The 142084-nt window shown below is 36.3% G+C and overlaps 15 protein-coding genes across 19 annotated transcripts; 5 read left to right on the top strand and 10 right to left on the bottom strand.

Annotated features, from left to right (window-relative positions):
• Positions 1–20934: 20934 nt before the first annotated feature.
• On the top strand, positions 20935–27935 carry LOC130724379 (disease resistance protein RML1A-like). Of its 2 annotated transcripts, none has more exons than XM_057575589.1 (5): positions 20935–21522; positions 23588–24677; positions 24777–25076; positions 25383–26835; positions 26933–27935. In XM_057575589.1, exons 1-5 carry the CDS (start codon positions 21017–21019, stop codon positions 27685–27687), a joined length of 4104 nt encoding a protein of 1367 aa, XP_057431572.1. In that variant the 5' UTR covers positions 20935–21016; the 3' UTR covers positions 27688–27935. The 2 variants fall into 2 exon arrangements, with proteins under 2 accessions (XP_057431572.1, XP_057431571.1); XM_057575588.1 differs by having other exon boundaries at positions 20937–21522; positions 26930–27935.
• A 1453-nt stretch (positions 27936–29388) lies between these two features.
• Positions 29389–38452, top strand: LOC130723126 (uncharacterized). Of its 2 annotated transcripts, none has more exons than XM_057574082.1 (7): positions 29389–29557; positions 31039–34168; positions 34370–34856; positions 35171–35775; positions 36020–36761; positions 37150–37452; positions 37700–38452. In XM_057574082.1, the coding sequence occupies exons 2-7, from the start codon at positions 31076–31078 to the stop codon at positions 38383–38385; spliced, it is 5916 nt and encodes a 1971-aa protein (XP_057430065.1). In that variant the 5' UTR covers positions 29389–29557; positions 31039–31075; the 3' UTR covers positions 38386–38452. The 2 variants fall into 2 exon arrangements, with proteins under 2 accessions (XP_057430065.1, XP_057430066.1); XM_057574083.1 differs by lacking the exon at positions 29389–29557 and adding an exon at positions 29736–30142.
• A 559-nt stretch (positions 38453–39011) lies between these two features.
• On the bottom strand, positions 39012–47337 carry LOC130723127 (probable apyrase 6). Its single transcript, XM_057574084.1, has 8 exons — positions 46588–47337; positions 46262–46374; positions 45286–45393; positions 44053–44107; positions 41791–41955; positions 40982–41076; positions 40214–40410; positions 39012–39719 (listed from the first exon to the last, which is right to left on the bottom strand). Exons 1-8 carry the CDS (start codon positions 47219–47221, stop codon positions 39434–39436), a joined length of 1653 nt encoding a protein of 550 aa, XP_057430067.1. The 5' UTR covers positions 47222–47337; the 3' UTR covers positions 39012–39433.
• Positions 47338–55321: 7984 nt separating this feature from the next.
• On the bottom strand, positions 55322–57726 carry LOC130724048 (uncharacterized). Of its 2 annotated transcripts, XM_057575209.1 has the most exons (4): positions 57046–57726; positions 56395–56975; positions 55959–56247; positions 55322–55818 (listed from the first exon to the last, which is right to left on the bottom strand). In XM_057575209.1, exons 1-2 carry the CDS (start codon positions 57724–57726, stop codon positions 56778–56780), a joined length of 879 nt encoding a protein of 292 aa, XP_057431192.1. In that variant the 3' UTR covers positions 55322–55818; positions 55959–56247; positions 56395–56777. The 2 variants fall into 2 exon arrangements, with proteins under 2 accessions (XP_057431192.1, XP_057431191.1); XM_057575208.1 differs by having other exon boundaries at positions 55959–56975.
• A 6665-nt stretch (positions 57727–64391) lies between these two features.
• On the bottom strand, positions 64392–65141 carry LOC130725477 (E3 ubiquitin-protein ligase RSL1-like). Its single transcript, XM_057576701.1, has one exon. It carries the CDS (start codon positions 65139–65141, stop codon positions 64392–64394), a length of 750 nt encoding a protein of 249 aa, XP_057432684.1.
• A 20282-nt stretch (positions 65142–85423) lies between these two features.
• On the bottom strand, positions 85424–88284 carry LOC130725476 (protein FAR1-RELATED SEQUENCE 5-like). Its single transcript, XM_057576700.1, has 4 exons — positions 86035–88284; positions 85878–85946; positions 85596–85793; positions 85424–85504 (listed from the first exon to the last, which is right to left on the bottom strand). The coding sequence occupies exons 1-4, from the start codon at positions 88282–88284 to the stop codon at positions 85424–85426; spliced, it is 2598 nt and encodes an 865-aa protein (XP_057432683.1).
• Positions 88285–91176: 2892 nt separating this feature from the next.
• On the bottom strand, positions 91177–92629 carry LOC130725475 (thaumatin-like protein 1b). Its single transcript, XM_057576699.1, has 2 exons — positions 92542–92629; positions 91177–91894 (listed from the first exon to the last, which is right to left on the bottom strand). Exons 1-2 carry the CDS (start codon positions 92627–92629, stop codon positions 91200–91202), a joined length of 783 nt encoding a protein of 260 aa, XP_057432682.1. The 3' UTR covers positions 91177–91199.
• A 5122-nt stretch (positions 92630–97751) lies between these two features.
• On the bottom strand, positions 97752–98759 carry LOC130726868 (thaumatin-like protein 1b). The gene has a single exon (XM_057578187.1). The coding sequence runs from the start codon at positions 98690–98692 to the stop codon at positions 97943–97945; it is 750 nt and encodes a 249-aa protein (XP_057434170.1). The 5' UTR covers positions 98693–98759; the 3' UTR covers positions 97752–97942.
• An 840-nt stretch (positions 98760–99599) lies between these two features.
• LOC130726127 (thaumatin-like protein 1b) lies at positions 99600–100967 on the bottom strand. The gene has a single exon (XM_057577356.1). The coding sequence runs from the start codon at positions 100631–100633 to the stop codon at positions 99857–99859; it is 777 nt and encodes a 258-aa protein (XP_057433339.1). The 5' UTR covers positions 100634–100967; the 3' UTR covers positions 99600–99856.
• A 139-nt stretch (positions 100968–101106) lies between these two features.
• LOC130726128 (uncharacterized) lies at positions 101107–103710 on the bottom strand. The gene is made up of 5 exons (XM_057577357.1): positions 103291–103710; positions 102517–102581; positions 102381–102441; positions 101710–101856; positions 101107–101369 (listed from the first exon to the last, which is right to left on the bottom strand). The coding sequence occupies exons 1-5, from the start codon at positions 103562–103564 to the stop codon at positions 101236–101238; spliced, it is 681 nt and encodes a 226-aa protein (XP_057433340.1). The 5' UTR covers positions 103565–103710; the 3' UTR covers positions 101107–101235.
• Positions 103711–104568: 858 nt separating this feature from the next.
• Positions 104569–109197, bottom strand: LOC130724438 (phosphatidylglycerophosphate phosphatase 1, chloroplastic/mitochondrial). 2 transcript variants are annotated; one of them, XM_057575663.1, is made up of 8 exons: positions 109061–109188; positions 108827–108966; positions 107908–107937; positions 106646–107405; positions 106458–106535; positions 106216–106289; positions 106015–106122; positions 104569–104927 (listed from the first exon to the last, which is right to left on the bottom strand). In XM_057575663.1, the coding sequence occupies exons 4-8, from the start codon at positions 107337–107339 to the stop codon at positions 104814–104816; spliced, it is 1068 nt and encodes a 355-aa protein (XP_057431646.1). In that variant the 5' UTR covers positions 107340–107405; positions 107908–107937; positions 108827–108966; positions 109061–109188; the 3' UTR covers positions 104569–104813. The 2 variants fall into 2 exon arrangements, with proteins under 2 accessions (XP_057431646.1, XP_057431645.1); XM_057575662.1 differs by lacking the exon at positions 108827–108966 and having other exon boundaries at positions 109061–109197.
• Positions 109198–119326: 10129 nt separating this feature from the next.
• LOC130723580 (serine carboxypeptidase 1-like) lies at positions 119327–123420 on the bottom strand. Its single transcript, XM_057574687.1, has 8 exons — positions 123028–123420; positions 122221–122328; positions 121722–121996; positions 121375–121629; positions 121126–121232; positions 120933–121019; positions 119939–120044; positions 119327–119609 (listed from the first exon to the last, which is right to left on the bottom strand). The coding sequence occupies exons 1-8, from the start codon at positions 123407–123409 to the stop codon at positions 119463–119465; spliced, it is 1467 nt and encodes a 488-aa protein (XP_057430670.1). The 5' UTR covers positions 123410–123420; the 3' UTR covers positions 119327–119462.
• A 2495-nt stretch (positions 123421–125915) lies between these two features.
• On the top strand, positions 125916–126906 carry LOC130726575 (uncharacterized). The gene is made up of 2 exons (XM_057577872.1): positions 125916–126101; positions 126196–126906. The coding sequence occupies exon 2, from the start codon at positions 126252–126254 to the stop codon at positions 126900–126902; it is 651 nt and encodes a 216-aa protein (XP_057433855.1). The 5' UTR covers positions 125916–126101; positions 126196–126251; the 3' UTR covers positions 126903–126906.
• A 2650-nt stretch (positions 126907–129556) lies between these two features.
• LOC130723002 (5-methyltetrahydropteroyltriglutamate--homocysteine methyltransferase 1-like) lies at positions 129557–134417 on the top strand. Its single transcript, XM_057573910.1, has 12 exons — positions 129557–129734; positions 130517–130870; positions 131148–131235; positions 131447–131574; positions 131652–132043; positions 132121–132284; positions 132355–132435; positions 132527–132693; positions 132780–132885; positions 133008–133258; positions 133349–133550; positions 133759–134417. Exons 1-12 carry the CDS (start codon positions 129616–129618, stop codon positions 134125–134127), a joined length of 2421 nt encoding a protein of 806 aa, XP_057429893.1. The 5' UTR covers positions 129557–129615; the 3' UTR covers positions 134128–134417.
• A 1575-nt stretch (positions 134418–135992) lies between these two features.
• On the top strand, positions 135993–139108 carry LOC130725474 (double-stranded RNA-binding protein 1-like). The gene is made up of 6 exons (XM_057576698.1): positions 135993–136335; positions 136912–137025; positions 137182–137417; positions 137543–137762; positions 138627–138722; positions 138821–139108. Exons 1-6 carry the CDS (start codon positions 136068–136070, stop codon positions 139078–139080), a joined length of 1194 nt encoding a protein of 397 aa, XP_057432681.1. The 5' UTR covers positions 135993–136067; the 3' UTR covers positions 139081–139108.
• Positions 139109–142084: the final 2976 nt, after the last annotated feature.

The raw sequence follows: 142084 nt of genomic DNA, 5'->3' as shown, positions 1-142084 counted from the left end.
TTCTATCATATATTTCAACTATGACATCTTTCGCTTCCCTTCTTTCGCAACTGTGACATTAAAATAGTGTTGAATGTGAATTGAATGATACAATCTTCTTGTATGTCAATTTAGCAGACCAATGCCTTAAGTCACTCAGCCATACCTCCAAGTTGTTGATCAGAATTTGATGTGCGGGATCCCAATTCCAATAGGATCCCCATGCCTCGTTGTAATTATATAATTAAATTCCAATAGGATCCTCATGCCTCGTTGTAATTATATAATTATCTCAAATATATTCACTTTTTTTTTCTTTTCCAATCGCTTGGAAAGAACAAAAGAAGCATCTTGTTCTTTCTTCAACAATTTCTTATCTCTAGTCGATTCTAGTATTATACAAATATCTACAAATTATTTTCCATTTAAAAATAAATTATGCAATCACATAGGCTTACTAATTATATCTAGAGAATTTTTTTTGTTTATTTACCATATGTCCATTTGAATTAACCACACTCTTTCGGATTGCACATAGAGCATATGATTGCAGATAGCTAGTGTTCTAGAATAAACTTTAAGGCTAAGAACAGTTGAGCAAGAAAACTTAGAGTGTTATTGAAGTGGAAAAAGTAAATATCTACATGAGTCTACAAATGCCCCCTTTTTATAATAGGTGAACCTCTTTATCCTAGATACGACATTTGTTACATGGTCGGTTGACTAAGTATACAACTGGTTGACTAAGTACACTGCTAGTCAACTAAGCAGACAGGTAGCACTAATCAGGGTGTCTTGATTTTTTTCCTTAGCCGAGTGTGTGATCATGGGACGCCCAGCTGTGTCTTTAATTGTCGGCCTTCCCTGCTGTGGCATAGACTTCTAACCGAACTCGCATCTGGGCCCAACAATTGAAGACTCGACCGCCCGACCCAAATCCATGACACTCCATATAGCATCTATAATTTTATTCAGAATAATATTCAAATAATTAAACTATTTATTTCAAACTTTTCAATATTTCTAAAATATAGAATATGCTATAAATTGCAAATTTTTGTTAGTCTTTGACGTGTCAAGTCGCAGGCTCCTGACAGATCGTCTAACCTATTTCTACATCTATGCATCGAGATTGAAAGCTTTCAAACTTCTATCCATTTAAAATCTCTGCGCAACATCCGACTCAACAACTTCTCATCCCTGAAGGAATATTCAATCTTCTCAAAGCCACTAGGGAGATTGTGGCTAGATGGTACGTGTGTTCAAGAATCTCCCACTAGTACAAAAATTTAGAAACTTGCAATGGTTTTCCAGCCGCCGTGAAATAGAACCGCCTCAAGTAGAATAAAATCCGCCTCTAGTTCAAAACCGTATGCCTCTCATTGCACGCGACCTGCTGCGGAAGTGATAAGCGGCTCGGTGTTACACTTTGCGGCGGTTTTTGTAAAAAGTGTTCGTCTCTGAGTCACTGAGTACGAGCTATCTTCCTTGTAGTGCAATCACTTGGCATTGTGACAAACTTAGGTTCCTCGCACTACTAGCTCAAGTGAACCTTGAGGAAGACTAATTTACTAGCATTACTAACAACTAACATTTGCTTATTAAAAAAAACTCTACAAGGTAGCGACAATCTTGACAGTTTGGGAACAAGTTATTCTATGGCCCTGGAATGAGATCTATTAATGCTGATATGATGAATGTTAAATCTACAAGAATTCCAAAAGAACTGATGGCAAAGGTACCTTTATAGGTTTTTTTTTATAGGCAAATGTTAGTGGTTAAAAATGTTAGTAAATTAGTCTCTCCTTCGGTTTTGAACCCGGGACCATACACCATTCATCCCTCCCAACCTTTATGTCCCTAGCTCTTACCACTTGAGCTACCCTTCACCCTTTATAGGTGATCAGAATTTGATTTCATTGTGTTGATCCTAAGAAGTTATCCCAAGCACTGAAGGAAATTAAATAAGATGTGAGTATAGTCATAAGATGAAATCTTTCAGCAATTTTTTTCGTATTTTTTTAACCCACCATGAAAATAATCAGTGCTATGAAAGTTCATGAATATTTACTAAGTCCATGTTTAGTTTTTTTGAGGCAAAAGAAGGTGAAATCTGTCGTATTTTTCTAGAGGCTTAAATACTCTGGAGGTCCCTGAAAATGTTTTTTAATCAAAATAAGTCCCTGCTCGTGTTTCCTGTGGCACAATTTTTGCTGAGTCATTTATTCCACGTGGCTTTTTTATTTTTTTTAAATACACATGGATTAAAAAAATAAAATTAAACATTTAAATTTAAAATTAAAAACTTTTTAGGGTTAATTAGATTTAGGGATTTATGGTTAATTAGATTTAGGGTTAATTAGGTTAATAAGATTTTAATTTAAAATTTATACATTTTAATTTAAAATTTAAATCTTTTTAGGGATTTAGGGTTAATTAGGTTAATAAGATTTTAATTTTAAATTTAAAAATTAAAAATAAAATCTTTTTAGGGATTTAGAGTTAATTAGATTTATGGTTAATTAGGTTAATAAGATTTCAATTTTAAATGTTTAATTTTATATTTTTAATCCATTTGTATTTAAGAAAAATAGAAAAGCCACGTGGAATAAATGAATCAGCAAAAATTGAGCCACATAGACTGGAAACACGAGTAGGGACTTATTTTGATTAAAAAAAATTACAGGGATTCGGAATCGGAAAAAAAATTCAGGGACTTATTTTCGTACAGCAGACAATTTCAGGGACTTCCAGAGTATTTAAACCTTTTCAAGAATGGGGAATGATTGACGGGGGTGTTTCATATACTTTTGGAGTTGATAAAGTCTCAGTTTCTCCAGAAACATGATCTTGGTCTAATTTGTCGTGGTCATCATATCTGCTGAAGATGAGATGAGAGGTACAAATGCCTATGAATGTGGTGGACAATTCTCTTTTGAGTGGGGATGGAAGGTGGGTCAGCTCCTTTCTTCCTTTGGCGGTGGCTGAGATCGTTCTTGGTGGTTTCTCTTCTTCTTTGTCGTGCGTTTCCGATTCGTTGCAGTGTGTCTTGCTTGGGGTTTTTGGGTGTGGTTGGGGTCTCCCCAAACCATTCTATAGGTTACAGCGGTTGATTCGTAGTCAGGTTCGCTGAACTTCACTGGGTTTTAGAGATTTGGTGTTGTGGGTTTTAATGGCGCTCTTTTATGCTCCTTTCGCCTCTAGTCAGGTGAGGCAGGGCAGATTGTAACTTTGTTAACTATGAATTGTTAGGGGTTTTGCGTTCCTGGTTGTTGTATCTTGCTCGGCGTGCTTCTAGCTACTCTTTGGTTAGAATGTTTTCTCTTGGTTTTTTTTAGCGGCTCCTGCCACTGTGGATCGTGCTTTGAAGATGGTTGTTGGATTATGTTTTGATCGATTTTGTCACCTTAGGGTTTGATTTGGACTACTTTGTTAGGCTTAAAGCATGTGTTAATGCTTATGGGGTTTGCTTTGGAGGTGTTTTGAGTCCTTATGTTTGGTTGGGTTTATGCTGGCTTGCTTTGTTGTATTGGTTACTTTACCCATGTTGAGAGGGATATTTCTCAACACTATCTATCAATATATTTTGCTTTCTAAAAAAAATTATGTGGTACCCAGAATTTTTTTTGGGTGTGCTACCTCATGTATTATAATTTCGTTATTTTCTTGTAAAAGATAAATGTTTATTGTTTCAATTTTTAAGAATTTAAGTTTAACGACTCAATGAACTAATAACATATTGTTCTTAAGTTTGTTTATGCTATTCAATGCACGATTTAAAAATTAGGGTTTTAAGTTTAATTTACGACTCTGAGATATCATGTAAGTTCCTTTCTTGTCACGATCATCTTCCTCCATGCCCCACTCATGCTAGACCTTGAAAATCTTCATCCATCCTCTCCCTCTAAGTTTAAATTGTATTCTTTTCTATTAATTTATATCATTTTAGGTACTACACCTTAATCTGGTTTAAAGTATCACAACAAGCACCAAAGAAGAATACACACATCCAATGCACAAACATCTTGTTGTTGCGCAGGGGCGGGTGGTTTGAGAAAGGAGAACTGTGGAGAATAGAAATTAGAAATTGGACGCCGTTTGAGAAAAAAATTGCACTGTTTTAATTTTTAATTTTTAATTTATTGAGTTATTTTTTTTTTGAAAGTATTTTATTGAGTTATTGATGATATAGTATTTTGATGCATAGAGGAGGAAGGGAGAAGACGTACATTAATTAAGAAAAAAGGTAGAAGAGAGTGAAAACTGAATAGTCTTACTTCAAAAACTAGGCTTAATCCTCAAATTAGTTCATGTCTTTGTCTCGTTGTCTGATCTAAGTTCCTCTCGTTGTTTGATCTAAGTTCCTCTCTTGAAAAATTTGTGGAAAACGTCCTCATCTTTGCAAAACATGTGGAGTCGATCCTAGCCAGTGCCCGGAGCTCCGACGAGTGATGAAATGACATGATAACTGTAAATGAAGCTGACGTGACATTAAAAAAAAAATTGCCACTCGCTGGAGCTCTGAAAAACGTCCCCATCTTTGCAAAACATGTGGAGCCGGTCCTAGCTAGTGCCCGGAGCTCCTAACATGATCCCAGCCCCTGAGAAAATTCGCGTCTTCATTTGGTTTATCATGCAGGGTGCTATTCAGGTTAATAGTTTTCAGTTCAGGTGTAATCTCGCTGACTCCCCTGCTTGTCCGCGTTGCCAGCACCCTTTGGAGGATTCTCTCCACTGTCTCAGAGATTGTGGTTCCGTGCGGGCTATCTGGACTCACTTCAATGCTCTCAGCTGGCCAGGGTTCTTGGTGAATGATGTCAAACTATGGGTTAAAAGGCAAGCTACAGGTCCTCACGCTATGCTTTTTGTGGCAGCATTATGGGGTATATGGAGATGGAGAAATAATGAAGTCCTGGGAGTCCATAATTGGACTGCTGTGAGTACTGCTAACTGGATAGTAACAGAACACAGACTATGATTTGCTTCTTTCCAATGGAACATCTCTCTCCATGGACGTGGAAACTCCAGCGAGATGGACCGTTCCTGCAGCTGGCGAGTTTAAATTAAACACTGACGGGGCATTCAGACCTGATAATGATCGAATGAGGATGGGTGGTCTAGTGAGAGTGATGACCCAGGTGTTTAAGTTATTTTTCTAGCTTATTTATATGCATTTTAATATATTATTTAGGATATTTTAGTCATTTTAGGACACTTTTATTATAATTCGTGCATTTGACTATTTCAAATCTATTTTTATATCTTTTATAGTTTTTATATTAATTTTCGAGATTCTATTAGGATTTATTTACTCTATTTGAGAGGTGATAAGTTTATTTTAAGTTGTTATCTTAGTTATTATCTTTTATTTTATTATCTCTTAATTATTTTATGTTATTTTGACTTTATTTTAGGAAGATAATGGAAAAAGAGATAAAATCAAGCAAATAAAGAGAAATTCGCAGCTGGTGTCTATTCCAGCGCAGCAAAAACCGCCGCGAAAAGCGTCAGTTTTTAACTGTTGTTTAATGCAGCGCAGGAAAAACCGCCGCAATAGCACCAGAAATTCGTTTCTGAAATTTTCTGCACCATTTTTTATAGGGGTGCACATGGGTTGAGTTGGATGGATTTTTAGGCTAATTAAGATCCGAACCGATCAAAATTTTTTGGGTTGGGTTGGGTTGGATTTCATAAATTTTTACCTTCGGACCCGATCCAACCCAATCCGACGATCTTTGGGTTGGTTCGGATGGGTCAATTGGATCGACATATTAGAGTAATAATAAATTTGGAATATTGAAAAAAAATTAGAAAAAACTAGTAAATTTGTTATAGTACCATATAGCATAAAAAGGACTCAAAATATTGTACTAAATAGCATGGAATAGTATCACGTTAATGACATATAGTCAAATAGCATGAAAAACAACCACGACAATGAAATCAAATTAATCAATACGACAATGACATAGATACTTAGAATTTAGATGTCTTTCATTCTCTGATATGCCAAATAAAATTGAAACAAAGAGGGAAGACTGTGTAAAATGAAACCGTGAAATAAAATTAGAGTATTAGAATTTTGAGGTTGGATAGGTAAAATTGTTAAAAATATATATCAAATAATATATTATTATTGTATGTTTGGATTTCGGGTTGGATTTGGTGGATTGTTATTAAATCCGATATCCGATCCGAAGTTGATTGGATTGTAATAAAATTCGTCCGATTGACCCGTTTACCCAATCTAACCCGCATTTTTTCTATTGTATTTGATTGGATCGGGCGGGTTCATTGGATATACCCGACCCATGTGCACCCCTAGTTTTTTGTGCTATTGCGCGAGTTGCAGCGGTTCTGGATTCCGTCGAACCATCTTTTGCTGCGATAGCACGACCTTCCGCTGCTATAAAAGGGCTTTCCACGTTTTTTGACCTAACTTTCTCATCCAGAGTCCGTTTTGCGAGCTGTTTTCACCGGTGTTCAGAGGAGAACGAGGGAAAAATTCCTAGAGCCATCATTGGAGCTTCTAGGCTTTATTATTTCTTTATAATCCTTCTTATGACCATGCTTGGCTAGTTTCCCTTTTGTACTAGGGAGAGATGAAGTTATCTCTTTGATTATGTTTGGATTCGTTTTAGTTTCTATATGAATGACTATATTTCGTTCTTGAATTTCTCTCTTGCTTTGACTGTTATCTACTGCCCATAGATTGCTTTGCTTGTTTCTATACAATTGGGAAATTGATAGGAACTAGGGATCCAGGGAGAAATTGAATTTTGGTCTCTACACCTTAGGGATAAGGGTAGCAATTAATCTGTGATTTTCTGATATTGAATTAAATCTCTAGTTAATTAGGATTAGGTACTAAGGGATTAGCTATCACTAATTAACTGGAAGGAGAACTTGACTAAGGAATTAGTAAGTAATCACATAGACATAACACCTTGAACGAGTTTAGTCGAATTCATATGTAAATGGAGCGGGTACAGGCATAGCGAGGGTAACAAATTCAATTCCCTAGTGCAGCTTTTCTCCCTAAGTTTACAAATCAACAACCGTTTATTTGTTTTTCTTGATTTCTTTTCGCAATAATCCCAATCAATCAATTCTCTATTTTTATCTTTGTTTTTTAGTCCTTACAACTAAATTGGTAAATTTAGAAGTAAACACACACAATCCTTGTGTTCGATAATTTAAACCCCGGGCGAAATTGTACACTTGCAGTTTGGCACATCAGAGAGATGCTACTGGAGCATGGGTCTCGGGTTTCTATGCAAGGGAACATGGCGGCAATCCTCTTAGAGCTGATGTAACACCCCGATTTCGGTTGCGTCACTTTAGTAACCAAAAATAAACTTAATGCGGAAAAACGTGAATATTTTTTTTCGTCGATAATAGAAACAGGACTGAAATAAATAAAACGCAAATGCGAAGACAACAGAACTAATATACAATATAAATCATAGCCCCCGCTGTAAGTACCCAACCTCGTCACGAGTAACCTCCAGTGACGGAAAGTAAAAGAGAGTAACGCCCGTAGGCAATAAGTACAGATCAAAGTAGAGGTGAAGTGTCCGCAACACAAACCTCAAAAACGAGAATAAGTTAGCCCAATCGGCCTGAAACAAGACCTCCTAAGTCCAACCAACTCTCTGTGATTCCCGTAAAGAAACCACACAAAAAGCTATAGGTGGGAAACTACCCTGTCCCCAAAGAAATAAATGATGTTCAGAGCTAAGACTCTACTCCTACACTAATCCCATCTCGAGGAGCTCACACCAGCACTAAAACCTACATGCTAGCATGATAGTCGTCCGAATTCGAAATCCAGAACGACCTAGTCTATGCACACCATCCGTCCTCCTCTCGCTACCGCGATGCGCTCCTGTTCCAGCATCTCAACCCTAGTTCCCCCCGAAGGGTGAACCGTCGTGAACCAGCCCGCCAAAGACATCTGACAAAGGGCGTAGTCCGCCAAAGCACACACAGAAGACGCGAGGGTCAACTCCAAAGAATTATGTAATTAATAGCACCGATAGATACAGATAATAGAATAGCCACTTAGGTTTATAGCTAGGGATAACATCCTAGGGTTGCATATTCCATAATGAATATAAAAGACAGTAATAACAAATAGCATGCATCAAATAGGATTATCAATTATCAATCACACTCAGCAACTAAGTCAGTATGCATGTTGCATGAAATGATATGACGGTTAACTCAGTTAACCAAATGCATTCCGGAACGGATGGGCATCAAACGGATCAATCCTAGCACCAGCAACGGTGGGACCATTTCTGCCCGCGTGCCTCTTACTCCAACAACAACGGTAGTCAGATCAGCAGTAAACCCGAAGGTCTGCCATTTCGGTCTGCTATTAAGAGTCGTCTACAAACGCTCTTACGCGGAAATCCGGGTCTTATGAACATTTTGGAATCCACCGAGGTCCGGTAATCACGCCGTGTATTAACCTCCTATGTGTGCATGAATGCAATGTGAGTAGCCAAACAACGTCTCCGACCTCACTCGACACGTCGCCACGTATTCTAGCTAAATTAATGTCTCTAAAAGCTTACCCTAAGGTAACAGTCGATTCTGCGACAAAATACAATAATCATAGAATGAGTGCAAACACTCACGATAACTCTTCGAGTCATCCATGCTCTCACGAAGTCTCACGCTTCAGTGGAGTCTCACACATTCACAAAGTCTCACGCTTCAGTGAAGTTTTATGCTTGCTTTCACGGGGTCTCACGCCCCAGTGAATTTACACACTTGCACGAAGTCTTACGCTTCAGTGAAGTTTCATGCTGTTCACGAGGTCTCACGCCTCAGTGAAGATCCATGCTTTCCACAAGGTCTCACGCCTCAGTGAAGTATCACGCATTCACAAGGTCTCACGCCTCAGTGAAGCTTCATGCTGTTCACGAGGTCTCACGCCTCAGTGAAGATCCATGATTTCCACAAGGTCTCACGCCTTAGTGAAGTATCACGCATTCACAAGGTCTCACGCCTCAGTGAAGCTTCATGCTGTTCACGAGGTCTCACGCCTCAGTGAAGATCCATGCTTTCCACAAGGTCTCACGCCTTAGTGAAGTATCACGCATTCACAAGGTCTCACGCCTCAGTGAAGCTTCTCGGCACATCCCTTGGATGGCTAAACAAACTGCTCCCAGAGCACAAGAGTATCAACATACTCAAAACTTCTTAACATTCTCAACACTTGGGATCCGACGACACTTCTCGCTTTCCAAAACTAAGATTTGCCTCCTAAGCTTCCTTTCGAGTGTATTATCATTATTTGAAGATTTTGAGGTTGTTTAATGTCTTATGAGTTTTCTTAACAAAATAATATCCTTTTAGTCTTATCGCAGATCTTATAAGTTCTCGGGATCTCCTAATCCCCAAATGACTCCAGAGAATGTCTCGATCCATGAAAACCATAACAAGGCCCGAATCTCATTCGTCCTATCAAACTTTCTCAAAACTCTCAAAATAAAATCGGCATGACCTGCCCGTTATTCTCACTACTCAGAAACACAGATATGAGTGAAAGACATAGTTAAATCATCACAGTCAACAAACATGTCATATATCAATACATCTCAGAATAAACACGTAACACTTAGCATATAAAGCATGCACCACACATCCTAGATTACCCACATAGCACATAGCATGTAAGTCAATCTCAAAAACAGTCAGTAGATGAAACATCTACATTGTCAGCCGAAGCCTCAGAAAACATTTTTCCCAATCAAACACAAACAAGTGCATAAACAATAAATCAATGTCGAAAGCATCGACCCTAAGCATTAACTAGAGATTCAGTGAGTAGCCCTCACCTGTAGATTCTCCAGGGTTGTCCTCGAAAGTTCCTTCACAACCAGCTCCTTGTTCTTCAGAGAAATCCACAAAAGAACCTTTAGAGTAAAACCACAGAATTCCATCAAAAACTATCAGAAACTCAGTAATCAATACTCACTAAGGTTACACGAAGTAGTACATACTTCGAGGTACGATAATCTAGCGCGAAAGGACAAGTTTTCGAAAAAGGAATTTTCCTCCCTCCCCCTTAGGGTGCTCGACCACTATTGGTAATTGGGGGTTCGATTTTTCTTCGATCAAACTTGGTTCCTATGCTATCATTAGCCGTAACTAAGGGTATTCTAAACTCGGAAAAATTATCGGATCAAAAACTGTAGCAGGGGTATTTTGGTCAATATTTTTAGCTCAGAAATTCAAAACTGAAATTTCGAAAAGCAAATTGGATGGGGACGTCACCAACGACGTTTATGACAACTAATCCTACTAGCACTGAGCTAGGGCGATAGTTTTCAGCCCAAAGGTTGCGACTTTGCTTAAAAATGGGTATTTGATGCAAAAATTGATTCCGGCGGAATTTCGGCGACATAACGGAAAAACTAATCCGACATAAGTGCTCTTGGGCACGTAGGGAAGATGTTTAGACAAATAAATCAAGCTATTTGGACAATTTTCCAAAAACCTCAAAACTTTGAACTCATAAAAGTCTAGAGAAAAGCTATGGAAAAGACGATCAGAGGTAAGGATTAGCGACTATACCTCGGTACCTTGAAGTAGCAACTGTTGGATCAACGATCAAGCAAGAAATGAACAAAATCTTCTCTTCTCCTCCTCCTAGCAAACTCGTGGCCTCCTTGGGAAGAAATGGGTAAGTTTTGTGATATTTTCTCATTTCTTGGCTATATATAGAGGTTGGCAAAACGCGGGAAAATGAAAGTTTCGCGATTCTGATTTTTCCGGCTTCATTCTCCGTGAATTCTAAGATAGGTTTTGGCGAAAGAATTCCAAAACTAAAATGAGGTCTCCTTGTATTTTTGGTAACTAATGCAAAGTCGGTGTAAAACTATTTTACCCGATAAGTTGCTTTTTGCATCGAATGTCGGAATAGAAAACTTCCTTCTGAAGAAAGATTGAGAACATCAAGAGAAATGGGTGTGCGCGTGTAGAATCTTCATTTGAAGCTCTGAATAGAGAAAGTCTTCATTGTCGGTTGATTCTAGGGTTTTTGAACTATCAGGGTTTTGGTTTCGGCAAACTTCCGATGATTGGAATCGGACGTTCGTAGATCCTAGAGTTTCGCCTTGAAACGATTGTTATATATGGAATAAGAGAAGTTCTAACATTTCTCTGAAGATTTTTGGAATTAGTTCCCATCGTGCCTATAAGTGAAAACTAGCTATTTACTAGGGTTTCTGCCCTAGGTTTAAGCGTATAACGGTCGTGCTAAAACTTTTATCGACTTTGATGCAACCCTTAGACTTTTCCTGAACTTTCTCCTTCACAAATTTATTCCATTCGATAAACTCTTGTTCAGGTTTCCCTTCACGAAACATCAAGCCTAATCGTAAATGGAAATCTCTTCCACTTATTCTAAGCTTAAAAACTTGGGTCTTACAGCTGAAGTTGCAGCTCTTAAACATGGCCTCTCCTTATTATGGAACGCAAACATCCGAAAAGCAACGTGTGAGGTAGATTGTCTAGAAATTGTTGAAGCTTTGGTGCATGATCGATTTCAGTTTCACACCTTAGCATTTGAGCTTCTTGACATTCGCCTCCTCCTTGATAGGGACTAGAATATTGTTCTTGCTCATGTGCCAAGAGAGGCGAATGCGGTCGCAGATCACCTTGCGGATCTTGGAGCTGGCCTTCTTTGCCCTCTGACTTATCTTGAAGATCCTCCTCTGGAGCTTTTGCCCACTCTGGCTAGGGACTTATTAGCCCTTTAGTTTGTTTTTCTTGTTTATTTAATTTTCCGATGTACAAAAAAAAAAGTGATGTATACGGTTTGTAACCACACAAATTACCCCCATCATTAAAGAATTTTTTACCTTTACTTTGCGGCAGTCAAAAACTGCCACAATTCTATACGTGTTCAACGATCTAAAATACCGCAGTTGTTGACTTGTTGGGATGCGTATGTTCAACAACTATTTTCCAAACTCTTTTCAAAAAAAAAAAAACAACTATTTACCAAACTAAATACTTAATCCCCACATTTAGATACGTCTTCCTAAATCGCGTATCTTCCGAAACTAGTACCCTCATGATTTTAAGTTTTTATAATCTAAAATGTGGGTGCTATTTTTGTTTATTACATTCCACAATCTAAAATATGAGAGCTAAATTTACACATTACATTCCGCAATCTTTTTCTTTTTGGAAGACAGATTAAGAATTGAGAAAAAGTATACAAATTCACGAAATGACTACCGCATTTTAGTTTGTGATAGTCAATTATATAGCTTCCGCAAACATTTTTAAGATATGTTGTGATTTAGTCTATCGCAAGTAGAGCCGTGTACACACATTTTGGGGTCTTAACGAAAATGTTAAATGGGTCTTTTTTTTTAGAGAATTCTTAAGAAACTTAACATAAAATATTAATTTTTATATTAATCTTCAAGAAACCGACCACCGCGATGAAGATGAAATCGGATGATATTTTTCCAAAGAGGTAGAAATGAAAATTGATTTTTAGGTCTCAAGAGGAGAATATGAAGAATTTTGTTTTCATGAACCAGATGAGGAATGAGATGAAAGCACGGTGGAGTGATGTGTGATGAAAAGAGTGAGATTGAGAGATAATTTGAGTAAATTAAGGGAAAATTAGTACTGTTTTTTAAGGGAAGGAATCTCTTAATTAGTTTTCTAACGGTAGTGTTGTTGAAGATGATTAATATTCTGACTCAAATAGTGGTGAAAATTAATTCACTTTTTGGGAAATATGAATATTACAAATTTTTTTGATGAAAGGTTTGTTATCTTTTAAAGAAGATTAGATACTTTTTTATGTAAAAAAAAATGATATTATTAGTTAATTTTTTTTTTTAAATATATTGGTATAACTTCATTTTTTTAGTTGGCAAATATTTAGGAAATAAATAATTCTGATTTTTTTTTATACTTTAATTATTTAAAATTTATTAATAGTTAGTAATTAATTTTATTTTTTCGGGGCCTAAGTAAAAAAAAAAAATTTGGAGCATTAAGTTGTGGCTTATTTCTCTTAACACCATCCCCTGACTGCAAGCTAGAAGTGACAATTTTATTACTGCATTCTAATTTGCAGAAGGTAAATAAGTGTTGACTGACGCAAGCTAGAATAAGGGTATATTGAAGTTATATTATTATTATATATAGTTTGCGGTAGTCAATTATTTAGTTTTCACAAACTATATATGTTGTGAATAGAAGGGACAATTAAAGAGTTTAAACTTTAAACAATTAGCGTTATTTCTATCATTTTGAACAAATGAGAATTATGAAGAAATGTGAGAGGATAATACATAGGTAGCGTTTGGTGACGGAACGGAACAGGACAGAACAGAACAGAACGAAACGGGACAGAACAGGATGGAACATGACAATAATGTTCTATGTGTTGTGGTGTTTGGTAACTCCAAGTCAATAGAACATAACCATGATTTTAATTACATATATAACCCTGCATGTTTAATATTTGATTGAGGAAAACAAATTGAACTCAATTAAATATTTTACATAGAAACCGTTTGTTATTGCTTACTTCATGAAATAATCACTTATTTCTTTAAAATAATCACTTATATATTATTTAAGTTGTTTCAGTTTGCCCAGGGTCATTACATAGAACAGGCTTAGCTACTGTCATGTTTGTTTGCATTTTTTTACTATTGTTTTCTATTTTTATAAACTGATTTTTTTTGTCATAATCCGTTTTCAAAAAAAAATTAAAATAGTTCTTATATTCTATTTTAAGAATAAAATCTCAAAACATATTAGAGTTGTTTTCTGTATCTCTTTTAGTTATCAACTAATAACTGCATTTTTAACGTTGTAAAACATCTCGTTCAAATGGTTTTCTTTTTCTATTTTGCTTTTGAAAAACCCATTTTAAAAATTGCTTCTAAAAAATAAGAATTTGTTTGATTCCAGTTTTAGGGTCTATTTGATTACAATTTTTAAAAACTGTTATTTGTTTTCAAACCGAAAATATTTGAAAACTTATTCGTTTCAATATGTTTTTGAAAATAGTTCTCATTTTAGTTTTAACCAGAACAGCTCAAAGATTTCTCTATTTTTAATTTTTAGTTTTCATATCACAAATTTTTTAATGTCAGAAAACATGTGTTCAAACAGTTTTTCCTTCTTTTATTTTGAAAATTTATTTCTAAAAATTGATTTTAAATACATAAAATTAAAACTGCAATCAAATAGGGTATAACTCTTTTTAAAAACTGAAAACCAATACAAAAATCAAACAAAGCCTTACATATAAGGAAGATCACTTTTATCCAACAAAATACTCAATCTATTTCTCAATATATGTCACTTTTATAGGCATCTCAAAATATTCCCAGAAATGTGAGGTTGGGAAGGCAACATTCCCATGTCTGGCAAGTAAATTACATATGATTTTTTAAATTTCATTCTCATCTCAAAGAAGGAGAATTTTACATTTTAATGTGAATGAAAGTTATTTTCCACTAACTCTCTCTTCCACCACTTATTTTCTATTTTTATATTTTTTCTATTAATTGATTTTGAAAAAGATTCTCAGGAATAATGTATACTAACCAAACACATTTTTCATTTTATACGGGAATGACTTTGCTGGTAATGAAATTCCTCGGAAAAACATCCTTGGGAATATTTTTATAAAACTTGTAATAAATGTCTTACTCTCTACTAGTATACATTTTATCTCTCTTATAAATTCTGATGTTTCTAATACCATTAAGTTAATGGTACGTAAAACATAATTAATGTTTTCAATGATGAATAAATAAATAGAAACAAAAAGATCAAAAAAATTAATGACAAATATATACTAGGAACTAATGAAGTAATTTCACTCCAATTCGCCCCGCTTTTCGAGAGGACACAAACTTGAGTTAAAGGCAGTGGCAGAGCCACCGCCCCGCGACCCTGGGCTCTTGCCCGGGCTCGATGGCTGGCTCCGTCTTTTTCAGGACCTTTTAACAGAGAGAAGAAACCCAAAAATTGAAGAATTCTTGGGCAATTTTGAGAAGCTGAGTGAATGAAAAGGTCAAAAGTTCAAGTTTTTATAAATGGACACTTGCAGAATGTGAGTGATAGTGGAGAGAAAGATGGTGGGAGGGAAGAAATAGAACCATGAAGGAAAACCGATGAGGCGATGAACATTGTTTATGTCTCTGTGCATGTTGTTTTCTTTTTTGGGTCAAAGTGTGAAATGATTTGTTTATGTCAGTGATCAGTCTTTGCTACTGGGCCACCTCACTAGAAATCCCAATTAGATAGACTTATAGATAAATTCGAGTAAAATTGATAAACTATTTTACTATTCTAGCTTCTTCTAGTTTCTTCCGATTGTTTTTTATCTCTAGTTTACATTTGTGGATTATTTCTAGCGAACTGATGAGTTTGGGCCTGTTAGCTCACTTCTTTGTTACTAGGACAACATAATTGTGATTTTGCCCCTCGTGGGCCTTAGTAATGTCATCTGACTCTCTTCAACCAAAAACAAACCATGCATTAAAGGAAACAATGCATTAATTAGATTAAAAGATTTAGTGTTTAAATCTTAATGTTTAGGTAAGGTGTTTAATTGAGTATGAAATATATTTTTTATTGCAACAAGCTATTTTCGCTGCAATAGCCGTAATGTTCGCAGCCATAGTACTTGCAACCGTGACCACAATTATAATTTAAAACTCTGGATCAGATGTCAGGTGTGGACAATTAGGCTTAGACTTAACTTTGCCCGGGCTCTAGAAAAATTCTGGCTCCGCCACTAGTTAAAGGGGAGCACCCTCCATTCTCCTCCACTCTTAAAAATTGAACCGAACCCTCTCCCCACTCCATCCAAATACTAATACGCCATCTCAAATTACATGGGTGTCATGTTAATTTTAAGAAGAAGAAAAAAACATTCCTGAAATTCTTAGCCGTTGAGCAATTGATTAGTTCCAATAAAGGAACTTGAAACTCGAACTTTGTCAAGATTGACCATGACTTTTTTGTGATATCTATAATCTATAATCTATCTATCTATCTATCTATCTATAATCTATAATCTATAATATATAATATATAATATATATAAAAGAGAAGTTCATGCAGCTTAGAGGGTAATTTTGTAATTCACTTTATTATTACACATTGTTGTATTTTTTCATGGTCATTACTGTAATTATGTTTCTTATTGAATTAGAAATCAATCAGGACCGTTCGTTGGTTTTGATCAAAGCATCCTCTTTCAATCTTGGCCACAAGTTTTGAACACTCTTCTAATTATTATATCTTCTAATTATTATATCTACACATAGGTGATTTTTGGCATTCCATCTCATTAAATTTATCATACTGCTTTAATGTAATACATGTTTATATTCCTAATAAATTTAACGTTTTAAATTTAAATATTAATTAATGTGTGAATTTTAATAACATTGATTTTTCGTATTCCATTAGATTAATCAACAATGCTTTAACAAGTACTAATTTTTAAAAAATATTTTTAATTATTATGTGATTTTTGTTAGTAATACAAATATGTTATTTTATTAGCACATAGTTTTTTATTTATTCTAAATTTTTAGAATTTATGTATTTTTTCCCTTCCAATTTCGCCATTTATCTAATTAAATATTTATTTATATTTTTATACATTTTCTAAAAAAAATATATTTTAATTCATCTCTTATGTAATTGATTTTGAAATTTGATAACACAAATGATTTTATGACTTTAAAAAAATTCTTGACCTTTTAATATTCTAATTGTTTCAACTTTTCTAAATGAATTATTCATGACTTTTCATTGTCCAAAACTCCTATTCCCAATTTCAATTAATTCTAAAATGAATAATATTCAATGAATGGAATGAGGAAGATGATTTTTGAGGCTTTTCATATCCTTCATGGTTTAGTCTCTAGGTATAAATACTCTTCATCTATTTGATTTGTCTGCATCTTTTCTTTAACTTCATCTACATTTTTTAGCTCCAGAGTTGTCAGTGACGGAAAATCGTAACACAATGCAGGGTTTGTTTTGCTGCTGTGAAATTGGTGAGCTACTAACTTATGTTTTAGGTTTCAAGTTTTGTAAATCCTGTACAGAACATCAATGTGGTTTTTAGATAATGTTCATGTTCTGTTTTGTTCTTTATTTTTTCTAGATTTTTCTATAAGGATGTAAGATGTCAATATTTTATGAACAATGACTTAAATTTGGTTGAAACCTTGAAATCTTTAATGTTACGACCATAGAAAATAGGAGAAGCTCATGTTTATCGATTTCATTTTTGTGTGATTTATTTTTCTATCTTCGTGTCAATATGTTTCTAATATGCATTCTTCTTGGTTCAAAAACTAATCCAAGATGTTAAGTCAATATCTTCTTATATGAGGTCAATTGCTGATGTCGATCTACTTTTGAAGGTATAATGTAACCAATGTGAAGTTTCTTATCCTAGGCTTGGTTTTAGCCGTTAAAAAGTTGTACATCTCAAGGTAGCCAACTGATTAAAGTTTATGAACTCTCATCTTTTATATAGTTTTTTTATATCATTAATCTTAGTTTGATTCAATCTTTTCATTGTATATTTATCATTCTTAAGAAATTTGGTATATGGCATGGAGAAGCTTTTGTGAACATCCTCTAGAGGCTGGAAGCACCTGCAAAATTGCTTTTCAGTGACCCAATTATTCATCCATATCATTTAACATCTAAATTATCATCGGATAATTTTTTAAAGATTGTTTTGTAGGTTGACAGTCATTTTATTTGACTTTCTTTGTCAATTGTGAATGTATGTTTCGTTCAGTGTGATAGATATATTTTTATGTCATATTTTAGCTTTCTTTGTCAAATTAAGAAAAATTGTTCCTCAATTTTTATCTTCTTAATGAATAAAAATTTATGCTTTTGGAAAAAGTCCACTTAGAATGTAGATCTATCATGAAGGCATTTTTGTTTGAATGATTATATGACAAAAGAATTTCTAATTTCAAGTTAAATTTTCATAATAAGTGATTTATTATTTACAATTTTTTTATTAATGAAATTTTCTAGACCAAAAATTGAAGAATATTTGGCTTATTTTCTTTTTAGGGTTGAATTCTTATACTTACAAATAAAAATTGAATAAGATGATTGTGTTTAGTATTGAAAAATATTTCATTGAAATGCTTAGTCACTATCTGCAACTACTATCATTTTCAAAAAAAAAAAAGCAACTACTATCCAATAAAACATCCAAAAGTAAAATCTTAAGTATATGGGAGAAAAACAAATGTGAATATGAAGAAAACTCATTAATATACTTTCGGAGTTATATAGGAGTTAGAAAATTCAAACTTTAAAGATTTAATTCAAATCTCACTTTAATGTGTCTAATGATAACACAAAAATAGAGAATTTACTCTACCGACTTTTGTACTTCTATGATTCCATTCACATATTCTTACTATTATATAGATGTTGTTTAATTTTCTTTATATCGTACTTCATTTTTTTATAAATTAAAAAAAATTAAATTCAAGAATAAAATAGTTTAAAAATAAAAATTTAATTCATAAATAAAACTAAAATTAATATTTAAAAATTCAAGGCCTATTCACCTACATTTTTTTAATATTAATTACACACTAAATAAAATAAGTTAACATTAGTTATAGAATTCCATGAGACATGGTAAATACAAATTTATTTGTTGAATATTTTATTTAGTATTAATATTAATCTTTAATAATTAAAGGTAGGAGTTTTAACATTAAATTTGATATGAATGCCAAAATAAACATAGGAATAACCTTTCACTTTCACCAAACTTTGTTTGTAAGATCATAGTTAATATTAGTTACACACCAAATAAATATCAGTTATACCTTTACTGAGACACACGTAATTTTGTTTTTTGAAAGTCCAAATATATTCATATTTAAAAAAGTGTGAAGAGACTAGGCTCGGAAAGACAGAGGGGATAACAAAAACAAAAAAACTGTAACCATCCACAAGACTACACAATCGCTTAATCACCCTAAAAAAGAAAACAAAAAAAAAAACCACCCTATATGAAAGAAAGAACCCAAGGAAGCAAAGCGGAAGACCTAGAACCAAAACCAAGAGCGACACATACACTCAGGGTGTCACATACACTGAGACACACAATTAGTTTTAATTTATATTATAATTAATTAAATAAAAATTAATATTAATATTAATCTTAAAAGTTGAAGAGGTTATTTTAATATTAAATATGATATCGTTTCAAAAAATAACATTCTCACTATCACTTTCCATTGAAATTCTATTTGGCAGTTTCAATCCTCTTACTCAAAAATATAAAAAAGTGTTTATCATGATTTGGTTCATATGAGTTAGGAAATTCCAAAGGGCACACAAAGTTAGTTTTAGGTTATTGAATTATTAGTTAAACAATAATTAATTTTAATATTAATTCATAAAAGATAAAGATGGTGGTGGATTTAATATTAAATCAAATGCAGAAGATAACCTTCTCATTATCCCTTTTCCCTACAACTATATAAGTAATAAAGTAAATAGTTTTTAATTCTATTAAAACTTTAATGATTTACCTCGAATTTTCTGCAAATGAGTTTATTATTATTTAGCTCATTATTATTTAGTTAATATAATTTAGAGAATTCCATAGGACACAATTAATATGTTTTGATCTAGAGAATTATTAATTAGTTATTAATTAATATTAATATTAATACATAAAAGTTAAAGGTGGTGGTTTTAATACTAAATATGACATCACTCCAAAAAGTAAATTTTCCACTAGCCATCCCTACAACTATATAAATTAGTAACACCGCTCATTCAAAATGTGCACGTCATATAGCGTGAGATGACGTATTTGCATTGAATTAAAGCTCAAACTCAGCTACATATACACCGGAAATTAGATGTTGATGTTTTAGCTTAGAATGTCTAAATGTGCTATAATTTTCTCTTTAATTTTGTCATGATTTCTTCTTGATTCAATCCTACTTTTTATACTGGACAACTTCCCTGGTCTACAAATTGATTTTTTATTTCATGTTTCTCTTTTCACGGTAATTTTTTTTTCAAATTTATGATTTCTTCTATCTAGGTTTAATTTTATGATTTTAATTCTTAAAATTTATTTTGATAAAAGTAACAAAAAGAACAAATATTTTGAGAAATTATAGGCTATAAAAAGCGAATATTATCTGAGGTTATTGCTAAATTTTACAGAAGGGCTCATTCATTTCCAGACATAAGAAAAGTATATGAAGTTACATATGACACATTCAAGGACGTGTGCTATACAATGAGTTTACTAAACGATGATAAATATTACATTGATGAAGTAATAGAAGCTTTGAATTGCAGTACTGCAAACAATCTTAGAAGACTTTTTGCTACTTTACTCTTATCATATTAGCTTTTAAGGGCATAATTTGTTTGGAAAGAAACCTGAGAGTATTTAAGTGGTGGTATTTTACATAAACAAAGACTTATTATGCAACGTAGTGGTGTGTACATTTTTAATCAAAGCTCATACAAAAATAAGTAAGTACAAAATCCATAAAAAAATAAAATTATATTGCTTCTACAAAATAAAAACAATACATTCATCACTTGAAAAGATACAAATTTATGTTTGATGTCTAAAATTAATTTTATTCTTTTAATTCATAATAAATTTTATTTTAATAAACATAAAAAACACAAATTTAGAAAGAAAAAAATATACACGATAAACAAAAATGAATAACCCCGTGCATCGCACGAGTAAAAATACTAATTAAATATAAAATCAATGGCATAAATTTTTTAGATGGAGATAGTTGGAGTAAAAATAATTTAGATGGAGATAGTTGCAGAAATTAAATATACTCGTAGTTATACTAGTCAAACATAGTACAGGCATCCACTATTTGTTTTTTCTTTTGTTTGTCCTGAATAGTGAATCCTCCTTTTCAATACCCCCAGGCAAATTAATGTTTGCATTTTCATCAAAGTCGCAATGGCTAACCAGCAAATTGTCAACTCTGTTTCTTCTTCATCTTCTGTGGTGTCTCTGAAAAAATATGATGTTTTTCTTAGCTTTCGCGGTGAAGATACCCGCAACAACTTCACCAGCCATCTTCATGATGCTCTGACCCGAAAGAAAGTGGAGACCTACATAGATTACAGGCTTGAAAAAGGAGATGAGATCTCACAAGCACTCATCAAAGCCATACAAGACTCACTTGTATCTGTTGTCATTTTCTCTGAAAACTATGCTTCCTCTAAGTGGTGCTTGGATGAGATCACTAAGATTCTTGAATGCAAGAGGGATCATGGACAAATTGTTATACCTGTGTTCTACAAAGTAGATCCATCCCATGTGAGGAACCAGAGAGAGAGCTACAAGGAAGCTTTTGCAAAGCATGAACAAGATCTCAAGAACAGTGATGACAAGTTGCAGAAATGGAGATGTGCCCTCACTGAAGCAGCCAATTTGGCTGGTTGGGACTCTCGAGTTTATAGGTACCCTCAATTAATGCACCTTTCTATTTAATATTGAATTTTTCACAACAGAAGTTGGTTTTTATCTTCTTCCAGAAACATGAAATCTTGAAACTCAATAAAATACTTCTAAGCTTTTGTCTTTTTCTTTTTCACTTTATTGATCTGAACGAGAATGATAAAATATTATTAAATTAAATTACAAGATTCAGGTAACATATTAGATCATGTTATCACACATGATAACTATAAGGGGGGAAAAGGAGCCACACAGATTTGCATAAGACACCAAATTTTGGGCAGAGGCAAACAGAGACAGATCTGTTTCCATTTTTGGTATATCTAAGCTAGTTGCTCATGGCATCTGCCCTGTAATAAGTCTCTCGAAAGGTTTTAAATTGCGGCTGCAGTAACGGCCGCGGTCATGACGATTGCATTATAGTCTTTTATGTTGTGAAAAATTGTGAATAAACGTGGTTGTCGTATCTATAATCACGGCCGCATTTTGGTTTTAGAAACCCTCCAAAACCTGAAAGTTACAGTTAAAAACACAGTCATGAACCTTGGTTTAAAACCTTGTCCATTGTTTCAAAAGAGTTATTTTTTTACTTTGTGTGTGTTTTGGGAGAAGCAATACACATTTTACTTGGAAGCTTATTGAATTAAGCTTGGAATAGCTTATTGTATATATACAAGGACTAATCATAAGCTAATTAATATGATAACCGGATGAAAATAAGTTCATGAGAACTTATAAGTAGATCATAAGTTATTTCATAATCTTAATCAAATGATTGTACATATTGTTTGGGTTCAAATAAACTCTTTCTAATACCCTTACCGTAGAGTTGGAAGTATGGAAGTTCTCGCGGGAAATCATAATAATTTCGGAGTTATCCTCCGAATCTGGATTGATTGCAGTTATTAGTTCCTGCAGTCACTACAGTCAAAATTTGCACTATCGGATGTTGAATTTCTGTAAGCCACTTTCAATTCCGGAAGTTGAACTTCCATAAGTGATTTTTTATTTATGAAAGTTTTAACATCCGAAAGTATAAAAGATACACTTTAGAAACTTTAACTTCCGAAACACAAAAAAATGCACTTCCTCTTGAAATTCGAACTTACGAAATTGAACTTAGCTGGAAGTTCAACTTTAAAAATACTGATCAACTTCCAAGATTTGAAGTTTAGGATATTGAATTTCCATATAAGTTATTTCAGTCAACTTTCATATGTTTTTACTTTTTTGTATTTCAAGAATTTGAACTTACGGAAGTATAAAAAATACACTTCTAGAACTTAAACTTCCAAAACACAAAAACACACTTCCTCTTGAAGTCGAACTTACGGAATTGAAATTAGCTTCCAAAAGTTCAACTTAATCTTAACTTAACTGCAGTGATGGGAGGAACCATGAATACACCAATCCAAAATCGTTATTCTCCTCAGTGCATGGTAAGTGCTAGGGACATAAGAGTTGGGTGGGATGAAGGGTCTAGAGTTCGAACCCTGAGAAAGATTAATTTACTAACATTATTAACAACTAACATTTGGCTATAAAAAAATGTTTAAATAACAATACGTACCTTAGTAATACTCTTTGTACGGAATCAAGTATGGATCTCATAAAATACAAATGAGTAATGATGACGTTGTTAAATTGGATTTATTGGCTGAAATGTTTACATTTGGACAAAGATTCACAATGTTTTTTCTTCAAATGCAAAACCTCCTTCATAAATGTCCAAATTAGCTTCTAATTGCATTGCGTGATAGTTAGATTTTAGCTTTTAGAACTTTCTTACGAGAATGACTGAGATAATGATATACTAAACTAATTAGGTACATAGAAATAATTAATATTATTTTACTATTCTAAATCTCTAATCATACTTGTTAACTCTTGAAACATTGGCGGTGTGTGTATTAAGTTAGAATTAAACTTTTATTATTTTCAGAATTTGTGGCTCCCATCCCCAATCTGTTCATAGATTCTATTCTACTCAATCATCATCTGTATATTTTTTTATTCACTAATGATACATGTTTATCTTAACTCTTTTTTACCATTTTTTTATGGTAGGAATGAAACTGAATTCATTAAGGACATTATTGAAGACGTTTTACAAAAACTGAATATCAGATACCCAATTGAATTGAAGGGAGTGATTGGAATAGAGAGAAATTACACAGGGGTTGAATCATTATTAGAAATTGGCTCAAGAGAAGTTAGAATAATTGGAATATGGGGCATGGGTGGCATAGGTAAGACCACCCTAGCACTTGCTTTACATGCCAAGTTGTATTCACAATTTGAAGGTCATTGCTTTCTTGCAAGTGTGAGGGAAAAATCAGAAAAGTTTGGTGTAGATGTTTTACGCAATAGACTTTTTTCTGAGTTGTTAGAAGAAGAAAATCTTCGTGTTGTGGCACCTAAAGTTGAATCTCATTTTGTGTCTAGAAGGCTTAGACGCAAAAAAGTTCTTATTGTTTTGGATGATGTGGCTACCTCAGAACAGTTGGAAGATCTCATAAGTGATTATGATTGTTTGGCACCGGGAAGTAGAGTGATTGTAACAACTAGAGACAAACACATATTTAGCCAGGTGAATGGAATATATGAGGTTAAGGAATTGAATAACCATGACTCTCTTCAACTTTTTTGCTTGAATGCCTTCAGAGAAAAGCAACCCGAAATTGGATATGAAGAGCTATCAGAAAGTGTGATTGCATATTGCAAAGGCAACCCTTTGGCTTTAAAAGTCTTAGGTGCGCGTCTTCGATCAAGAAGCAGAGAAGCATGGAAAAGTGAAGTTAGAAAGCTCCAAAAGATTCCAGATGTGAAAATTCATAATGTGTTGAAATTGAGTTTTGAAGACTTAGATCGTACTGAGAAAGACATATTTCTAGACATTGCATGTTTTTTCAAAGGAGAATATAGAGATCATGTAACAAGTTTACTAGATGCTTGTGATTTCTTTGCAGCCATTGGGATAGAGGTTCTTTTAGATAAGTCTCTTATAACCCTTTCAAATAAGGACACAATAGAAATGCATGACTTGTTACAAGAAATGGGATGGGAAATTGTTCATCAAGAATCTATCAAGGATCCTGGAAGACGAAGTCGATTATGGGATCCAGAGGAAGTGTATGATGTGCTGAAATATGGAAGGGTTAGTACAAATTACAATTACTTGCACGTATGCTTCTTGAATGTAGCTAGTATATATGATAGCATTAGCTAACTGTGTATTCTAATCTTTGTTTGTCAGGGAACTGAAGCTGTTGAAGGCATAATTTTAGATGTGTCTAAAATTAAGGATCTACAATTGAGCTATGATTCCTTTACAAAAATGACTAACATAAGATTTATTAAATTTCATTATGGGCAGTGGAATGGCAGATGTAAGCTATACATTCCTGATGGTCTTAAATCATTGTCTAACAAATTGAGGTACCTTGAGTGGCATGGATACTCTTTGGAGTCTTTGCCATCAACATTCTGTGCTAAATTGCTTGTTGAGCTTTCCATGCCTTACAGTAACCTTGAAAAGCTCTGGGACGGAGTTCAGGTATGAATTGAATTTATTTTGGATCAACTTACTTTTCTGCAAAATCAATTCTAGCACTCAGAAGCTACTCACATAAGTATCTCCTCAGAATCAATTTTGGTTCTTGAATCAATTGTTGGAGGAATTCCAAATGGCTATATATATTCTACTTTGTCTTTGAATATGCATACAGTTATAGCCTTGTGCTTCCTAAAATGAAGCTCATGCACACACTTGAGCCACTACTTAGGTTATTTTCCTATATATGCTTAGATTTCTTCTATTTTTTTCAAAACTCAGGATTTGACATATCTTACCTTGTTACAGAATCTAGTGAATTTAAAGGAAATCGACCTTAGATTCTGCAAAGACCTGGTTGAGGTGCCAGACTTATCTATGGCGACAAATCTTGAAGAACTATCTCTTGCTCAGTGTAAAAGCCTGCGTCGAATTCATCCATCCATTTTATCTCTCCACAAGCTTCAGGATCTGGATTTAGAAGGCTGCACAGAGATTGAAGGCCTTCAAACTGATGTCCATTTAAAATCTCTCCGCAACATTCGTCTCAGCAACTGCTCATCCCTGAAGGAATTTTCAGTCTTCTCAGAGCCACTAGAGAGACTCTGGTTAGATGGTACAGGCATTCAAGAATTTCCCTCATCACTTTGGCATTGTGAGAAACTTAGTTTCATCACTCTACAAGGTTGTGACAGTCTTGATAATTTTGGGAACAAGTTATCCTATGAGGCTGGAATGAAATCTATTAACTATCTAGAACTTTCTGGATGCAAACAACTCAATGCATCAAATCTATGTTTTATCCTTAATGGTCTACATTCTTTAAAGGATTTGTCTTTGGAAGATTGTTGCAACTTGAAATCACTCCCTGACAACATTGGCTTGTTATCATCACTACATAAGTTACACCTAAGCAGAAGCAATGTTGAGAGCTTGTCTACAAATATCAAGAACCTTTTGATGTTGAAAGAGCTGAAGTTAGACAACTGCAAAAAACTTGTGCATCTCCCAGAGCTTCCACCTTCCCTGCAAGTATTAAGTGCTGTTAACTGCACATCTCTGGTTGTCAACTTCACTCAATTGCTTAGATCCTTTTCACTCAAACATGGACCTGAAGAGCATCGTAAACATGTTTTTCTCCCGGGAAACCGAGTCCCTGAGTGGTTTAGCTTTCATGCCGAGGGGGCTTCAGTAACCATTCCTTATCTTCCACTTTCTGGCTTGTGTGGCTTTATTTGGTGCTTCATTCTTTCTCAGTCTCCGACAGATGGAAAATACGGATATGTTGAATGTTACATCTACAAGAATTCCAAGAGAGTTGATGGCAAAGGTACCTTTCTAGGTGATCAGAATTTGATTACGGATCATGTGTTTCTTTGGTATACTGACATCATAAAAGGTGGAGTCAAGCATTCCATGCAGAAGGTATTGGAAGAAAGTATAGCTTGTGATCCTTATGACATATCATTTAAATTCTCTCATGAAGATGAGGAAGGAGAATGGTCAATGAAGGGGATAAAGGGATGTGGAGTTTGCCCAATATATGCTTCTGGAAATAGCTATTCCTTTCAACAAGAGGGATTGGAGTTTGAGTTTGGGAATAGTTCTGTAGATACTGTTGAGTTAGAACCCAACAGTTCAAATTATATTGATGAGTTACAACATAGAGCAACTGGATTTGAAGTCAAAGGGGCTAATCATAACAATGAAAAAGACCTGACTAAGAAATTGCAGGATGTTATGCACCAAACAATTATAACAGGTATGCATGAAAATTTTACTATTTATATGACATGGTAGAAATACACACCTGTGCATACTTCTCTTATGTGAAATTGGATATACTTCTTTTTCAGAAGAAGACAGAGAATATCATGAAGAGGGAAAAGGAACCAAGGGAAAACAAAAACTACTAGTAGAGGAAACAAATGTAGTTTATCTGACCAAGAGTTCCATAGAAAAAACAGAAGTTCATCAGAGACATGCTAGTAGTAGTAGTACTCTCTCCATAGATGCAGGCTTTAACCCCAGCAACAACAACAACACAACAGAGACAATTTTGGAAGTTTCAGTCTCTAGTGTTCATGTTCCACCAACTAATGCTGATCCACTGGAGATTACTCCAACAGAAGAATGTGCCACTTTTAGGGACATTGGAGCAATCAAGAAAAGGCACATCCCTCTTTTAGAGGAAGCAATAGCAAATTACCCGTCTCTTTGGTCATGGCGTGTGAAATTCACTCGTTCAAAAATGAGAGAATTTGGATACACCATCTTGGGTGATATGTTGGAGTTCCTCTCAGTGACACGGTGGGGAGACCTCACTGAAACAAAAAAAGCTGAATTTGAGTCTTTAGTGTGTGAGTTGGAGACCTTTGGGTTTGATATTCAATGGTTGAAGAACACAGAGACACTGATTAAACAAAGCAAGATAGATAAGGTAGCCATTGATCACATGAAGAGACTTGAAGTGCAAGTAAAGGAACAACAAACTGTTGTGGAGGAATTAGAGGATCATCTTCAGGTGGCCAAAGTGGAGCTAACAAATTTGAAATCAGAACTGGGCAATTTAAGGTGTGAGCTTGGAAACTTGGATGACTTCATTGGATTCTGAATTAGGAAAATGAAATTTGATATTATCTTTTTCATAAGTTCTGCAATGAAGCCATCTTGGTCATAAAAGTTGGATAACATGCTCATGAGGCTGTAATTTTTTGTTTGCATTTCATTTTATTACAGTAGCTGATCAATCCATTAAGAATGGCAAACCCCCTCTTCCTAACACGCTCAAACACAGCCTCATGTTCCTTATTATGACAATACAAGTTAAGCATGGAATCCAAGACACAGAATTAGAACAAATAGCTAACAACATGAACCCATCCGGAACCAACCCCTTGCATAACGAAGATTTATAGGATACTTCAGATGTTTAAACCTTTCTGTAGTTTATATATTATGTATCCTTTTATTTTTAATCTTGGTCCCTTTAACCATATCCTAAACCCTGCCCTTGTTCAAAACTGAATTTATCCGCTTCTCAATCCGCAGAACGAACTCATCAAGCTTTGGAGTTAGATTATGTTAGAACAGTAACACGAATACAGAACAAAGTAAAGAGAAACATACAAAAGTTTTGGTCACGCAGTTTGCCCAAATTTCCTACGTCTGCAACTATAGAGCAATTATAGTTCCGTTTATTGACTCGTTCTGAATACAATAATTAGTGTTTATGTGTTATAAGCATATACTAATGATTCATATTACAATGATACCCCAAAACGTAAGGGCAATGGGTCGTGGTAGCGGCCCATACAACCCATTACCCACTTTGAGTCTTTGACACAGCCTATGAACCATAGTCAACAAATTATTAGCATTGTCTACTCGAGGCATTTAGAGAAATGCTCCTTTGCATAGATTTTTCATTAGATGATTGTTTTTTACATGTTTGAACCATTACATTGAGAATCTGAACTGGCGGTGTTCTCTCTCTCTCTATCTTCTGTGGTGGTGCACAACCTTGTAAGATTCTATCAACACAATGGAAATGCGTTGACATGACGGGCAAAGGTACCTGCAAAGTCACTCTGATGCTCACCTCCATGAGAGAGCAAAGAGAAAGAATCTCAAAAAAAAAAAAACAAATTAGCAAAATGAGTAATGCTTAAGTAATGAATAATCAAACCAGCATTATATGCATAGTGATTGCTATATTTGTGACGGTGACTCGGTCCCGAGGATGTCTTAGTGAATGACTTCCAAGATGATGGTTATCTCTGGATAACCTTGTGATGTCTCATTAATCAAGCCAGTCTGCTCCACTAATCTCTGGATGAGATGTTCCTTGTTTCGGTCATCTTGGCCAACCATCATGGTGTTCATTTAATTATGAGACATTTGAGCTAGTTGAGATGTTATTTGACCTTGTGACCATTGGGGTGGGCCGGAACCCGAAACAAGATATATGACTTAGTATATATTTAAATTGTTGTGATAAACTCATCATTATATTTTAAATTATACGAATGTTAACTTCATAAAAAAATCAGTCCAACATTTAAATTAATATGAAAATATGAAAATTAAACATTTTAAAATTTATACTTGATTATGACTCCCAACGAGTATCTGTGATAATACTAAAAACTAGTTGTTTGAATCTTTAAATAGAAAGTTTGATTTTCAGAAACCGCACCTTTAATCTTCCTCATGCTCATGCTGGCAATTTAATAAAATAAAATAAAAATACTTGACTATGACCTTTATCTCGCGCGCGTATGATGACCACAATTTTTTGAAGTGCTCAACACTTGCACTTGTTAACTTATTATTGGCGTTGACTTGGCGCTTTTCCACTAGATTTCTTGGATATGCTGGAAGCTCAATTATTGATGTTATACTTGCATATCGAAGAGCAAGTTAGTGAGTACTGAGCTGTGAGAACAAGGAAGAGCTGAGCTGAGAGTAATTCTGAGAAAGAGGTAAACTTGAACACTTCGTTCATCTATAAATACTATTATATACTCCAACAAGTTATTACTCCTAATAATCCTTTAATTATTATAGGGATATTTAGCACTTCTTCAACTAAATTTTATAGTTCTTTTCTAATTCTTATTCTTCTTTTTTATTTTGTTTTCTCTTGTTATTCTTTTATTTTGTGTGACACTTTTTTCCATTTATTTGGAAGTTTGGTAAGTAGTTAAATTTTTTGGTCTTCACCATTGACGGGTAGCAGTAAAACTAATTCATTGCTTACCATCAGCGCGCTAAGCGGTAGGGGTTTATCAATGAGTTTTTTCTCATTTACAAGAGTTGAATCGAGTGAGTTGTTAAATTTAAGTAGGGGTGATGAATTGAGATAAGCAAAACCCAACAATTACAATGAAGAGGAAACTGAGAGAGTGAGATCACTCATGAACAGCCTTGACAAACAAACCCTTAAGAATTTGTTGGGACACATTCTAGGAAGCTTCCATTCTGCATGGGATTAAATCATGTGGGAGAAGCTTTATCAGCTGTTGGACATGGATTCAGGAACCACGGGCAACCCATCCAATGTTTTCGTAAGCCCTCCTTCATGTTGCCCACAAATCTTGTTTCTCTCCAGAAATTGACTAAAGATTTATCTTGCAAACTAGTTTTCAAGAAATTATTGTGGTTTTTGAATAGGGTTCGGGAAAGAAGATTGGACATTCAAGGGAATGCCTTGAAACACTAAATCAACTGAGTAGAACAAAGGGCAGATAACTATATTCCCTTACTTCAAAATTTATTTCATCCAACAAAGACAAAATTTCACCAATAAAGATAGAATTTGACTTCTTCATCATAGACTAGAACATTCATCATTTTATGATTGTTATGAAATTTTTTCCCATCTTTGTTTGAGAGTCTAAGCATAGTAGTCACAATTGGTTGTAAATCGTAAATCTCTATATAGTAAGTTTAATCAGGAGATTTCCTATATAAAATAGCAAAATTAATAATAGGGACTGGAGAACATAGAAAACAAACAGAATGCTAGAGCAGGGCAAACAGCCAATTGAGGGAGTTAGGGTGCGATTTAGCAGTGATGTTCCAGCAACTTAGAGAGTTGGGGTGCAAATTTAGCACTGATTTAGCCATAATTCGATTTAGCTGGCGCTAAATTGCAGGGTGCTCTTGAACTGCAAAATTATGTGATTTAGCGATTTATATCGCGATTTTGACTACCATGAGTCTTAGTATTGAAAACTTAAAATTGTGAAGTTTTGGTTATAGTACAGATAGTCTATTGTATTATGTTATTTATTATGCTATCCAATTATTTGCTTATTTATGGTGGCAACTTTGTAATTTAGTTTTAAGTTGCATTAAATTGGAACCAATGTTAAGAAATGTTCACATCCTTGCCTCTGTAGCTGTACCTTATTCATAGCATTACTTAATTATGAAATTGATGTTTTTGTTGATTTATCAGAATTGTCATCTCTTCTATTCTGGTGAGCTTTCTTTAGATGGCAATGGATTTTGGTGTATCTCTTGGGGCTGCGATTGTGAAGGACGTGGTGTATGCAGCAACACGTCAACTTCGTTATTCCTTCTGCTTCAGCAATTTAGTTGAAGATGTTGTGAGAGAAAAAGAGAGGTTGTTATTGACAAGAAACAGTGTGCTGGACAAAGCAGAGAAAGCTAAAAAGAGAACTGAAAAGATATCCAGTGATGTTGAGCAGTGGCTCAATGATGCAAACTTGATCTTGGAAGAAGTGGAGATGCTGGAAGTGAAGGCAAAAGAAAAAAAGAGCACTTTCCTCTGTCACTGCCCCATTTGGATCTGGCGACATCGTCTAGGAAAGGAGGCAGCGAGGAAGGCAGATACCATAAGAAAGCTCGATAAAAATAGTAAGTTCAAGCAATTTTCACGCCTTGCTACACTTCCTGGCATGAAATACTATTCTTCTGAAGGTTTTATATACTTTGAGAGTACAAAGTCTACTTATGATCAAATTCTAAATGCACTTAAAGATGATGAGGTTTGCGTGATTGGAGTGTATGGCATGGGAGGAACTGGAAAAACAGCCCTGGTAAAGGAAGTAGGTAAAGAAGCTGAGCAGATCTTTGACAAAGTTGTCTTTCTTGCTGTGTCCAGTGCTATAGATGTTAGAAAAATACAAGGCAATATTGCAAGCTCACTAGGCTTTGAGTTGAAAGAAGAAGATATCTCAGAGAGAGCCAAGCGCTTGAGTATGAGATTAACTACAGGAGAAAGTATTCTCATAATTCTTGATGATGTATGGCAAATGCTTGATTTTGAAGCCATAGGGATTCCCTTTGGTAAAGATCTCGTGAGATTCAAATGCAATGTTCTCTTGACAACAAGAAGTCGACAAGTATGTTCTATGATGGATTGTCAAAAAATAGTTCCGCTATCGCTCATAGCTGAAGAAGAGGCATGGGCTCTATTCCAGAAGCATGCAGATATAACTGATAGTGCATCTGATCCCTTGAAGGGTCTGGCACAAGCAATTACAAATGAATGTAAAGGACTGCCAGTTGCAATCAAAGCTGTGGCTAGCACTTTGAAGGGCAAAAACCTGGTTGAGTGGGAGGAAGCTTTGGAAACATTAAGAGATTCTAGACCACTGGATATTGAACCTGGTCTGGAGAATCCTTATAAATGTCTGCAACTAAGTTATGATAATTTGAAGAATGAAGATGCCAAGTCACTTTTCTTGTTATGTTCCTTCTTCCCAGAAGATTCAGAAATTCCTCTTGAGATTTTAATCAGATTTGGATTTGGGCTAGGCTTGTTTGAACAAGTTAAATCATTCAAGAGGGCAAGGACTAAAGTGAGTGCAATTATTAATAAACTCATAAGCTCCGGTTTGTTGCTTCAAGCCGAAGAAAGGCCATCTGTGTTAATGCATGACTTGGTACGTGATGTAGCCTTGTGGATAGCAAAGGAAAAGGTTCATGTCATATTGGGCCCTAAGATGGATACAGAGGCATTGAGAGAGGATACAAATATAAAAGATACAGTAAGATTCTTGTATTTCTATAACATAAATGAATTTCCAGATCAATTGGATTGTCCAAATCTTGAGATTCTATACATGTACACGGAGGAAAAAGGTTCTTTTCAAGTGCCAAATTCACTTTTCAATGGGGTTAATGAGCTCAAAGTTTTGACCTTGCATTTTCATAGGCTTTTAAAGGAAACCCTGTTAAAGGAAACCCTGTGTCTATTGGGGGCTCAGGCAATCTATTGCTTAACAAATCTTCGAACCTTATGCCTAAAAGGATGCAAATTGGATAACATCTCCTTTTTGGGAAACTTAGAGAAACTTGAGACTCTTGAATTCTGTAATTGCATGATAAACGAATTGCCAAATGACACAGCAGAACTGAGGAAGTTGAGGCTGCTAGATGTATCACTATGCAGTATAGGAGGAAATCCTTATGAGGTGCTGGGAAGATGTTCACAACTAGAAGAGTTGTACTTTGTAAAAAATGATCTTTCAGAAAAGGTATTAAATGATCAAAATCTGGCCAAATTCTTTCGCAAGAGTAGCTCTTCTCACAGATTGCAAAGGTATCATGTATATATCGGAAGTGATAATTATAAATTTAAAGGTGATATGAGATCAAGATTTTTATCGATAAATCACTTTGATGTGTCCATCTCAAGTTCCACAATCAAGGATCTGATACAAAGAGCAGAAATTCTTTTTCTCAGAAAAATAAAGAGAGGTTGTAAAAATATTGCCCCTGACATTCTCCAGATTGAAGGAAAAAGTACAAATGAGTTAGTTGAGCTTCACATTGACAGTTCTGAAGAGATGGAGTACTTGATTGACACTACAGCTTTGTTTGAGGTTGGGATTGTCTTCTCCAATCTGGTTAAGCTGAGAATCTCATGGATGAAACGTTTGAAAGAATTGTTCTGCGGTCCGCCTCCTCTTGGCCTTTTTGAGAAGCTAGAAGAGCTGTGTGTTGCACAATGTAGCCAGCTGTGTAGCATATTATCTTTTTGGAAGCTGAACTTTCAAAATCTCAAGATCTTAAAATTTGAGAATTGCCCCATGTTGACATCTCTCTTCTCATCTGCTGTTACTCAAAGTTTGGGACAATTGGAAGTGCTGAAAATAAGACATTGTGATGGTCTGAAGCATATAATGACAGGTGAGGACGCAGAGATAGTTTTAGATGATAATGGTCAACAAGTTTTCAGATCAGTGTTCACAAAATTAAAACGGCTCATTGTCAAATGGTGTGGACAACTGGAGAGCTTATTCCCAGTCTCTTTTTCTAAGGGCCTTGTGCAATTGGAGTATTTAGAAATAGACAAAGCTCCTGAATTGAAATATATTTTTTACCAAAATCAGCTATCCTGTCAGAATCAAAATGAGTTACACATCATTGAGTTTCCTGTTCTAAAATTACTCAAGCTGTTGCACTTGCCAAATATCATTAACATTTGTCCAGAAAATTATCATCCAATGTGGCCGTCTTTGCAGAACTTGTATTTGCTGCAGTGTCCCCATTTAAACATCATGTCTGTCAATAATTCCATTTTTGGTTTAACAACGAGACATCAAGGTGATATAGAGGTACTTCTTGCCTTATATTCTTAATATACAAAGTTTTTAGTTTTATACATGATTTTCATAAGTAAGATTTAGTGAATATCTTGTGGACAAATCTTGTCTTGATGTTTTTAATTTTTATTGAGAGATATGAATTTTAGATATTCAACTTGCATTTCCTTCCATCATAGATTCCCACCATGTTTATTGTGCGCACTTTTGCAGGAACCGATGCCACTTGTTACACATAGCAGCCAAGTGGTTAATGGAGTTTCACCATTACTAACTCTGCAACATGTAGAAAGTCTTGTTGTTGGGTTCTGTAAAATAGAAGGCATTTTACAGCTGACAGGACTTCCCATCAATGGAGTGATAGATCAACTGACATCATGTTTACACCGTTTGTCTTTGGAGAACTTACCTGAGCTGGGCTATATATTTAGGGGTCCTTTACAAGTTTTGAGCCTTCCAAATCTTGTAGAACTATGTGTCCATGGATGCAGAAAATTAAAATATATCTTCTCATCTTGTATTGCTGGTAGCCTACCTCATTTGGAGGTGCTGGACATAAAATATTGCGATCAGTTAGAGGAAATCATTGAGGATGAAGAACAAAGGAACCACTTGAATCATTGTAAGGAATCAAATGAAGGGGAGATCACTTTGGTTTCTACCACTCTTGAGGACATGTCTCTTATCCACCAAAGTACAGGTACAGTTTAAAATGAAAGTGGTGTTCAAACTTTTGGAAACCTGGTAGATTTTCATGTTATGGTGAAAGGTGATTATGAAAGATTTAAACGTGAAACCAAACTTACTTTGAATTGCACTGATCTTACACCACCCACAACATTCCCCCCCCCCCCCCCTTTCACATTGTTCTTACAAAAGAATTTCAATTTCGCAATTTGTATTTTTTTTAAGTAAAGAAAAAAAACATTACATCTATTGCATTTATAGCTTAAGCTTTATACCACCATTGGAATGCATAAACCCCAGATTACTTCTCTTTGCATTGTATTTCAGGGCCATTCAATTTTCATAGTCTTAAGCAGCTGAAACTAGCTTCTTGTCCAATGTTGAGATCATTGTTCACCCCATCCACTGCCAAAACTTTGACATCATTGCAATATTTGACAATAGAAGAATGTCAACGGTTGAAATTCTTAGTAGCCGAAGAGGCAGTTCAAGAAAATAGCCCGGAGGAAATTGTTAAGGAGGATCATGAAGGGGAGAGCCATGTATTCTTCTCCAAGTTGGAAGTTCTCAGGGTTGAAAAATGTGATGCATTGGAATACATATTTCCGGTTTCTTACGCTCAAGGTCTAGTGGAATTGAAAAACATGGTAGTGAGTGAAACTCACCAGATAAAGTATATATTTGGCGAAAGTCATCACGGCGAGAACTCTTCCAGCAGAAAGAAAAACCAGATCCAAGTTCAGCTTCCTGTTTTGACGGAATTCTGTCTTAGAGGTTTACCAAGCATCATTAGCATTTGCCCAGAAAGATTTTATGTTGAATGCTTATCTTTGCGACGGTTTTCTCTGGATTCACTTGGATTACCGATCATGTCTATGAAGAATTCGATGAAATCTTCAAAAGAAATAGAGGGGGGCTGCACATCCAACCAGGTAAACCCTTCTCTCTGGGTTTCTTTGTCGGTAATAACAAAAATAGTATGCAAAATCTCATTTTAACTTGAATTCTTTTTGAAAGAGCCAAGATTGGCAGTTGTATAATATGAATGGGACTTTTGGAAATAGCCAGTGCTCTCAACCAAAATAGGCAAATTTAATATATTATCTCAAGTGTCTACTATCCCTAAAAATTGACATGAATGAATGGATTGAATTCCTCAGCCATGTTTATATACAGGTGTCACTGGAAGAAGTTCCAGATATACAGACAATTGAAAATTCTGGTAAACTTTCACTTTGTACCTGTGAAATAGAAGCTGTTTTCCAAATAGAAGGACCTTCAATCAATAAACATCAAGATTCACTGACCTTAAGCTTAAGCTACCTGGATCTGCACAGTTTACCTGAGCTAAGGCATATATGGAAGGGTCCTCAAGAACTTCTGAACCTTGAAAATCTCATGGAGTTATCTGTATTTGAGTGTGAAAAATTGAAATATATCTTCTCTTCCTCAGTCTTGAGAAGCCTTCCCCAGTTAATGTCCTTAACTATAAAACACTGTGAGCTATTGGTGCAAATTATTGAAGAAGATGAAGGTGATAGAAATACCTTAGATTGTAATTGTCAGAATGTGTGTTTCCCAAGGCTGGAAATCCTTGATATTCAGCAGTGCAATAACTTGAAATGTCTTTTCTCTATCTTCTCACCTCTTGAGCTACCTCAGCTACAGTTCCTGTTTATAGAAGATTGCTCTCTGTTGGAGAAAGTCTTTCGAGGAAAAGAATGTGAGATTGAACAAGAGCAGGTACCTTTGTTTCCAACTCTGGAGTGCCTAAGGCTCAGAAAACTGCCAAACCTCATTGATATCTGCCAAGGATTTAAACTGAAATCTGTGTATCATGAAGTTGAGGACTGTCCTAAGCTCGCTTCAGCTGCTGCTGCTACCTTAAAAATTTTACCACAAGAACACCGATATCCAGGTCCATATACATCTCTGCATAAGTTGTTGCTAATTTATGTTTCAGTATTATAGATGACTTGCTAATAGCTTAATGAAGTGTTATGAAATGTATAAACAATAAACATTATATTTTCATGTTATGAAATATACATAATGCATAATTCACTTACATGACATCATGAAATATACACCTCTGGCACATTACATTACATTTAGATGATGCATAGTTCTATGAATGCTGCTAATAATTTAACGGTGTTATGAAATGCATAAACAATTAATACTTATAATGGTTTGTGAAACATAAATATAACATGGCATGGTGATATATACACCCATCTCACATAACATTACACTTATATAATGCATAATTCACTTCTGTGAAATCGTATATACTTCCCTTTCAGAAGAAAACAGAGAACATAAAGAAGAGGGAAAAGGAAACAAGGGAAAACAAAAACTACTAATAGAGGAAACAAATGCAGTTGATCTGACCAAGAGCTCCATAAAAATTAAGGAAGTTAATCTGGGAGATGCTAGCAGTAGTACTAGTACTCCCTCCATAGATGCAGGCTTTAACCCCAACAACAACACAACAGAGACAATTTTTTACTTGCCAAAGGTTGCTGAAGATTATATCCAAGGGCTTGGGAACAACTGCAAGACCAAGCATCTTTGTGAAGATTTCAACTGTGGAGTTGCTGTTTCAGGTATATATTTATGCACTAATTAATTTATTTCCTCTGCTAGGTTGGGGATTGGATCCACTGCAGTTGCTAGTGCACCATAATCGAAACTTAGTATTAACATTTAACCGAGACAAAATCAAAGTTAAAAATACCTATTTCCAAATGTTATGAAGTTTAAAGAGCCACTTTATGTGCTTTTCCCTTTTCTTTTTCTTTTAATGTTTGCTCTTATTACATCTCACAAGTTGATTTCATTCATTAAATTCAGCACTTATGGCTCCACAAGAGTTGTATACTCCTGTACCAGCAGCTCTCAATGGTCATGATCCTTCACCTGCTGTCATTCTGAATTCAGCTCCTACAGATTCCTCTCTCATAACTCCATCCACTGCTATACAGTCATCAGTTTCACTCCCAGCTGTTCATATTCCACTAACAGAAGTTGATCAACTGGAGATTACTCCAACAGAAGAATATGCCATTTTTAGGGACATTGGGGCAATCAAGAAAAGGCATATCCATCTTTTAGAGCAAGCTATAGCTAGTTACCCGTCTCTTTGGTCATGGCGTGAGAAATTCCCGCGTCCAAAAATGAGAGAATTTGGATACGCCATCTTGGGTGATATGTTGGAGTTCCTCACAGTGACTCGGTGGGGAAACCTCACTGAAACAAAGAAAGCTGAATTTGAGACTTTAGTGTGTGAGTTGGAGGCCTTTGGGTTTGATATGCAATGGTTGAAGAGCACAGAGACACTGATTAAACAAAGCAAGATAGATAAGGAAGCCATTGATCACATGAAGAGACTTGAAGTGCAAGTACAGGAACAACATACTGTTATGCAGGAATTAGAGGTTCGTTTTCAGGTGGCGAAAGAGGAGCTAACAAATTTGAAATCAGAACTAGGGAGAATAAGATGTGAGCTTGGAAACTTCGACGACTTCATAGGATTTTGAATTAGGAAATGGAATTTGATGTAATTTTTTTAAAAAGGTAAATTATTAATATCAAAGGTTCTGGAATGATGCCATCTTGGTCATGAAAATTAGATAACACACTCACGCTACATTACGCATTTCATTTGATTACAGTGGCTGATCAATCCAGAAAGATTGGTCATCCCCCTCTACCTAATAAGCTCAAACACGGCCTCTTGTTCCTTATTCTGACAATACAAGTTAAGCAAGGAATCCAAGACCCAGAATTAGCACAAGTAGCATCGTGAACCCATCCAGTACCAACTTTAAGCCTTTCTTCAGATGTTTAAACCTTTCTGTATATTTATATTTTATCTTGTCCTCTTTAACCAAATCCTAACCCTACCCTTGTTCAAAGTTACATTGTTTTTAGTACAATAATGGGTAAAATTACGCTAGTTGCCCGTAAAAGAATTGGTCTAATCACATGTGCAAAATCAACTGACACGGGTTGCTCTAACTTAAGCAACACAACTGCGTTAAATACTTGGTATGGGGGATTTTGCTGCCTAAAAATGTCCTACCCGGCTCATACATGATTCTTTGTGAATGATACATGTTAAAAAACAGTGTAACCAAAGACCAAAAACAAACTTCAAGCAATATCTGCAAATGGCGGAGCATTAACTTTCATTTATGTGCGTGAATTACACATTTACAATGGCTATAATGAAGACTTATCTCTTCGCCCTTCAATTACAAATTATCTGTCATATTTCAGGCTTCCTTTCAAGTTCTCCCTCCCACATCTTGGAGGCAGCCATAAGGGAGCCAAAAATAAACCAATAATGAGACGGCCAAAAATCAGTAAGCTTGCTCTACTTATTCTAGAGAACTATCCCTTCCATTTGTGAATAATATTCTGCTCATAGTAAGGGCTGTAGTCTGCTAAACAGATATCAACATTGCTCTTGAGCTTAGACTTTCTCATCCAGATATTGAATGACGAAAGAAAACATATCAGCTTGAAGGTTCTGCTCAACTGAGGAAAATCGAATTGAAAAAATTCTAGGCATAGATAGCAGAATCACTTAGGGATACGTGTAACAATATAGTGTCCCTTTTCAAGGTCATATATAGTCTTCAATTGTGGCTTTCTCCACTGCAGTACAAAGAATGCAGCAAGCACAATAAAGAAAAGAAATGCAAATAATGAAAAATATTTTACTGATTCATTGATTTCATTCCCAGCAATCATCCCTGTATCTATATGTTCCACCGATTCAAGAGGTTCTGCCATTGTTTCAATTATGAAAGATCCAAGGGTCCAGTCAACGTGGCTACCGTTCATCATCTGGTTCCCCAATCCAAACCTGCAAATAATATTATTATCTCAATTATACTAAACTAGGTTTCTTGTAATTGATTCCTTCCATCAAGGGTTGTGAAGATGAATCCGCAAAACAAAACAAAACAAAGACATGGAATGAAAAGGAGTGGAGAGAACAGCTCACAAGTATTTATACCATCCAAGACTATTATGATCTTTTCAATTGTATAGATGGGGTAGCATAGATTCTTTTTCTTTTAATCAAAGCTGCAAATTAATATACTAGCATCCTGGCATGTACTTACTACTTATTAAAAACATAAGAGAAAAATTAAACGAAATGAATGAAATTTATGTAATTTCCTGTGAATCACAGAACCTTTATGTAATTTTCTGTGAACCACAGAACCTTTATGTAATTTTCTGTGAATCACAGAACCTTTATGTAATTTTAACTTTGTAACATACAAAAAATTAAAAAGAATACTCGCATTCTTGCCTATCTTGCCTATTTTAATTAGGTACATAGTAGTATACCTTTTCTCTTCCATTGGGATCCCAAGGACATCATGTAACAGTGCCACCATATATGCAGAAGAGAAACAGTACTTCAATAAATCCAGATAATCAATCTCATTATGTTGATCTCTAAGAGCATCCCAATGTTCTTCGCAGTAATTTCGGCCTGCTGCCTCCAATTCAAACAAAGAAGTCCTAGAAGCTATCCGAAGCACCTGAAGGAAATTATATAAGGTGTAAATATAGGCACTAGTTGAATCTTTCAGCAGATTATTTTCCTATTTTTTTCCCCACCATGAAAAGAATCAGTGCTGTGGCAATTCATGAATTTACTAAGTGTATGTTTGGTCTTTCACAGCAAACAAGAAAACACACATCCAATGCACAAATGGAGGAGTCAAATTTTTTCACGTTGATTTCAACGTGGATCAGCATTGAGTTCAATGGAAATCCAAATGCATAATAAAGACTTGAGTTTGGGAAACACAATATCCAATGCACATGCATCTAGAAACACCACTTACACAAGAGAATGACATGACATGGGTTCGGGACTGTTTTGAGTTTTTAAAAATCCAAGATACAATATAAAAGAATGTTTATCTTACATACGTCCACAATATTCTTTAAGAGTTATTAATCACTTCTCATTAATAAAACCATATAAATAGATGGTAATCACAAATTACAATTTGTAGTTGTGACAAAAAAAACTTAGGAATGAAGTGCATTGGGGGATATTGAAAGATGGTGATTTTAAATTAAAAAATGAAAGTACTGTCGAACCTTAGAAGTATACAAAAAGTTTCTCAAAGAAACTAGCTCAGCTGATAACTCATAAAAGGATGAAGTGATTTTACAAGGTGGATGAAGGCATCTATCTGTATAAAAGAGGAAACATTATTGGTGAATATATTTCAAACTAAAACGTCATAAATAAAAGAGAATAAGAGAGCTTCCCAGTAGCAAATGGGAGAGAAAGCCGAGAAAGAAAGATTGTACACCAACAGGCTTCACAAAATTTGCAGAAATTTAAGCGCTGCTTACCACAAAGAAACCATAAAGACTCTAGATTAATATGTTAAGACTTAAGAGTAAGATCAATGTAAAAGTTTCAGCAATTTGAGTCAAACAAGGACACTAATAAGTAATAACTATATGCAATATGCATAGTGCTTCTTCCCAAGACATTCCCTCTTTTCCTTCTCCAAAGCCCCCTAAATCAAGTCATCAGCATATCTTCAGTGTTTGAGGAATATCCATGTTTCAACAAAAGATTCTTCAGGAGTGAACAAATTCTTTCTAAAATATCTACCTTTGTATGTGGAGCTGTCAGCATCAAGTGCTTAACCAAGCGCATACCTCAAAGCTCCCAACAGAGAACAGATCAGAATTAAGAACAACAGGCAATTTGGCATTAGGTAGAATATTTGGAAACACTGCCAGCAAAAATATCAACTGCATCCGTTGGACACAGAACAAGGATCCGCTCAAGTAATTTACGAAGCAGCAGGTCATATTAAAAAATCTTAGAAAAGGAGGGAGCATGCATGATCAAAATTATACCAAAACAGTATATCAAAAGATTGTCCAACCTTCTGTTCTCTTTAAGAATGACATAGCTTCAGATCTGCATGCCGAGAAATTTCCAGCCGGTTTGAAGATTGGATGATTTACATGACTTGCATTAGAGGTCCAAGGATACTCATATCCTCTAGGAATGCACGGGTTAGCTGGATTTCTTTCACTAGATTTTGAAGCTGCAAACCAATAAACAAAAAGATACAGCAATTATTCCATTACATCAAATTAATGATCCACTAATGGAGTTTGTCTTTACAGGTATCTATGCCAAGCAAATATATATTAATCCATTAAATAATAATTTTATTTTAGATACTTTACACTGTTCTATATGCACCAATAAATGCTTGCAACCAGCACATCAACATAAATAGCAAACATAGCACATCTTCATCTGGATATTACAAACCAAATGAAACTAGACAATTTTGCAAAAGGAACAAACAGAAGTACAACGTGAAAATCAAAGAGGCAAATATCAAATAAGAATGAAACTACTGATAAATTAAGAGTGATTTCCACTTTAGTCCTCCAGACACAAGTGATGATAATATAATTCGAAACTCCCAAAGAAGTCAACATAAATTAGTCCCTCAATTATAGACTATGACATAAATTTGATCCTCTAAAAGGTTGACATCGATGTAGTCCATCAATCATATATAGATAGATATTTGATGTTTTATAGAAAAACATAAAGATATTTAGGAAAATTATAACATGTGGGTCCAGGACTGTAATTTTATATTCGTCAAACTAGGATAGTAACACAATGAAGTACAATATAAGACAACACAAGTAAGTACCTTTTGCACATTAATTATGTGCAGCATGCATTTGACACGCAACACTTAACGTCTTAACCTCACCAGAACATTTTGTTTCTTGTCCAAGAAATCAAATTTCATAGAATGAGCACACATAGTAGTCAGAGGTTAAATTTCGATCCATAGGACACACAGCTCAGTTTGCACTATAACAACTTTCTACTTTGTTGTGCCCATTTCCCCATTGTCTTTAGAAAGAATCCCACTTCTTGATCAAGTACCTCAAGATGTTCAACACTGCATCCCAATGAAAACTGAGGAGATAATATGAAATGGTTGACTACACTTACTGGGAAAGAAATGTCTAGACAAGTCACGATGAGATGTTGAAGTTCATCAACCAACTTTCTATACCTCTCGGGATTAGATAATAACTCTCCTCCATCAACTGAAATGAGTTACATTTGAAACCACTAAAGTATCTCAAGGTATGGTTCCCAATATTCCAACCTCAAAGAGGATAGAGAACATATATCCATTGAGAGAGAAAAATCCCTTTTTTGCTTTTGCTTAAATCAGTTCCCAAGAAATACTTCAAAAGGCACTAGCCTTAGGATGATTGAGTTCTACAATAACAAATGTACCAGTGCCACTCCCACTTATTATTTTATGTCACCAACACAAACAAACATGAGAATACAACCTCCCTTGATTGATGATAAAAGACAGAGTGATAGCTACACATCATTAAGCCAAAGCCAAGCCTGAGGAGATTATTTGAATACATATATATAGTACATTTGAGCTCACTAACTTTCATATACCCCTCCTGAACAATAAAGCCAAGATAGTCTTACATCTTGTCTTCCACCACCCATAATGCAGTGCCTAGAAGATAGTCTTAGGAAATAAGAACTATGGTAGCACTGAGAGAAGCAACAAAGGATCTAGAGTAAGGAGAACTGGAGAAGTATGCTCATATTGAGTAAAAGAAGCAACATGATAATGTCTGATAGTGATTATGTTACTCCTTTGCTGTCAAAATGGCATCCTTAATATACACATCATAATTTCAAAAGTAGCTATAGAAAAGTAGGGTTCTTCATCTTGAGTTCCATAATTTTTATTGTAAAGTCTCCATAAATTGAATGTATCAAACACTCCACAATACAGTGTTTAGTGAATCATATGTGAGTGGAAAATGAAAAGAATCCATAATTAAAATAAAAAAATATGATATTCTTTATATTATCATGTTTTTCCTTCTTGTTTCTATCATGAGCGTGCCATGATAGACAGTATACGATTTAAGTAATTGAATTACCCTTTGCTACTACATGTTTTGAACAAAAACCTCATTCTCTATGACTTCAAGCACTTTGCACGGCAAAAACAGTTATTTGCTAATCATACATTTTAGAGGAAATAAATATCTTTTCCTAGGTAGTGCTCACTGCTCAAGAAAAAAGTTACTCAACAAATAAAAACCAGTAACTCAATACTTACAAAGCTTCAACACTCTATGTTTCAGCTGCTCCTCCAATGATTTCCATGCCATATCCTGTACAAGAATTTTGGATTTTTGGTTACAATAGAACATTGCACAGATACCCTCTCTAAACATAGGCAACTAGAGTTTAGTTGAAACAATAGCCGATAGCAATTGAAGATCACAAATAGTACAATAAATAAATAAGTAAAACCCATCACAATTAAAGTAAGGAAGGTAAATTCCCAAAACTGCAAAAACAGGCTGTACTATGGAGTATGTGTATAATATGTTTGTACTATTCACATTCCAAATCAATTTATAGGCAAACACCTCCTTAGTTAGTAGAATAGTAGGTTAGAGTGAGAGGAAAAATTATAAATAAAAGAGAAACGTAGAGGCACTTCATCTTTGGAATCATTATAATTTAGAAATAGGGAGCGACCAAGTTCTCTTGAATAACCATTAACCAGGAAGTTCATAGCATTCTTTCAATAAAATACAATCTTTCTTACTTCTTCATTATTGGTACCTATCTATTGGTATCAAAGATCCGATCTTGAAGCTGTGGGCACTGAACTTGGAATGATTCAGGAGCTGTTTACTGTCAGCAGAAGTGAGGATGGAAATTCAAGACATTCTTGGACAAATGAAGAAGAGATTGCAGCTTGGAGAAGGGAACTCGAGGAGAAACCCAAGGGGTTCCTTATTAGAGAGATAAGGAAAGAGCTTGCAAGTATCACAAGAGAGCTCAAGGAGGAACAATAGAAAAGAGAATCAGGAATCTGGGAGCAAGAAGGGAGATCTAAAATAAGAAACAGGGGTAAAGTCTTGAAGACCAAGAACCAGGCTGATATGGATAGCAGTGAAGGTTGGTGCAAGGGGGTCATCAGAATAATCCAGTGAATTCACGATGGACAAAGCAGTATCCCTTGAAGAACAAAGTAGAGAGAGGAAATAGCTGTAGTCTTGTAGAGGTTGTGGGCTTGTGGCAAGGAGGATTCCACCACCAAGACACACAACCTCCAACGCGAATTCAGATACTCATACTTCACATTTTTGGTTGTGAACCTTATAATTCATGATTTGATTACAATTCATAATTAAAAAAGTCAAACCCCTAACTCAAGATAGATTCTTAACTTCCCAACTTTCAATACCAGACCAGATACTAGCATGCACAGTTCAAAACAATGAAATTTGGAAAATATGTAAATGGTTTCATATATTGGAAAAGAGATAAAGGACACCTGACCCAAGTGTGGCCAACTCCTCGTGTAAAGATTGTAAGTAACACCAGACAATCTTATAGGCCGCGAAGACTGAACTAACTTTGCATTAGGCAAAGCAGATATAACCTGCAAATACCAGTATACAGTTCAAAATCTATTTAGAAACTTGCCACGAATCTCCATGAACAATTGCTTTTTTTTTTGTAAACAGAAAAAAGGAAGGGAAAAAAAGAATAAGATCTCTCCAAAACAGAAAAAGCAAAATACATCATAGAACAAAATAAATCAACAATGAAACTGTAGGAATGAATGACCCTTAATTAATCTATAAAACCTGTATATATGGCCATAAAGTTAAAAAAAAAGTATTTAGAAAGTAACAAACTCTTCTAACTATAACAGTAACTGCTAACTATGAATAAACTGTAAGAGTAACTATTTACTTTCTACATAACCAATATACAGTAGAACCAAGAAAAGAAAAGGTAAGCAAGGAGTTTATTTTCTTTCTAACTGATTATGATAAAAGAATTATCAATTATTGAGGCTTCCCTCCAGTCCACTAAAAGAGTAAGACAAGGATATTAATTGACCACACAAACAGTGAAAACCTGCAAGGTTTATATATTGCAATTGTAATCCAATCCCAGCAACTTCTAGATAAAATCAAACCCTTGACCCAGTAACACCATTTAAAAGCAAAACTAACCAAAAATGATTAACTAGTAGCTAAATATTATTATCATGATAGATAGTTCCTGACCCAGAAGATCATTTCCTCATAGCCTATAATAACTTCAACCTCATGATTTCAAGAAAATAAAATAAAATGTGCCAACAAATAAATGACCTTTGTATTACATAAACGTAAATTAGAACAGGTTTACAAAGTTACATTCACAATAATACATGTTCCTATGGAGAGCAAGTAAGCATAGATGCATATAAACTTAATTGTACAACAATGATAATTTCATATAGTGAATGAAAAAACCTGCAAAAAAGCCCCACCAAGTTCAACTATTCCAGTTGTTTCTTGAGGCTCGCGTCCCAAGTTTCCAAGAGCATAATTTACAGCAACCCAAGAAGAGATCCTTTGTTCTTCCCCTATATTCAGATTATAAACTTCATCATTGACATGAACAAACTTCACACACTATCAAAATCAACAGTAAAACATACAAACATACAATCAATCACATTGTTACTTGATTTCTAAGATAGGACCGTGTCTTGTGGATTGGTGTTCTCCTATGAAAACATAAAAGTTTCTACTTATTTCAAGCACAGACAAGAAAAATGAAATTGACCATAGCCTACCTGGAATGACACGTGCCCATTCATCTTTGAACAAGAAGCCAGACAACCTCAAAACCTGTCTGCAACACTCAAGCACCTTGTCCCTTTCCTCATCACGCAAACCCTCCAGCTCCTCCTGAGTGGCCATGAGCTGCACCATAGTCTTCCCCCACTCCTTCCTGGGCACCCACCCTTTGGCAAACTCCACCAGCTCCCCAATGGAGCCCCGGAGCGCATCTGGGTCGGGGGAAGAGAATCCGGGGCGGGCGCGGGAGGAGGCGGAGGCGGCGAGGAAGGGTAAATGGCCGCGGCCGAGAAAGTGGAAGAGGGAGATGCGGGAGGAGGAGGGGGAGACGTGGAGGAAGACGGCGAAGAAGGAGGGGTCAGGGGAGGAGAAGATGGGGGCGGAGTGGATGTGGAACGCGGTGGAGAAGAGGTAGAAGAGGAAGGGGGAGGAGAAGAGGAGGAGGGAGAGGGAGAGGAAGATGAAGGATTTGGAGTGGGGTTTGGGTTTGGGAGGAGGATGAGAGTGGAACGAGATCATGCGAGGGTGGATTTGGGTGCGGTGTGGTGGGATTGAAGAAGAAGATGGAGAAGAAGATGAAGATGCAGAAGAAGAGGACCTGAGTTGAAGAAGGTTCTTTGGAAACTCCATGGATTCTGAAGAAGAAGAAGAAAATGGAAGTGTGTTGTGTGACACTTTTGATTCACTTCAAATCATGAAACCGTGGCGGAACATGGAAAACACGACGGAATAACCGAGAGATACAAACTACAAAGAGGTACAAGTGTAATAAAATAGAGTGGATTCTCAACATGGATTTACACACCTGTTTTTTTTAAGTTTCGGGTTTAGCTCTCACATAGGTCGAAGGTTCGAATCCTCCAGGGGTTAGTAAAATTTCAGTTGGTGGGCAAACCCTCCTCAATGAGATCCCTCGCGCGTTCCTTTCAGGAGTAAGTCTTTGTTGGCCTCTCTAGTATGTTCTTGACGCGTTTTTTAGTAGTTTGAAGGTGTTTTCTCTCTATTATACCATCTTTATAAAATAAAATAAGAAAAGATAAAGTGGATTAAATTAGGACGTAAATTTGTGAAAATAGGTCTGGTGGTTCCTTAAAGTTCAAGTTAGTGCTTGTGTAAGGGAATAATATGAGTGAGATTCTATTTCTCTTTTGTTGTGTTTTTCTTTTGTCTCATCAGTCAAATTATATCATGATGCTCTTGGGTTAACTTAAGTGCTAAGAGTTTGAGAAAATGAAGGGTAAAATGTCATGATTCAGATTCCGGTAGAGAACTAATTTATTAATAATTAATATTTGTGTATAAAACAATAAAAAAAAATTATATAATAATAATAATAAAAGGCATTGGTGTGACATTTATAAATTTATATGGGTGATTTTAAATGACACGGTTTAATTTGATTTGTCAGACAATAAAATATGGGAAAGATAATTTTGGTTTTGTTCTAGATTTATGCATTAATGTTTAGGCTTAGGTTGGTGTTGTTAGTTAAGTGCCACATTTTATGCCACTAAAAATTTTATATATCATTCCTGATGTAGAAATAATCTATCAGGGTTCGTTTTGCACACAGTATTAAGCAGGATAGTATATGCTTATAGAATATATTATGGACTTATCGATTGTTTGGTGTTAACATTGTATTGTATAAGCTTATACATCAATCATCTCTTATACATTAAAATGATGGATTATTTAATCCACCCTATAGGATGGATAAGGCATGATAAGAGTGTGATGTATAAGCTATAACCACAATCCTCCACCATCGTCACCACACCACCCTCCGCCATTACTACCACCACTTTCCACCATTGCCCTGAACCACCACCATCGCCACCACCTCCACCACCTCCGCCGCCACCACCACTGCCACCATCGTCGTTGTCGTCATCGCTATCGCCACTGCCACCACCAGTGGCGGACATATAGCATAGAGAGGGGGTTCATCTGAACCCCCTGGAAAAAAAATTACACTTATCCCCCTATATAATTTTTTTTGAACCCCCTGAAATTTTTTAATTGTACTAATAGTCTAAATTTTGCACCAAAGGCCCAAACTCACTTACCCTACTCTCTCACACACGTGTGTGTCTCAATCACTTTATTGCAGGAAGTGTGTTTATTAGTACTGGGCAGTCACGACGTCAAACCCATAGCATTACAACAGAGCATCATTATCGTGTTGAGTTATTTTATACCATGATAGACATGCAACTTCAAGAACTTAATGATCGTTTTGGTGAGATTAATACACAATCCTTTGTTTGACTTCTTTGGATCCATCTGATTTGTTCTCTGCTTTTGATAAGGCAAGGGTGTTGGAATTGGCAAGTTTTTATCCAAATGAGGCCACTCCATTTAATTTAGTGCTGCTTGGTGTCTAGTGATGCACTAGATTCTTACATCATCGGTATGCATAGGAATGATATGAATTTACCTCTTTGAAAGGACTCCAACAACTTTCGGAGAAGTTGGTTGAAAAAAGGAAGACATGTTGTTTATCCACAAGTTTACCTTCTTTTGAAATTCGCATGATTTTGCTTGTTGCAACAACAACTAAAGAAAGAGTTTTCTCTACTATGAATATTGTGAAGAATAGGTTGCGTACCCGAATTAGAGATATATGGATGAACGACTGTTTAGTTACTTACACTGAGAGTGATGTATTCTTTTTTTTTAAAATGAGAGTGATGTATTCAATAACATTGACTCTAGAGCTGTCAATATGGGCCAGCCCGGCCCATATGGGTCAGCCCGTATGGGTTGGGTTGAAAACGGGTTGGGTTGTGTCAACTCGGGTCCTTAACGAGCCAGGAAAATAAGAACCCAACCCAGCTCGCTACGAGCTCGCGGGTTGGCGGGCTGACTCACGGGTTGGGTGAAAAAAAATATAAAAAATAGATAAATTGGATTAGAAAATGTTTTAAAAAAATAATTTCACAAAAATACTTAAAGAAATTGGTAACAACTCATAAGAAAGAGGTTTATCAACCCATTAATTTGTATGTCACATTTGAAATATAGTAAAGTAACTTTTTGGTTACAAAATATAGTAAAATAATTTAGTTGACAAGATTTAAAAACACAATTATTTTACTGTCATATTTAAAATAAGATAAATACTAGAATAACAATAAATAAAACACAAAAAATTGTCTCAAATTTAAAGAAATGAAAATTTCCATTTTTCTATCTAAAAGTAATCCATAAAACTAACCTTAAATTAAAGACAAATAAAATAAATTTTTTAATAAAAAATAACTCTAACCCGACGGGTTGGCTCGCTTGACCCGCGGGCTGGACCGTCTAACCCGCGGGTTAAACAGCCGGGTTGCACTAACCCGAGTTCTTTTTGAGCTGGAATTTAACCAACCCAACCCGGCTCATTTAGCCAACCCGTCGAGCTGGCTCGCGGTTTGGAACCCATATTGACAACTCTAATTGACTCTGAGCTTATTATTCAACGATTTCATAATATGAAATCACGTAGAAGACAATTATGACTTGTATAATTTATTAGTATAAACATATTAAAGTTGTTTTTAATTATATTTTTACCGATTTGTTCTTTGAAAAATTTGAACTCCCTGACTCCAGGTCGTAGATCCTCCACTTACCACCACCCACCATCATCACCACCACCTTCCACCACCACCACCGCCGCCGCCTCCATCACCTCAACTGCCATTGTCATCGCAGCTACCGCTACATACCGCCATGACCCAACACCACTACAACCACCTCCCTTCGTCGCCACCACCACCATCATCACCATCACTTCCCACACCACCACTGTCCCTGTCACCACCTAAACCGCTACCGCCACCACCACCACCTCCCTCCACAGCCACCACCATCATTTCCACTGCCACCGCCACCACCCTTACCACCACTCAGCATCACCGCTTCCACTCTACAGCCACCACCTTCCATCACCGCCACCGCCATTATCGTAGCTACCTTAGCCACCAACACTATCTTTACCATCCACTAACACCAGCTTCATTTATATAAGGCATATCATTATTTAATATTTTACAAAACATAAGTTTATATTAATTTAATGAAATTATAAGTTATACAATGTGTCATCAAACATTGTCTAGTATTAAAACATTATTATACCTAATACTATCAGGTCTAATTCTATCAAGCCTTATACTATCAGATCTTTTACTATACAACATACCAAACGAACCCTTTATTTCTGCCATGTTGTGATGGATAGCTTGGGTGAGAGACTGAGAGCTGTTTTGTATGGGAGTGGTGTCTGTAATTTGTACTTTGTCATGAGATTTTTTCCTCATGAATTTTATCATCTTCTAATAATATTTGCATTTAAAAAAAAAATTGTGTTGAGACATCAAAATAATAGTCTTGGTGTATCAAATTGTTCGTGCTAACTTTTTTTGTGTGAATAATTAATATCACTCAAATTAGTAATTGATATTTGATAAATAACATTGAATTAATTTTAAAAACTTTGGTTGTAACCTATTATATTGATTTGGGTTCTCTGTTTTTTGGTTTATTATTGTGGTTTCCCATATATCCAGTTGTAAACATCGATACTCAGTTAGGGGGAATATTATCACCAGATATTATTCTATTTTTTTAATCACAACTAATCCTTAAAAACAATTAATAATTTGAAAATTTCTTAAGTGAATTTGAAATATTTTAAATCAAGTAATAATGTTTTAATATAAGTTATAATAACATTTTTTATACTTTTTTTTATCAACAATGAAATGATTTTAACTTTAAAAATTTTAATAAGTTATAATTTTAATATCGTAAAATATTATTTACTTAATTTAAATTTATTCAACTTTTGTTATAATTCTTTTTCTCTGTTATGCTTTTATTTTTACTTCTATATAATAGATCAAAAATCATATTTAAATTTTTTTTTAAATCATACATACATTCGATATAGCAATAATAAATACCTTATAGAGACATTTTTTTTAATTTTCAACTAATTTTTTGACATTATTTATTAACAATTTTTTTATAAGTAGAAAATAGTAATAAGTTTTATTTTTTATTTTTAAAAAATTTCTCAAATAAATAAAATTGGAATAATTTTAATTTATAATTATTATTAACAATTAGTAATGAATATAAACAAATTATTATTAACAATCTATTATTGTCATTAATCCAAAGGTATTTTATGTTGTTTTGCTAATTTCCAACTTTGATGTTGTTGTTAAATTCGTCATGTTTGCTTGATCACCATGTTTTGCTGATTTTGTATCTGATAATGTGTTAGGGGATGTAGTGTCATTGTATCCAGGTGCATAATGACAATCCTAAGAATGTGGTACTTTTTCTTCTTGCTAGATTTTTATCTCACTGAACTTTTCCTAGCAAGGTTTTAATGAGACACGTTCTTGGGATTACGTTATAAGTTATTTTGCGAGCACATCCTGTGGGGTGGTGGTGGGTTATCTTGTTCAGATTCGAATTTAGACTCTTGTACCTTGTATTTGCCTTGAGTTGCTTACTGCTCGGGCTATTTTTAATAATAATATCCATTTCATTTAAAAAAAAATTAATCCAAAGGTAGCCAATTTTACTATTTCATTTAAATTATTTATTACTATCAATTTTAATATTTAATATTTGTAAAATGAAAAACTCAAGTCAATTTTAAGTTTATGAATGTTGTTATTTAATATAAGTAGTTGAATAATTTTTTATAATATATATATAGATATAAACTTTTTATTTCAAAACTATTTTTTAAATTATTTATTTAATAAATATGATTTTATTATTAATTTTAATATTTAATATTTGTCAAATTCAACGATCAAGTCAATTTTAAGTTTATGAATGTTGTTATAACTTGGTTTCCTATCTTTTCAGGTAGGCAATCCAGGTCCCATTTTCAGTATGTGGTGGATAGGGTGGGCCGGAAGCTCTCCTCTTGGAAGTGCAATTTGTTGAGTAAGGCTGGGAAAGTCACTTTGGTAAAGTCTGTTCGTTCATGCTATGCAAATTTATTGGTTTCCGCAGTCAGTTTGTCATGACCTTGATGTTGTGGCTCAAAATTTTATTTGGGATACTCTAACTCTCCCTAAGAAGTTGGGTGGCTTAGGGATTTGAAGGGCTAGAGAAATCAACACAGCGCTCCTTGGAAAGAAAGTTTGGCATGTGGTGCATAGTGATCATAAGTTGTGGGTGAGGATGTTACGCAATAAATATGTGAGGGACCAGAATTTCTTTTATGTGGATCCGGGTGTGTGCTCCCCTGCTTGGCGTGCGGTGTGTAAGGCTAGGGATGTGCTCAATGATGGGTATGCTTGGCGAGTTGGTGTTGGGGAGCTCTCTTTTTGGTTTGATAACTGGTCGGGCCTTGGTTTGTTGGGTGCGCTTGTTCCGTATGTTCATATTTCTGATCTTGATCTAAGGGTGCGTGATGTGTGTGTCGACATGTGTTGTGGATTTTCAAGTGTTGAGTACTATGTTTCCTGCTGCTCTGCGTACCTCCCTGGCCTCGGTGATGGTGTGTGTGGATGATGAAGTTCCTGATATTCTCACTTGGCAGAGTAGTTTGAGTGGAGTGTATTCGGTCAAGGATGGCTACCAATGGTTGAGAAGGGATGCATTGGGGCACTTTTCCGAGAGATACCTGGTCTTGGATTTGGAAGTTGCATGTGCCTAAGAAGGCCAGGTTATTTATTTGGCAGTGCTGCCATAATCCTGTTTCTACTTCTGTCACGTTAGCGCACCATGGTATCCCTATTCATGTCCTTTGCCGCTGCTGCAACGGCAAGCCTGAGACGTTGCTTCACTGCCTGCGTGATTGTGAGGTGGCTAGATAGGTTTGGATAACTTCTGGGTTTTCTTTCTCCAATTTCTGGACGAGCTCTTCGTTTCGCACCTAGATGGAGGTGGTGCCTCAGAACTCTTGGGCAAAGTTGTGTATTCTGTTTTGGTGTATTTGGTGTGCTCGTTGTGGTGTTGTGTTCTAGAGGGCTCCCCGTTCGGTGCATTCGGTTATGGCTGTCGCGTCTCCTTTGCTCTGTGTTCTGGGTGGTATGTCTACGTGGGTGACGTCTCAGCACAGTCCTCGGTGGGTGCGGTGGCAGTTTCCTCCTCTAGGATGGATTTCGTTGTCTTTGGATGGAAGCTCGAAAGGAAATCCAGGCCTTGTAGGCTTTGGTGGTGTGATTCTGAATGATTGTGGAGGGTTTCTTCTCGGGTTTGCAGGTTCCATTGGTCATTTAGAGATTTTGCAAGCTGAGTTGATGGCCATTTACCAGGGTCTGGGGATTTGTTAGGACCTTGGGCATAGACAGGTCTTGGTTAATTATGATTCCTCTCTCGCCATTGATGTTGTGAAGGGTCCAGGTGCGAGGTTTCATGTGTATGCTTCTTTGCTTTGCTCCATCACTTCCTTGCTCTCTAGGATGTGGCGTGTGGAGCTTCATCATATCCTTAGGGAGGGGAACGCTCCAGCAGATTTCCTAGCTAAAGTTGGCACGGATTTACCTTCGATGCAAGTTGTTTCTTATCCAACTCCCCCTTATGGTTTGGAGGTGTTGCTCCTAGCGGATAGGCTCAGTGTTCATCATCTCAAGCCTTAGTTTTGTTGGCTCAGTGTGCAACCTGGGTCCCCAAACTTCAAAAATCTCATAACGCATCGCCAACGTTTTTCTCCGTTAACAATTTTCGTCCCCCACCTCTTTTCCGTCCATAAACTAACGTTTTTGGCTTATGTGGCTTTTTTTGTGTGATCTGGCAACCATATAGGAGAGAGAGTGCCAGGTCTGTTTATTAATAGTCACGTGCGACGCACGTGATGCTCTTCATCTTCTTTCCTCTTATTCCCCTCGATCAAGCTCTCATTCAGCCCCAATTTCACTCAGCTCAAGAACCCTATAAATGGGAGGATCGCGTGCGACGCTGAATCAGTGGGAATACGAGGCTGAATCGATTCAAAGGGAGCTGGGATCGCAAAGGAGAGGAGAGTGCTCCCATGGATTTTCTGGGGATCAAGAAAATTCATCATTTTGCTCTGGTTTTGAGAGGAACCCTAAGGTTGTGCTATGCGATTGTGGGGTTCCAAGTCCTGTTGTGACAACATGGACATGGGTGAATCGGGGAAGGAAGTTTTATGGATGTGGTTTGTTTGAGGTAACATTTTAATTTCTTCTCATTTTCATGTTGTCATATCTTTGTTATCTCTCATTTTCAGTTCTATATCTTCTCGTTAATTGTAGGTGAATCGCAAGAAAGTTTGCAATTTCTTCCAATGGTTTGATGCTGATGAGAGTGCAAGGGAGAAGAAGTTGGTTGTGGTGTTAACAAAGAGGATTGAAGAGAAGCAGAATATGATTGTTCTGTTATCTGGGACATTGGTCATTGCCATGGTTTGCATCATGGTCTTGGGTGTAGCTTATGTAAGAAAGTAGATGAATGATATGGAACTTTTGTAGGGTTTAGGGAGATGAATGGGATGGAATCTATGTAATGGTATCTTATGTCATTTTGAATTTTTAATGGAATCTATGAACTGGTTGTAATGGAATCTACTTCTGGTTGTAATGAAATTCCACATGTTATGCAATGAAAGTTTGGAGATTATGCACTCAGTATTTGACATGGTAATAATGCAAGTTTGCTACTTTTATGTTGTCCAAAATTTGACATGGTAACAAGATCATATAAGTAACATCACGATATCAGTAAAACATCAACATAACATCATCATATCAAATTAAACATATCAGTAAACTGATTAAGGTTCCAACATAAAGCCACATAAGGCACAAAAAGATTCAGGTTCCAAAATAAAGCCACATATGGCACAAACTGATTAAGGTTCCAAAATAAAGCCACATATGGCACAATTTAAACTACTTAGTTGCACTATTGAGTTCCAAAATAAAGTCACATATGGCATGGAATTACAAGTCTTAGGTCCTACTACATTTTAAACTACTAAGTTGCACTAATTTGGATGATGTTCCTCTTCCTGCCTCTTCTTCTTGGTGCTGGCTGTGTTGAAGATGCATCAGGAGGTGGAGGTGGAGGTGCATGAGATGAGCCTGCAGCAGGTGATGGAGGTGGTTGAGATGAGCCTGCAGGAGGTGGGGGTGGCTGAGATGAGCCTGCAGGAGGTGGTGGAGGTGGAGGTGTCTGAGATGATGAGGATCCTACTTAAAAGTATTGTGCCTCTGTTCAGGTTGTAACACTTCACTGTTTTGCTGCAATATCACAGACAATCCTCAGTTAGCAGTACATCAACACACACACACGCACATAAAAGTCATTGACAAATCCTCAGTTAGCAGTAGTTGAACACACACACACACAAATAAAAGTCATTTTACAAGTGGATATTGACCTGATTCCCTCCAGGTGGAATGATTCTGTCTGCTAGCTCCTTTCCTCTGCAAGTCCTCCTATTGTGTCCATAATTCCCATACCTTCTACACCTGACAGTAGAGTGGTGCCTCCTCAGCCTATTAGGGTTGGTTGGCTCATCATTGGCTCTGTTCCTCTGTTTTTTAGGTCTGCCTGGCTGCCTTCTCACATATGGAGGATTGAGAGGAAGTGCCTCAACCTCTAGCCACAGCTTTGGTCCATTGTTGGGTCGGATAAGGTGAGAGTAAGTGTTCAGAAAGGTATGTCTCCTGAAAATGACACACATAATCAGATCAGTCCAAGCATAGTAGAGTTAGACTTACTTGTAAGCAAGATGGACATAGTTCTCTGGGGCATGATGGTTGAACCACATGCAAGCAACAACATGTACACAAGGAACTCCAGAGAGATCCCACCTTCTACAAGCACATGACCTCTATTGCAGGTTCACAACATATTTGTCATTGTCCCTGACTGCTTCAAACTCAGAATATCCACTATCTCCATCCCAATTGGCTTGCCACCTATCTACATAGTTCTTCACCACATCTAGCTTCTGTTGAATCATAGGGCACAACTGGCTATTCCTCCACCTCATCATCAAATCCCTCTGTCTTACAATGCCGTTGGTGAGGTAAAATTTCAAACCCTCCAACAGTGTTATAATGGGCTTGTCCCTATATTCCAAGATGACTCTATTGAAAGCCTCACACATATTGTTGACCTGCAAGTCACAATATGTGTATGTGCTATAGTGAGACCTTGTCAATTGTTCAGGTGGAATCTCCATCATCTCTGTTCATGCAGCTTCATTCAAACCCTTCATCACATCCATTGCAGCTCTCCATTCTGGGACAGTGCTTGCCCTAGCTGCACTCCACAAAGCATTTTTCAATTCTTGTCCTGGGAATCTCTTCCTGAAGTTACCATACAGATGCTTAACACAAAATCTGTGTTCAGTGTCTGGCTCAATTGTAGCAATTGTAGGCACCAAGCCCTACACACAAATCATTAACATTAGACATATTAAGTACCAAATTAAAGTAAAAACAGGATTAGAGTATTACCTTATGTCTATCAGAAATGAAAACCCATTTTTGTTTTTTCTCTCCATTCAAATCAGCCAATAAAAGATTGAGGAACCATTGCCATGAGTCCTTTGTCTCAGCTTCAACCACTGCATAAGCAATCGGAAACATCTGGTTGTTTCCATTTTTACCTACTGCAGCAAGTAATTGACCACCATACATACCCTTTAGAGAACAACCATCCAACCCAATTAAGGGCCTGCAAGTAGTAGCAAAGGCTGCCTTAGTTGCCTTGAAGCACATGTAAATCCTCTGGAAGACAGGACCATGAATACCCACCGTGCTTTTGATGATGCATGTTGATCTAGGGTTACTCCTCACAATCTCAGCAGCATAGTTCCTAAGATGACTATACTGCTGGATACTTTCTCCATGAATCATTTCCAGACTTTTCACCTTTGCCATGTATGCTTTGAACCTTCCCATGACAATCCCCCACCTAGTCCTTGCCTCTGCAATCAAACTAGTGACCTTCAAGTCAGGAGTGTGTCTAAGAATTTGCATGAATTTAGTTGCTAACCAGAGGGCCTTAGCTTGTCTATTGGTTCCTGTCCTACAACAGTTATGCTCAGGCCTGAAGCTCACCACTTGCCACAAAGGCCTTGTAGGAGTCTTGCTGATTCTTAGGTAGAATGGACACTCAGGCACACATCCAACCATCACTATTTTCTTGTCATTTTTTTCAAACTTCAGATTCTTCTTGTTCTCAAGTGCAAAGTCTTTCACAACATCTCTAAACAAGTCTTTGTTTAAGAAAGTTTGGCCAATTTCAAATTTCACAACTTCACCATCCTGAGTAGGCTTAAACCTAGGGTATCTCTTCCTCTGGCCCAAATCATCTTCACTTTCATCTGGACTTTGTAAATCATCTGAGTCTCCATCCTCATCCTCAAAGTCTTCAAATGTCGTAGGATCTGGATTCCTTGACTCTTGCACAGGTTCAGGCCCATTTAAACCATTCTCAAAGGTTGGATCTTGAGGAACAGTTGGTAAATCCACCAATGATTGGGGAGGCAGCACATGTAGCCAGTCCCAGTCCTCTTCATAATCAAGTCATCTATTGAAGTTAAACTGGATGCCTGAGAGCTATCATCATCTGGATCATACTCATCATCAGAATATGTTGCTTCCCCCTGAATTCTCTTTGCCTTCTCCTTGCCTTTCTTTCTGTTTCTCCCAACTTCTGCCTCTCTATCAGTCACAACTTCTGGCTCAGTCACAACTTCAGGCTCATTCACAACCACCTCAGGCTCAGTCAAAACTTCTGGCTCAGTCACAACTTCAGGCTCATTCACAACCACCTCAGGCTCTGGTTCCTTCTCAGTCTCAATCACCTCAGGCTCATTCACAACCACCTCAGGATCTAGCTCTATCACATCAGGATCCTTGTAAGCAAGTAGTGGTGTTTCTTCAACAAGTTCATGCTCTTGCACAGTGTGTTGAACATAGATATCTATTTGACTCTCACCTTTCACATTTGTAGCCAGTTGTCTCACATCTTCATCATTGTTCAGAGGCTTTAAAATAGCACACCCATCACTTTCCTTGTGCTTGTACCACAACCCATCATAGCTGAGATATCCAAGTGCTTTGACCAACTTGCCCACATCAATTGTAGAAAATTTATCAATATCCAACAGTGGAAAATGATCAACTAGCCCATTTTCATATAGCATGGATGGCTGAAATGTAGGTGCACCCCCATGATGGATGTTCAATGATAACCTATGTGACACAGTTGGCCTGAAACAAGACAAAGTAAGGAACTATTACTATATTCAACATACTACTATTACTATATTCAACACATATTCCAATTAAAGAAATTAAAGAAACCATAAAAAAATTATCCACCATGAATTGAAATCCTTCAACAACCCCTCATTCAACAGACAATGACACAGATAAAGACATAAAGACAATAAAGAGAGTAGGCAGAATATTAAAGAATCCTAACCTAGCCACATGGTTTGGTGGCAATGGATCCCCGAACTCCCAAAAGTTGTTGCTAGTTCTTTTCTCAAGGACCACCACACTCTCCTTTCTCTGACTTTTCCCCTTTATGAGACTTTTCTTCTTGTGGTCCTTCATCTTGACTGCAAGTTTCCCCTTTCCACTCTTCTTCGCTTGCTCATCCCCCGTTTTCTTCGTCCTGTCCATGACAGACCCTTGCTTCACACACCTTCACAGTCGACACCACAAGGTCGTCGATCTTCTCTCGCCACACAACCTTGTTTCCTCCGCTGTGCGATTTTGGTCAATTTAGGGTTTCTAAATTTGAGGCTTATTTGGGATTATAGTAGAAGATTCACTCATGTGCCTCTCACATGTTCACTCTTTCTCCTATATGGTTGTCAGATCACACAAAAAAAGCCACATAAGCAAAAAACGTTAGTTTATGGACGGAAAAGAGGTGGGGGACAAAAATTGTTAACGGAGATAAACGTTGGGGATGCGTTATGAGATTTTTGAAGTTCGGGGACCCTGGTTGCACATATAGCGTTTGTGGGGGACCAAAAGTGCGATTAAACCAGTTTTGTTTTTTCTTTGCGTCAATTACCAAAAAAATATAAGTAGTTGAATACTTTTTTATAATACAAACTTTTTCAGTTTTTAATTTTTTAAATATTTTTTAATGTATTTAATATAAAGATATGAGAGCTTTATGGTTTAATGCTTTTAATGAAAAAACTCAAGTCTCCTTTGCATATATTTAAAACTATTTTATCTAAATTATTTATTAATAAATATTATTTTATCATTTTAATATTTGTCAAATGCAAAGCTCGAGTCAATTTTAAGTTTATGAATGTTGTTGTTTAATATAAGTAGTTGAATAGTTTTTTATAATACAAAATTTTTCAGTTTTTTTTTAATATATATTTTTTAATGTATTTAATATAAAAGTATAGAAGCTTTATGGTTTAATGTATTTAATGCAAAACCTCAAGTCTTCTTTACACATATATAAATATAGATATAGATATTGATATTGATACAATAGTAATGGCACTAGTAAAATCTCAAATGGCCTCCAATTTTAAACTTTTCTTCTTCACTCTCTTCCTTTGCCTGCTTTTTGAAGGTACTATACAACAACTCTTATATGTAGCATACATATGTCACATTGTATTTTTTTAATTAAAATTTCAATTCATTATTGTTTATTTATTTATTTCAGCTCATGGAGAATGCTCCTTTAGGGACATTAGCATCAGACAAATAAAAACATCAGATTGGGCACATGGCATGCTTGTGCTGCGTGTTAATATCACCAACGTTTGTAGATGCACTCAGTCAGAAGTGAAGCTTAATTGCTCCCAATTTCAAACAACTTTTTATGATGACCCAGCAATCTTTAAGGTTTCTGGGGATGAATGCATTCTAAAAAATGGCCAACCCATTGGACCTCTTGAAACTGTCACTTTCCGCTATGCGTGGGATCCTAAGTTTTCATTTAAACCAATTTCTTCCCAAATTGTATGTTCTTAAGTATGAGGATTAGTAATTTTCTATTTTTCCTTATCTCATGAGGTGAACAATATTTAATCTTCCCTGGCAATACAATTTTCTATCATATGCTCTTGTTTTTGTTCTATTTCTTCAGTTCCTTTACGTGTGGCTTTAAGGAACTGAAGCTCTCATATATTGAAGCTTTGTATGAACTATTCAATATGAAAATTTAGAAGCTCTTATAATTAGGGGTCGTTTGAATACCGGCTTATTAGAGCTTATTGGAGCTTATTTTCTAAAAAAATGCTAAATATGCGTCAATAAGTGTTTTTTTGTTTGCATCCAAACGGGCCTGAAAGAACACAAGCAATGACTCAGATAAAATTCCTCAATAAATACGATATGATATAGTTAATAATAAATATCTTATGTGATATTTTTAAATATGTAAACTATTTTTTAAATTATTTATTAATAAATAGTATTTTTATTATTAATTAATTTAAATTCTCAATATAGTTTACATAGAATATATGTTTCTTAATTTTATTTTAATATTTTTATTTTTTCCTCAATTTTTAATTGATACTTAACTAAATATGTTTTTTTGCATCAGAAACTAAAAAAGTTGATAATTATTATTTAATACAAATAATAAGATAGAATTTTATGCAAAATGGTGTTAATTTGATTTATTTTTTTTTTAACATGGAGGGTCATGGCCCCGAAAACGAAATAACGCTAAACAACAGGAGCGCGAAGGGAGGCTAAGGCCTTCTCAGCGTCCTTGTACAAAAGATGACGACATTCCGCTAATGTAAATTGCAACATCTGAATCCCAAACCCAAAGCCATGAGTCGTCTCTACCAGAAAATTTGCCATAGAGTTGGCCTCTCGGAGAGTATGATGGAACTTAACCACCACTTGATGCGGGATCGCACGATGAATAGCCCTAACCATCTCCAAATAGGGGTTGACCAACGTTTCCGACAATGTAACAGCCGCAATAGCCTCCATCGAGTCACTCTCAAACAAAACTTTAAGGAACGACCCTTTCCTAATCACTTCCACCGCAGAACTAATAGCCCAAAGCTCCACCAGCAGAGGGTTTGATGTGCCTAGCCGCCGACAGAAGCCTTGGAGCCAGTTACTGGAGCTATCCCGAAGGACACCACCACATGCCTCCTTGTCGGTGCCCCACACAGAACCGTCAACATTATATTTAACCCATCCAACCGCCGGGAACAACCAGCAACACTGTTGCAGCTCCTTGGGCCGATAACATCTTCGAGATCCACCAATATCATAGAGGCTCGAGTTCACCCACCTGTGAACCTCGCTAATATCCCACTGTGTCTGATTAAATACCACTTTGTTCTTTAGGGTCTCATACTCAAATGTTATGTATTTTTCTAATATCATTTACATAAATAGTGAGCAAATAGTGAGTGGTCCCAAATAACTAGATAATGTGGGTTTGGAAGTTTCCATTTTTTTGAAATAAGTGAGATTGTTGTTTGTGTTAGTTATTATTTTAGTACTTAGGAGTATTTTGATATTGCATTAAATTGTTATTTTGAAATCCTATAGGTCTTATAAGCTTTGAAGAATTTTCTATTAATTTTTTTATAGGTAAATGTTAGTTGTTAATTGTTAGTAAATTAGTTCCTTCACTAAGATTGGAATTTGGAACCTTGACCCTTCACTCTGCAAATCCCTTCATTTCCCTTAGCTCACACACCCTTCCCCAAGAATTTCCTATTACTTGATCCTTGATCATGCCTCACGGAGAAAGGTTTGCGAGAGAACGATGAAAGAATTATGTTTATCATACAAAATAACTTTAGAATTAAGAATATGTAACTTCATTTTTGTTGTTACTTTTGGTTATCTTACATTTTGACAAAAACAACCTCATGTCGAAGCAGATGCTGTGACATCTGCCTATGTGTAGCACAGGACATCAGTCCATGACTTGGAGTGCTTATGTGTGCCCTGGAAAATCTTGTGAAGATTTATTTTGTGGTTACTTGCGGTTCAAGTACCTGTATCGTGATTGCATTTAATGTGGGCTGGTTTATTTGTTGAGACAATCTCTGATTGAAGATTTGTTTCTATTGTTTAATGGCAGATTGTTTTATAACGCAATAAAATCTTGGAAGATTATGTTACTGGTTTAATAGATTTGTTTTAGATCTGTTTGTGGACTATATTTTTGTGCAAGTCCATTGAAGATTAAGATCTGAAGAACGACTATTTAAGGAGGCATAACCGTAGTTGCAAAGTGTGCGTTGGGCACCCAAGGATTGGGTTTTTAAGGTTGTGTTTTGTGAGTCCTTGTTCTGTAATTTTGTACACCACTCTACTGCCTCAATTGATCATATGACACAGAGTTGGTTTGTTTTAGTTGAGTTGTAATCTCTTCAAACATGTGTTGATTGTTGTTACCAATCACTGTGGCAGTGATTGAGAGAAAGTGAGAGAGGCTCTCAAACTTAGGTCGATATACGAAAAAACACTGGGTAGATTAGGAAAAGAACTTTGAGCTGAGGTGTTCATGAGTGTCTGTAGTTCCTAAATCTTGAGATAGTTGATTTCCTTTATTTGGGTGAAGCCTTCTAGATGTAGGTGATGTTGCACCGAAACTGGGTTAACAACTCTTGTATTATGTTTTTGTGTTTTTAAGCTTTTGTTACAGTTTATTGTTGATCGATTGTCAAACCTGTTGCTCCAGCATCGCGTAGAACATCTGCTGAGCGTGAACCAGAATTTCAATTTTATTATTAAGAACGATTATGTTAAAAGGTTGAAAATATTTTACTCAAACCATGAATAGAAAACACAATAAAAACAAAAATAACTTGAAATCATTGCAAAATTAAATGAACTATATATTTTTTTTTTGTGAGAATAAAAATGAACTATATATTCAATATAAGGGTGCTTCTAATCAAGCATAACTTCAATCAAGACGAAGTTAAGAAGAAGTTGAAAACAACATTTCTTTTACTTCCTCTTACAACAATAAAAAATATTAATGTCTTTTTTTCTTCCTGAAATTACTTTTTAACAAGATTTTCGTTTAGAATTTAATGGAGATGCAGGTGTAAATATTTTTTACACAGACAACCAATGATAAATTGTCAAATCAGAAAATAAGCATTTAATTTAATTAAAATAAAAAGAATCATAAATGCATTTGAATACGTGTCATTCAGTTATTGGACGTCTATGTAAAAATGTTATACACTGACAGCGCGCAACCATTAAACTCAAATAGATTTATCCATCCTTGGGTTTACAAATATGATTAGTTCGAGAACGTGACGGATGGCTAACTCCACATTTGTAACAAAACCTATGACGACACCTGCAATTTAAGAGTATAATAAGTACAAGTATTCAATTAATAATCAACCAATATAGTGAAAATGGCATGTACTTTCCTCTAGTTAAGTGAATAATAAACTAAAAAGAGGACTATAAAGATCAAATTGTCTATATTCTTTGATTCATTAGTTATGACTAATAATAGAAGCCTTTAATTAATGCCGATTTAAAAAAGCCTTTATAATTTAATTTAATTTTATCACATAAGGAACTACCGTTAATAATACTATAATAGCAATGAATGTTAGTGGTAAAAACCTAGTTAATTGATGGACAGTAGAACTGCCCTACACATAATTGAAGAAGAAAAAGGATTTTTTTTTCATACTTTATTTTAAGTGTAACTCGAGTGGAGAAAAGAGAGATATATGAAGCGAAAGTATAAGATGTGATGCGCAATGTCATTGAAAGAGAAGAAAAATAGATAGAAAATGACCTGTATAAAAAATAATAAAAGTGCGAATAAATCATTACTCAAAAAATTATGGAAGAGAACCATTGAAGAAAACGAACCTGCAGTCCATAACATTGCATCCTTTTTCCTTTTCAACATAATACTTGCAGTTTGGACACCTTCTCCATTTCCTTTTCTTGGCTAGGTACAACATCATACCATCATTGTTGCCCTTCATTTTCTGAAAATTTTCACAACTCATATCTGGATGCCAAGGAGCTTTACACTGAATGCAAATGCTTCTCTTGCAGTGATGACATTTTGCATCTGTACACACGACCTTCTCTCCCTCGCGAGCCGCAACGAGCATCATCAGAGCCGAACAATCATTGAAAGGACAATAGAACTTATCCTTCTCGGAAATCGCTGCTTCGCACAGCGCGTTCTCCCACCAGACTAACACATTGTTGGGTACAATTGGCTTGCAGTGTTGAGGATTCAATGCCCCAGAGCACTCTGGCTCAGGGCACATGATGTATAGCATGTTGCATTGTAGCTTGGACACTATGTATTTGAGGGTGCATTTTGTGCAGTAAAAATGTGCACAACCCTCCACATTGAAGGAATTCTTCAGAGGCTTTGATTGGCAACAAATTTGGCAGAGAAAAAGTGGGGTACCATGGTTTATGGGAGTGACAATATCATTGCCCTCCAAAAAGTCTTCTAGTCCTAGGCTCAAGTCACTGAAGGGAGACAAAGTAGATTTCGCTGGAGGCTTTCGAACCTTTCTTTTATCTTTTACACTGAAATGATAACACATACAAAGCTTGTTACCCATCTTCTTCTACTCTCAACATGTGCTGTTACTTTGCATTTAGGAGAGAAGTTAGTACTGATAAAAGATGTACTGTTGAATTTTTATTTTTATTTCCTAAAAAAAAGTAGATCAGTCAAGTAAAATATACCGTTTTTTGGGGGCAAGGAGAGAATAATCAGGTTGAAGAAGTCTCTAGAAGTGAGTTGTTATAAATAGTTGTTATAAAAATACTCTCACTTCTAATAGTTGTTATAAGTTATAACTAATCACAAAACTACAATAAAAATGTCAAAAATTTAAGTTCTGACATATTTGATTTGAATCTTCTTATGAAATCACACTCTTAAGAAAATTATTACTATCAAGCGGTGCATACTAGGATACCTCAACGTTTACTCAGGTATGATACAGAAATAAGTTAGGGTATGACGTGGACCAATTAGAAAGGTGCATGTGGCAAGGAATTTATTTTTTGTTATTTCATTTTTTAATAACCGAAAAAGGGAAAAAGAAATTAAGTTAACCTTAGTTAACCGAAGTTAACCCAAGGTGGCAGGTAGTCAGAGTTGAATGACTACTCCACTTTTCACCTTCCCAACATTTTCAAAGTTCAAAGTCATCTTCGCTGAGAAGCTTTATCTTCCCGGAGAAGCTCTACTGTTTCCAAGCAAAGACCAAGCTCAGTGCAACTCCGCCGGTCCTTCGTCTCACTCTTTCAAGGTACCGCTTAGTTCTTCGTCTCACTCTTTCCCTTTCCCCTCTCTTCCTCCTTTATCGTTACGTTTTTCAGTTTCAGTTTAAGTTTTCCGTTTTGTATCTGATGTCGGTTTCCATTTACTTTTGGTTTTTGTTTTGTTTACATGCTTTGGTGCGTGTTCGTGTCTTGTTCGTGAAGGGATTTTAGGGATTTTGTGTTGCATGTTGATATTGTTGCGGTGTTTGCCCATGGGTTCAGTGTTTGAGGTTTTGTTTTTCGATTATAGGTTTAATCCAATCTTTGTTGATATGGGGTTAATGTTGGCATATTGAATAAAAAAAATTCAACGGAATTTTGATCTGGGATAGGGTTTGTGGTTGGTAATCTCTTTGACTTTTCTCTTTTGTTTTTTGGTTGAGGTTTTTCTCTGTTGTTGATGTTGTTGTTTACAGATATGACATATGTTCAGGATTGGTAATGTGTATGACATATGCTTGTTGATAATTTTTTTTTGATTCATAAGTGGCTTGTTTTGTCCATTCTGTTGTTATCTTTTAGGTGATTTAATCTACCTAAATTTTTTTATTGTGAAGCAATGGATCCCTATCCCTGTGGTTGTTCCTCTCGTAGAAATGCCCCAAGGTTTTCAATCCCTATAATTCTGGGAGATTTTAACATGAGATTGCCAAAGGTTTTTTATGAAAGTAAGAAAAATGAAATTAAGAATGAGGTGCAGCTGACTGATCCTATGGGAAACTGTTTGAAGATGAAAGTTGTTGTGGGGCCGTCTGGAGGGATTCTTTTTGAGGCTATTCCTATATTGGTTTCATTTTATGGTCTTGAAAAAGATCATGATATGGTTTTCATACATCAAGGGGGGAATAGGTTCAAAGTTGAAATTTATGATGAAAATAGAAAACATTTCCCGTATCCAAATCATAGTGAAAAAGGGAAGAACAAAACACCAACTGTTTCCCCTTCTCCAAATCCCCCAACCCCAGAGGTTATATACTTGAGTTCTGACAATGAGGAAGAGGTTGTGGCTGTGGCTGAGGAAGAGGTTGTGGCTGCGGAAGAAGTTGCTGCACCTGGCCAAGCTCAAAATGGAATTCAGACCTTTGAGAAGAATGTGACTAGTTCTCTTGCTGGTGGTGGTCAGACTGTGGTAAGCATCGATGTTTGTATTTTTTAGATAGATGCTTTTAGTATATGTATATGTCTCTCTAATGCGACTTTTTACTTTATTTTTTTCAGGCATTGCCACGGTCATATGTCCGTGGCCACCTTAGACAGAACTGACAATCTGTTTTATTGAAGAATGAAGGGGATGAAGAGTGGTACATTTGCAAGCTCTGTTGGAGGACGAGGAATGGAAGAATTACGGATTGCCATCTTGGAGATGGGTTTTACAAGTTTGTCACTGACAACTCTTTAGCCGAACACGACCGGCTGGTTTTCAGAACTGTTAATGGGTCCAATAACATTCTGCATGTTAGGATTGAGCGCCATAATGGCAATGGTGCCAATGGCAATTAGATTAGTAGTTTTGTGGCCATGATTTCATGTTGAGGACAAATGATGTTTTCTATTGCACTGTTTATGTTTAGCGCTGGTTGAACATGCTTTGCTTAAAATAAGTTTTATATTTTACTGCTTATGCTTATGCTTTAATATTTGTTTTGCCTTTGTTAATTTTAATTATGTTATTATTTCAATTTTTTGTAGTTAAAGAAATGGCCTCCCAATCCTTTACTTCCCCTAGATCTGGAAATTTTGTGAATGATGGAAGGCGTTGCAAGTGTGGTGTTTATCCTACCCTTAAGACGTCATGGACTAAGTTCAACTATGGGCGCACATTTTATCAATGCCCTATTGGGGTAAATAAACTAATTTGTCCGGACTATACTTTGTGTTAGTTGAAATTCTTGATCTTAGTTTAAGTTCAATGTGTAGGGGTGCAATTATTTTGATTGGGCTGAAGCTCCTACTCAAGCTGTGGATGAAGTACCTCAAGTTAACCATTCTACTGTGAGTAATTCACAAAGTATCAGGGAGACCAGTGCTCAGATTGAGGAAGCCACTTTGAAAGTTTTGCTGGCTGATGCAAAGAGGAGGGAGGAAGCTTATGAGCAGGTTATTAGGGGCACTTGGGTCTTTGCTTTCGTTTGTATTGTGCTTGTGATTGTTGCAATAGGTTTTGCAAGAAAAATGGGTTAAGTTGAAGTGTCTGAAATGTAGTACGTATTTAAGACTTGAACCTTATGTTTCATGTTTCTATGTAGCTTCTATGTAATGCACTACATTGGTCCATAACTATAATTTATGCTATCATGAAGTTTGGTATGGAAACATCTAATGTATAAGCATGATTATATTATGTAGTTTTTAATTGTTATTTCTTTAAAAAAAAGATTAGTGCATGATATAAATTATAATAAAATAAGTTTAGAAGTAAATTGAATTGAGTCTTTAAATCCCATAAGACTTGAACTACATTGCTCCATAACTATAATTTATGCTATCATGAGGTTTGGTATGCAAACATCTAATGTATAAGCATGATTATGTCATGTAGTTTTTAATTGTTATTTCTTTAAAAAGATTAGTGCATGATATAAATTGAAATAAAATAAGTTTAGAAGTAAATTGAATTGAGACTTGAACTACATTGCTCCATAACTATAATTTATGCATCTATGTATTCTATGTAATGATCGATCCTATATCATGCACACAACAAATCCACACAAAATAGTTATCCATTTCCATATGGAGCTATAAAATTATGGAAATCAAATTCATGCTAAAATAATAAGACTTCTTTTTAAGTCTAAGCTAAATAAAACAGCAGCAGAATATTCATGCACAGAGCCAAATTCATCCATGAAATAAAACCTGAAGGCCACCAAAACCAAATGGCACCTCAGACATTAAAGGGTTAAAGGTTCCCAACATCCAGCAAGATGAGAAAATAATGGCACACAGGCCAAAGTTGTCCAAGAGAAAATTTTAATTACAATCACAAAATCATGGGGGCAGGCATTATAGACAGAGTTCAAAAAAACATGCACCAAAGCTAAACATCAGCTTTCTCCCCATCCTCAAAACATGCACAGCTTTGCAAAAGCAGGTCAATTCTTCCTAGTGAACGCCGACTTAACAAGGGTCCCATAGTTGTCAAAGGACTTCCTTATCAAGACATCCTGCATCTCGTTGAAAGGGTGGAGAGCAAGCTGCAATGCTAGTGTCAAGCGAGTTCCATTGTTAACCTGCAAAAAAGACATACATTGATCACAATTCTGTAGCCACTTCTCAAAGTTTCATAGCACAATTGTTAAAGTTTTAGAAAAGTAACCTGAAGATTGTAACCACTTCTCATACTGTCCTTCATCCAACATGCGACCCAAATGCCACAATCATTTCTACATACAAAATTAAGCAACAAAGAGCTTATAATGAGAATTCCCCTCAAATCCTACAATCCCACATCAAATCCCAACAGTCTAAAATGATAAGGGTTTAGAGGTCAGATGCACTTACGAATTAGCTCTCTGCACTGGCAGTCCTGGTGGTATGACAACCCTAAACAAGGAGCAGCGTGGCCTTGGAGTTGTTTCAAACTGGTAGAATGTGCTGTCCCTAAGCATGATCTCCATGTAGAGTGCCTGAATGAATGCAGTTTGAATTAGTGTAGCTTAAATAATAATCACATGTACATGAATCAATAAAATGGGAAAAAAATAGATGTGAAGACTTACAACTAACTTAGCATCTGTTATCCTATATTCCAGCCTATCAGGTTGAGGGAATGAGTCTAACAAGACTATTTCTTGCTTTTCAAAATCAAAGACAATCAAGTACCAGTGCTCGTTGTTGTCATTCATCGGCACAAACACCTAACATAATGTCAAAACATTAATTTGATAGATAGATTTGCATAACATAGATAGATAGAACAACTAAATTGGAATTATTGTGAGGTAACAAACTTTTGTCAACGTTTCAATCTTTCCCATGAAGGTTCTTTGCTGATGGGTAATCATGCTTCGGGGATGGGTTGTCCAGCCAAGGATGTATTGCTGTCAATTAGAAAAGGTCAGGTTTGCTAATGCATGGAATAATATAACCTAAACTAACATTTCTACTGCAGAGGGAAAACTTACAGACAAGTACGTAGGCAAGAACCAAGTGGTTTGATTCTTGTTGAAGGCTCTTTCAGAGTAGGTTAACATGCAGGCACTCAAGTTTAGGATCTCTTGATCAAGACACCTTCTGGGCTTCAAGAATTGCATAATGCGACGAGTACCATCGACATTATTCAGGATTGGTTTGATAAGTGTCTCCTTGTTGTGTTAGAAAATAATAAATATTAAAAATTTTATACTAAAAGATATATATTGTAAACGAAAAATTATTAAAGTAATCTACTATCTACCTCTTTGCACTTCCAGCAGTACATCTCTTGAAGATATAACAAGCCACAGCAGCCTCGATGTAGCTCAGGGACTCTGTCACAGCAGGTCCAAACTGACTAAGCAGCCACTGATTCAAAGACAAATAAAGTAGTCATGGTATGCTAAAATTAAATAATATTCATTGATATATCGAGAGGGTCATAAAGAACTTACAGATGGAATATATAATGGATCAATGGGAGGGACTGGAGTGCACAAAGGAGTGTTTTCATTTGGCTTGAATGAAGGAGTTGTTGTCTTGGTGGGATCAATGTCATTTGCCTTAAAGGAAGGGGTAGCTGTCTTGGTGCCCAGTGGAACAGGGTGTATTGTTTGAAACTCAGATGGAGAGAAAAGCTTTTTCACCAGACCACTTACATCTGTGGGTTTAGCTTTGTCATTTGTTGGGTTTGTCTTGAAGAATTTGTGAAGGATTTCTTCAGTTGCTGCTGTCCTGAGAGAGTACTTTGGGGTGATAACATATTCAGATCCTGGTGAGACCGGTTTGCCTGGGGTGACTGGATGAGAATTGATGGTGTACTGGCTGCACCAAGCATTTGTTAAGAACCCAACAGCATGCATGAACTTGTTGACATCTTCCTTCAATGAAGTCACTGTCTTTAGAACATCCTGCACATGGTTGTCAGAAATAATGAAAAAAGTTATTGCAGGGTGGCCATAAATAATTGGACTGGGCGGGACATAAAGAAGATTATGCCCGCCCAAAATGAACAATAAACGATTGAAAACAGCCATGGCGGGAAGTATGACACAACGAGCTTCTTTGCCCTTCCTTAGATGGTGGACCCACAAGCCAGCTGGAAGATTCCTTTGGATTTGTCTTATATGTACAGGGATTTGCGCCCTGATTGTCAGGCCCAAATTTAGGAAAAGTCCATGTCATGACTTCACCCTCTATAAAGGGAAGGTCATCAGCTTGTACAACTTAACTTTTTCAGCATTAATGAGAATATTCCTTTTATGATAAACCTTGCTATTTTGAGTGCTCTGCTAGGGTTTACTTTCTGCCATTATCTTACGTAAGTTTTCCCTAGTATAGAACATTGGCGCCGTCTGTGGCTCTGACTTAGATCTTCCGGTGACAGAAGGCAGGAGTTACGAGCCATGGAGACTCGTTCATGCGGCGTGGGTCGACGTGATCATCGCCGGCGCGGTGGTGGTCGACACGGCGGCCGCGGCGGCGGACGAAACAAAAACCGTCCCATACTGGACGAGCAAGAGCAGGAAGCTTCCTCGGAGGGGGTCCACTCAGTGGCGCCGTCGCCAGCGTCGCTGGTGAATGCAGCTCCGGGAAGACCTTCAGATCTGATCGCTAAATCAGATCCAGGCGTTCGGCGGCGTTCAACGCCGCCTGACTACGTGAACTTAGAAGATCTTAAAACCACTGCTCCACGGAGAGCGCAGGAGGCAGTGACGGGTATCACGCCTGTGGCTTTGCAACAAATGTTAGATACCTTACATAAGGTGCAGTCCCAAAACGAGCAGTTGCAAGCCCAAGTTGAGTATCTTACTCAGAGGCAAGATTTCAAGCAGGGACAACGTCTGGAGGCGGAGGACGTAGTTGAATTTCAACCTTTTGTTCCAGCCATCACCAAGGTGTACATACCAAAGCACTTGCAAACCATGGCATTAGACGCCTTTTCGGGCGAATCTGATCCTATGGAGCACCTGAGGTATTTCAACACTAAAATGGTGATCGGCGGGGCAACGGATGCGGTAAAATGCCGATTATTGCCTTCCACGTTCAAGGGCATGGCGATGCAGTGGTTCATCCGACAACCGCCCTTTTCCATCGATAACTTCACTGATCTGTCTACTAAGTTTCTGACTCAATTCTCCGCTAATAAAACCACAAAAGCAACAATGTTTGATCTTATCAGCATACATCAGCAACCAGGCGAGAAATTAAAAACCTACATGGCACACTTCAGCAAGATGGCGGTGCAGTTGGAGGAGGATAACCCGGATGTGTGCTTGGCATCGTTCAAAAATGGCCTTCGGGCGGGAGATTTGAATAGAGACCTAACAAGGCGGCCGGCGAAAGATATGATGGATCTTCGTGCTCGCGTTCAGGAATTCATATTGATTGAACAAGATGATCAGAAGAAACAAGAAAGAGAGGAAGGACGCAAGCAGTCTCAGTCTGGCGGTGTTTCACAAGAGAAACCCAAGGCGGGGAAGGAAACCAGGGTAGCGCAAACCCCCCGTGTACCAAGACCGGGACCATATCAAAACTCCAAACCTGGCTTTCAAAATACATGGCACAGAAATTCCCAAGGTCCCACTGCAGCCACAACTGGTCAGCATGGTGCTTCGCCAGCGCCAGTCCCACTTACTAAGTTGAATGCACCCTTAAGTACCATTTTAAGGGCAATTGGGCAGACAAACGTTGTGCAGTATCCGCCACCACCACGACGGCCCCCGGCTAATGTGGATACCAATAGGTGGTGCGAATACCACAAGGCGTTGGGGCATACGACAGATAATTGTTGGAACTTGAGGCGGGAAATTGATCGCTTGATTAAGGCTGGTCATTTGGCAAATTTTGTTAAAGACACAACAACGCCAGAGGCCGCTAAGATAACCCACGGGGACAAAGGCAAAGGGAAGGAGATGGTTGAAGAGTTGGGCGATCCTGTTGGAGAATGCTCATCTATTGCAGGAGGATTCAGCGGGGGTGCAATTTCAAGCAAGGCTAGAAAACGCTATGTGGCGGCAGTACACTCAGTACATGAGGCGAACGAAGGCGAGTGTTGGGTGAATCATTCCCCTATTATATTTACCCCTCAGGATTTCGCGTATGTGATCCCCCATGACAACGATCCAATTGTGGTAACAATCAGGGTTAACAATTATGTGACGAAGAAAGTATTTTCGGCGGATATCATTTATGGAGATGCCTTTGATCGCCTGGGGTTAAAAGAATCAGACTTGAGGCCGTATAAAGGAACCTTGGTAGGATTTACAGGGGACCGTGTCACTGTGCGGGGATATGTGGAAATACCAACTGCCTTTGGCGAAGGAGAGTTCGTAAAGAAATTTCAAGTGAAGTACTTAGTCTTGGCGTGCAGAGCCAATTACAATGTACTCTTGGGGCGGGACACCCTCAACAAGCTATGTGCGGTCATTTCAACTGCTCATTTGACTGTTAAATATCCAGCCTGCAATGGAAAGGTCGGGGTATTGCATGTGGACCAAAATGCAGCAAGAGAATGTTATTTAAGAAGTGTGGCGCTCTATGGGCGTAAGGCCGCAAAAGAAAGTCACAGAATCACAGAAATCTTTCCACAAGAGGGATTTAGTTTGGATCCAAGAGACGATGCTGATGATTTCCGCCCACAACCTCTGGAAGAAACCAAGCAAGTGTAAATTAAGGATAAATTTTTAAAGATTGGCAGCAGTTTAACAAAGGAGCAAGAGGAAAGATTGATTACCCTACTGGGTGATAATTTGGATCTCTTTGCATGGACCATCAATGATGTACCAGGGATTGACCCCAATGTGATCACTCACAAATTGGCCATTCGACCAGGGGCAACCCCAGTCATCCAGCCAAGGCGAAGAATGAATGATGAAAAGAATAAGGCAGTACAATTAGAGACGGAGAAACTAATCAAGGCCCGCTTCATCTGTGAGGTGCAGTACCCAACATGGCTCGCCAATGTTGTGATGGTCAAAAAATCCAATGGGAAATGACGAATGTGTACAGACTACACAAGCTTGAACAAAGTGTGTCCCAAAGACTCGTATCCACTTCCCAATGTTGATAAGCTTGTGGATGGAGCGTCGGGGAATGAACTTTTAAGTCTCATGGATGCTTACTCGGGCTACAATCAAATCATGATGCATCCATCGGATGAAGAAAGTACAGCATTTATGTCCAATCAGGCGAATTATTGTTACAAGACAATGCCTTTTGGTTTGAAGAACGCAGGAGCCACGTATCAACGGCTCATGGACAAAAAATTTTCAAGACAAGTAGGCAAGAATATGGAGGTATATGTGGATGACATGATTGTAAAGTCCGCCAGGGCTGGTGATCATGGCTGCGATCTTAAGGAAGCATTTGCTCAATTAAGAACATATCAAATGAAGTTAAATCCTGAGAAGTGCTCCTTTGGGATCCAGGGAGGAAAGTTCTTGGGATTTATGTTAACCTCAAGAGGGATAGAAGTAAATCCAGACAAGGGGAAGGCGATACTGGAAATGAAAAGCCCAACAAGTGTAAAGGAGGTGCAACGCCTAACAGGACGAATGGCCGCTTTATCACGTTTTTTTGCCAATGGCGGGTGACAAAGCAGCCCCATTTTTCACATGTTTAAAAAAGAATTCAAAGTTTCAGTGGACAGAGGAATGCGAACAAGCTTTCGCCAAGTTAAAAGAAACATTAGCAACATTACCGGTACTCTCCAAGCCAACGCCAGGCGTCCCCTTAATACTTTATTTAGCAGTCACTGACAAGGCAGTGAGTACGGTGTTGCTTCAGGAAGAAGGAAATAAGCAGAAGGTTATATATTTTGTAAGCCATACTTTGCAGGGGGCGGAGTTGCGGCAAAAAATTGAAAAGGCGGCTTTGGCGATTTTGAAAACAGCAAGGCGCCTCAGGCCTTATTTTCAAAGTTTCCAAGTAAAAGTTAAAACTGATGTTCCTTTACGGCAAGTATTACAGAAGCCTGATTTATCAGGACGATTGGTCAGCTGGTCAGTGGAGTTATCCGAGTATGACATACAATATGAGCCGAGGGGCCAAGTCACAATCCAGAGTTTGATCGACTTCGTGGCGGAGTTAACACCCACGGAAGGCGAGAAAACTCAAGGAGAATGGGTCTTATCTTTGGATGGGTCCTCCAACAACACTGGAAGTGGGGCTGGGATAACCATTGAAAGTCCAGATAAAATGATAATCGAACAGTCTCTAAAATTCGAGTTCAAGGCGAGCAACAACCAATCTGAATATGAGGCTCTGATCGCCGGTTTAAGGCTAGCCATTGAATTAGGAGTCCAAAAGTTATTCATCAAAGGAGACTCACAGTTAGTGGTTAAACAGGTGAAGGGCGAGTACCAGGTGAAAGACCCGCAACTTTCCAAATACTTGGAAGTGGTGCGCAGATTAATGATGGAAATCAAAGACATTAGAATAGAGCATGTCCCGAGGGGGCAAAATGAGAGGGCTGATGTGCTGGCAAAATTGGCAAGTACAGGGCGATTAGGCAATTACCAAACATTCATTTAAGAAACCCTGCCTCGCCCAAGTATTGATTTAGTGGAAGTGAAGTTCAAAGCAGTAAAGTCAATAAGTGAAGGCGAGCCTTCATGGATGGAATCAATCAAGATTTTTCTACAGAACCCTCCACAGGGTGACGACTTAAACTCAAGAGCAAAACGTAGAGAGGTCAGTTTCTATACACTGGTAGATGGTGAGTTATATCGGCGAGGCATTATGTCTCCTATGCTGAAGTGTGTGGACACCAAGGATGCCCCGGGAATAATGGCGGAAGTCCACGAAGGAGTATGCTCCAGTCATATTGGTGGGCGATCCTTGGCAGTAAAGGTTTTGAGAGCAGGATTCTACTGGCCCACAATGAAGAAGGACTGTCTGGAATATGTTAAGAAATGTGAAAAATGTCAAGTCTTTTCTGACTTGCATAAGGCTCCGCCGGAGGAATTAACCACCATGATGGCGCCTTGGCCATTTGCTATGTGGGGGACTGACATTTTGGGACCATTCCCAGTAGCGAAGGCACAAATGAAGTATATCATCGTGGCGGTTGATTACTTCACCAAATGGATAGAAGCTGAAGCAGTGGCGACTATCACGGCAGCCAAGGTCAAGAATTTCCTGTGGCGAAGAATTGTGTGCAGATTTGGGGTTCCCATGGCTTTGGTAATGGACAATGGGACCCAATTTACAAGTAATGTCACCCGGGAATTTTGCGCATAAATGGGAATTGAAATGAGATTTGCATCGGTAGAACACCCACAAACCAATGGAAAGGCCGAGTCAGCTAACAAAGTTATTTTGAAAGGCTTAAAAAAGAAGCTGGATGAAGCAAAAGGGCTTTGGGCGGAGGAACTACCAGGCGTTCTTTGGGCATATAACACCACTGAACAGTCAAGCACAAAGGAAACCCCGTATCGTTTAACTTATGGGACTGACACCATGCTCCCTGTGGAAATAGAAAACCAAAGTTGGCGAGTGGCTCGGTTTGATGAGAATGACAACGGAGAAAATCTGATAGCAAGCTTAGTTATGCTGCCTGAAGAACAACGGGAGGCGCATATAAGAAATGAGGCGGGAAAGGTGAAGGTCGCTAGAAAATTTTCAACAAAAGTGGTGCCAAGAAAGATGAGGGTGGGAGACTTAGTGCTCCGAAAAAATACCATACCTGACAAACACAACAAACTGTCGCCCAACTGGGGCGGGCCTTACAGGATTATAGGCGACGTAGGAGGAGGAGCGTATAAATTGGAACAACTTAACGGTCAAAAGGTTCCACACACATGGAACGCCTCCCACTTGAAACAGTATTTTAGTTAAAAGAAACAACAAAGGTGAATGAAGCCGCACTCTTTTTCCCTTTCTTCGGAAAGGTTTTTAATGAGGCGGTATATGTAAGAATGAAGGAACAATTGTTCCATATATGAAAAGTAATGAAAAGCTCATTTCAACAGTATTACTTATCTTTTGATTTATATTACGAGTTTTATGCAGTGCAAGTCGTATCAAGGTATACAATACCGCGAGGAAACCTTTCGGAATAAGAAAGTATCGCCATCAAATGTTAAAAGCCTTGGCAATTCTAGTGGCCACTAGAAACCAAGCCACGTTGAAAAATTGGCTAAAGTATATGAAGCCAAATGAAAAGAACAATTTAGTAAACAACAACTTAAAAGTAACAACGATCGAAATTAAAACAACAACTTAAAAGTAACAACGATCGAAATTAAAACAAGTCATATTGAAAAAAGATAAAGGGGCGAAGCCCATACATGATTTCAAGCAACAAGGAGCAAAAAGGGCAAGGCCCAAAGCTAAAATTTAGACTTAACAAAATAAAAACAACAGAATAAATTCAAGCTAAGTTCTCGTTGTTGGCGCTGTTTCCCTGGCCTGTAACAGCTTGAGGGTCTTCCTTTCCTTGATCCTCGCCCTTGTTTTGGCCATCTCCATTTTCGCCATCTTCTTCTTCTTCAGGCTCACTTTCATCATCGAATTGAGGAAGGAGATCGAGGCTAACGTCATCCTCGCCAACCACTTGGCCATCCTTAATATCCTTCAAATACCCAATGCGGGAAAGATCAAAGCCTGGCTCAACCACACTTATTTGCTCTTTGGCCGCCAGAAAGCCTTGAGCAAATTGGAGGGAGGCGCGCCCTAAAACAGAAGCATTCAGACGATCATACTTCTTTTCCAGCTTTTGGCACTTGGCTTGAACAGCAGTGTGTTTGTCATTGATGGCCTCTTTCAGAGACTTGGTCTTTTGAAGAAGCAGGTCCGAATCCGCCAAGTCCTCAGTTAACTTAGCGCACTTCTCCTCAGCAGATTTCAGCTTTTTGTTGGCAGCCTCAGCGTCAGCCTTAGCTCGCTCATATGCAGTCTTGTAATCGGTTGCCTTCTTTTCAAAACGGTTCTTGGTTGAAATCAACTCCTTCACACACTGAGCCATCCCCGCCACAGTGCTGGCGGCAGAAAGGGCGTGATGGATCGCCACAGAAGCAATGTTGGGGGGGCCCTGACCGGAAACATCCTTATGGATCCGATTGTCAAAAGTACGGGTCATAAAGTCCAACCCGTTGAAGTGAGGATCAGATAAGTTCAGCAAAGGGGGAGAAGCCTCGCCACCAATGGCTGAGCTAGGGCCAGCTTGGTTGTACGGCGTTTGCGGGCGGTTGATAATGCTTGAGTCTTGGTGGGGAGGCGGGATATTGTCGTTTCCCTTCTTTTTCTCCGCCGGATGACTTTTAGAAGTTAACCCGGCTGGATCGAGAGTGGACTGATGAAGAGGTTTGCCACCAGCAGCGCATGAAGTCTTTTGGCGCTTTGGGTCCCTGACGTTGTCAGAACCCGAAGCACCATCATTCTTCTTCTTTTGCTCAGTTTCGGCGGCCCTCTTCTTCGCCGCCGCAGCAGACTGGGCGAGGTATTCCTTCATCTTGATTGGGTTCGCGTCAACCTTGCTTTTTCCCATCGTAGCTGCATGGAAAGCACCAATTAGACGAGATACATGATCAAAAAGAAAAACGTGTGCAAAGATTATAAACTTACTAAAAAATTGATTTAAAGTGCCAGATTTCGACGCCTCAATCAAGTCGTGACCAGAGATTACTGGTAGTGTGCGAAGGTAATCGGCGATGCCTTGTTCAGATTCATCCAAGGCGTCATATGAAATGGATATTTTTCGGCGAGGGTTTTTTGTCCAGTAAAAAGGGAAGAGAGGGTTATTGTCGGAATCTCGGAATAAGTTCTTTATTTCGGGCGACTCCATAACTTTGAAATATTTTTTCTGCCATACTTTGTAATGGCTTTTAAGGGCGGTGAACCGACTCATGTTCTTACGGGCTAAAAGGGGAACCCATTTCACAGAAGTAGGTTTAGTGGTGACTGACTTATAGAAAAGGAAGAACAAAGGATAGGTCGGAGTAAAACTCAAGTGTTCACAAAGAATTTCAAAGCAGCGGATAAAACCCCAGGCGTTGGGTTGGAGTTGACAAGGCGCCACATTCAAAAAAGAAAGAACATGACATATAAAAGGCAAGAATGGAAGTTTGATATTCAAGTCTAAGAAGAAATAACCATAAACAAAAAGGCTAAAAAGCATTTTTGGCCCCTGATGTTTCAAGTTTGTGCAAATTCTGCCCCTATTTATTTTTGTCGATGTTTCTACCCCTCATGTTTTCAAACAGTGCACCGTCTACCCCTCCGTGAGGGGTAGACGGTGCACTGTTTGAAAACATGAGGGGTAGACAATGCACTGTTTGAAAACATGAGGGGTAGAAACATCGACAAAAATAGAGTAAGGGCAGAATTTGCACAAACTTGAAACATCAGGGGCCAAAAGTGCTTTTTAGACAAAAAAGAAATCAGGCGATTCATCGGTTGGCTCTTTGCGCAAAAGAACACAGTCATCCTCGCCACATGGAAGAACATTCAACTGAAGGTCTTCATTATTGGAGGTGGCGGGGTTTATCTTCGTGAACCCTTGGGCAGATATTCGAAGCGAATTAATGCTCCTAACGCTGCTCCAGATAGAACGCAAGAGACACTTATCTTCAACTAAATGTGCGTTTGAGCGCCATTCAGGTGAAGACAACTCTCCATTGGAGGAGAGAATTGAATCTACAGAGCCGGCGGGACCGGAATCGTCGTGGGTAGAAGGCGATGAGTGAATTTCAATTATGGTGTGGGCAACAACTTCTTCCTCCGTAGAGGGCGAAGAAAGTTCTAGGGAAGAAAAACTGGCGTTTGGCAACGACATGCGAGGCAGTTTCATAAAAAGAAGAAAGAAGATGAACAGAGTCAAAAGAAGAAAGAAGATGAACAGAGTCAAAGAAAAAAGAAGTAAACGAAGAGTCTCAAGAAAGAGGAAGAACTAACCAGGGGAAGAACTGTGGATTTGAGAAAGGAGAACGTCGGCAATGGGGGAGCACCGCGCAATGACGACGGCCGGAGTAAGGAAGGTTCACCGGAGTTCAAAGAAGAGAAAGTGAAAGCTGCGGTGAAAAGTTTTCAGAACAAAAGTTTCAAGAAAGTGAAAAATGAAAAGTGAAAAGGGGTTTTTATAGAGGGAAAGGGAGGAGAGAGAATGAGTGGGGGAAGATCGTGAAAGGACGTGAGATTTGAAATTTGAAAAGGCATGAACTGAAAAGGTGTAACTCCTCGAGACGCACAACCGCATTCATGGAAAATGATGACGAAATCCCGGAAAACAAGGATTACGTGCGTCAGTTGAAAAGACGTGATTGACGGTTATGACAAATGGCGACCTATCTACAAAACTGCAACAAAGGTGGCGAAGCATGAAAGTGGCGTCGTATCAATGAACACCGAAATGGCGATGAACGAATAAACAATAGAGGCGGACTACTAAGTAACATGATGAAGACATTTCGACTCGTTACTCGAGTCTCATGTCTTGGGGGCATGTGGACTGGGCGGGACAAAAAGAAGATTATGCCCGCCCAAAATGAACAATAAACGATTGAAGACAGCCATGGCGGGAAGTATGACACAACGAGCTTCTTTGCCCTTCCTTAGATGGTGGACCCACAAGCCAGCTGGAAGATTCCTTTGGATTTGTCTTATATGTACAGGGATTTGGGCCCTGATTGTCAGGCCCAAATTTAGGAAAAGTCCATGTCATGACTTCACCCTCTATAAAAGGGAAGGTCATCAGCTTGTACAACTTAACTTTTTCAGCATTAATGAGAATATTCCTTTTATGATAAACCTTGCTATTTTGAGTGCTCTGCTAGGGTTTACTTTCTGCCATTATCTTACGTAAGTTTTCCCTAGTATAGAACAATAATGAACAATGAATAAGGTGTGAATTAAGTCACAGTCAGACATCATTACGAGAGAAATACCACCACTCACCCTCAACCAGAAAAGGAAATTTTCATTTTCTCTCACTCACTCAGTTATGACAAAAGGATGTTATAAAGTTGTGAGCAAAGGACAAAAATTATCAGCAAATAAAGGTTGGTGCCATGAAGGTTGTCAGCAAAGTACTGTGAAAATGAAGTTATTAGTGCCACATAGGACAACAATTAGCCACATGCTAGTGCCACATGACAAAAGTTTGAAAATTTCAGAATGGCACAAAAACTGTGAAGACCAAAAAGTCAGGGAAAAGAATCTGCTTCATAAGTAAATGACAAACAAGCCACATCTTTATACACAAATGAAGAAAATGAAGAATAAATGGAATAAATAAGTCAGGGTGCCATGAGTGAGTAATGGTCTTTCAAAAAAATAAAATAACAGTTGGACAGTGCACACACACATGACCGAAACCCTAAAAGTTGCTTTTGGACACAACACAGTATGTCATATATCAGACAAAAGCGCATAAGAAAAGAATCAGTGACATAAAATAATCAAAACCCTAAATCAAACCCCTAAATGAAACCTCATTTTGACCTTTGCATCAAAAAAACCCTTTTGACTTCGCGTTGGACTTAACAATAAAATACCAACTTCAGTGAAAGAAAATAGGTTAATCAAAAGATGTGGAAGATTTGTGGTACATTTGTTGGGTTTATGCCAAAACCACAAATAAAAACTCCAGTTAAAGCAAAATATTTTGGGTTTAAGACCAAAATCTAAACCGGAACAAAATATACAACAGAAACCCTAAATATTTTCCTTAAAAATCTCTACTTTAACATACCTTTTCACTTGTACTTTCCTTCTCCGTACATATCTCCGGAACAGGCTGTGTGGGTTCATCAGCGTGGGGAACATTGGCTTTCATGTCACACCGGCTTCAGCAACCATTTCATGAATGAAAAAAAAGAACACAAATTAGAAAACCACTGTGTTTGATGAAACCATTTCTAAACAAACAAATGAAATCCAGTTGCGAACAAACCTTGAAGAGATGGTAACGATTGACGGCTTCTTCACTGGCCTGTCTGAATGGATTGAAAGGGTAGGGTGGGTGCGATACTTGAAGGGGGATGTGGTGGACTCAACATCTCGAGTCCTTCTCTTCCTCGTCGTCATTCTCCTCGGGGTGTTTCCTCTTCCAGTCATGGCGTTTCCAGCGGTTTCGGTGGTGGGTTTTCTGGAGAGAAGTGGGTTTCAAAACGTCTAGACACAATTCTAGAGCACCTTTATATAGACCCATCACGCTAGTTGGCATTGTTGACTCCAAACGACTGCTTGGTTGATTAAAATTCACTAAAGAAAGCATTTGTAACTTGTTGGAATAGAGATAAACTCTTCCCCTTCTGATTCAATGGTACCCTAATTCCAAATCCCAAGAAGCAAGCACTCATGACTTTCCCGCGTACCAACACATTGACATTGACAAAAGTAGGGGCACAGCTGTCATTTCCGGTCAGGATATAGGGGCATAATGGTTAAAGTAGGCGATATAATAGAGGCGAAATCGCCCAAGTGTGGTGATGAATAGGGGCATACTCGCGAATTCAAGTACATGTTTGAACAGCTCATAATGGCCTTTCATATCTTATTTTCCTTTATTTTCAAAAAATTTCGTTGAAAATCACCTAAACCCGCCATTAATTCATTTAAAAACTCAATTACTTAGATAAAAAAAATCTGTGTGTTGGAAATTAAAACTAATTTGTTTTTTTAAAGATTGATGCATATATATTGAAAACGAAATAAAAAAATATTAATGGTTAAATACTGAAAAATCATATATTATATGGTGCCATATTATATTAATTCAATGAATATTGATTCAATGAATATTGAATCATGAATAAAAAAAATCAATTTTATTCAAATTTAAGAACATATATTTAATTTAAAAAAAATAACATATATTTATGCACTAAATATTGAAATTATTTAAAATCATAAAATGTAAGGTGAGGTTTGCTTTCGGGATCCCTCGGCACTTCTGATCCACACCGTAAGGTGAGGTTTGCTTTCGGGATCCCTCGGCACTTGTGATCCACACCGTAAGGTCAGATTTGCTTTCGGGATCCCTCGGCACTTGTGATCCACACCGTAAGGTGAGGTTTGCTTTCGGGATCCCTCGGCACTTGTGATCCACACCGTAAGGTAATGTTTGCTTTCGGGATCCCTCGACACTTGTGATCCACACCGTAAGGTGAGGTTTGCTTTCGGGATCCCTCGGCACTTGTGAACCACACCGTAAGGTCATGTTTTCTTTCGGGATCCCTCGGCACTTGTGATCCACACTGTAAGGTCAGATTTTCTTTCGGGATCCCTCGGCACTTGTGAACCTCAGGTTTGGTTTCGGGATCCCTCGACACTTGTCAACATCAGGTTTGCTTTCGGGATCCTTCGACACTTGTGATCCACACCGTAAGGTGAGGTTTGCTTTCGGGATCCCTCGGCACTTGTGATCCACACCGTAAGGTCATGTTTGCTTTCGGGATCCCTCGGCACTTGTGATCCACATTGTAAGGTGAGATTTTCTTTCGGGATCCCTCGGCACTTGTGAACATCAGGTTTGCTTTCGGGATCCTTCGACACTTGTGATCCACACTGTAAGGTGAGGTTTGCTTTCGGGATCCCTCGGCACTTGTGATCCACACCGTAAGGTCATGTTTGCTTTCGGGATCCCTCGGCACTTGTGATCCACATTGTAAGGTGAGATTTTCTTTCGGGATCCCTCGACACTTGTGAACATCAGGTTTGCTTTCGGGATCCTTCGACACTTGTGATCCACACTGTAAGGTGAGGTTTGCTTTCGGGATCCCTCGGCACTTGTGATCCACACCGTAAGGTCATGTTTGCTTTCGGGATCCCTCGGCACTTGTGATCCACATTGTAAGGTGAGATTTTCTTTCGGGATCCCTCGACACTTGTGAACATCAGGTTTGCTTTCGGGATCCTTCGACACTTGTGATCCACACCGTAAGGTGAGGTTTGCTTTCGGGATCCCTCGGCACTTGTGATCCACACCGTAAGGTCATGTTTGCTTTCGGGATCCCTCGGCACTTGTGATCCACACCGTAAGGTAATGTTTGCTTTCGGGATCCCTCGGCACTTGTGATCCACACTGTAAGGTCAGATTTTCTTTCGGGATCCCTCGGCACTTGTGAACCTCAGGTTTGGTTTCGGGATCCCTCGACACTTGTGATCCACACCGTAAGGTCAGGTTTGCTTTCGGGATCTTTCGACATTTTCACCAAATTTTTCCCTCTTGGTTTATATCACAAAACCATACCAATTCTCTCTAAGAACTTCATAATCACTTTACTGGAAGTCCAAGGATGGATTCTGGAAAGTTTTTCATCATTCTGAGGTCGAATGGACACTTTCTGGGTTTGCGTTCATGTCTGGTTCATGCCTATGCATTTTCCGGCGAGTTGGCCGGAAAATCCATGCAATAAAACGTGTTTTCCTCCGTAATCCGACCTTCAAATTAGATGGTTACAAGGCCTACGTCCTTCTGGAAGAGAGGACATCTCAACCATGTGCCCAAGTCCGACCATCCCGCACCTTCGCCGCCTCCGGTCATCTTCTCCGGCGGGACCTTTGCCGGAAAATTCACAACGCCCATAATTTTACAGAGAATCTTTTCTGCAAGATCTTGGCCTTTTGAGCTAATTTCTAACATCAGATTCATCATTACATGTTTAAAAACGTGACTTATCTTACTCACATGAATTGCAACCTCTTGAATAATGTGTGTGCCATCGGAAATCGTATTCTGTATAAGGTGAATTAAAGCCTGTTGAATATAAATGTACAAAATGCAAAGTTCACAATTCCATTTGTTCGGCCTAGCGGGAGATGTTTCCCCAATTTTGTCTCATGACCTGGGATCGAATCTCAACTCCCGTAATTGCGTATTTTTTTAGGTCTATGCAAATTTTATTTTATTATATTCAATAACCAACTTAATAATAATAATATATTAAATGCATAGGAAAACAACAAATGTGATTGGCCCCAGTGGTTGATGCAACATCTTCTATGTCCCATGTCCAGGGATCGAATCTCACATCTGACACTTTTCCCCTAAATTCCGTTTTTTTTCCTTCGACACGTACTTATAATATTCATATTAAAATAATCAGCAATAAAAGATTTAAAATAAGAACCAGCCCAGTGGTTATAAACTTTGCATTTGAATGCTTTGAGGTCCTGGGTTCAACACCTCAAACCTTTTTTTTTCTTTTTCATTGGTTTGCTAAATACAAAAACATTAGATATGAAGGAGGTAAATAACCCAGTGCTATACCACGGTCTGTTAATAAGATACCATAGTGCAAATTACATATCAAGATAATAATAATTGTCCTAAACAAAAACACAACATAGTGCACATTAAAGTGTCTACACCAGATGCTATTAGCTAACAACATTGTCGTTAATCAATCCACAAACTACCACAACCTAAACAAAAGTCTATCAAAGTGTCTTCACCATCTACTCCTCCACAACTTCATCCCCAACAACATCAATCTTCTCCACTGCTTTCACTAACATAAATGCGTGCAGCCTTGGCCTTCCGCTCAACTTCATTTAAGTAACCCACAAACTGTGTCAAAATAATAGTTTAGTTACAAAATTTTAAAACATAATCTTGGTGGACAATATTTAATCCCTTACAGGAACACATTCACACTTACATTTGGGACTTGGGTAGAAGATCCAGGTTCACATATGCGAATCCCAGGGTATGATGGCAAATTTTGACATTGAGGAAATTGAGGGAACATAGTGAACCCATCCATGTTGTTCATTCCAGGATGAAAAAAGTCCTGAGTCATAGGAGTCATAAAAGGATAATCCAAATCTTGAGAACAAGCTTCATTATCAATCTGATCCTGTAAAGCAGAGTTAAATCTCAAATGCTCATGCTATTAACATATAATCTACTGAACAAAAAGGAATGGCACAAGGATAATTACCTTGCCTTTTCCTTTGCCTTTTCCACCAACTTCAGGCATTGTTACATTATATGGCAATACCTCATCAACCTACACACACAAATCAATTTAAATCACTGCTAAAATGAAGTAGGGTAGAAAAAATATTATAGTTTAAGAACTCAGAATGTATACTTACCTCATCAAGCTCCATAGATGAATCACTCATATCAGCGGCGTGTGAACCAACTCCTTGACCCTCACGCATTTCCGGGCATGTACGAATTGTATGACCAGGCATTCTGCATCTTGAGCATAACCTTATCTTCTTCCCACCTTTCTTCTTCCGGCCCTTTGTGATCACCACAGCGGGATCACCAATCAAGAATGGTCCAGTGTGTACGCTTTTGTTTCTCACCCTACGCATTTGAACACTTTCAGCCAACTTATATATGTCCTGCAAAACTTGAGAGAAATCATTCACATTCTCACAAGCTATTTCACTTAGTATGTTGCAAGCAGCAGAAAGCACACCCCTCCTTAACATCGCCAATTTCTTTGAATCATTGCCAACAACAGTGTCATTAATCTGATTCATGTAGTCCACCTTAGCCGTCCTTGACCACCGTTTACATATAAGACTATCAGGAACTTTAGCCAGTCTCTCATTTCTCATTGCACATATCATGTGAGAACAAGGAATTCCATAATACTCAAAGTGACCACAATCACACACAAACTTTGAAGAATTCTTGTCATATAAAACCACATACTCACGCCTTTCATACAAAGCCTTGTTCATCTTCACCATCACCACATCATTGACCTCGGTCCTTTGGATAATATTTAAGCCACCCACATATTGAATCTGAGTTTTAACTTCATTGAACATGCTCCTTGTCAATTTCTGGGAGAAACCTCGCTCAATATAACCAAGGGAAGTAGTGGGCAAAGGCTCCGTATACATTGTGTTAAAATCAGCAACTAACTCATTGTGTCGGTACTCCTTCACAACCCTCTCAAAATTATGAATGAAATCAATCAGACTGTTTTTACATTGAACATAGCTCTTGATGAATGAATTGATCCCTTCACACATTGACGTGGTTCTTATGCCTGCAAAGAATTTGTCCCCCATAAATGCAGTTGCCCACATTTCTTTCATCCCATACATTCTTGTCAACCACTCATCATCACCAAATCCATACTTCTCCATAACCTTAGCCCAAACACGGTCAAATCTATCCGGATTGAAGTTGCCATAAATCAGAACTTTAAAATCATCCAAAAAGTCTGAATTCTTAAGTTTCTGTAGCGCTTTTTGTTGAATATGCCAACCACACAACCTGTGACGGGCATTAGGAAAGACACAACTTATTGCTTCTTTCATAGCTAAATCACCATCTGTTACAACACCTTTTGGGTGCTTTTGAAACATACACTCAGCAAATGTCTCCAAAACCCACTTATAAGTCTCGATCGACTCATCCGTGACCAAAGCACAAGCAAAAACTGTTGTCTGCCCATGATGATTGTAGCCACAGAAAATCACAAGAGGCTTATTATACTTGTTCCTCTTATAGGTGCTGTCAAAGGCAATTACATCGCCAAAAGCATGGTAATCCACTCTGCTAACTCCATCACTCCAAAATAAGTCCTTGAGATTTTCATCTTCAGTTTTAGTATACTTGGAGAAAAACATTGGATCACCCTCAGCCTTAGCCTGAAAATATGACAAAGCAGCAACTGCATCTCCGTTACCTACCCTTATCCGCTTCTCCTTATCAATGTGATTGAACAGATCCTTCTTCGTAAAACCCAATGCCTCATGACTACCTTTCTGCCCCAGCATCAAGCCCATTATGTTGCAAGTCCTCACCCCATGTAGCTTAAGGCTATTAATCTGAGCCTTGTCAGAATCATTGAGGTGCCGAAAGGAAGAAATCAAGTGGACTTTATCCACAGGTGCCAGAACATGGTTGTGATTCTTGACAAAGTAACCAACTCTCCACTTACCTGAGTTGCTTTCAAATCGAACACGGAAGCGAGCTGGACATGACACCCTGGTAATTCCCTTTGCAACTCTAACCCGGTCCCTCCGCTGCAAGTATTTTCTATGCCTCACCCCCTCTTTGCTGCATACCAGTTGACGAGTAACAATGTAACCGTTAGCAGAACGATAGACATTGTCTCTCCTTACACCAAAACCATAACACTGAGCATATCTTTCATAGAACTTAATCACATCCTCTTCAGAATCAAATTCCATACCCATTATATCATCTTCTGTCAAATCTAATATGCTCTTCTCATACACAGCACCATGATCGTCCTCATCCTCCACTACAGTAGAACCACCATTTTCCACATCATTATCAGTCCCATTGTTACCTAAACTGACATGGGCTTCTTCCTCTCCATTTTCACCAGCTTGTACATTACTTTCCATTACCTAACCAATTTCAGTACATTTTCAGATAAAAAAAATATCCAACCTCAACTAAATCAACACAACAAACACAACCTAAATTCACCATTTCAGAAAGACCTAACCTTGAAAAACAAATAAATCGAAAGAGACACACACAATTACTAAATAAAGAGGAGAAGGACTTACGTCAACACAAAATAGCTTAGAACCCTAAATGTCGAATCCGGAAAGAAACCCACAAACAAACACTTCAAATAGCTTCAGGAGCTGTCCAACAAGCCTTCGCTGCTTAGAGTGGAGGCTTCAACGCCGATAACAAACCCTTCGCCGCCGTTGTCACCTTCACCGCCGTGCACTCTTTGTTTATGCTCCCTCCAAAAGTGACAACCCACTTCAATTTCCCTCTCAGAAATTCAAAGCCTGGAAATGTGTTAACCACATGGGGCCCACACGGGTTCACTAACCTTAACTCAAGTGGGATATAATAATAAGGAATAATAAATATGTCTTTTTTCTTTTTTTACGGTATATGTTTAAAATTGAAACACATATTTAAATACGGTGCCAGGTGTCGATCCCCCATTGGTACACAACATAATGCGTCAGTCTTGTATCATACATTGGGGGTATGGTAGAATCCACCCTATCAAGCTAACGAAGAATATACGCTTTATTTTTGGGTAAACGAATATACGCTTTTAGGCCTTAATAAAAGCTACAGGTAGTTGAATCTTTCATTGGAATTATTCAAAAATTCAAAAATTAAGTAAGGAGTAAGGACTATCAATAATACTCTTCTTGGTTGTTCAAAAATTCCCGATAGACCCGAGCTTAATTTTTCACTATGAATTTTAGTTAATTACTGTTTCATACGAATAGAACTAGAATTCCAGTGGCGCGCAGTCCAATTACATAGTCAGGGTCGATTTAAGGGTAAAGCCACCCACCAAGAGCTTTAGCCCCCCTCCCTAAAAAAAAAAAGGTTAAATATGTTTTTTGTCCCTAAAATTTGGCCGAATTCCGGTTTTCGTCCCTCGCCGGCGTAACTTCCGGATTACGCCCCCAGACTATGGCCGGTGTTTGGTATTCGTCCCTGCCGGAGGGATTGCGTTGACTGCCGCTGCCACATGTCACTTAAAGCCCATGTGGCATTGCCACATCAATTAATGAAGCTAATGTGGAAAATAGTATCCTAATAAAACCTACTACTGAATAATGCAATCCCTCTCCATAGATCAACAACAACGCACAGAAAGAGAAAGATGAAAATTCCTTGCCTTTGCAACGATCAGCCACCTCCAACAACATGACAGCCAGCTTGTATGAAGAGTCAAAGAGAAAGAGAAGAGGGGATAAACCCAAGTCAAATCACAACAACAAATTCAACAAACTCAGAATCCAACAGGATAAAACCCAGCGCCAATCCCTTCCCCCTTTTCCACCACCAATAAACCCCAACCCAGATCCGGTCTAGAGTTCCTCTTGCTTGTGGGCCTGGAGTGATATAGAGAAATCGGGAAAAGAAGAACGCGGGGAGCAGATCCGGTCTTCCAACAACCCCCTGCGCCGAGCGACCACCGCGGAGGTGTGGGTTTTGACTTTTGATGGTGGTGGCCGCAGCGGTTTCGATGGTGCTGGGGATTCCAGTGGAAGAGATGAGAAACGGTGGTGTGCTGGGGATGTTAGTCGTGCACGGCTCTGATGCTCTGAGAAAACGAGGTCACAGGTGAGAAAAAGCTTCAATCTGACGAAGGTGCTAGGTTTTCTTTGATCTTCCTCAGAAGAAAAACGGGAATGAGTTTCAGATTAAGGAGGTGAACAAAAAAAAATGTGAATGGGTTTCTTTATTGCTTGGATCTTAGATTAGGAGATAATTAGGGTTTTTTTCATTAATTTTATTTGGAAATAATTTTTTTCCACATCAGCTTCATTAATTGACGTGGCAATATCACATGGGCTTTAAGTGACATGTTGCACATGCAGTCAACGCAATCCCTCTAGCAGGGATGAATACCAAACACCGGCCATAGTCTGGGGGCGTAATCCGGAAGTTACGCCGGCGAGGGACGAAAACCAAATTCCAGCCAAGGTTTAGGGACGAAAAACATATTTAAAAAAGGCTCCAAAAAGAGGCATCACTTTAAATTTTGTTTTAAGTCTCATTTAGTGTTAGATCAACCCTGAATATAGCCTAAACACTTTTGGTATTATTATAAGTGTTTCTGTGAGGAGACAAAACATATTCGAGGCAAAAACATCTACATTTTAGTATTGGCCAGTTATCTGAGCGATTTTTTTTTCCCACATACTAACATGAAACCTGCTAACCCTTTTGCAAAGTTGAAAGCAGCAAATAAAAACAAGACACAATCTCTTTAGTATCCCCCAAAATGAAAGGGGGGGGGGGGTGAAAATTGATATTACCTCAATGCAAGGCATAGTCCAATAAACTGAGATTACCTTAAATAATAAAATAATGTAACAAATGCAATAAGAAATATTTACATCAATGGAGAGTGGGCATAATATATATGTCCACCCCTCAACCATGATACATATAATGCACTACTTAAGAGTCCATTTGCAATCAATAAAGTTCAATAAATATACCCAAACAGATTGTAAACATATATACATACGGTACTGTAGTGATTAGAAATGGATCTAGAAGCATGATGTTGTGAAGGTAATATATACATATAAATTCGTAAAAAAATTAACATATACTATTAGAAGTAAGAGTATTTTTTACCAAATGAGACAATAGTGAGAGAGATTTTTTACCAAAAAGGTAATAAAAAATAACATATTTTTACTATTTAAGTGAGAACATTTAGCAATATGAACACAAGTGGAGATAATTTTCATTATAGTGACAGATAAGTGGGGGCAATTTTTACTATAGTGATACACTAGTGATTGATTGCAATCTTTCACCATGCCCAAAATGTTATCCTAAAACTAGACCCACCATAACATGTGAAGTGAGTATCATCAAAGGCATTAGAAACAGAATCGGGGCAATTGTTCTCAACAAGTTGTGTGTATTCATTCAGCTCACACTTTTGAGGAGAAGCAAAGGCTCCAGTGCAACAATCCTTTTTTTGACCAGTGGTATAACATGCACTCTTGCAACCAACCTTTCTCTCTTCATGACTGTACACAGCTAACCAATCAGGGCAATCATTCCTCATATCCCTGACACAATTTATTTGCTTGCACTCGCCAGTGGATGTGGATAATGAGACTGGCAAATTGAAGCCATATCTTAGGTCTATTTTGTAAGAACTTGTGCCACCTTTTGGAGCCAAGTCGAACTTCAATAGAGTTGCAGGGGGTTTTGGTAGGTTTTGATGGCAATGTATACTTCCAGTGCCACAATCTCCAACATCACAACGAAAGGCAGCGTTTGGGTCTCCACTGCATCCAGTTCTTGCCCATATTGTGCCTGACCATGAATCAGGGGCTTTGATATAATATATATCTCTAGGCTCCAATTTGAACCCTGTGGGAAGTATTTGGTGCCCTGTTTTGGTATAAACACCTGGCCAAATGGTTTGATGACCACCATTTAGCAACATGATTTCAACATTACCAGCATATTGGTCAGGTTTTCCAGTAGCATTTCCTGTTGAGAACAAAATGGTAAGGAACATTAAAGATAATAGCACTTGATGAACCTCCGATCCATTGATCAGAGTGACAATGCACTTGCCTTTCAATACTATATATTTTTGAATGTTTTTTTATACTAGCCAATAAATTGCTTGACAATTGCTAATTTAGAAAAAAAGAAAGATAGATATATACACATGGTGAAAACAAAATGTTTTCCATTTTTTCAGCATTGCTTCAGTCAAATTGATGGATAAGATCTCCATTTCTCTATTAATCATCCATTAATTGTGTAATTTTAAATTGGGATTGAAATTAATTTATTTATTTCATGGATGTTAGTAAGCTTTAGTTGTTGTGCAGTTTTTTTTTCCTTTTCAATATTTGATTTTTGAATTATTCTTGTAAATCTAAAGAAATGCGCATAGAAATTTGATCAAAAATTCATGCTACAAACATATTCAATGAAAACTAATAAACAAAAAAGATGATTTGCTTCAACTTTCAAATGAAGAGTACGTGGGGACACATGCATGGTCACTCCTCAAGCCATGATACATATGATGGTTGTGATTGATGACAAGTGAATGTTAAGTTGAAGTAAAAAAAGCCCTATACGATATAAAAAAATTGCACAAAATTAAAAATTTCAAACATTACCTGCATGTGGATAAGGCTTTCCAGCACCATTTCCTTTTGAGAACAAAAGGGTGAGGAGCATAAAAGACAATAGCACTTGAACCTCCATTGATCACAGTGACAATGCATGCACTTGTCTTTTAATAATATCTTTGAATGCTTTTTATACTAGCCAATTAGGATAAATTAGAAACCATTTAGGGCACATCATTGAGCAACAAGGTAGGTTAATGTAATAATTACTTTGAGTAATTTTTTGTTTGTTGTGGCAACATGATATGATAACACAATCCTAACTCTTATCATATCATATTTATCATGTGTAAGACTTATCATGGGTGGAGAGTTGTTTAAGAACTTATCCTGACAATATAAGATAATTTATTTATTTTCATTTTCACCCTGACAATATACAGTTATAAAATTTATTTATTTTTATTCTCATTCCAAATTAAAATTATTTCAATATATATAACTTTTATAAGTTATAATATATTAATTAATAAATAATTTTTTATTTATTAGGAAATTAAAGAATTTAAATAATCATTATAATTGTAAATTATTAAATAATTTTACTTTTATTAGGAAATTAATCAAATTAAATAATCATTTTTCTTTGAAACTAAATGAAATAATCATTCAATATTATTTTTTTGTACAATTGCTTCCAATATGATACATTGATACATTGATACTTCCTATATATGTATGAGTTAGGTATGAGAGGTCTAGAGATCAATCACCGAAGGGTGCCATTTATCTTTCATATGTAAAATAAATAAATAAATATATATGATATAATATCTATATCTATATACTATTAAAAAGAAAATCGTTATCCAAAACAATTTTACACATGACATTCCAAGAATCAATTTCATCCCACCCCCTCTCTGGCTGACAAGTGTCACAGCCAGAGAGACTCACACAAATTAATTATCCTAAGTGATTTCCCTATAATTTTGTTTGTTTGTCCCCCCATTAAATGAAAAAGTTATAAATAAAGTTAATAACATAATGTTTTAAATTTTGTTTGTTTAAATTAATATATACAAGGATCCGGAAATGTTAATAACGTAATATTTTAAGTTAATATACACAACCTCAATATAATATACATGGTTTATTATATCACGGCTCAAGGTTTATTTTAATATAGTATTCTAGGTTTATTATATTCAAGGTTTTGCAATTAATTATTTTTTTCGTTCAAATTCCTTTTAAGGAAATTACTTTGTGTTATCTATTTAAGGAAATTACTTTTTGCAATTAATTATATATTTCCTTCAAATTCCTTAAATAGACAACTTAATTATATTAAGTTGTATTTACACTCATAAAACACATTAAATGCAATATTAAATAAATGGTAAATCCGTTTTTTTTAAATCCCATTTGAAATAATTTTTTACATTTTAATGCAATGACAATTTGTTTAAGGAAATTCTTTTTCGAATTTCATTGATTAATTCTAATTAGTTTAATTATAACCGTTGATTACCATCACTTAATTTAATTATGTATCATTGACAATTTTAAACATTTAATTCGTTTACATATTTAAAAAATCATAATACAACATTTAATACTAATTACTATTGCTTCCTTAAATCAAGTCAACGTGAATTTGTTCATCTTAAATCAAGTCAACGTGAATTTGTTCATTTTAATTCAAAACTAAAAAAAAAAACGAATTCAGGGTAGAACATCACAAGTTGCTGAAACGTTGGCCAATATCTTACAATGCATTCTTGGATACGAAATAAAACTGTTTTAAATATATATTTAGAAATAACTTTATGTGATAGAAATAAATTTGGTTTCAAAATAAAATTAATTTTAAATATTATATAATATTTTATATCTAATGCTATAAAATTTGCATTTATTTTTTTGATATAATTAAACTGCATTAGTATAAATCAATATCTGAAATTAATGTCCAATTAGTATAGTTTTTATGTGTTGCCAATATTAATGGGATATTACAATTATTATGTATGAAATTAAGTGAAACTTAATTGTAGATTTCAATGAAAATGATGATGATCATTTAACATTAATTGGTTAATTTTTTTTTTAAAATACTGAGTGTTGGGAACTTAAATAAGGAAATTAAATTAAATAAGGAAATAAGATTAAATGATAAAAATTAAAACTGTTTAGTTAATTAAGATCCTTTGATTTTTCTGGTGTATAATAAAACCGTTTTAATTCCTCATATTGTTGTTTTTAATGCTTGACTTTTTAGTCATTTAAATTTAAACTAAGTACCATGAAATGGAAGGATTGAAAATCAGCAAAAAGTCTTCCTCAAATTTGACTTCAGATAGGGCGGTTACAAATTACAAATCCGAAATTATTCAAATGAATTGATTTAATTTATTTTCATTAGACATGTCTTAATTCTCCAAAAATCAATTTCAAATTTGAATGAAAATAACATATTCTATTTGAGGAATTGTCAAATCGATCACAAATAGAAGTATATACCACATAAATTTCCACAACTATTTTTCATTCCCCTCCAACACTTATGTCTCCTAGCTCTTGCCACTTTTACTAAATCTCTAGAACAAATTTTTCATCTAATTTAAATATATTTTTCATAATTTTAAATAATTTTAGGATTAAATATATATGAAATTTTTGTCAAACTTTGCAATTGGTGTGATACTCATTGTGATTTATTTTGTTTGGTTGAATGCTCATCTTTTTTTTTTGTATCTTAATTCATTAATACATGTCTAAATAATGAGATCAATATTTGTCGTGCAACACACGGGGTAAAAACGCTAGTAAATGGTGAAAACGAGATGATTTCCATGTTTCCAGCACTGCCTCTCTGTCTAATTGATGGATAAGATCTCAATTGCTCTTTAATTTTGATCTCTATTAATTATATAATTTCAAATTGTGGTTGAAATTAATTTTTGTTTTGCGTTTGTTTTAGAAAAATGAGATCCAATATAATTCACACAAGCGACTTGAGGGATTAAAATTAAGAATTTAATGTGTGTGCATTGTCAGTGTAAATTTTGTTTACACAGTCACCCAATTGAATTCTGGCACATCAGCAAATATAATTTTGTTTTAATTAAAATTTAAGGTGAAAGTTATTATTTCACCTACATGGTATGTTGTGATTGGTTGTCAGTACAATGAAATCAAACCAAATAAAGATTAAATAAATAGTGAAATAATGTAACATTAATTTAACTAGAAAGATTTGCTTCAACTTCAAATGAAGAGTGGGGTGGGATACATGGTCACTTCTCAATGCATGATACATATATATATGATGGTGTTTTGTGATTGATGATAAGTGAATGTTTATAATTTCGAGTCAGATAAAGTTGAAGAAAATGAAACTCTCTATACGGACTCCACACTAATATATTAGAATGATGAATTTGACATTCCAAGCTGAGAAAAAGGAACTCCAAATTTGACATTCTTGCGTCTTTCATTCGTAATTGAAAGGGGTAGTGTTTTTATTTTTTTTCTAAAAGAAAGTAGATCAGTCAAGTAAAATATACTGTTTTTTGGGGGAATGAGAGAATAATCAGGTTGAAGAAGTCTCTAGAAGTGAGTTGTCATAAAAATTTAAGTTCTGATTTATCTATTTGATTTGAATCTTATTATGAAATCACACTCTCAAGAACATTATTATTACCAAGCTAATGGCGAATATGCATTTTGAGGCCTTTTTTGAACTCATGCATTTGAGGCCTTAATATCAAACTACAGGTACGTAGTTGAAGCTTTCATTGGAATTATTCAAAAATTAAGAGAGGGACTATCAATAATGCTCTTCATGGTTATTGAAAAATGCCTGATAGGATAGCCCTTAAATTTTTACTATGAATAGAACTAGAATCCCAGTGGCCATCCAACATAGCCTAGCTAGGATAGTTTACTCTTTTGGTACCATTACAAGTGTTTCTGAAAGAAGGCAACCGTGTTCGCAAAAAACATTCACATCTTAGTGTGCTAGCTCTCCGAATGGATTTTTTTTCCACGTACTAATACATGAAACTTGCTAAATACTACTATATTAACCCTTTTTCAAAGTTGAAAACAGCAAATAAAAACAAGAGACAAAGTCCAATAAATTGAGATTACCTAAATAATAAAATAATTTAACAAATGCAACAAGAAATATTTACATCAATGAAGAGTGGGCATAATATATATATGTCCACCCCTCAACCCATGATACATATAATGCACTACTTAATAGTCCATTTGCAATCTAATAAATATCCATCTTGATAAATGTTATCATACCACAATTGTATCATATCTGAGTGATGTGGACCGATAGGAGTTGCTTTGACCATAAACTTTGACTTTTTTTATTTTTCTTTTTAAAAAATAACGAAAAACAAAAACAAAGATTTGTATTAATTATGTCATGGTCCTAACATTTTTGTAATTTCGTTAAGTGGTAACCTAATTTCATGAAATTTCTTTTTTGTGTGTTTTAGGGTTTTCACATTCAAGAAAAGAGATTAAACTTCTTCTTATCCTTCATCATCATCTTCTTCATCAACATCTCCCTCACCAAAGTCAAAACCCCATTTAACCTTCCATAAGAAAGACAGAAAACATGAACACCAAAACCCAGCCACAACACAGATCTGGAAAAGAGAAAAAGAGGAATGAATCACCAAATCGGATCCAGAGCTTTCTATGCACACCCAGTTCGATTTCTTGATCCTTTCACAAACTCCACTTCTTCTTTCTCATGCCGCTTCACCTTCTCAATCATCTTGTCATCTTGTTGCCCTTCCAACGATAGTATTGCTTTTGTATAGCCGCAAACACCGATTTCCCAAGCCTCTCTCATGGGTACATGGGGGACCGGTTCTGAACCAGAAAGATTCATACTTTGTGGACCCTGCTGAGGATTTCACGAATTGGGGGCAGATCTGGGAGGGACACAACATATATCAGAGAAAAGGTTGAAGCTTGGTGATAAATTTCAGGGTTTCTCGTTGGATGGTGGTGTTGAGGTTGGGGAGGATTGGGTTTCTCTCTCCCACCGCAACCCTAACATCAAATCTATAGTGAAGCCCACTTCTTCAATGAAACCCACTTTTTCACCCAAATCAGAACTAAGGAGAAAAGAGGCTATGAAAGGGAGATATTGGATGAAAGAAGAACATGAAGAACAAAGTTTTTGCTTCAAATCTGTTACAGAAATAAAAGAACAAAGTTCCATATGTAACATAACATATATATTTTTTTAATTAAACCCTGAATTTATTTGATTGGGACACATCATCTCATGAATCATACCTCAACTAAGTGTTGTGGTATGGTAGTAAGCACCAAATATCTTTGGTTTGCATCCTAACAGATTGTAAACATATATACGTACTATAGTGATACACTAGTGATTGATTGCAATCTTTCACCATGCCCAAAATGTTATCTGAAAACTAGCCCCACCATGGCATGTGAAGTGAGTGTCATCAAAGGCATTAGAAACAGAATCGGGGCAATTGTTCTCAACAAGTTGTGTGTATTCATTCAGCTCACACTTTTGAGGAGAAGCAAAGGCACCAGTGCAACAATGCTTTGATTCACCAGTGGTGTAACATGCACTTTTGCAACCAATCTTTCTACCTTCATGACTATACACAGCTAACCAATCAGGGCAATCACTCCTTATATCCCTGACCCAATTTATTTCCTTGCACTTGCTAGTGAATGTGGATAATGTGGCTGGGATATTAAAGCCATATCTTAGGTCTATTTTGTAAGAACTTGTGCCACCTTTTGGAGCCAAGTTGAACTTCAATAGAGTTGCAGGGGGTTTTGGTAGGCTTTGATGGCAATGTATATTGTGAGTGCCACAATCTCCAACATCACAATGAAAGGTAGTGTTTGGGTTTCCACTGCATCCAGTTCTTGCCCATATTGTGCCTGACCATGAATCAGGGACTTTGATATGATATATATCTCTTGGCTCCAATTTGAAGCCTGTGGGAACTATTTGGTGCCCTGTTTTGGTATGAACACCTGGCCAAATGGTTTGATGACCACCATTTAGCAACATGATTTCAACTTTACCAGCATATGGATCAGGTTTTCCAGCAGCATTTCCTGTTGAGAAAAAAATGGTGAGGAACATAAATGACAATAGCACTTGAACATCCATTGATCACAGTGGCAATGCCCTTGTGATCACTAGCCAATAAATTGTTTGACAATTGCTAATTTAGAAAGTAAAAAAAAAGATAGATATATACAAATGGTGAAAACAAGATGTTTTCCATTTTTTCAGCATTGCCTCTGTCAAAATTGATGGATAAGATCTCCATTTCTCTTTTGATCATCCATTACTTGTGTAATTTTAAATTGTGGTTGAAATTAAAAAAAAATTCATGGATGTTAATAAGCCTTAGTTGTTGTGCAGGTGTTTGGTTTTTTTCTTTTTCAATATTTGAATTAACTATTTTGATTTTTGAATTATTCTTGTAAATCTAAAGAATTGCCCATAGAAATTTAATTAAAATTTTCACTCTACCAACGGATTCAATGAAAACCTTTAACACTTAGGGATGACAATAGGTAGATTTTGAGATGTTCAATCACATCTGTAGTTCTTGTGAATTTTGCACAAATCTGGTTGAAATTCTTTCATGCTTAATTTTAACATAAACTAATTAACCAGAAAGATTATTTGCTTCAACTTCAAATGAAGAGTGTTGATACATGGTCACTCTCAAGCCATGATACATATGATGGTGTTTTGTGATTGATGATAAGAGAATGCTAATAATTTCGAATCATATCAAGTTGAAGTAGACGAAACCTATACGGATTCCACACTAATATATTAGAATGATGAATTTGACATTCAAAGTTGAGATAAAGGAAAATTACACTAAGCCTATTGAAAGGAAAATATTGAAAGTTACAATTCCAAAAAGTGAGAAGTGAAAGTTAACTCCTACTACCATCAATGATTTTCGTCAAATATTGCACCTTTCATTTGTAACATATACTCCCTCCGTCCCTAATTATAAGCTAACATTGAGACTTTTTTTGTGTCACTAAATATAAGCTAACCTTGCAAAAGTGAATATTTCTTTCCATATTCACCCTTGCATTTATTGGTAGTGGAGCACCACCATTAGTAGTACAATGATGAAAAAGTGTTATCATAAATAGGGGTAAACATAGAAAGTTGTACATTTTTTTTGAAAATCAATGCATCAATTAAGGCTTTCTTAATAAGTGTGATTTTTACAACTTTAGCTTATAATTAGGGACGGAGGGAGTAGCATATAACTCGTGGGTAGAAGAAATCTTCGTTGACTCATGCGCAGAATGTTATCTTATAACTTAACCCGCCAAAACATGTGAACTTAGATTCATCAAAGGAATTAGAAACTGCAGTGGGACAATTGTTCACAACAAGTTGTGTGTACTCAGTGAGCTCACACGTCTCAGGCGACTCATAGTCACCGGTGCAACAATCCTTCGGGTCACCGGTCGTATAGCATTTACTCTTGCAACCAATCTTAAGCCCTTCACCAAGATCATCATACATAGCTAACCAATCAGGACACTCACTCCTCATATCCCTGTAACATTGTATGTCCTTGCACTTGCTAGTTAACGGGGATATTGCGGCCGGTAAATTGAAGCCGTCACTAAGGTCTATCGCGTAGGCGCTGATGCCGCCTTCTGGAGCTAGGTTGAACTTAAACAAAGTAGCAGGGGTGTCTGGTTTGTTCCGAAAACAATGTGTGTGGTTAGTCCCGCAGTCGCCAACATCACAGTGAAAGCTGGTGTTGTGGTGTCCTCTGCATCCGGTTCTTGCCCATATTGTCCCTGACCATGAATCAGGCACTTTGAGATGATATGTGTCCTTAGACCTCAGTTTGAACCCTGTGGGAGTTACTGTGTACCCTGCCATGGTATGAACACCCGGCCAAATGGTTTCATAACAATCATTTATCAACATGATTTCAACATCATCGACATATGGATCAATTTCTCCAACGTATGAATTATGTTCTGCAACAACATTATTTCCTCTTGAGAACAGAATGGTGAGGAAGATAGAAGACAATAGCACTTGAACCTCCATTGATGTCACTCACAATACTTTTGTCTTTCAAGTTCTTTTGTACCAGCAGGACGATTGCCAATTATGGAAAATCATAGATCCATATAAATGTAAAAAATGGGGTTTTTTTTCCATCTTTCCAACATTGCCTCTACCAAATTGATGGACATTGCTCTTATGATCATCCATTGATTGTTTAATTTTGAATTGTGGCTGAATTGACTTTATATGATAATAACTTAATATCCCTCAGTTTTTATGGCGGTGATTTTTTTTTTCTGTTTAAATGTTTGAATTAATTGTTTTAATTTTGAATTAACCTCTTACTATATTAAGAACTAATTGGTAGAAAACCTGGTTGAAAATTTTCCATTAGTGAGTAGGATCCAGTTCTTATGAACTTTCCTCAAATTTTAAGCCCTTCAGTTAGTGATTAGTTTCACTTTCTAGTCAGACTATATTGAGCAGGACATTTTATCAAGCACACAACATGCTTATAGCAAAATGGCATTGCAAAACAAAGTTTGCATTATACATAAATGTTTTCAAATGATCAAAGCCGAAAATTTCATTTGTTAATTTTAACTATACAAAAACAAAGTGTGCACTCTACAACTAGAATTTCAACTTGTTTCAGTATTATCATCAGATTTGTTATCAGGGTCTAGTTCACCTTCAGTTTCTTCTGCTGTATCACTGTCAGCAGCCTTCACATCTCCAACCTTTGATACTCGGAACATGGCCAAATGGGTGTCTCCTAGCAATGATAATGACAAAGATTAAGTAGCTAAGTTGAGCTGAAACTTCAAAGATTCATAAAATGTAGCACTCACTAAGCAATCCACAATTTAAGAATTAAAGTTTAATCATGAAATTGTGTCTAGTTTCAGTATTAGCTAGTTGAGACTCATTATGTTGTCCTCATTGCAAATTGTGGTTAAGTACAATTTCATTGAGTTTGAGTTTGATGGTAATTTTGAAGATCCTTCTATAGTTAAGAGCACATGATTATGTAGATAATGAGATCAAACATGGCAAAATTTATTTAACAGCAAAAGGAAAACAAGCAAATACATAGAAATGGTTAGAGTAGGTACCAAATGTAACAAGACTCCCAGAAGATACAGGTGAAATTACTCCAGGTCTCAGCCGCTTGTCATCAATGAACGTCCCATTGGTGCTATCCAAATCTGTAACAAGAAGTTTCCCTGGTTTCTTCTGAATGCGTGCGTGCACACCCGACACTACAAGTACAAGTTAAAATTTAAAACGAGGTCCATGTTTGAAGAAATTCAAGAGAACTAAAAAGGTTTAAATGGAAAATAATTATATTTGAATTTGGTTAACTGAGTGGTTCTATGAAAGAGAAACAAAGCATGGGACACTCTGAATAAGGAGCTTATCTAGAGTACTTATACAGGGAATTAATCACAAGACAAACATTCATCCATAGACCACAATCTTCATGTATTTTAAGAGAATAAGGGTGTTGATTGTCTTTATGCTCACATGATTCTACTGTTAACATTCTGCATTGACTAGAGGTATAGGAAAAAAAAGCTCTCATGAAAGTTAGGACAATCCTCACATAGGTCAAGCTCGAATTCTATGATGGTATTAGAGTCTATTTTAGATTCGTTATTAGGCCACCTATGATGGACCATCAGCACCAGTTTAGAATTCTCAAAATCTGTCTTCATAAGTTGGATGTATGCTTGTAATTATAGGATAACTTAGAAGATTCAAAATAAATAACAAATTGTCATACCTGTTGCAACTGGGATCACCAGATCAGCTTTCTCAGGAACACGTCCAACAGTCACTACACTCTAAATAATACAAAACACGCCATTTAAGCTGAAGCATACTCAGTAACATGGATTATTGATGCTAAATTTACTTACAGAAGCAATTTCATATGCACCTGGCATATCGACCTTGAAGCCTATGTGCCTTGTGTCACCATCTCCTATTAAAATATAATTGGTTTTGTTTCCAACATGATGAAACACCTTGTCAATCTTGGGACTTAAAAAAATTCACATTCAAACAAATACTTATAGGGGATAATTTAGGAAGTCCTGTTTATTATGAAGGATTGAGCTGATCTATCTAAGGAAATTAGTAAAGTTTTGCACAATGGTTCATGTAGAACTTTTTGTGTCAAGTTATCTAGTAAGATTGTGAAGCTTGCATTGCCAACAAAATAGTAGGGAAGATGAAACAAAAAAAATGATTTACAATATCCCAATTTGAATGTCCCTGAACTTGAAGAAGCATGTTATATGTTACGGCCACAACAACTGTACAATAGTGTGTTTGGTAACACGTTGGGCGAACTTCAGAATCAATTATGATAGAGTAAAATCAATTCTAGATGATGATATAGAAGTTTGTAGCCACTTTGGAGATATGATTTCAGCCCCAAAATCAATTCTGCTAGAAGCTAGAGAGAGTAGCTTCTTGGTTGAGCATAATAAATTCTCAGATTTTACAACTGAATTTCATGGCATTACCTTACAAAAACCACTTTTTTCATAAATGTATTTAAATATAAATCACATCATTTTAGCTCACGTTTACCATAACAATTTTACTAGAATCAATTATGTGCAGAATATGATCCAAAGGGAGGAAATTCCAGAGATTACTACACTGAGAAGGAAGATGTAACTGACCAACTGGTTCAAGAAGCCATCTTTCTGCAGCTTCTGTTGTTGGGGTTGCAGCCTCTGAGGCATTTATAGCTCCCAGGTTCACCTTTCCTTTTGCTTTCAGTCTAACACCACCTGGTAGCCGAAAAATAAAGCACTTGGGTAGATGATGATGGGTTACTGAACTGAAAGTTACTGAAGTGGCATTGGAGTGAGATGAATTCAACACAGAAGCAGAGCAAGCTTGAGACTTTGGTATTTTTGCAAGGGAGAGAGATTGTACAACAATGCTTTCCATTTGTGCAAGAATTGTTAGCTGTGATTGAAAACTAGTTATTTGCTCATATGGATTGGCCTAGTGGTCCTGGTGATTGAATGGGAGGATAAAGATTAAGGTTGTTCCTGGTGTGATTACATGGGACATGGAGTTGAGTATATGTGGCTGCCATTTAATGCTTGAGTGACAAGAGATTGGATAACTATATCTTGAACCAGTTAATGTTATGTTCTTTTGTTTCACTGTTTTTGTTTTGGATATTTTAATCCCAACTACTATTCTAATATCATTTAGTAATTTAGACTTTTATAAATATTTTTTATAAATTAAATCTTTAGATTAAAATTATAATTTTTTTTAATTGATAAAATGAAATTTTAAATGATTAAATTGTTAAATGATGCATATCTTAAGGATTAAAATAGATTTTTCCCATTGTTCAAGTTGATATTCTTTTTTGGTAGACTGTTGGGTCGTAAATATCATATTATGTATTTTCACAAAATTATTATATATTATAGAAGCATTTCAAAATTGAATAATTAAGGTGTGTCTGTTTGTATCTTTGAATAAAATTATTTCTAGTTACAAATATATTTAAAGAATTTTAACATAATTGAATAATAATAAAAAGCCATTTGAATACAATTACACAGTTAAAAATAGTTGCTTTTGAAATCAAACTTTATATAAAAAAATACATACATAAATTTTTTTTTTTGAATTGAACAAGTACACTTCCTCCATAAATAGAATAATTCATTCTTACCTAATCTAAATTTATCTATTCCTGCATCAATACTAAACTTTGCAAATAAAATCATTCTTTCTTTCATAGTATCAAAACTCTGCTCGTGTAATTGTACCCTTCATTATTCAGCTTTTGGTGTGCCAAATAACTCATTTGAACCCTTCACCTAAAATACAAAATAAGCATGCTTTTAGGCTTTAACGGCAGCCTAGCTAGATTGTATTTCAAATATCTGTATCAATGATCAAATGAGTTAGAAAGAGTTCACAGTACATTTCCGTTTGAAATTTGTATGTAAAATTATATAGAAAACTTGTTTTCTTATTTTTTTTCTACCCCCATTTTGAGGGTACACGAGACTAGGTAGTGATGATAACTTACCAAATTAAAGATGTGGGGGCATACATGTCCAGTTTTGTGAAAATAAACTAAATAAATTGAACAAAAATAGTGACATGCATTACTAAAGAGCAGTATTCTGATGGCCATAAGAAGAGCAAGGTTTTGTAGATTAGTCTATCAAGGGCGTGGATCCTTGACACATAGCATGGGATCTGGCAATAACTTCTGATCAAGTGGCTTCAACCCTCTTCTAGACCAGTGCTTTACAAATGAAGTCTCTAGCTTCCTCACCTGTCATCAAAATTATTAAAACACAGGTAATCAGAGAGAAATGTTAGTACCCTCTCTCTTTCTTTCAAGTGGATTTATAGTGATAAAATATAACATTGACCAATATTCATATAATGTTGAGCAGAGAACTGTCAATCAGATTTCACACCCCAAGCCAGTCCAAAAAAAACATGTTCAGCAAGGGTTACAAGTTGTCATTCCAGTGGTATCAGTACTAAGAGACACACACCTTCTCTTTGTTGACGTGTAACATCCCTCCCAAATCCCCCTCCCCGAAACAATAGGAAAGGCCTTTTGGCTTAAATGAAAACATACAGGATATGACTTATGGAAAATGCTATATAAAATCACTAAAACATCCTAAAGACACTTTTGGACAAATGAAATCGAGGTATGAAGTTACAGCTTCTTTTCTCATAAGTATCAAGTTCGATATATTACAAAACTCCTGACAAATGTTTTTATCAACAAAATTGAAGAACACCAAGCAGAATAACAACAGTAAATGGCAGGTAACTCTGCTAAGCAATTAAAAGGGATAAAGGAGGGCTAATGATGACATTAGAAAATATGACAAGGATGAATTAGAACATAAGAGATCTACTAGGACTTTAAAGTTTCAACGTCAATACAGAATCTGGAATACAATGTGACAAGCTTTAAAAAGGAGTTATATAAAAAATTTGAAACTCAGGAAGTTAACACATAGGAAAAAGAAATTGTACAAGTACAATACATCGAAATCAGTTGAGTTACTTCCTATTGGTACATATAACATTTGCAGTACTTCAGTTTAGTCACTTCTTCAACCAATAAACTTGAAAGAGTTTCCTACTCAAATAACAACATAATCTTTCAGTACCGTTTGGGAAACTATGATTTACATCTTTTAACTAGATTTTCATTAATTGTCTCTAAAGGACAGCTTCTATGCTTCATGTTTTTATCAGTTTAATCACGTTCTTTCTTATATCATATTTTGAATCGAACTCTTCTTCTTCCAGTAAAATATCTTTTATCATTGAAAGAAAGAAATCAAACTAAACACTTTAAGCACTCAAAAGAGTAAATGCAAACGAAAACAAACCTGCTTAACAATAAATGGCTCCTCAGCAAGACTCAATGGTTCAGTCAAAATAGTAAGAAACCCATTTCGATTGCCATAAACAATGTCAGTGAAGGGCCTGTCACCGACCTGCCACAGAATGCTTATGGTTTAATATGAATCCAAATCCAACTGCAAAGCAAAGAGCCAAAATAAAATGAACATTATGAAATTCTTGTCTACCATGATTAATTGTGAAGATTCGCAGCCAAAATGTTTTTCAATTTCTTCAGCTGTACCAGCTGGCTTTTTCAACCCTGCAATATAAATACACATATCAACATCAATCCTAGGGTCATTTATCGCTAGGGAATATTTAACAATCCTAGCATTTCAACTCAAGAGTCAGAGAAGAGGATAACATGTATTTTCAAGATAATAAAAACATTACAGAATTAAAGCTCTAAAGAAAAGGCAACACTCACTGTGTCTGATGACTTTAATTCCAATTGCATGCTCAAGCATCCTAGCTTTTGAACCATCATGGTCATACTCATTAAGTCCTGATTTACAACACCAATAAAACAACACAGAACACATTGTGTCACTGTTTGAACAACAACTACTGCCCAAAAATTCATAACAATGTCAAAATACTCCATTCTAGAATTACCAGCCGAGTTACTAAATACAGCAACATCTGGACCAAACTCTGATTTACAATCTTCCAGTGAAGACTCAAGCGGAGGCCAGGGTTTTAAAGAGTAAGGTGCTGTAATGGTATTATCCTTGTCAAAGACAACACCCTTAAATCCCTTTCTACGAAGTTCAGCCCAATCAATGTACCTTATATCAGGAACAGAAATATGGGGCAGTGCCAATTTCTGGTCTTTTAAGATCACCATAGTTGAACATCGAATGCCCTCCAAGTTGATTCTTTGGCCAAATGCTGCTTTCACATCTACCCACCACATGTTTGTAAAAAGAACCTTAGCTTTGTTGTTTTTCTTGAATTCTCTTTCTTCGTCTAATGGATCTTGACTCTGGTTTCTGGTCTCGGGATTTTGATCATCGGCGTCTTTTGAGTCATTTATTGGGAAGTACTGCAGAAACAATAGGTGTTTGTGGTTTTTATTTGAATCAAAATTGTATCTGGTCCTGTTACTGATTCCTTGCCCCTTGCTGCAACTGTGGGCCTGAGGAAGACTTGGGCTGTAGAAATTTCCTAGGGGGATTTGGCTATCTGCATTGGCAAGTGATAGAGTTGTGAGTTTTCTCTTTTGTTGCGCATGATGGTGGGTGTTAAGATGGCTGGGAATGCGGTACCAGCAACTCGGAAGTTGAGCAGCAACAGTGGTTGACGGCATTTTTATAGCTTTTCTTGTTTAGCTAATGCCATGCCCACTCTTTGCTGGTGTATGCTTCAACAATTGCTATTTATAATAACAATGATTAGCATAATTAGAATTCTTAAGATAAAAAAAAATCAAAACAAAATTTGAATCTTGGTTTATATTAAAGATCAAGATAAGCAAATAACAAATGCAACACCAATAAAGTTCAAGGAGGATAAACATATAGCAAAAGATAATTTGTATAGAAAGGGCCCTTGAAAAGAAAAAAGTAGCATGAATCCCCCAACTAAAAGAATAAGTAATACAAATAAAAATGTCAAGGTCTACAATATCCACTTTAGATCGAGAACAATAACCAAAGGAAAGAGATTTGTTCCCATTAGTTATAGAGATTGTCAATTTACTATTAGTCATCAGTCATCACCAAAAACCAATTTGAGTTTACAACTTGACGTATTCTCACCACTTACATGGGACATGAGCTCCATTTACGAGCACTTATTTCTTTTCACTGTGATCTCAAAAATCATAGAATTACATAAATAAAAAAACACATGTGAAATAATGAATCAGCACTAACCTATCAGGTAACTGATCCTGTATCAATCACCTGCCAGAAAAGGAAATTTGGAGAAAGCTTAGTTGCATAAATGAAGATCCAGAATGTCGTAACTAAATAGTAAATACTACTACAATTTTAAAATAAATCCTTGAAAACTCGACTTTTAACTCAGAATTGCTCTAAAACATTATGCAATCCTACCACGCTTCGTTTCTAAGTACAAGAAACATATAAAATCGAGAGGGGGGGTGCTGTTTCTCATTCTTCTCCTCTGCAATTTCTTAGTACATATATAAAATGGATTCGAGTGATATGTTGACAATGTGTTTTACAGAGAAAATAACCCTCTGAAAATCACATATACTAAATGGATTCATGTGATATGTTGTTTTTGCAGCGAAAATAACCCTATGAAAATCACATGGTGAGTTGTATAATGGGGATAAAAGAAAAGTTCAAGACAATGCTCATCTTCATTTAGGCAGATGATAAAGGGGGAAGGAAAATCACTTCACATCAGACCTATGGACCTACTCAACAGTCAATACCCCCAAAAATAAAAACCAAATGAAACGGAGACAGTTGAAAACTGGATGACAACTTATTTAGATATGTTTGGTCATCCATTTGCATAGTACAAACTGACGTTAACATGTATTTCAAGATAAAAATTGAATAGAACCCTTCATAAGAATTGAGTTAAAAGTCTGTTCACATCGCATTCAACTGTATCCAAATACATACTTACAATGCAACACCTCCCAAGTTTTTTGGAAAACTGTTGACTCAACGGAAATGTAACTAAAAGGACTTTCAAAACCAATCCAACAACTTTTTCCATTTAGCTTCTAATGTTTTGGAATTCATGAAACTGAAATACAAGCACTTTCACCCTCAATTCAAACATGCACACCAAATGAAAATGGTAATAACATACTTATTGGAACCAGGCTTGTTAATAGCGCGCTATAGCGTAGCACCCTGGGGGTTCACTGCTACTCCACTATTCACCGCTATAGCGCTCGAAATAGCATTTTTCGGGTTGCCGCTACGCTATGCTATCCGCCATTAACAACCCTGGTTGAAACCCTCTTCCAAATCAGAGAATGCATGAAAATTGTAAGTCTCATATTATGATTACATTGGAATTCGGGAAAGAAGAAGAACTCACCGGAAGAGAGTGACGAGTGTGCGGTGGATTCTGGGTTCGTGTGTTTTCGCCTGAGCTGCGCTCTGTTGCGTTTGTGTTATCGACTGAGAGAGAGATGTTAAACCTTGTATTTTCGAAGCTGGTACCTCATTCCTGTCTTTATCTTTCTGTTTCATTATCTACCAAAAAAAATCTTTCAATTTCATTAATCGCATAAAAAAAATACTTAAATTTTCAATTAACCTTAAATAACTTTCAAAAAAAATTAACCTTAAATAAATAAAATATGAGTTTTTTAAGTGACCCTAATATCTAAAAAAAGAAGTTATTCTAACTTAATAATCTTCACTAACCTTAGATACTTGCCCTGAAAAATGAATCAACTCGAGCTCCATCATGCTATATTTACGTCATCTAATCCTCTCTGAGGGATCCCCAAACAATGGATTCTAGTGGAATAAAACGTTAAATCATAATAGTCTTAGGTGGATCAATAATATTTAAGATAAGTGAATTAGAATTATCATTTGTCCACCTAGGAATATGATGATTTAATCCAATTATTTCCTTGGATCATTTAGACAAGCCATACATTTATAAATCATCATTAGGATAATTTCTATTAATTAAATGTGAGAGATATTTCCAAAATATATAAACTTGGAAATATGTATTATATTTAATGGTTATAATTATTTGTGTTCGAAACTATATAATAATATACAAAGTGATCTATTGGATGTGCAATGTGGCATCTACATGCATGTTGATGGTTCAAATCCTGGTTACTCCTTTTTTCGTGAATTAATGGAAATAATGCAATTTTATGCAAAAAGTTGCACCTGGTGGGTTCGAACACGCAACCTCCCTTGAGGGGGCGCGACCCAAGTGCATGGACGTGTTTGCCAGATGAACCAACATAACTATTGAGAATATATTCCGAACATTAATATAATAATGGTTTCTGAGAGATCTCTTCAAAAAGAGATGTTCCTCTTCCCCAATGGATATTAACATCTCTATATAAAGAGATACTTGGGCAGAAAAACACATAATTCTGATGCACGAAATTTGACTTCCTTTTGGTCAATTTCTCCTCCATTTACTATATTCTAAATCATCTTTCACTTCACTAATGCATGAGTGAAGTGTGGGAATCATACTTCTGTAAACTATTATCAAAGATACGCTTGGTGTGTTAGTGCAAACCACATCAAGGAATTCAAAGTATCCTGAAGGGAATTCGCCGGTTTTCTCACTTTCATCCAATACACAGTAATTGGTGGGGGCGAATTGAACCTGAAGGTTAGTGCTTATGCACGCTTTGAATCTTCAAGTGCTTCCGTCGTCAACATCTTCATCAATCCAAGTGTTGCAGCATCTTCCCCAACAGATTATTTCCCAACAATCTTTAGGTTCAATTATTCGTAATCAATGGCTGCATCACTCAAAGACATGACGTCTAATTTTGTGAAATTTGACAAGTTTGATGGAGGAAAGTTCAACCGATGGCAGAAGAAGATGCAATTCCTTCATACAATCCTGAAAGTGGTGTATGTTTTGAAAACTACAAGATCATTAGAGAAGGAAAATGAAACCATGACTGAAACAAGAGGAAGATCAAATGGGATCAATTACACGTATGAATAGAGGTTAGTACCCCACAACATTCGTATTGTGTGAATACTATGAATTCTTAAGATCTGATATATCTTCTACATGCTTTAATATGATTAAGTTCACATGTGGTAGCAAAGCATGAGTTAGAGAATTTGTAGTTTTTCTATAATGGTGATTTGATCCATGAATGATGTCTTAAAATTATTCTTGACGGTTTTTAGAACTTAACTATTAATTTTCCGCTGCATGAATATGATGGTTAAAATGAATGATTGAGATTATATAATTGTTGTAATCTAAAAATATTGATGTTCATATTTGAATGTGTTTGAGTTTCATTCCTTATATATAAATGAATAATGTTTAAAATTACAGTTTAGTGTTTGTCTCATCAGAACATGATTATGTATTATCTTCATGGCATCATATTAAAAGAAATGGTGATTTTGTATGTACAATTAGTGTATAAAGGATAGAAAAGATCTTTTTGGTATCTCTTGTTTACTTTCATAATCACCATATGTGCAATAGATGCAATGCATTTTATAAGTAATGTTTGGGATTGAATATAGAGAATCTGCTTATAACAATATTCATAGGACTGCAATTGTGAAATACAATAATGAATTTGATGTTAGTTCAGTGGTATAGCCCCTTGCGTGTCTAAAGGGATGTGTTGGTTCGAATCTAAGTGGCACCCTTTTATTTGATTTTTATATTGTTTTTGAAATTCAAATTCAAAATTTGAAAAATTAAACATCAGATTGGGAATCGAATCTGCGTCTATGACGTTGAAGCCCACAAACGTGACCACTGAACTGGAACATGAGTATGAACAATTGCTGATATTGAAATTATATAATAATACATATTGTGATACATGCCCAAAATTCATAATTTATTATGTATATTATGGTGAAAGGAAAATAAATATTTTACACATGTGAAATTATTTGGAAACTAGTAGATCTTCCTCCATGGTCCAAACCAATAGGTTGTAAATGGATCTTTAAAAGGAAAATGAAAGTTGATGGTACCATTGATAAATTTAAGATTGGACTTGTTGCTAAGTGATTTACACAAAATGAAGGTATTGATTATTTTGATACCTATGCACCTGTTGCAAGAATTGCATCAATTAGAGTGTTGTTGGCTCTATCTTCTATTTATAAGTTTATAATTCATCAAATGGATGTTAAGACAACTTTCCTAAATGGAGAGTTGGATGAAGATGTGTATATGAAACAACCTGAAGGGTTTGTTATCAAAGGCCAAGAACATAAAGTGTGTAAATTGACTAAGTCGTTATATGGGTTAAAACAAGCACCCAAGCAATGGCACAAAAAGTTTGATCAAGTTGTACTTGCTCATGGATATAAAATAAATTAGTTTGACAAATGTGTTTATAGTAAAGACCATTGGCATGCTGTTAATAGAGTATTGAAATACTTGAAAGAGACAATTAATTATAGTTTGACCTATAATGATTATCCTTCAGTTTTGGAAGGATATACAGATGTCAGTTGGGTAACTTATGTAGAAGATCATGCATCCACTAGTGGATGGATCTTCAACCTTGGTGGAGGTGCAGTTTCTTGGGGTTCAAAGAAACAGACTTGCATTGCCGACTCGACCATGGCTGCATAGTTTATTGCTCTTGCTGCATGTAGTAAAGAGACTGTATGACTAAGAAATTTATTGTATGAGATACTTATTTGGCCAAAACTAATGAGACAAGTATCCATACATTGTGATAGTCAGTGCACATTATCAAAAGCATACAGCCAAGTATATAATGGAAAATCCAGATATATTGGTTTAAGACATTGTCATGTGAAGGATTTAATTACAAATGGAGTAATCTCCATAGTGTTCGTAAGAACTGTGAAAGAATCTTGCAGATCCTTTGACGAAAGGTCTGACAAAGGAAATGATGTTGAAGACATCATTGGGGATGAGTCTCAAGCCCATATCGAATTGATCACCAATAGTGGAAACTCAACTCACACTTAAGTAAAATTAAGTCTTGAGTTCAATGGTGAAAGTACACTATAAGAGTGATTGCAAGTACTTAATTATCGATACATCCCAAAGAGTAGAAGTACTTGGACCATAAGAATAAAGTGGTAGGATGAAGGTTTCTTCTTAATGGACATATAACATATATTTGTTGGAATGCATAATTATGGGTGCATTTCTGATATAGTCTACCTATATCTACTACACTTTAAAAGAGACTCAAGAAATCACTATTCCTAAAAGAACTTCAAATCTGGGTCGTCTATTCCAGTCTCTCTCCATTTTCACTCTTTAATCTTGGCCACTCACTTGTGAGACTTTTTTTTGCCTCTATTCTACTCGGGGTTCTCTGTATGGTTGGCGTCACATAACGCGTTGATGGAGTATGGGATGATGGTCATAATTGTTTCCCTGCTAAGCGTTCGTGAGTTATCGTCATGCCTGCAGGTCCTGTCCCTGTTGCGTGTTTAAGGAGGAATTCAAAATTTTAGGTTTTCCTGTTCGACCAGGATTTGGGGTAAAATTCGTCATTCTTACCTAAGTTTCTTTAAGCCATTGTGAGGTAGGTGATGAATCGAAGGAGGAAAATAGAACTGTTGAGGAAGGTTTTGGATTTGTTCAGAATGTGTTGTCTGAAGGAGGAGAATAGATTTGTATCAGAAGCCATGTCAGGTTAGTAACAGAGGTTTGGTATGCATAGTTGTCAAGCAGGCTTGCTTCTGAAACGTAATTGAATTTAATTGTATTTTTGAAATGCTTCTCACTTTCACTTGTCTATAAATATTGGCATCTTGTGTTCATTTTTGTGTTCTTGGTCAGAGCAATTTTTCTATACTTATCTCCTCTTTCGTTTAGACAATTGTTGGCTGTTGTTAATTATGGCTTTTACTGCTGGCCCTTTCCATCCCCTTCGTAGCTTATGCAAAGGGCAAGATACATGGAAAGTTAAGGTTTGCGTTCTTTGATTGTGGGAAATGTTTCCTGTTGATGAACCTGGCAAAGCATATGCTATTAATCTTGTCTTAATCGATTCACAGGTTATTTATTTTATTTTGTATTTTTGTAGTTCTATTTCTATGTGGAATTTAAGCATATCCTATAATTTGTTCTTTTATTTTGTTGTATAGGGTGTCAAAATTGAGGCTTGTATTAAGAAGAACTATCTCAGTAAGTTCAGGAGTGAATTCTCAGAGGGTGGTGTGGTGTAACTTATTTTGGTGTTTCTGAAAACTCCGGCGCATTTCGTGCATCAGATCATGAGTTCAAGATTTTCTTCAATTTGAGGACACGGGTTGTGCCTGAATCTTCAGATGTTATTCCAACGATTGAGTTATCCTTGAAAAACTCTGCTGACATTGAAGCTACTCTTGGAGAATCAGATTTTCTCATAGGTAAGTTTACTCCTTCCATTTCAATGAAGGATTTTTTTTTTGGTATGATGATGATGATTATGAGTTTAAGTTTTATGTGTTTTATACTTATCTGTGGTGTATTACATTGTGTTGTAATTGGAATGCCTTTGTGTTGCAGTTTAATTTGTTTTGATATTATAATTGTATTAAATTAGGAATCCAAGCATTATAGAGAAATTCAAGGTAGCAGTTAGCACTCATTGTAGAAAAGATGGGAGGGTCTCTTTTTGGGTGATTTAGGGATATGTGGAGAAGACTTGTATAGACGCATCGGTAAGGAGGGAATACCAGATAAGGTAGACCAGTAGTTAGAGATAGAGGGATACCAAGAAAAATTATACGCCAAACCATGTATAGATTTGGATTTAAATTGTCTATCTTTAGACATTATTCATGATAAGATATTACGGTGTTGTTTAATCCATGTAGCTAATTCCACCTATTGGGTGATGTGCAGGTAAATAGAGTTTCCAGTTCCTCTATACTTCTCATTCCAAATATATATTTGATCTGCAGGTATGAAGACATTCTTCTATCCTTGTGGAACATTTTCAAAGAATGCTACTGTTGCAAAAATCAGACCCATATGTAAGTTAGTTATAATGTATTGTGTTAGCATTCAAGTGATGAGTCTATATCTGAGTAGTGTTTCTTGCAAACAAAGGCAGAATTTATGTAAATCAAGTTGATATTGATATTAACCTATCCCTTAGATTTGGTAGCCAATACTTATTCAATTGACAGAAAATGAAATTTTGCTTAATTTCTAATTGGCCTAATTTTCTATTAGTATAGTGCTTTCTTGCTGTTCCTACTGTTTGGTGATTTGGAATGGCTCGTGGTAGGCTTGTGAAATTCAGATTGGGGTATAGGCACTTTGGAATGGCATTTAGTGGTGTTGGACATTGGTTGTATTTGACGTTGCAAGTATCTGTAATTCTCTGGTCTCTGTACTGTTGTCCTGGTTTTTCTGGTTTGGCTTCATTTTTCTGGTTTCTTTTTTCTCTCTTTTTGTATTAAGGGTTGGAGTACCCCTTATACTCCATTTTAATGCAATCTTTAACTTATCAAAAATTCTTTTACTAAATTCATTGCTTTGCATTTAATGAGCCTACCCACTATTAGTACTATCTTTGTGCTTTGAAAGAGACCCAAATATTGTTACTGAATTAATGAATCATTTTAGATGACTTTACCTACATTGTCCAAAAATTTGTACTTAGTTCTGTGGTCAATTTTCTTCATTTCATGATGACAACTCCTATTGTCAAGATTTCCTATCGAGAAATCCGTTGCTTTTTTTCTCTAAACATACATTAACTTACATGTTAGATGAAGATTTCTATATATAAACACACTATATCTAGGTGAAACAAGATTGGTTTGAACCAAAGTTCCTCTCACTCTAATCTATTCATGAATATCTCCCAGCCTTGACTCTGTGTATGTTTCTCTTCTATTTGGTCTTATAGCATGTTTTTTCCTTTAACTTCCAGATCAATTCGTTATTTATGCAAAAATATTATAGATTATTATATTTTGTCAAGTATCAATTAAGAACAGTTAAATTTTTTTGGCCTCTAAGAATGCTAGCTCATCAAAGACATGATTCTGTGCTCTCTTTCAGGCATCTGCTTTGAATGAGGCAACACCAGGAAGTGTTAAGTCAGTTTTCAAAGCTTGGGACGACCGTTTGAATTCTTCTGGGGTAATGCATTCAGCTTCAGTTGCTAGATATCAATATTTAAGATTCATTGTTTCTGCAGTTTTGGTCTTTAACCTGTAGTAATTTATCCTCTTTGGTCACATTGGCATTAACAGGATCACTTGGAAACCAAGGGTGTAACGGTGGCCCAAACACTGGCAGACTTAGCGCTCTGGCCAATAAGCCAAAGCTATTCAGTGGCTTAAAGTTTTACTTTTCGAGTGATTATGTGACGAGTTATAAGGAAGATCTTGAAGATTTAGTTGACGTGGGAAGAGGTGCAGTTTTGAGAAGCAAGGATAAATTGGAAGCTAAAATACATGAATTTGAAGTGGCTTCAAATTTGTTGATTGTTTACAATCTTGATCCGCCACAAGGAAGAAATTGTGGGGGATGAAGTTTCAACTCCTTGGCAGAGACTAAATGCGGCAGAAGATCTAGCTGCCAATACTGGTTCCCAAGTCATTGGTCACGCATGGATTCTGGAGTCAATTGCTGCGTGTAAGTTGCAGCCTTTTGTTAGCTAAAACGCATTCTGTAGCTGATATTTTTTCCCTCTGTTGATAGGGTCTTTATTCTGCAAAAGATTTGATCAATTATGTACAGAATGTCAATTGAATTTATATCTTATGTAAGCTATGATATTGAGGGATGCTAGCAATATGTTTGACCGTTGGTTAGCAATGAGGGTGATCCTAAGTTACTTGTATTCATTCCGTAAGTTTCTATGCCCTACACTCATCTTGTGTTGTTATATACACATGCTAAGATGGCATGTTTGGAATATAGTGGGTGGATATAGTTGTCAATTTAGTAATTATGCCATAGTTAATTTTCATTTTTCAAACTACTTCCATGTCAATTAATGGCCTAGAAGTTTGAATAATCTTTTCAACAACATAACATCTCTATGTTTGTTCGTAGATATTGGAATTAAGTGAGATTATTTTGTTTACTATTTTGTCTATAACTGTTTCACCCTTTGATAAATAGATATGAAATTTATATTATATTCTTAGTTGCTATTGAAGTATGATATTGGTGTACATAATGCCAATATGTACGAGAAATAATAAAAAAATTATCAAGTTAATTTTCTTGCTTATTAAAAATAATTTAGTTATATTTGTGTTTTATTAGACTTATAATTTAATTTCTAACAAAAACTATAAGTTTTTTTAAAAAAAGCTATAACATTGTCATTGTATTGAAGTTATATTGGAAAAATATGTAAAACACATTTATTATACATATTAAAGGTCATAATCGGTTTTTTATCACCTATATATTGGGAAAAAAATGTAAAACACATTTGTTACGTGATTATCCAAGTTTGCGAGTTAATTTATTCAGTTTAATAAACTCAGTAAATAAATATGATTAATCGTAGAATTGCTCTTCCGTGCATCGCACGGAGACAGGCTACTATCCTAGTGAGAATGAAGTGGAGCCGCTTCATAAAGTTAAAGGGCTTGACTCTTAAATTCTCATGAAAAGGATATGTGGCACAAGGCCTTATTGAATGTGTCAAATTTAAATTCTTTTGATAATACCGAGATTTCATGTGTAAGTTATGCACACTTGTTCCATTGAATAGTTGGTTCAAAGCTTGTCTACCAATTTCTATTCGGGATGAGTGGAACCCATTTCTTACTAAGTAATGGTTCAAATCGTGAGATACCATTATCTGAAACCATGATATTTCTAGAAATATGGATTTATTTATATTTTGTAAATGGTGGGGGATTGTGAGAGATATTTCCAAAATATATAAACTTGGAAATATGTATTATAGTTAATGGTTATAATTATTTGTGTTCGAAACTATATAATAATATACAAAGTGATCTATTGGATGTGCAATGTGGCATCTACATGCATGTTGATGGTTCAAATCCTGGTTACTCCTTTTTTCGTGAATTAATGGAAATAATGCAATTTTATGCAAAAAGTTGCACCTGGTGGGTTCGAACACGCAACCTCCCTTGAGGGGGCGCGACCCAAGTGCATGGACGTGTTTGCCAGATGAACCAACATAACTATTGAGAATATATTCCGAACATTAATATAATAATGGTTTCTGAGAGATCTCTTCAAAAAGAGATGTTCCTCTTCCCCAATGGATATTAACATCTCTATATAAAGAGATACTTGGGCAGAAAAACACATAATTCTGATGCACGAAATTGGACTTCCTTTTGGTCAATTTCTCCTCCATTTACTATATTCTAAATCATCTTTCACTTCACTAATGCATGAGTGAAGTGTGGAAATCATACTTCTGTAAACTATTATCAAAGATACGCTTGGTGTGTTAGTGCAAACCACATCAAGGAATTCAAAGTATACTGAAGGGAATTCGCCGGTTTTCTCACTTGCATCCAATACACAGTAATTGGTGGGGGCGAATTGAACCTAAAGGTTAGTGCTTATGCACGCTTTGAATCTTCAAGTGCTTCCGTCGTCAACATCTTCATCAATCCAAGTGTTGCAGCATCTTCCCCAACAGATTATTTCCCAACATTAAATTATATTTGAGTTTCAAGAATAAAAAAAGTAAATGTGTATATTTTTATATTATTAAATTAGTTTTGTATAATATTTTAAATTATGGGAATAGGACTAGTGTGGAATACAAAGCAAAGCATGTCTATAGGAATCAAGTGGTGAATGAACATGTCTTTTTTTTCTTCATTGTCTAGGGTATTTATAAGATCAGATCAGGGTTGTATCTTTTCAAATACACATGAAGAGAGAAATAGATACAAAAATTTCACATGAGAGAGTTCTTACATGTAGAGGATCTTGATCCACCCCCCAAAGTCATTTTGTTAAGGCTGCTCTTTAAGTTGAACATTCACTCTGAGAGTGAGTTTCGGGTTTCCAAACTCAGGGGTACAATAAACCCTTATGTGCATTTTAGTGTGTGTTTGCATTGTTAACATGAACGTTGGTTCGCTTAATGAAAGAATTTCTCGAAAATAGAGATGGTAACTACGAGGTGCCCAAACAATCATTCAAATGAAAATCAAACCGAGCCTTAGCGCATAATTGCTAGTTAACTTTTATAGAAAGATATAATTAAGGACTTGCAACAATCATCAATGAACCCCAAAGGATGGAGCTTTCCAACATGTTTTAATCTTCTTACAATCTAATCGTAAAAATCAATTATCAGAAGAAGCATGAGTAGATTAAGGTACTAGAGAATTGATTGAAGGAAAATAAACTGATCCAATCACACTATTGGTCCATCAAATATGAAATAAAAAAACAAGCATGAAAGTGAAATGTTAGAATATAATATAAAACCATTAAAGTGACTCTTACCCAACAGCTTAAGCTTTTGAGATTAAGTAGTTATTTGACTGTTGGGTAATAGTCACTTTAATGGTTTTATATTATATTCTAACATGAAACTTTTTTTGTTTTCCTAGAGAAAGGAGAGAGATTGTCCTTGAAACACTGATATAATTAAGCAAGGGCCAATATTACCATACACATAATGAGGGTACATGGAATACCAATTAGTTGTTGTCTTGTTGATATGTAACAAAACTTTTAATTGAAACTGAAACTTTTATTAGAATACAACCACTAGATTTTGCAACAAAGTGCATTTCAGGGTCTTAGATTCTGTAGGGTCAATACACAGGTCATGCATTTCTTAAGATGGAGGAGGAGCAATGCTTTCAGTGAGGAATGAGACTATCATAGTGAGAGCCCGTGCTGGTTGCCAACTTGGAACCAGATGTCCTGCACCTCTCACTGTCACAAATTTCAGCCCTTTGTATCCCACCACATATCCTCCAATCTGTAATAATCAAAAGTTAATCATGCATTCATGCTCCCAAAAAAAAGTACTACTTGGTCTAGAAGAAAAGTCCACAATTTTACCAACGGATTATAAATTTTAAGCAACATTTGTACTTTTTGTTGTTCAGAATCTGTATATGAATGGTTGACACAAACACATTCACCTTGATAGTTTTTTGCTGTCTACTTGGTATATGTATATGCAATTTTATTGAATAATGCATGCATGTTCAACATTAGTTGTGCATTTCTAACATGTAGATGTTCTTTGTCAATGAAAGGTGATGTAAAAAGTTGAAAGGTCTTATAAATAGACTAACTAATTACCTCACTTCCAGAATACCATGGACGCCAAGGTTCCTGGATAGAGAGCTTCAGGATGTTGATTGCATATCTGGAGGATGTTACAGGCACCCTTGCATCTGTATCACCACTGTAGGAGAACACATTGATCTAAATTTAGGAGTTGAGATATAAATAAATAACATAAAGTGCAAACATCTCATTAAGCTACAAGAGTGAAAGAAAAAACATGAACTCAAAAACAAGGTTATGGATAAGCTAGCAGAGCTTTGCCCTTACAACAAGATTTGCATGGTGGACTATTTGGGTGTTGGGCCCAACCGGGTAACTAAAGCAGGCCTGACCCAAAGAGACGTGAAGGTTAGCAAGGCTTCGTCGCCAAGGCTTCTTTGACTCCAAGCCTTGAGGGGTTGTGAAACAGTTAGGGCGTTGGGCTGACCAAGTCACTAATTCTATGCCGGAATCTTCACAGGCTGACCAAGTATTTAATGACATGAGCCAGTCACCCACAAAGAAAGGCGTCCAGATACATACCCCCCCCTCATTATTAGGTCTCATGAATCTTCGTAATGTTATTACCTAATCCTCGCTCCACCCCCCTAATGTAATTACGTAATCTTCGCTTTCTTCATTAATGCAATTTCCTAATTCCCGTTGTCCCCGTTAATAAAATAGCGTGATGTGCTCTCGGTCACCTTTAATTGTAAGTAAGGGAGACATCAGCAATAGGGGCTTCCTCAAACCATAATAAGACATGTTCATTTGCTGAGAAATCCTAAGGCATTGCTTCATGTTGACCTACGTACCATGTTTTAGGGTTTTACCGTGAACACATAGAACTCAGAATAGTTAAGAGTTAAGACTCCTACAGGCTCATTCATAAGTAAAAATGAATAACTAAATAACTATGAATGTTTTTTACTTTAAAGTGTATATGTTTCCTTGTTGATTTTGTGTATTCAACTTGTCATAGCAATAGCATAGTTTAATATTGATACTTAAATGAAATTGAACTTGCCTGTATATCCACAAGTTAATGTCACTGGCTATGAGATACTCGATGATGGGGAGGATGGTAATGGGGCTATCATTCCAAACAGAACCACTGTCAATTGTTACAAAAAATTGCACATGCTTGGTTAGCTTAGTATGATAGTCATGTATGTGTCTAATAGAAGTATCTTGCAATTTCCTAAATCATTGTATATTACCCGCAATGGGTCCAATTTGTTGGTTTTGCATGAAGAGCCAATTGAACCTCTGGCCTATTTAGATAGGCAATACCATAGTAATCAGAACATGGGTCAAAATCGTACACCTGAAATTGAAGGGTCAAAAAATCAGTTGAAAGTTCATAACTCAAGTTGGAAACATCTTGGATCAAAATTGTTGTCACAATTGAAACAATTTTGGAGTAATTCAAATTTTAACAACCATGTATGCAATATAGGAAAACTTACAGAACCAGTTGTTCCATTTTTCAGAGAAGGGTCATGACACAGTGGTGCATAGATGTTATAGAAGTCTATGTTTCCTTTCTCAATTAAGGCTCTTCGCCGCGCATTGATGCATATTGATGATGAAGGATTTTCAGAAGCAAAGTCGCAGTACTTCTCAATCAACTCATGGGTTTGATCTGAGTTCAAAGCATGAGTCCAAAAGTAATCATACAATCCCTTTGAACCGGTAGCATCATCAATCCAAGCATTCCCTATCTGAAAATTTTCAGGCCAAATCATCAAGCTGTTAGAAAGATGAGATGGTAATTGATGCAATGCAGACATCAATTAGAGAAAATTGCACATACAACAATGCCTTTGAGGTTAATAATGGTTTGTTGATGTAATTTATTGTTGACTATAATAGTGTATGCAAGCTGAGGCACATAGTGACCAGCATAGCTCTCTCCGGTTATGTAAAAATCCCTGGTTTTGTACTGTGGAAACCTCTCTAGCCAGTTGATGAGGAATGCATAGGCATCAATGGAAGTAGCTTTATCTCCTGCTTTGTCATAGTCTGAAGTAGTGTTTGAGTAGGAAAAGCCTACTACCGCAGGAGATTCCAGGAAAAGCACATTTGCCACTGCATAGTACACCATGAAAATGTTGATAAGGTATGATCATGTCTCAGAAATGCATCCCAAAGATCTAAAGTAAATATAGTGCATGTTTGGAAACCCATCAGAATCAATTATGGGGAGAAGCTTCTCTGAGTTGCTTATCGCGTTAAGAATTGATTTTGATAAAAGAGAAGTTGATCCAAACATGCTAATAAAAACAATTAAATTATACTCATAACTGTCTCACCTTCATTCCAGGCATATTGGTTACGATACAGAGTTTTGCCATCAGGGTTGATTCTGAAGGGTCCTAGCTCTTGAAAGGCCCCATACCCCAGTGAGGAACAACCAGGTCCTATGAATACAAGCATTATGTTGTCAGAATCATTAAATCAAGTGGTAATGTTGCAAGATTTTCAACTCAAGATGCTCATTTTTACTGGCAAGGCATGACCCTGTTACTTTCTATTCAAAGGGAAAATAGCATCAATATTCAAGTGATATTTTTATGATTCATTTCTACTTTTTGGTCTAATATTGGTCTTCTCCACAAGAGACAATTTTTTTCGAGCCATGAGCATCCACACTACATTTTAGTGGAGCTAGCTCTTCCGTGGGTTTTTTTTTCTCCATACAGAAGACTCGGATCTGAGATCTTGTTTAAGAGAAGTCAAACATGCACAACTGGAATTAACCATCTGGTCATGATTATTACTATGAAAAGTTAAGATATGTTATCTATTAAATAATAATTAACAATCCATCAATTCTTATTATCTTATCTTGTTCAATGTTTTAAATTGTCTTGTACAGGTTCCATCAATTCTTATTATCTTGTTCAGTGTTTTAAATTGTATCTTGTACAAGTGACTTCAAATATAGCCCCATCAGTCACATTTTCTTACGATTTGTCACAATTTTAAGACTGAACATGACCATAATTTAAAAAATGGATCCTCAATGACAAGTTATACATAAAAAAGTATAGATAGGAAAGACACGTAACAGCACATATAAGTTCCAAGCATAAAGCAGTTTCTGAGTTTATTTTTACCTCCATTAAGCCACAAGACCAAAGGTTTAGTTTTAGGGGAATATGGAGACTCCACAAAATAATAGAAAAGCTCTCTTCCAGCTTCTGCATCAACAGTGACATAGCCTGCATATTGGTCAAAATTCACCCCATAGGGCTGGCCAGGCAATGCCACAATCTTATCACCCTGCATTAGCCCCTCTTGGGGTGCAACATAAGCTGCATTAGAATATGTTTTCAATGCATCTTCCTCTTCCCAAGAAAATGTCATAGGACGATTTTGTGAGCTCTTGGAAAGAATAAGGTCATCAAGTTTATCAGCCTGATGATTTGCTTTTCCCTGGGGAAAAATAACCAAAAGACTCAAGTTGAGTAAGCAAGCATAAAGAGAAAGCTTCTTCATCTTGTTCTCAACTTGAGTTCTGTATCCTAAGTATTCCCCAATTTATAGACCATGAAGAGTTGTATAGAAATGTTGCAACTGATTTTTTGTGCTTGCAGGCTGTGAAAAAACAAGAGATAGATTACACTAGTGTTGACCGATGACCATGCATTGATCAGTCATTAGCCGGCTGATTTAATTTGTTTTACTTAAATTGATAAAAAAATGGATTGTCCTTGTTTCCCTTATTCTAGAACTATATGAACAATTTAACACTTCATGATTATTGACATCTTAAATAAATGGTATGACAAACATTTTCCATCATCTATGTGCTTGTTTTTCTTCAAATTCCTGATAAAAAAAATTGGAAAATGCCTTCAACATCTCAGAATAGAAAGACACTTTCCAAGTTACTAAAACGATGTTACCCAATCACTAAGATGGTTTCTATAAATACTTGAATATTCTTCAAAGATTCTGAGATTTTCTTTCTGGTCTAGCTAACTTGAGCATCAGTGTGTCTTTTATAGGTACCCGTCGTCAAGGGCGGAGGGAAGCAGGGACCAACAAAGGCCATGTCACTATCCTAGCTTTTGCAGAATTTTGTTAATATACTCCTATCACATGCCCATGGGAATTGCTCATGTTTTGATCATGGCCTAAAGTGATGTTGGGTTAATCCTGTGTGGTTGAGATTGTGAAAATGAAATATCTTTATTACAAATTATAGGTGCTTTGAAGATACTTGATCTAGATTCTATTTTGTGGGTTGGAATATACATGTGACTCTTGTAGATGTTGCTTTCTGGTTTTTTTTATCTAGATGCAATTTTGTAGGTGAAAGGCATGTGTCTCTCTTGTAAATATTCCATGTTGGTTTTTTCACATGCAGGCATGTTTTTAGAAATGTGGTGTTGTGGCCAAATTAAAAAAAAAGTGTTTGGAGTCGCTTTTGTTTATCTTTAAAATGTTAACACATTTTTTACACTTACACTAAGAGAGGTAAGAACAAGAGAGAGAAAAAAATGAAAGATATGATCGGAGATGAAGAAATAGATATGAAGGAAAAGTGAATGAAAATGAGATGAAAGATAAAGTGTTGTGTGAAAGTATCATAACTATTAACTTTGAGTGGCAGATTGTGTGGTGTTTGATTTTGATCCTCGTTGAAGCAAAGTTTCATTAACCCTCCCTTTGAGTGAAGATGAGGTGTTGAAAAGAGAGGTCGAAAAAAAAAAGTAAAAGATGTGATTGGTGATATAATTAAATGAGAATGATATGTAAAAAAAAATTCATATTTAATATATTAAGTTACTAAAATTTATAGCAAATAAATAAATTTTGCATGTTAGAACAATTATAAATGGTCATGAACCCCATAAATTTAAAATGTTGGCTCTGTCACTAACTAGCATGAACATTGTTATCACCACCTGGAGCATTCAACCACTGTCCATTATCCCTGAAAATCGAACGTATTCATCGTTCTATTTCCTTCTTTTTTTACTACATCGGAAAACTAGTGTAAAACAAAAGACTAACGAACAGAAAATCGATCCCTCAACTGGAGGATCTCTAAGTCCCTAGGAGGCTCCTCAAGCACACATATTGCTATGGATGGAGAAGAAGCTCCTCTCTTTGCTAACCAATTCACTGACTCGTTGCATTCCCTACTGAAATTCACCAAAGAGACCACCCACTGCCGCTTCAATAAATCACAGATTTCTTCCAGAATAGGCATAAATTGTCGGCTGTCTTCATCTGTTAAGGACTTAAGGCTGCCAAAAGATCTCTGAAATCCACATTGTGTTCTTCTGGTAATATTTGAAAATTTTAGTATTAACACATTGAAAACTTTTTTTCCTTTCCTTTCTCTTAAACAAACATAATAAGAATTAAAATATCCCCCTCCTCCCCTCCATTAGAATTCTTCTCTTCCCCTCCTTTTAAGTTTTAACCAAACACACTCTTGCAATCCACCTCAAGCTTCTCTTTCTAAGTTTTCAGGGATCCAATAATCACTTAAAATGGTCACCTAACGTAAAGAAATCTCAGCCCGTGAGACCCACTTTTATGGTAACATCATTGTGTCTTGATCTTGATTGTTTAGCTTCCTGCTTAAGCACACTAAAACACAGCCCTGCCTCACCAACCCCACCAAGTGAAATGATCATCACCACCTGTCTTTTAACGATTCTGAATGACTAATGCAAATGGTCTTTGACCCTTGAGAATTGAGGAAGAGAATATTCTTTTTTTACGTCAAAATAGAAATCTTCATTGAAACTGAAATGTCAAAACATCAGACTACAACCGTTAAAACAGAGGAAAATTCCCCACCCAAACCTCATCTCCAAGAGACTACTTAGCTATTCTATCAAACCAAAAGTTTATTTTTAATTGGATTTAGTAAAATTAAACTGCCTATAACCGGTAATAAAAGTACAAAGTCATAAAACTGTTTGTCATCATATATGCATGCATCTAAAATTTATATCTATCACTCTATAAGTATGAGGCGCAGGCTACCACGTCGTCTTCCATAGCGACGTCCCCATTGCCCGCAAAGCTTTGGCAAAGTTTTTGGAAAACTAAAGCCCTTCCGAGGTGCAAAGATCTTGCTTGGTGTGTGTGTTGCCGTTAGTCTCTATGGCGGAAAGGAGTGAACAGTGACCCATCTTGCCCTTTGTGTGGTAACGAGTTTTAAACTGTAAGTCATCTTTGGTTACAATGTCCAATTTCTAAATATTTTTGGTTTGCTCACCCGCTTGCCTTGCGTTTGGATAATTTTTCCATTGTTGCAGATTTTCTATTGCAGTTTTTGGTGGAAGCTGATAGTGATGTCGTGGCGAGCTGCCAAATGGCTTCTTGTGCTTTATGGGAAGCGCATAACAAGCTCATTTTCCAGGAGGTTCCGTTTCGTTGTGAGGCCGCAATTCAGCGGGCAACTTCGATGTCACAGGTGGATGTTTCGACGGTGGATCCCAGTGCTAATGGTCCGGTGCACGACGCCATTTGGAGGAGACCACCGCGGGGAGTCTTCAAGGTTAACTTTGATGGGTCTTGGAAGTCTGACTCGGTTTCTGGTATAGGAATGGTGGCCAGGAACCATGACGGCTTAATCCTTGCTGCTGCGGCGGAGGTTGTGGAGAGGCCCTCTACGGTAGTGGAGGCGGAGGCCTTAGCTTTCCGGTGGGCGATTGGTTTGGCTATTACCCTTGGTTTTAGACTGGTTTTCTTTGAGACGGAATGTCTCACTCTTTTTCATATGTGGAAGAAGCCTCTAGACGGGAGGAACTACTTAGCCACAATTCTTAGTGATTGCTTTCAGTTGAGTCGTTCTTTAGATTTTGTGTATGTTGTTTTTATTCGCCGTTCAGGTAATGTTGTCGCTGACTTTTTGGCCAGGAATGCCTCCTCGTACGCCGGTTTGGTGTGGATAGAGGAGGTACCACCTGAAGTCGATGTTTTTGTAACCGCGGACATTTTGACTTCAATGCCTCCTATTTGATTAATGGCAGGTTCTTTTCAAAAAAAAGTATTTCTATCTCTGTTTTTAAATCCCTTATATCCAAGATACTCATTTTTACTTATAGATGATGATAATTCTAGTGGCAAGGCGTGACCCTGTTACTTTCTATTCAAAAGGTTATTTCCATTTGCACCAAAAAAAATTCCCTAATATCCAAATGGGAATTATCAACATTTATCTTCCATCTTGAGGGAGTATTAAAACATAAAATTGTTTGTTTCTCTGTTATTGAGAAATGAGAATCAGTTAATGGTAGCAAGATCCTGGGCATACAAATATTTTTCTCGTCAATTTTAATATTCCAGTTTATGAGGGAAAGGGACAAGGTTTTCGAAATAATACATGAATGAAATTATTGAGGACGATGAATCTAATTCACGACTTAAATTTTGTTTCTAATGTTGTTCAATTTCGCGTTCTTCATCCATCTTTTCCAACAATATAAAACTTGGAGAGAATTGACATGATATCGACAAGAATTGGACTATCTTTATGATTGTTGCTACATGAGGAAATGTAGGAAATTTATGTGAGCATGCATAATGTGACTCTTACCTATAAGAGGACATGCTATAACAAATTTCCCAGCCCTTGGTTAGTTATGTTGTGAATGTTTTGTTGGTTTTAAGTTGAACCTAATTGAAACTCTAAGGAAAGGCCAAGTTTCATTTCACATTTTGTATTTTTTTTAATGGACATTCTTAAATTTCAACGGATTGAATGTAGTTTCTGCATATGGGTGCTTGTGATCTCTGCCCTTTGTGTTTTACATATACCGAAGAATACCTCCAACCCTTTCGTGATTGTAGTGTGGTGCTTTCGTCCTAGAACACAACTTTGATGGGGGGTATGAACAACGCCTTTTTTGGTGCAGATTGGGAATCTTGGGTGGTTGAACACAGTTTTCATGAACAACGCCTTTTTTTGGTGTTGATTGGCCACGCTTCTTTGCCTATCTCTATCCGCGATTTGGCATATGAGGAATGGCTAGGTTTTTAGTCGAACTCGCCTCGCAGTTCTGCCCGCATTTGGTCCCTAATGAAATCGCTTGGCATGGAGCAGTTGGCATTGGTATCTGCTATGAGCTTCACGTTGATTGATGTCCAAGGGCAGCAACGTGGAGTTTTCGATTGTATCCTAACGAGGAGCATGAGTACTGGATGGACTAAGCCGGATTCGGGCTGAGTTAAAGTGAATGTTGATGGTGCAGTTAGCAGCAAGCTTGGTTCCCATTGTGGGGGCGTTATTTGCAATGCTGATGGTTTGTGGGTGAAGGGCTTTAGCCGTAATCTTGGCGACATATCTTCGATGAATGTTTTCCTCACTGAATTGCTGGCGGTGGCAACAACGGTTGAGCTGGTTGTGAGTTTGGACCTGTCTCGTGTGATTGTCGAAACTGATTCAATGGAGGTAGTTCGCTTGTTGAACTCGCGCGACACAAGTTCTCACCCGGATGAGCAGGTTGCTTTGAGTATCCTTCATCTTCAAACCGCTCATGGGGCTCTTATTTTCAGCACACGTCGTGAGAATCCAACTCCCTGGCAGACTACTTAGCAAATGTTGGCCTTGATCTCCAGTATGGTGAACACTAGTTTGATTCCCCTTTTGGTGAATGTCACTCTCTTATGTTGAAGGACAAATGTCCTAGGATTCGCCCTTCTAGTGGCCCTCATCAGCCTTAATGCTTGGGGTTTTTGTTCCCCTCCTTGTAACAAAAAAATGTAGTTTGTATTGAAAGCAAAACATGCGAACTCAATGGCTTAAACTTTATTAAAATCTTTAGCTTTGTTTGAATTGATTTAACATAATAGAATAAAACAAAATCGAATATAATGGAACACAATGAAATAAGACGAAATAAAATGGGATATCATTTGGTTGTTTGAATATTTTATGATGTATTGAAATAAATTTATCACTTCATTATTTAAGTAATTGATAAAGCAGAATGAATTTTGATTTTTTATATTCCTATATTACTCATACTTTTAATACACTACCTTAGGATTGAAAAGTAATTTTTTATTTTTAATAGTTATGAGTGTCTTCATCTAGGGATTAAAAAATTGTTCAAATGAAACATAAAACATCTCCACCTCATCCTGGCCACCTCATTCCACTCTTTACCATCAATCTAAACATAACCTTAAACTTAGAGAATGATTTCATTCGCACTCATACCAAACGAGAAGTAGAAAGATGATAGATAAAAATTATATTCGAGCCAAGAATATCCAAATTCTAGTGGGATTAGCTCTTCCAACTAAGTTTTTTTTCCATATACAAAACTCAAACCTATTACATTACTTAAGGAGAATCAAATATGTACATTTTCAATCAACCATTGGAAATATGGAAGTTATATTTTTTTTTGGTATATCGGAAAGATAAATTGCAACAATCAAGAACGATCCCTGGACCTCCCCCTTACCCAATTCATATGTCTCTCACCTCCTACCACTTAACCTATTCTATACATTCATGGAAATGATATTGACAAAAAGAAAGAATATTTAATAGCCCAAATTTTTTATAAAAGTGCAAATTTCTGAAAATGGAAGAAATTCATAGTAATGAAAAAGAAAAGAAAAAACAATTGATAATATAAAACGAAAAGACAAATTTCACAAGTCAGATATATATAAGAAGAGAGAGGAACACTGAATACAGAGAGAGAGAGGTGCGAATATAAATGAGCAGAGTCTCGTTTCAGTGTCTCACGCCGTTCACATTCTCACTCTCCACTCTCTCTTTCTCGCATAACTCACGCTCCTCCTTTCTTCGCTTCTCTCTGCGTGCTTCTTCTACTCGGTTTGTTCTCTTCATCTTCCTATCTCTTCATTTTTATCTTTTTTTTTTGTCAATTTTTTTTGCTCTGCCATTTATGTTTCCACCAGAAAAAAATGGATTTTTCTGAGATTTAATCTATGCCCGGAAATGGGTTTTCGTGTTCTGAGCTTGCCCTTTATGATTTTTCATTTGGGTGAACTTCAAAATTTGATTTTGATGCTCTTTACAGGTTGAATTTGATGTTCACATGTGCAAGTTAATATAGTAAAAGTTGTAATTTGTGGTGTGTTGAAGTTGAGGATTTTTCTTAACTATATGACTATCCTTTTGAAGTTATAATTTGTAATTTATGTTAGTGAGACATTTCTATTGCTATTTAGAAAATCATAGGAGTAGATTTTAAATAATTAATTTGTTATGTATCCGTATTTGATACCAGCAGTTGGATATCTATCGGTGATCTGGAGATGGGTTCAATTTATATGCATAAATGACCTTTCTGATATTTGGGGTGAGGTTTTGATTTCAATTTCAATGGTCTTTTCATCCATCTTTCCTTAACACTGTGTGGGTATGCCTAATTGTGTTTATGATTTGTTCTGCACCAATTTCTTAATTAATATTGTACTTAGTGGATTTATTTGGCTGTATTGAGCCAATAGGTTTCTGTGAAATATCAACACTGTACTTTCATTATTTATGCCATCATTTGAAAAGTGTTTAATTGTATCTATAATTAACATTTTATAACTTAATATTGAGTTGGTCTTAAAGTATTAAAAGTTGTGTGTTTGCAATTACAGAGCGATGGCTTCCCACATTGTTGGTTATCCCCGCATGGGACCCAAGAGAGAGCTTAAGTTTGCCTTGGAATCCTTTTGGGATGGCAAGAGTAGTGCTGAGGACCTGAAGAAGGTTGCTGCAGACCTTAGGTCAGCCATTTGGAAGCAGATGGCTGAGGCTGGAATCCAGTATATTCCTAGCAACACCTTCTCATACTATGATCAAGTATTGGACACAACAGCCATGCTTGGGGCAGTTCCTCCTAGATATAGTTGGAACGGTGGGGAGATTGGCTTTGATATATACTTCTCCATGGCAAGAGGAAATGCATCTGTACCAGCTATGGAAATGACCAAGTGGTTTGACACCAACTAGTAAGTAAATCCCCCCTCCCCCCTGAAGTATTTCTTACTATTTTTAGCTATACATATAATTTAATCAAATAAAGTTGAGGAAAGGTGTAGGTTAGAGTATGAATGAAGATTTTGATTCATGACTGAATTAACTGCAGGAGTGTATGTAGTTGATAATCTGATATACGTTCATCACTGTAATTAAATTTAAACATATGAATACTACTTGAATTTGTCTGTTTGGTTTGATATTTGTGAATTGTCATGTTCTAACTAAATTATTATCTCTTTGCTACAGCCATTTCATTGTTCCTGAATTGGGTCCAGATGTTAAGTTCTCCTATGCATCACACAAGGCAGTGGATGAATACAAGGAAGCCAAAGCTGTAAGTTTAAAGATAGCTTTAGCATGATTATCTTAAATTTGATTTGAAAATTTTAATGATGAACTACTGAGACTATGGTCTTCGAAGAATCTTCACTACCTGACTAACTACAGAAGACTCGCCTGGGAAGAATGCTTATTACAAGAGAAAAATATTATTTTGAATTGTTTCACTTGCTGATGCTTACAAAGTGCTTCTTTCTTAAATGCAGTTGGGAGTTAATACCGTTCCTGTGCTTGTGGGACCGGTATCCTACTTGTTGCTGTCAAAACCAGCTAAGGGCGCTGAGAAGTCATTTTCCCTTCTTTCCCTAATCGACAAGATCCTTCCTGTCTACAAGTATGGCCTTCATGTACAGATGTGTTTTTGAATCATATATTAAATTTCCTTTAATTATACCTTGTAATATATTGCAGGGAAGTTGTGGCTGAACTAAAGGCAGCTGGTGCTACTTGGATCCAGTTTGATGAACCTACCCTTGTCAAGGATCTTAATGCTCACCAGTTACAAGCATTTACTTATGCTTATACTGAGCTAGAATCACCTTTATCTGGTTTGAATGTTCTTATTGAGACATACTTTGCTGATGTAACTGCCGAAGCATACAAAACACTCACCTCTTTGAAGAGTGTTACTGCATATGGGTTTGACCTTGTTCGTGGAGCACAGACCCTTGATTTGATCAAGCAAGGATTTCCATCTGGAAAATTTCTTTTTGCTGGTGTTGTTGATGGAAGAAATATTTGGGCCAATAATCTTGCATCTTCTTTGAACACCTTGCAAGCGCTTGGGGACATTGTTGGGAAGGGTACTTATATTGAGTACTTTTTGTGTTTGTTGATATATAATCTGCACATTAATGTGATTTATCATTTTCTTTTGCAGACAAAGTTGTGGTTTCCACATCCTGTTCTCTACTCCACACTGCAGTTGATCTGGTGAATGAGACTAAGTTGGACCAAGAGATTAAGTCTTGGCTTGCATTTGCAGCACAAAAAGTAGTTGAAGTAAATGCCTTGGCCAAGGCATTTTCTGGACAAAAGGATGAGGTACATCTTACCCATGAAGGCTTTATGAATCTTGATATTTTTCTGCCTCTTATTGCCTCTCTTTTTGTAGGTTTTCTTAGCTGCGAATGCTGCCGCCTTGGCCTCAAGGAAGTCCTCCCCAAGGGTGACAAATGAGGCTGTCCAAAAGGCTGTTGGTGCTCATCAGAATTTCAATTTGGTTATCACTGTATTTGATAAATTTTACGCTAGTATAGTTCTTAAAGTTTAGTTTCTTTTCTTAGGCTGCTGCTCTGAAGGGCTCTGATCACCGTAGGGCCACTGAGGTCAGTGCCAGGTTGGATGCTCAACAGAAGAAACTTAATCTTCCCATTCTTCCTACCACTACAATTGGATCTTTCCCTCAGACTGCAGATCTTAGAAGGGTTCGCCGTGAATTCAAGGCCAACAAGTGAGCATCAAGTCTTCATCTTCACTTACAATCGATGATTTTTACATTTTAGTACTTAAATTGCTATATTTCTACTATACCAATAGGATCTCTGAGGAAGATTATATCCGTTTCATCAAGGAGGAAATTAACAATGTTGTGAAGCTCCAGGAAGAATTTGACATTGATGTCTTGGTGCATGGAGAGCCTGAGGTGCGGAGCTGATATTGGTTATTATTAATTATTAAGTAGCTCAACAAAGGCATCTTTCTTGAGTGAAAATTTGGTTCATAATTTCAAATACTTATTAGTTGGAATTTTTTTTTCCAATTCAGAGAAATGACATGGTTGAGTACTTTGGAGAACAATTATCTGGCTTTGCTTTCACTGCCAATGGGTGGGTGCAATCATATGGATCCCGCTGTGTCAAACCACCTATCATCTATGGTGATGTGAGCCGTCCTAAGCCGATGACCGTCTTCTGGTCTTCAACAGCTCAAAGTCTGACCAAACGACCTATGAAGGGAATGCTTACTGGGCCTGTTACTATTCTGAACTGGTCCTTTGTGAGAGATGACCAGCCTCGGTATGCAAAAGAACTTTAACGGCTACCTTGCTGGTTTAAATGTTTTGCTGGATATCAGTTTCGTTTAACATTGTTTATTTGTTATTTTAGATTTGAAACCTGCTACCAGATTGCTTTGGCTATCAAGGATGAGGTTGAGGATCTTGAGAAAGCTGGTATCTCTGTCATCCAGATTGATGAGGCTGCTCTGAGAGAAGGTTTGCCTCTAAGGAAGTCAGAGGAGGCTTTCTATCTAAACTGGGCAGTTCACTCATTTAGGATTACCAACTGTGGTGTGAATGACACTACCCAGGTTCACTTTCACTTCTCTGACTCCAGGAGCCGGTTTGCATACAGGCCAAAGAGCACTTGTTGGAGATTTTCTATTAAATAATGCATTAGATAAGCTCCAATAAGTTCTCTTTGATCCACACCCAAACGGGCTCTAATCCTCACTAATAATTTGTCTTTCTTATTTATTGGCTTCATTCTCAATATAACTATACGGTGCTGTTTGACAGATTCACACTCACATGTGCTACTCAAATTTCAATGACATTATTCACTCAATCATAGATATGGATGCTGATGTGATCACTATTGAGAACTCGAGATCAGATGAGAAGCTACTGTCAGTCTTCCGCGAGGGAGTTAAGTATGGTGCTGGCATTGGTCCTGGGGTTTACGATATTCACTCACCTAGAATCCCGCCCACAGAAGAAATTGCTGACAGAATCAACAAGATGCTTGCAGTTCTTGAAAGCAACATTCTTTGGGTAAACCCGGATTGCGGCCTCAAGACGCGCAAATACACCGAGGTTAAGGCTGCTCTCACCAACATGGTTGCCGCTGCCAAACTTATTCGCAACCAGCTTGCTAGTGCCAAGTGAGTTGTTAATGGGCCAACAAAGTCATATGTATGTGAATATGTGATAGGATGAGCTAGAGTTGGATAACTAAACGCTTTATGTCTCCAATAATGTCTTGTGACAAGATTTTGTCCTTTCTTCTAGCACATTACCTTTTGTGCAGTTGTGCTCTTTTTATTGTAGGTATAGGTAATTAGGTACGTTTTCCAATATATGAATCTGCATATGAATGTTGAATAAGCTGTTCTATTATTAGTTTATTAGGGTTTAAGTTTTGTTGGAGAAGGGGATGATGCTTTCTTTTCTTTTCATCTTTGGAGTAATGCTATTCTGATGCTCAAGTATCCCCAAAAAAATATTTATTGCCAGCAAGATAGACACACTTGCTGGCTACAATTAAAAAAGCTGTCCTCTTTTACTGGATTTGTGGTGTGATGTGAGTAGCTTCTAGTCAGTGAAGTATTTAAAAAAAAATGTTTTTATCCCTTAAAAATCAAAATATAGTGTTCTTCTCTTTTTTAAGTTTGATGTGATTTTTATATAATAGCGTGTCATAATTTATACAAAACGTACAAAAACACTATATATGCATCTAATCCCTAAATCACACACACAAAATAGATGTTGGCCGTGGGTAAAAGTGACTTTTAATAAAAAAATTCTCTTTTTCTACTACTTATTATCAATATCATTCTTTGTCTTCTCTTTCTATCATATCACTATTAGACAACTTAAACAATCTACTTTATTTCTCACTTTTTTTGTCCGCTTCTCTCTTTTTCTTCTAATACAAACAAAGCAAGCAAGTACTTCACTTTTATTGTGATAAAAAAAAATGGTTCATGTGCCACAAAACTCTACAATTTGTGACGGTTTTTAATGGGCACAAATTGCAGGTGTTGTGTGTCTGTCAATATTCTGGTTTACACAAATAAGCACTAAAAAAAATACTATCTATGAATAAATTTATCATAATCTACTAGATGTAAGAAAATTTTATTTCATTCTCTCAAACCCGAAACAAAGGAAGAGAGTTAGGGACAAAATATTAATATGAGGGAACATGAGAGCGTTTCTTTGAGAGAATTGTAATGTAAAATTTACTATAATAAAATAAAGTGATTAGAGGAAATGCTCTTATGCATTTTTCATAAAAATTGTATGAAGTGTGCATTTTAGTAAACAAGTATTACATAAGTGTTTATTTGTAATTTTATTGAAATAGTTTTTTCCTAAAAAAAGAACTCAAATGAGTTTATAGATATGTATAGTATTATTCATAATAAAAAGACATCTTTTTTAATTACAAAAGGTTAGAAAAACAATTTCCCAAATCAAGTCATGCTCAGAAATGAGTTTTCACTTTTTCACTTTGGGTGTGGATTGTGGACTCCCAATAAGAATAATGCTAACAACATTTTTTTCTAAGAATCTCTTCTAAATATTCTTTCATTGATTGATTGAAATTCACGTAGAATTCATACGAAAAATTTGTCTAACTATGAAATTCAATAACCAATAAATATGAATGAGACTATGAGAGTGTTTCACAAGACCAAAGTCTGGTCAGACACAAACGTAAGACAGCATTTGTAAGTTAAGAACCAAATAGTAACTGGCAACAATAACACATTCTGCTTCACGCAGAAAGTATTTCTGAATCTGCAGAAAATCCAAACACAACAACAGCGTGAGCCTCCTCCTCATTGGTCTCTATAATCACCTTTTATATAGAGATATTGCTCTTGCCATTACTCTATTCACTTCTTTGTCACCATTTACATTTTGGGTCAAGAACAGGTGAAAAAAGATCTTATCTTCTTAACCAAGTAACTCTATATGCACAAGTTGTTGACACTTGACAAAACTGTTCTGTTTTTATTTACCAATGCTTTTAATGGAGCTTCATTGTTTGTGTTTTGTTTTGCTGTGTGTGTGAAGGACTAAAACTGAAAAAGAAAATGTACAAGACAAAGCTACAGCAGGTATGCCACCAGAGACGGTGGAGTTTGCCCAAATACTCTGCCAAGAGAGATGGTCCGGATCATATACCAAGGTTTAAGGCCTCTGTCATAGTCAATGGCACTACCTTCACTTCCCCTGGCGCCTTCAGGTCCTCCAAAGAAGCTCACAACCAAGCTGCAATGGTTGCCTTCCTTAGCTTTGTTCCTGCTCCACCTGGTACCCCCATCTCTTTCTCTTTATGGGTTTTGTTTGTTTCAGGGAAAAGTTTCTTTCTTTTAAGTTTTTTTTTTCTTGCTTGGGATGATAGTTGTTGAAAGTTGAAAACTTGAAATGGGTTCTCTGTTTGTGTTTGAGTCTTTGGGTGCACAGATAAAATACACTCATAGCTGATTGATTGCAATTTTTGTAGCTATTTTTTTTATCTATTGGAGTTTTTAGCTCAGAGTTGTATACTTTTTGAGTGAGTATGAGAGAAAAGCCAAGTGACATTTCAAGTTGATTGATCAGTAATGGATGATATATGTTCTGGTGTTGTTTCATGTTTGAAGGGTTTTATGTTTTTAAATGGGTGATAACTTCTTTGTTCTTGGATATCAGGACATTTTCTTTTTAATCTTCAAAGATTTCATGATGGATTAGGAATTAATGACACTATTTAAATAAATTCTGTGAGAAAGTTTCTTGTGCTTTACTATTATTGCCTTGAACTGACAAAAGGATGAGGAAAGCAATAAGATTATAGGAACTAGTAATGTTACATCAATTTCATAGGCTAGAAGTTATGGCCCTATACTTATACATTTTTACTCCAAATTTGCGCTTTGTATTGTGACTATCTAGGTTCTTCAACACCATCAACTGAAAATGATACTGAAGAAGAAGTTGAAGCAGAGAAACCTCAGAGCATTTCCACTCCAGCACAGTCTCCAATCAATATAGATGGTGAAGAAAACTGTTTCCTCATTCCCTTTCCTGTTTCCTCATTAACTTTCGATATCTTTTGGTGCTAATTTTCTAATGAAGAAAACTGATACTTCTAATTGATTGCTTTAAGTGACTATTTTCATTTTCCCTTTCAACATATTGCTAACATTGGCAATCAACATATAGATACGGTTCCTTTGGGCAAAAGCCATCTGCAAAACTATGCCAGAGGGAAGAATCTTGATCCACCTATTTTTACAGTTAAAACTGTAGGGCTGTCTCATGACACTCACTTTAAGGCTACAGTTGTAGTTGATGGAAAATCCTTCGAAAGCCCTGCACTTTCCAAAACTATCAAAGGGGCTCAACAGGCTACTTCGAAAATGGCCTTGATGTCATTGTCACTCGACATCTTAAAGAAGGTAATTCTACTTGTAATTCTCCTATTTTTATTTTTTGGATGATTTAAAATCATCAAATTGATAGCTAGATGTTTAATGTTGGACAAAATTATTAATTTGGATTTGTATGTATCCTCCTTATGCAGGGTGGCTCTGGTCCATTTAAGAGTTTACTGCTAGAACTAACACAGAGGGAAGGCTTCTGCAAACCTATATATAAAACTATTCAGTCTAGTTCTTCTCATATGAGAACTTTCTACTCAACTGTGGAAGTAGAGGATGAGGAATTTCATGGAAAGGCGAGTAAATCCAAGAAAGAGGCAGAGCAGGATGCTGCTAAGATTGCTTACATTGCTTTAAATGAGTGTAAGTTGATTTTCCTTACTCAAATTTATATCTCTCATTTGCTTTCAAGCATAAAGAACCACACTGAGGGAAAATTTACCATATCACTATAAGTTTGACCCTGATTTTTGTGTATCAGAAAGACTCAAAAATATTGTATGTGTCTAGTCTTTCCTATCCATGCATAGCTGTACATAAGTGCTTAGGTGCTGCAATATTTTGAGTAGAGCTTTGAATATTTGTATTTACCTTTCTACTCATATATGGATGTTAAAAGACAACAACATTTTATTATCTAGTTGATCGAAATTAGAGGTTTTTCATTTCCTCTAAGGCATGGCATAATCATATGGGCATCAACATTTTGTTTCCTCCATTTACAATTATCTTAAAGAGTTCTCAATAAAATTGCCACTATGAGGTTAAAAGTTGATCATTATTTTGCCTGCTTGTGTGTTTTAGATATTACTTTACATTGATGAATTGAAAAGATTATTTTGAAATGATACATGAAGTGGTAAACTTGAAATTGTTAGGCGCATGAAGCTGCCTTGATGAATTTGGGGAGGTCATTATGTACCCTATAACATAGTTGGTTTCTTTTGAAAAAAAAAAGATAAAAAATATTGTTTCTTTGGAACTCATCTAATCTAAAGAAGATTAATCTCCACCCCTAATCTAAAGGAGATTAATCTCCACCCCTACACAATGACATTATTTGTGATTGCATTTTAAGGGTGGAAGATTAATCTTCTTTAGTTTGCCAATTTTTTTTTTCAAAAGGGACCGACCATATTTTACGGTACATACATTGGCCTCCCTCAACACTATGAAGACCTAATATGTATTTTACTATAATTAAACCATCATTTGTGCCATGCGCAGGTGGACTTCACAAGTATACTTCCCTTTCTTCCTATCTCAGAGAAAATAAAGCATTGCCATCAATTCACAATTATATGGAGACCCTCAACCATGAAGGTTTGTTTCCTCAACTTTATAGCCAAGATCATAGCTTGCTTATGAATACTTCTTTAAATCACTATGGAACATTTATTTAAGTCATTGTGTTCTAACAGATGAACTTATGGACCTGGACTTTAATGACACATTACCTTCTAGTGTCAAAGTCAGCAATGAAGAAAACAACCCATTTTATCTACAGTCCACTAAGAAAAGCATGATGAGCAACAAGGCAAAGGCTCCTGAAACAAGTAGCTACCTCCTCTGCAACAAGTTCAAGGTGTATACATCTTACCCAAATGTAGCACTTCCTGAGGGGACTATAGTGCTACCAATTAGTGACAGTAAGTGGATTGCTGCTGGAATTTCCAAATGAGAAAGACAATTGATTTGACTTTGCTATAAGTAGAAAAAACTAAAACTCTTGATGAGTTATTTATAATGGAGGCATTACTATTAACAGCTTAAACATGCTTTTACATTCAAACGTCTATGGTATAAAATATGAAGTCAAGTGCTAATTGCTAAGTCAACCTTAAGAAGTATTATTACTTTGGAACTTGCCAATTTTTTGCTAAATACTTCCAACCTTCTAAGTCAAAAAGTTGAGGATCAAGATAACTTCTTTCTCCTAGTAAGACCGAGTCTTTGTATGATACATGTGAGAGACATGAGTTAAGGACCTTCTAAGAAGAGATCTTTATCATGCAATACTTGATTGGTTGCAAATCCAAACTTAATGTAAGCACCAAATATAGGGATTACAATTCATTAGATGTATAATAGGTTTTAAAACACCAATGTAAATTATGATAAATTTGCGTATATCTTGAAGATATCTTTAAAAGTTTTTCTGATTCGCAGAAGCACGCACACAATTGTATGCGACAAAACAGAGTCTTCCACTTAATCTCTCATTTCTTACAAACTGACTCTTCGATGGAGCACCAAGCCTAAAAAACGTTAGAGACATGTATATATATATATATATAAACAATAACTCTAATTTCCATCCATCATAGACCCTAGGTCACTTACTTAAGCCTACACCATAAACCAACACACTTATCGATTGGACTCGAGCCCAATAAATATAACAATTATATGGAAATTCCCAAACCTATAATGGATCAAATAATTACATGAGTTTTGAGGAAAAATATCAAGATATTCATTCAACCCGTTTTTAAAAATCCAAATCCACAAATAATAGAAGCCCAGACCTAGAAAGTTCTAACGCCAAAATCATGATAGATGCAGCTAGCGAATAGCGATTCTAGAATCTTTGAATAGCAAGACTCCCAAGAAAGCACGAAAATAAAAGAGATGATAACAACTACTCCCTCTGTTGCATAATGATTATTATTTAAGGTTATGACGCAAAACGTAAGATGACAATTATTAATGATTGTTCAATAATTGTGCTTAAGTTGTGAGATTGTTTTATGATAAGTTCGTCATAAATTTGGCAAATTGTGACTTGTGGTGATTGTTTATTATTGATTTTTTTTGTTAATTTCATGAATTTTGAAGTTGTGACTCATTTTTTCCATAATTTTTTTTGTAATTACTTTATTACTTTTTGGTAGGTGAATCCGCCAACCCACTAGCCCGACTAAATAGGCCTATTGACTTCTAACCCAAATATAAAAATAAGGCGGCAAGAACAACCTGACTCATTTTCAGTGGGCCAATGACGAGCCTGACCTAGTGATCAATGAAAATTTGATGCACTTTAGCTATGTTATACATAGGGGTGTACAAGGGACGGGTTGGGACGGGTTTTAGTTAACCCTAACCCGGCCCTAAATATTGATCGGGTCAATTCTTAGACCCTAACCCGTCCCTAGACCCGAAGAAACCCGACAATATGCGGGTCCAATTTAGGACGGGTCTATGTAGGACGGGACCGGGTTGACCCGAGGGACAATAAATCTAAGACTATTTAATACTATTTATAAAATTTAAAGACAATAACATACTAAAAGGGTTACAAGTGAGAACTATTTTTTAGAAGAAAGAGCTTGAAATGATCCAATTCTTGCATAATCTATGTCATAATCTATTGCACTTGAGAGGTTTACATTTTATTTGATCTATATGCACGTGTCACTCATTTTGTTTGATCTCTCTTCACTTGTCTCACATGTGCATTACATGATTTTCTCTTGTTAAAGCATGAAAGTGTTCATCTTTTAACCAACGTTTATTTAATTAGTAAGATAGATGTTAAAAATTTTCATATCATCCACATGGTAAGATAAACTTGAGCATCATCTATCATATTTTGATCATTATAACAAATTAAAATTTTATAAAATATATATGTGGGACGGGCCGGGTGGCCCGAATGTCAACCCGAACCCGACCCGAAGCCAGATAACTCAATGATCAACCCTAACCCGACATCTTTTAATGATCGGGCCGGGTTCAACCCGGCTCGAAAGGCTTGGGCCGGGACGGGTTGGCGGGTAGGGCCGGGTCTTATATACATAGCACTTTCATGCATTTGTGCTTAATATAATAACTTGATTGTGTTTTATATTATTACCTTATATATAATGGATCTTATTGTGAAAAATAACTTCATTTTAGATATTTAGCTGTCTTGTGACCTCTGTTTATTTTACGAGTTATAACTTTAGTTTAATTTATCTAAGTGTCTGAAAGTTCGTTGTTGAAAGACTTCAGGTAGTCTAACCTTTGCAGCGTTTTAAGGGGCCTCATATATCATATATTGTTCAAAGATTTGAGTGGGAGTCTTTTGCTGAGGACATTGTCTCATAACACCATCTGAATCTAAGATCATCATTATCCAAGAAACTCATTAGAGTTTCTAATTTAAATTTTAGTAATGTCACGTCATTTAAACCACTTTAATCAACTCTACTCACTTTTTACTCCAACTCACCAACTCTTAAAAAGTTTCTTAAATAGACCCCATAATATACCCCACTACTTTCTAGAAAATCCAATTACCTATTTATTAGTTTATTTATTTATTTTTTAATCATTAAATTTGGAAGAGAAACTTTGAGCAAAGTTTCTCTAGAAAGAAACTTTGGAGCAAAGTTGCTTGCCACGTGAAGAAACTTCATTTTCTGCAATGGTTAAGAAACTTTATCTTAAATGACATGTCACAAAGAAACTCACAATCACAAAGTTTCTTTGTTCCAGATGCTCTAAGAAGTGTTTTGTCCGGAAAAATTATCTTGAGTTATAAACATCCAAATTAGATGAGGTTTGAATGGTTGTAAAGCTAACATCTCGGACTACACCTTTGATGAAGAAACCTCAACTTAATGCGGACATTAAAAGGGTCAAATGTAAGATATAAATTGGATGATGTTAATGCACAAATCTTCCAAACTGTTTGGACA

The sequence above is a fragment of the Lotus japonicus genome, chromosome 6, assembly GCF_012489685.1.
Source record: "Lotus japonicus ecotype B-129 chromosome 6, LjGifu_v1.2".
NCBI lineage: Eukaryota > Viridiplantae > Streptophyta > Magnoliopsida > Fabales > Fabaceae > Lotus > Lotus japonicus.
This window is presented reverse-complemented; position numbering and strand designations above follow the sequence as displayed.

Excerpts from the sequence above, each read along its gene's own strand:
- LOC130723126 (XM_057574082.1), top strand. The coding sequence starts at position 31,076 with ATGGCAATGGATTTTGGTGTATCTCTTGGGGCTGCGATTGTGAAGGAC. Across the intron at positions 34,169-34,369 it reads GACATCAAGGTGATATAGAG|GAACCGATGCCACTTGTTAC; the intron begins GTACTTCTTGCC and ends GCACTTTTGCAG. Across the intron at positions 37,453-37,699 it reads CTGTGGAGTTGCTGTTTCAG|CACTTATGGCTCCACAAGAG; the intron begins GTATATATTTAT and ends CATTAAATTCAG.
- LOC130724438 (XM_057575662.1), bottom strand. The coding sequence starts at position 107,339 with ATGCCGTCAACCACTGTTGCTGCTCAACTTCCGAGTTGCTGGTACCGC. Across the intron at positions 106,536-106,645 it reads TGTATTTAGTAACTCGGCTG|GACTTAATGAGTATGACCAT; the intron begins GTAATTCTAGAA and ends GTTGTAAATCAG. Across the intron at positions 106,290-106,457 it reads AATTAAAGTCATCAGACACA|GGTTGAAAAAGCCAGCTGGT; the intron begins GTGAGTGTTGCC and ends TTTATATTGCAG.
- LOC130723127 (XM_057574084.1), bottom strand. The coding sequence starts at position 47,221 with ATGGAGTTTCCAAAGAACCTTCTTCAACTCAGGTCCTCTTCTTCTGCA. Across the intron at positions 46,375-46,587 it reads ATGGGCACGTGTCATTCCAG|GGGAAGAACAAAGGATCTCT; the intron begins GTAGGCTATGGT and ends ATCTGAATATAG. Across the intron at positions 40,411-40,981 it reads ACTTTTTGTATACTTCTAAG|GTGCTTCGGATAGCTTCTAG; the intron begins GTTCGACAGTAC and ends AATTTCCTTCAG.
- LOC130726127 (XM_057577356.1), bottom strand. The coding sequence starts at position 100,633 with ATGGAGGTTCAAGTGCTATTGTCTTCTATCTTCCTCACCATTCTGTTC.
- LOC130725474 (XM_057576698.1), top strand. The coding sequence starts at position 136,068 with ATGTACAAGACAAAGCTACAGCAGGTATGCCACCAGAGACGGTGGAGT. Across the intron at positions 137,418-137,542 it reads CACTCGACATCTTAAAGAAG|GGTGGCTCTGGTCCATTTAA; the intron begins GTAATTCTACTT and ends CTCCTTATGCAG. Across the intron at positions 138,723-138,820 it reads GGAGACCCTCAACCATGAAG|ATGAACTTATGGACCTGGAC; the intron begins GTTTGTTTCCTC and ends GTGTTCTAACAG.
- LOC130726128 (XM_057577357.1), bottom strand. The coding sequence starts at position 103,564 with ATGGAAAGCATTGTTGTACAATCTCTCTCCCTTGCAAAAATACCAAAG. Across the intron at positions 102,582-103,290 it reads ATGGCTTCTTGAACCAGTTG|GAGATGGTGACACAAGGCAC; the intron begins GTCAGTTACATC and ends ATATTTTAATAG. Across the intron at positions 101,857-102,380 it reads GGTGATCCCAGTTGCAACAG|TGTCGGGTGTGCACGCACGC; the intron begins GTATGACAATTT and ends TTGTACTTGTAG.
- LOC130725476 (XM_057576700.1), bottom strand. The coding sequence starts at position 88,284 with ATGGAAAGTAATGTACAAGCTGGTGAAAATGGAGAGGAAGAAGCCCAT. Across the intron at positions 85,947-86,034 it reads CATCTATGGAGCTTGATGAG|GTTGATGAGGTATTGCCATA; the intron begins GTAAGTATACAT and ends TTGTGTGTGTAG. Across the intron at positions 85,505-85,595 it reads CTTCTACCCAAGTCCCAAAT|TTTGTGGGTTACTTAAATGA; the intron begins GTAAGTGTGAAT and ends ATTTTGACACAG.
- LOC130724048 (XM_057575208.1), bottom strand. The coding sequence starts at position 57,726 with ATGGTTGGATGTGTGCCTGAGTGTCCATTCTACCTAAGAATCAGCAAG. Across the intron at positions 56,976-57,045 it reads TCATTTCTGATAGACATAAG|GGCTTGGTGCCTACAATTGC; the intron begins GTAATACTCTAA and ends ATTTGTGTGTAG.
- LOC130725477 (XM_057576701.1), bottom strand. The coding sequence starts at position 65,141 with ATGGGTAACAAGCTTTGTATGTGTTATCATTTCAGTGTAAAAGATAAA.
- LOC130723002 (XM_057573910.1), top strand. The coding sequence starts at position 129,616 with ATGAGCAGAGTCTCGTTTCAGTGTCTCACGCCGTTCACATTCTCACTC. Across the intron at positions 132,436-132,526 it reads ATGAGGCTGTCCAAAAGGCT|GCTGCTGCTCTGAAGGGCTC; the intron begins GTTGGTGCTCAT and ends TTCTTTTCTTAG. Across the intron at positions 133,551-133,758 it reads GTGTGAATGACACTACCCAG|ATTCACACTCACATGTGCTA; the intron begins GTTCACTTTCAC and ends GCTGTTTGACAG.
- LOC130726575 (XM_057577872.1), top strand. The coding sequence starts at position 126,252 with ATGGCTTCTTGTGCTTTATGGGAAGCGCATAACAAGCTCATTTTCCAG.
- LOC130726868 (XM_057578187.1), bottom strand. The coding sequence starts at position 98,692 with ATGGATGTTCAAGTGCTATTGTCATTTATGTTCCTCACCATTTTTTTC.
- LOC130725475 (XM_057576699.1), bottom strand. The coding sequence starts at position 92,629 with ATGGAGGTTCAAGTGCTATTGTCTTTTATGCTCCTCACCCTTTTGTTC. Across the intron at positions 91,895-92,541 it reads AAAGCCTTATCCACATGCAG|GAAATGCTACTGGAAAACCT; the intron begins GTAATGTTTGAA and ends TGTTCTCAACAG.
- LOC130723580 (XM_057574687.1), bottom strand. The coding sequence starts at position 123,409 with ATGAAGAAGCTTTCTCTTTATGCTTGCTTACTCAACTTGAGTCTTTTG. Across the intron at positions 121,233-121,374 it reads AAAATGGAACAACTGGTTCT|GTGTACGATTTTGACCCATG; the intron begins GTAAGTTTTCCT and ends CTTCAATTTCAG. Across the intron at positions 119,610-119,938 it reads CATGGTATTCTGGAAGTGAG|ATTGGAGGATATGTGGTGGG; the intron begins GTAATTAGTTAG and ends TGATTATTACAG.
- LOC130724379 (XM_057575588.1), top strand. The coding sequence starts at position 21,017 with ATGGCTAACCAGCAAATTGTCAACTCTGTTTCTTCTTCATCTTCTGTG. Across the intron at positions 25,077-25,382 it reads AGCTCTGGGACGGAGTTCAG|AATCTAGTGAATTTAAAGGA; the intron begins GTATGAATTGAA and ends ACCTTGTTACAG. Across the intron at positions 26,836-26,929 it reads GCACCAAACAATTATAACAG|AAGAAGACAGAGAATATCAT; the intron begins GTATGCATGAAA and ends CTTCTTTTTCAG.